At 48.5% G+C, this 143,109-nt stretch overlaps 3 protein-coding genes, 2 long non-coding RNA genes and 2 other non-coding genes across 7 annotated transcripts; 2 read left to right on the top strand and 5 right to left on the bottom strand.

Annotated features, from left to right (window-relative positions):
* The first annotated feature begins 41,757 nt into the window (after positions 1 to 41,757).
* Positions 41,758 to 55,320, top strand: LOC120370204 (zinc finger protein 239-like). Its single transcript, XM_039484582.1, has 3 exons — positions 41,758 to 41,889; positions 50,189 to 51,267; positions 55,234 to 55,320. The coding sequence occupies exons 2-3, from the start codon at positions 50,200 to 50,202 to the stop codon at positions 55,318 to 55,320; spliced, it is 1,155 nt and encodes a 384-aa protein (XP_039340516.1). The 5' UTR covers positions 41,758 to 41,889; positions 50,189 to 50,199.
* A 10-nt stretch (positions 55,321 to 55,330) lies between these two features.
* LOC120370257 (arginine--tRNA ligase, cytoplasmic-like) lies at positions 55,331 to 68,771 on the bottom strand. The gene is made up of 5 exons (XM_039484705.1): positions 68,679 to 68,771; positions 68,026 to 68,570; positions 64,554 to 64,788; positions 59,052 to 59,214; positions 55,331 to 55,411 (listed from the first exon to the last, which is right to left on the bottom strand). The coding sequence occupies exons 1-5, from the start codon at positions 68,720 to 68,722 to the stop codon at positions 55,331 to 55,333; spliced, it is 1,068 nt and encodes a 355-aa protein (XP_039340639.1). The 5' UTR covers positions 68,723 to 68,771.
* Positions 65,093 to 65,164, bottom strand: TRNAA-UGC. Its single transcript has one exon. It is a non-coding gene; the product is annotated as a tRNA-Ala (tRNA).
* A 9,710-nt stretch (positions 68,772 to 78,481) lies between the features above and the next one.
* On the bottom strand, positions 78,482 to 78,553 carry TRNAG-UCC. Its single transcript has one exon. It is a non-coding gene; the product is annotated as a tRNA-Gly (tRNA).
* A 6,678-nt stretch (positions 78,554 to 85,231) lies between these two features.
* LOC120403008 (zinc finger protein 239-like) lies at positions 85,232 to 86,454 on the bottom strand. The gene has a single exon (XM_039533660.1). The coding sequence runs from the start codon at positions 86,232 to 86,234 to the stop codon at positions 85,281 to 85,283; it is 954 nt and encodes a 317-aa protein (XP_039389594.1). The 5' UTR covers positions 86,235 to 86,454; the 3' UTR covers positions 85,232 to 85,280.
* Positions 86,455 to 92,133: 5,679 nt separating this feature from the next.
* On the bottom strand, positions 92,134 to 97,910 carry LOC120403046. The gene is made up of 5 exons (XR_005597438.1): positions 97,882 to 97,910; positions 97,549 to 97,581; positions 96,559 to 96,663; positions 93,107 to 93,195; positions 92,134 to 92,176 (listed from the first exon to the last, which is right to left on the bottom strand). It is a non-coding gene; the product is annotated as an uncharacterized LOC120403046 (long non-coding RNA).
* A 17,645-nt stretch (positions 97,911 to 115,555) lies between these two features.
* On the top strand, positions 115,556 to 117,051 carry LOC120403058. The gene is made up of 3 exons (XR_005597449.1): positions 115,556 to 115,617; positions 116,639 to 116,709; positions 116,924 to 117,051. It is a non-coding gene; the product is annotated as an uncharacterized LOC120403058 (long non-coding RNA).
* The last annotated feature ends 26,058 nt before the right edge of the window (positions 117,052 to 143,109 follow it).

Below are 143,109 nucleotides of genomic sequence, written 5' to 3' on the forward strand. Positions count from 1 at the left end.
TGGCAAAATTTGCAGATGATACAAAACTATTCAAGATAGTTAAGTCCCAGGCAGACTGAGAAGAGCTACAAAGGGATCTCACAAAACTGGGTGACTGGGCAACAAATGGCAAATTAAATTCATTGTTGATAAATGCAAAGTAATGCACATTGGAAAGCAATCTCAACTATATATACAAAATGATGGCATCTGAATTAGCTGTTAACACTCATGAAAGAGATCTTGGAGTCATTGTGGATAGTTCTCAATGTGCAGCAGCAGTCACAAAAGCAAACAATGTTGGGAATCATCTAGAAAGGGATAGATAATAAGACAGAAAATATCATATTGCCTCTATATAAATCCATGGTACGTGCACACCTTGAATAGTGTGTGCAGATCTGGTCACCCATCCTAAAAATATATATATTGGAATTGGAAAAGGTACAGAGATGGGCAACTAAAATGATCAGGGGTATGAAACAGGAGGAGAGATTAAAATGACTGGGAATTTTCAGCTTAGAAAAGACATGACTAATGGGGATATGATAGAGGTTTACAAAATCTTGACTGGTGCGAAGAAAGTGATTTAGGAAATTTTATATAATCCATCACATAACACAAGAACTAGCAGTCACCCAATGAAATTAATAGGCAGCAGGTTTTAAAAAAAGAAAAGGAAGTATTTCTTCACAAAATATATAGTCAACCCAGGGAACTCTTTGCCAGGGGATGCTGTGAAGACCAAAACTATAACAGGATTATAAAAAGAACTAGATAAATTCCTGGAGAACAGGTCTATCTGTGGCTATTAGCCAGGATGAGAGGGATGCAACGCCATGCTCTGAGTGTCCCTAGCCTGTTTGCCAGAAGCTGGGAATGGGCAACAGGGGGTGGATCACTTGATGATGACCTGTTCTGTTCATTCCCTCTGAAGCACCTGGCCTTGACCACTGTTGTAAGACAGGGTACTGGGCTATATGGACCATTGGTCTGACCCAGTATGACCATTCTTATGTAAAAATTAATTATAATAATAAAAATGTTGAGTACAGAAACTCCCCAACATAATGACCTCCCAAGATAGCAACAATGTGAGATAACAACCTTGGCAAATATTGTATTTTAAACATCTTGGCCTACTAGGAAACACATTTATATAAGTTTCCATTCCCAGTCACAAATCTAGCATTCTGGAGCAAAGTGACTAAAATATAGTCCAACAAACAAATGTTTATTTAACATGCCCCTCACTTTTCCCTCCACCGCACTCCACTCACCGGTGTTGTCCTTGGTCAGTGGAGACTCAGAGTTCAGAGGTGCTTTCACGTGAGTACACCTTCCAGGTGGGGGACAAGAAGGCACCTTGCTTGTTCCTCCAGCTGTTCACTGTTCACTCTGGCCACAGCTGTTCGTTGTGCCACCGTTCACTCCACCACTTGTTGCCAATGGCCCTGCGCAGTCACCTTTGGCTGCCACCTGCCACTGTGACCTCTGTGAGTTGGTCTCTTGAGGTTCCACCAGCTCTCAGTGATTTCAGCTGAGCTTTCAGTGCGGGAACCTTGCTCGCTGCTAGTGCAGTCTGGGCTGCCTCTTACACAAAAACACTGTACCCACAGGAACACTGTCCTCACAACAGGACTAAGCACTTAGACCTGATTGTCAGTGATTTCAGCTGCAATGGTCACTTAACAGAACAAAAGACTATCTATGGAGCCTAATCAGCTCTGTCTTTAAACAGTGGAGAGGGACAGGTCACCACCCTCTCTTCTGATGCCTTCAAATCATCACAGGCTACAGTTCTACTGCCCTTTACTCATACAATAAGAACAATATTTCATCCCCCATTCTCCTCACATTCAAGTGGTTTGTAACTTGGACAACACAGCTCTGTTTGCTGGATACCTAGGTAGATTAGGTGTTACTGTAAATATAATCTGGACCCGAAGCCTTTCCCCAAAGCCCCAGCTCATCACTAGCTGTCAGGGAGAGCTCATTTAGACTTTGCTTACAAATCATCATTTGAAATTATTAGGTTGGCCAACATCACCGAAATGAATGCACTGACATCATAAAAAACAACAGCTGTATAAGGAAGCAAGGAAGCTAGTCTATGTTCATACTTTTCAAATCTATTATACTTTTTCAGATACACATATTTTATCATACACTGTATAAGCTTTTAAAGTGTGTATTAATGTTCCAGTTTAAATTCAGATTTCCAAACAATCACTGAATTGGTATGTAACTAGCTCACAAAACTGGGGGGGGGTGTTGGGGAAATTCAGAGGGGGTGTAGGGAAATCACTGGGCCCAGCCTCTGTAGCAGGAATGTAGGGCAGGCGAGTTCACGGCGGGCATTGTGAGATACTGGAGGAGGCCAGTTATGGTGATATAATGAACAGCAGCGTCTACTCTGTCACTTTAAGTTTGCTGCAAAAAGCTCTAGACCTGTCATCAAAGTCGTTTTATTTTGTCAGCAAAACAGGGCAGTTTTGTCACCAGATGTGGCATTCATTGGGTACACCAGCCACAAGCTGCTGACTGAGGGAGCAGTGTGCTTTTTCACACACCTGAGCAATATAATGATGCTGAAACAACTTTGTAGTGCAGACCTGGCCAAAGATTCACTCACACACAACTTGCAAGGAAAATGTCACCTGCTTCTCTGCTTTGCAGAATCCAAACACAAGCAAAGCTTGTCAGGCCCCGGTGGAGATGGCAGGGAGTCAGGTGTGTGCAGACACTGTACTTTAACTACCTGCAGGCACTATAGCTTAGCTGGCTAAAGCATCTGCTTTATAAATGAGAGATCTTGGGTTCAACTCCTAATGGTGCTTTGTTGACTGGCTGTTGGGGCACCTGGTATTGGCTACTGTCAGAAGGCTAGATGGACCTTTGGTCTAGCCCAGTGTGGTTTTTCTTATGGTTTAAGTAACACTCACAGGCACTGATGATAGAGTTAATGAAAGTTTGGGAGTTAGGAGCTGATAGGTCAGTGGTCCAGTCCCCACACAGATGACCCCCTCCCTCTGGGACAGGGGCAGGTCTGAGTTCTCACCCAAATGCTCATTGTGGCTGTCAGAATCTGTGAGCAGCTCATTTAGTTTACGACAAAGGTTGAGTCCTGCTTTGTGCACCGTGTGTGAGAATGAAAATCCTAAACCGCCCTTTGAAATAACGAATGCAGCAGGACGTGTTATTGTCCCTGCCCCAAAGCAGACAGACCAAAGAAGAAATGCCATTGAGTCCAGGGTAATACTCCACTGCCATTTTACATTTTTTGCTTGCTAAACTCCTTATCTACCCGGCCCTGGCTGTCCTCTGCCTCAGCTGCTGCTCCCAGCCTGCTCTAGAGTCAAACACGCAGGGTCCCCAGGGGAACAGAGGCTGGGACAGGGCAGCAGCCTGGGTTGGGCTGGGAAGATGCTGGGAGTTCTTGTTCCCTGAGAACTGGCCTGGCTCCCTTCTCAACAGCAAACAAATCAATTTCATGTCCCCCCCAGAAAAACCAGCCTGGAGGCAAGGGCAGCAGGTGACGATTCCCTCTAGTTCCCACCGAGGCAGGAGAGAACCCTCGGCGTTTCTAGCAGAGCTTATGGAACTGATGGGGGGAAACCAGCCTTTAACAGGCAGTTCCAGTTTAAGCTAAGTGTTTTAAACAATTTCTACAACATTAAATAACCCTTCAATCGTAGTGTCACCATCCATAAAATTGCTTCAGCCTTATAGGTTCCCAAGTGCCCAACTAAATATCCCTTTGAATCCAAGGAAGTGGAGATCAGTCAGTGTTCAGAGTCATCCCACATAAAAGAACCAGGTTGTTGTACATACTGCCTTCATCATGTGGCCATCGATTTTCCCTCCTCTCTGTTAAAAGTTTTAGTATTTTGCACAGAAACTTTTTTTCCACAGGAGAGACCTGGGAACCAGGGCTGCCAGCCAGACAAACACTTTTAAGAAGAGGCGTCATCTGTCAAAAAATGATCTCCCTCCTTCAGTTCAGTGACACTCTGAAATGTTGCTTATCCCGGCAGAGCCGGAGGAGTGAAAGCAGCTACATCAAACCCCTGTGTAGCTAGCAGGAATGAACACAAAAACTCCTTCGTATCTGAAGTGATGTTTAGTTTTGCCCTTGGTAAATTACAAGACTAAAGGAAAAGGCAGTGGTGGTGCCAGATATAAAGAGTGAAACATGAAACAATCATCATAGTTATGCCCAGAGTGACTGCAAAATCCTTCTATATTCTTCTTATGATCATCAGTGTATTATTTTCTCTGGAGTCTAGATATTGACTAGACCTTGACCAAGAAATTTGGATCTTGATAAAATAATTGACTATCCCTGGTTAAGGCAATGGACTTGATACCCACTGGAGTGTCCCCACACATGGTACCAGTACTAACAACAGTGGCTGCCTTTTAGCCATAGATTTGAATCAGGGCAATAAATTGATACTAACTCCTGTAAAATCATTTCCCAGCCCGAGTCCTTCACCCACATTCCTTAGGGCACTGGGTCACCATGTGGATGTTTCATTTCCCTCCTCAATTTCACACAGAGACACAATTTCCTTTGCCCAGATCTATGAACAGCAAAACCTCCCTGTGTCTCTTGGCTGAGCCAGGACATTCAATTCCATTGAAACCTTCTCTCCTGCAATGGCAATGGTCAGACAGAGGGGATGTGGCCCCTTTACCTCTGACAGTGAGATATTGGCTCAGCTTTTTGTTTATGCTGCTGTTGTTAGTCCATGAAACATCAGGGATGGAATGCAAGGCTGAGTTCATGCACCAACCCCCTGAAACATTTCAGTACCCCAGAGAAATCCTGACCCCGGCTATTGGAACGATATGGTGGAGATTCGAATAGGAAAGGGACTGTCTGAATTGTCAGAGTGCGGAATGAGCAACAATCTATAGCAATGTCGTTAACCACAGACACACTCTAATCATGCTCCAGCCAGAAGGGAAATGGGCAGGAACTCTTGCTGTTCAGCCATGGACACACTTACACTAATGCACAGCCATGAGTGTGCTGGGGGAGCTGGTCTGAGCAATTTGAAGTGACAATTCTGTGAGAACAGAAATATTGTGTAGTGCACTAGCTGTATGTCAAGTAGTTGTGTCTGAGTAGTTAAGGCGCTGGACTAAAAATCTATTGTAGTCTCCCCATACAGGTTTGAATCCTGCCAACTACAAGTGCATTAGTATGTTGACTTAGTGCCTGTGCAGCCAGATATGGTCTCACTCTGAGGCTGGTGACACTTAAAATGCTGCTGTGGAGAAGACAGCTGCTGCAGCAACTGGAGGGGTTTTCCATCCCTGTAATAGCTGCATTGGCAGAACAATCTTTCCTTTCATTTAGCACTATCTAACCATGGTTTAGGTCATCTTAATTATACTGGTTCCAGGGGGTTTCACACTCTGAAAGACGTACTTGTTAGAGGGTTTATCCCATCACCCTCCTGCTCCCTGGTCCTTCTTACGGGACCAGAGTGCAGCAATACAGGAAGTTCAAAGGTGCAAACAATTCAATATTTATTGGGGTAAACTTCCAGCAAGCAATTATTCCAATTTCCTTCCTCAGTATCCCCCTTCCCAGCTCTGACACCACAGAGCCTTGCCTGTGTCCCTGTTCCCCTTCCCTGTTCCTATTCCCCCCTTAGCAAAACATAATTCCAATTCCCCTACCCCCATTCCCATTCCCCCCCTTACTTCCTGATTGACTGCAGACTATATAGGAAAACTGGAGTTCTGCTCAACTATGCCTTAACCAATCATTTTACTGAAATGTAACTAACCAATCCTAACATATTGTAACATGATTATCTAACCAATTATACCCCACCACCTTAATTGGTTTACACTCAACAAATTAATTATACAGCAGACAGAGACAATCACAGAACCAGACAGAGATTATACAGACAAGCAATAGGAAAGTGGGGACTACCGTGATAGAACAACAAAGAAATGAGGATTTCACACCCCAGCTATTGAGCAGGGAGTTGTTGCAGACAGGATGCTATCATGGTAGAGGTTGTGGGTGCTGGTTGCTTAACTGTCTGGCCCAGTGGGCAGGATTTTGAGGTTCACCATTACTGTCTCAGAATGCCAGCACCCATCTTTTGTTCACTTAAAACATGAGCAGGGAGATTCCAACACCGCAGAACTCATGGAGCTCCAGGAAACATGTAACTTTAGGTCCGGGTGAGTGTGTCTAAAGATCAGCTGTGCTGTAGAAGGTCTCTAGGAGTTGAAAGAGATGTGCCATCTTGACCTCCCTAAAGAGTGTCATCAACTATTAATGAAAACTAGGGTTGATAAATCATGTTCTTTGTAGCATTAGGATAGTGGACTGGTCTAAAGTGCTAGTTATAAGACTTTTCTTTCCTATCTCTTGGGTGTTCTGGTCTCTGCATAGAGACGTGGTTTCAAATTGTAGAACTGATAAATGAAATTGTTTTTAATTGTTCACTTTATTAATGTAACTTCTGTTCACCATTCACTACACTTGCCTACATTGTAACTTCTGTTCACTATTTGCCATCCACTACACTTGTCTATATTGTATCTAATGTTCACTGTTTGCCATATTGTAATTCAAACCCCATTTTAAAACGCTCATTCCATTTTGTAAAAGCTTCCTCCAACCTTCATTTTTGCAAACCCTGCTGTAGATGTGTGAATGACTTATGTATGAATGATGGAATCAATCTCCAGCCCCAGCCTGTCCTGATGAAATAAAGTTCAAACCCCACTGGCTGAAGATGCAGACAAGAGCCCTAACAAAGTAAGAAGCGTCCACCCTAAAAAGAAAAGGTACAATAGAAGGAAGATCAAAGCCAGGTCCCAGGCTGAAAGTCATGCCTGCAATTGACAGGTGATCAATCACCAAAACCCAAAGGCAGCCTGACACAGCAAGACCTATAGACTCTGGATTCAAACTAAAGCCTACAAAAAGGATGGGTGAGATGGAAGACTTTGAAGGGTAACATTCTGCTGCCAACATGGAAGGACATTAGTGCATGCCCAACAGAGACCCAGCTCATCCTTGTGCCTGGCTTTCCTGGCCAGTTAGCCACCACAAGCTACGAACCCAAGCTGCAAAATCAAGCCATGAACTCAAGCTATGTCCAGGACTGGTAACTAAAAGGGACCTTGGAAGGTCATTGAGTCCAGCCTCTTGCCTTCACTAGCAGGACTAAGTACTGATTTTTGCCCCACATCCCTAAATGGCCCCCTCAAGGATTGAGCTCACAACCCTGGGTTTAGCAGGCCAATGTGCAAACCACTGAGCTATCCCTCCCCCTGACATGAAAATCCCACTCCTGACATGACCATCTGGAGAAAATGGCCTCACTTCAATCTCCTTTGCAACAATAGAACACCATTGCTTGGCTTTTCTATTCCAGTAGTTGTGAGAGAAGTTCCAAACCAGGGGGAAACAGTGCCTGTTCTCTCAACCAATCAATTTTTGTCTTTCTTCATTCCAAGCCATTTTCTCAGATACATCCTGTATTTCCCACAGTATTTTGTTGAGTGTTCTTTGCTTTTATGAAACTTTAGGGTCATCATTTAATTGCCACACAACTGTACTTATGAAGTGAAGTGAAACACAACATTTGTTTGATATTTTTGCAGAAGAGTTTTGTTCTCTGACCTGGAATTGAACAGGGGCTACCCAAGGGGGACAATGCTACTCCCTTTTCTTGCCTCATCCAAAAAACATACGTTCTTGATGCCCTTTGTTTCCCTGTTCTTCAAAGGCAAATCAGCTGGTGTAGCGGCTACTGAGAAAGCCTTAGAAAAGGGCCCCAGAATTCACATCAGTTGGTTTCTGTAGTGTAGTGTTTATCACACTTGCCTAACTTGCAAAAAGTCCATGGTTCAAAACCCCACAGAAATATTGCTGTTTTCCCTTCTCTGGTCTTTCATCACTCCAAGTCCTTTCTCAACTACATACATAGCTTTTATGCTTTCTTCCTCATTATTTTTTTTCCTTTCATGGAGCTTTAAATTCAAAAGGATAGGCTTAGCCAGCATTTTGAAGGAAGGAACAGACCATCATTTGGGAGACTGCCAGCTACATAACAAATCTGAGAGTAGAAGAATCCCAATCCTTTGTCCTGCATATTTAGCTCCCAGCCAGCAGTTTCCCCCTCACTTTTATTTATGTTGAGCTAACTACAAACAGCCTCATGTATCCTTTTCATGTCAGAGAACTCTATTGACTGATGATCACATTTCCGCTACTTTCCTGGCTAGGCAGAATTGGGTGTGAGGAATCAAAACATAATAATTGAAACTGTCTAAACCCTCCTTTTAACATACAACATCACATTCCCCTTTTTAAATAACATTTTCCCATCATATTTTTGAACACTCAACATTTTGTTCGTCTTCAAACGATGTAGTGGGAATTCTGTGACTGGCTAGCCAACTACAAAAGCAGTTTCTCCTCCCTTTGTGTTCACACCTTAACTGCTAGAAGAGGGTCTCATCCTCCCTGATTGAACTAACCTCCTTATCTCTAGACTGATTCTTACCTGCATATTTATACCTGCCCCTGCAAATTTCCACTACATTCATCTGACAAAGTGGGGATTCACCAATGAAAGCTCATGCTCTAATACATCTGTTAGTCTGTAAGGAGCCACAGGACTCTGTCTTTTTGAGGCGAGTGCAGCTTGCTTGGGATGGTGCTGATGATGGATAGAAAAAAGGCTGGAGTCAATGACAGATGAGACCACAGAAGGGGAAGGGGACTGGCAGCCCCACAGAAGGTCCTGGGTGCTCAGATGCCCCAGTTATTGCACCCTGGCCTGTCACAGAGAGAGAAAAGACACAGCGGGACCCAGGCCCCCTACTGTGATCCCATGGACAAGAACCTGGTTGGGAGTGGGGTGAAGGTTCCCTCTGGGCAAAGTGGAGCTGAAATCCCTCAGTGTCCTGGAATTTAAGCAATGGAAGCTTCAAACCATGCACGGGTGTGGGCTGAGGTGCATCAGCAAAAGGTTGGGCTGGACAGGGGCAGCAGGTTTGGATAATTTTTGGTGGTGCCCAGAATGGGACCAAGTCCTGCCCCACCCATCCCATGCACCTGCCTAAGGCTGTGGGAAGGAGTTTGGGTGTGGGAGGAAGAGGGATTGGGCTCTGGGAGAGAGATTGGGTGCAGGATCTGGACTCAGTCAGGGAGCTGGGGTGCAGGAGGGGGAGTGGGTCACAGGCTCTTGGAGGGAGTTGGGGTGCAGATGTGGGGTCTGGGCTGGGGCAGGGGGTTGGGAGTGCAGGAGAGGGTGAGGGGTGCAACATTTACCTCAGGCATCTCCCGAAAGCAACCCGCACCCCCCTCTGGCAGCAGCTCCTAAGCAGGAGGGCCGGGGGGGTGTCTCTGCGCACCACTGCCCACAGACTCCCCCACCCCCCCCCGCAGCTCCCATTGCCACAGTTGACAGACTTGGCACTTGGGGTGGGGGCAGCGTGTGGAGACCCACACTCCACCCCAGGGGCCACAGGGACATGCCAGCTGCTTCCAGGAGTGGTGTGCCACATGGAGCGAGGGCGGGCAGGAAACTGCCTTAGCCCCCTTATGCTGCTCGTGGTGGTGGCGGGGTTCCCTGGACCCTTTTAAATTGCCCAGGGGTGGCAGGCGGGATCAGGGGGGACATTACCAAGGGCCTAACATTGCTTTGCACAATGATAAATCTTGGAACAGGACAGAAATGAAATGGCAGCAGAACCTAAGGAATTAAAAGCCTCTGGATTCTTGTGTGTTCACTGACTCCAACTGGAAACTGTAATTTGACTCGCTTTGTGTCTGTGGCCAGTAAAATACACTGCTCTACAGCCAAAATGCTTCTGAAATAAATGTTGTCAAACTTTACTAATTCTGGGTCACTGAGAACGAAAATGATGCTTAAAATTGTTGATTGGCTCTAGTTTTCAAGATATGCTATTGGGTCAGTATATATGACCCTTGACTTGGGAATAGCGGAGGATAAGTGAGTTATAAAGGGAAGGGATCTCAATTTAAACCAGAAATGGCTAAAATACATCTTTGACTGGATCTATGAATAAATCTATGACTGGGTTTGGACAGTACTTGCTTTTTAGGCAAAACAATGAATGATGCAATCTGAAGCTGGTATTGTGTCATACATGATATGAATTGCATCATGTTATTCCTAGAAGTCATGGATGATGCAATCATAACGAAGCTTACATCACTCTGCTGAACAAATTGCCCTATATCAGCTCTAGAAATCATATAGTGTCGTGCTCTCTTATTTGTCAGTGTTTGATTTTGCAAAGGGACACATTTCTGTTTAGCCAAAGTGAGCAGAGATGCCTCGTACTTGTGTGAACAGTGCAGATAACTTCTGCTATGTTTGTGGTGAAGTGACTTTTGCATCACAAAAGCGCAGTATAACCACTATGGTTAAGAAAGCCTATCACCTTTATTTTGGCTACAAAATTGGAGATCAGGACAAGAGGTGGGCCCCACACATATGCTGCAACACTTGTGCAACAAATCTTTGCCAGTGGTTGAAGAGGAAAAGGAAATCTATGCCTTTTGCAGTGCCAATGATTTGGAGAGAGCCAACAGATCATACCACCAATTGTTACTTCTGCATGGTGTCTCCAGTTGGGAAAGGTGTGTCAAAGGAGAAAAAGTGGACTGTGCATTATCCAAACATTCCATCAGCTATACCCCCAGTACCCCACGGAGAAGGACTGCCGGTTCCTGATGCACCAGAATCATTCTCACTTGAGTCAGACGAGGAAGAGGAAGAGGATGAAACTTCTGGTCCTGAATCATCAATGTCACAGGACCCACATTTTCTCCCATCCTCCTCCTCTGAACCACACCTCATAACACAAGGTGAACTGAATGACCTTGTCAGGGATTTGGAACTACCCAAGAGTAAGGCAGAGCTGTTGGGCTCCAGACTACAGCAGTGGAATTTCCTGGCAGGTGATGTTAGGGTTTCCATGTTCCGTGACCGTCAAAAGGATTTTGTCCCATTCTTCTTCATGGAAGGTGATCTTGTAGCCTGCAAGAACATCGATGGTGTGATGGCAGCCCTCAACATTGTTCACGATCCAGATGAATGGAGACTGTTCATTGATTCATCGAAGACGAGTCTTAAAGCTGTTTTACTGCATAATGGCAATGTTTTGCCATCAATTCCAGTTGGTCATGCAGTCCATATGAAGGAAACCTATGACAACATGAAACAACTTTTGAGGTGCATAAACTATGACCAACATCAGTGGCAGCTTTGTGGCGATTTGAAGGTTGTTGCTCTCTTGCTTGGTCTGCAGACTGGATACACAAAGTACTGCTGTTTTCTCTGCGAATGGGATAGTCGTGCAAGAGATTCCCACTACATCAAGAAAGATTGGCCACTCCGACAGTCATTGGAGCCTGGGAGGAAAAGTGTTCAGCATCCACCACATGTTGAATCAAGGAAGATTTTGTTACCACCCTTACACATCAAGCTGGGTCTGATGAAGAACTTTGTCAAGGCCATTGAAAAAACACAAGCAGCTTCCAAGTACCTCAGTGGAAAATTTCCAAGGTTAAGTGAAGCTAAGATAAAGGAAGGTGTCTTTGTTGGTCCTCAGATTCGTGAACTTCTTCAAGATGATGCATTTGACCATGCACTGCATGGCAAGGAAAAGACGGCATGGAAAGCCTTCCAGTTAGTGGCAATAAATTTTCTCGGAAACAACAAGGCAGATAACTACAGGTTGTTGGTGGAAAACCTCCTCAAGGCATACAAAAGCCTTGGTTGCAACATGTCACTAAAGATACATTTTTTGCACTCTCATCTAGATTTTTTTCCACCGAACTGCGGAGCAGTGAGCGACGAGCACGGCGAGCGATTTCACCAGGACATTGCAACAATGGAGAAACACTATCAGGGCAAATGGAGCCCATCAATGCTTGCAGACTATTGCTGGACAGTGACAAGAGATGCTCCATTTACTGAATACAAGTGACAAGCCAAGAAGCGCCGAGTATACACTGAATAGGACTAAAATATGTACATAATAGTTTTTTGCCTTTTGTTTCATAATAAATTTTAGTTAGATAACCCTTTTGCTGATTTTTAAAGTGTTACATAAACAGGAGAGGTGAAATATTATCATGTAAAGCAACCATAAACACATGAAAAGACCTAGGTTTACAATTTATGATTAAAACTCTACTATCTACACAATATACACAGACATAAAATGTAAAAACTTAAATAACTTAGAAACAGTAGCCAATCAGTTGTTTTAATTGTCATATTTGAATTCAGCACATCAAAATACATAATAAATAGCACATTTTATCTCTGAAGCAGACGACTTCTCAAAAATTGTAGACCAGTGATATCAGGACAAAATCATTCCAGTGATGGTGACCCTGGGTTTGAGGAGACTTTGGTCTTATTAAAATGTAACTAGCATGTTACAGTTGTGTTTTTAAAGATGGCTTCCCCAAGCAATCCCAAGTTGTTCTTCCCACAGCTGGCTGATGGGGAGCAGCAGGGGATCCCCCCAATCTGGGGGAATCTCTCTTGGCCCCACTGTTAGTTCTCCATCCTTTCTCCCCCTAACCACACCCACCCTCCCCTCCCCATTATCAATGTTTTAGAGGGACCCCTCCCTCCCACCCTTTATAGGATACAGACTCTGTGACAGAGACTGACTGGGGCTCCTCTCTGCACAGCCCCAATGGGGAAGGAAAGAGACAGGGAAGGGCGGGGCGGGGAGAAGACGGGCAGAAGGAGTCAAATGGGGCTAAACCAGAACAGAGGAGATTTTCTTCCTGTTAAAGCATCCTGGAGTCTCATCGCTGAAAAGCCATGTCTTTAGTTAGGTTTGAACGAGCTGCCTGTCAATTACCAGGCAAAGGTGAGAACTGTAGAGCCTGATAACTGCCTGTTTCCCAACTTTATTAAATAAGCACCTGCAGTGGTGCAGTTGGTTAGTACAAAAGGGGCTAGTGCTGGGGTTATGAGTTCAAACCCTACCTGAAGTGTTGGTTTCTGTTACTCATGTAGTTTCCCCCAACTTGCTTAGCTCAATTCACATAAGAAGTGCTATAGTATAGAAAGAAGAGTGAGCTCTAAAATGTGGAGGTGGGTGTGTACCTTGGAAACATCCATCCTGTGCTGCCAGTAGATTGTTTGCTGGCAGTGAAAACTGATTTCTTCACTACTGAGAAAGCTGACAGGATAGGTTTGTGGGCACACCAGATCTCCCTGCTTCTTCCAGCTCACCCCTGGCTCCTTTCCCTCCCCAGTCACTGCTGTAGAAAGGTCCTATATACAGTGAGCCTAAAGCTTTCCAAGCCACCTTAGTGCAGTTGGCAGCACATCTGTCTTATACTCTGAAGGTCCTGATTTCAAGCCTCAGAAAAGACAAGGGTTTTTGCTCCCTGCTTCAGATTTTCGCTCCCTGCTTCAGATTTTCTAAACGAAATCAGAGAAGAGCAACTATAGGAGAGTGGTTTCTAGACACCTCGCACCCATCTAACACACACACACACAGACTTCTCTAAGACATTAACTTTTCCTTCTCTATGGAGTTTGTATTTTCCATAGAGCAAAATAAAACAAAAACATGCAAGTCTAAACCTAATACAGTAGGCAACTGAATACAGATAAAATCTCACCTCAGAGATCTCCCAATAAGCTTCTTTCACAGACTAGACACTTCTAGTCTGGGCCCAACCTTTTCGCCTGGTATAGTCCTTGTTCCAGCTCAGGTGGTAGCTAAGGGATTCTTTCATGACTGTAGCCACCTTTCTTCTGTTCCACCCCCTTATACAGCTTTGGTACAAGGCAGGAATCTTTCATCTCTCTCCTGGGGAAAAGCCCCAGGTTTAAGGCAGGAGGGATAGCTCAGTGGTTTAAGCATTAACCTGCTAAACTCAGGGTTTTGAGTTCAATCCTTGAGAGGGGCCACTTGGGAATCTGGTACAAAAATCAGTACTTGGTCCTGCTAATGAAGGTAGGGGGCTGGACTAGATGACCTTTTCAAGGTCAGTTCTAGGAGATAGGATATCTCCATTTTTATATATATATAAAGATGGATTCCTGTACCAGGTGACATGGTCACATATCCTATGAGACCCCCAAGCCTTCATTCTTCCTGGCCTGACTCACAGATGGTGCAGGACAGAGCCATCTACAGTCAATTGTCCTGGTTAATGGGAGCCATCAAGAGTCCAAACCACTATTAGTGGCCCACACTTTGCATCATTACAACAGGCCCTCAGAGTTATAGTTCATATTTCTAGTTTCAGATACAAGAATGATTGATTCATACAAGTAGGATGAATACACACAATAGATAATAAGCTTTGCAATGATACCTTACAAGAGACCTTTTGCATGAAGCATGTTTCAGTTACATTATATTCACACTCATTAGCATATTTTCATAAAATCATCAACATCACAGCAAAGAAAGGGTTTTACTGAGGCACCTAGGAGCAGTTGAGTTTCATGTTCAGGCTGTGGTATGCGTTCCTCCAGGTTTCTCGTAAGCACACAGGGACCTTAGTGGGTGCTCTCGATACAGGAATGGCCCAGATACGATAAAGTGATGGGGATTGCATTTCCCTTTTTTATTTCTCTATTTCCAATGACATTTCTGTTTGTGATTTCGTTTTCCTTCGTATAACTGTTTTTTATCAGGGATTTGATATTTAACAGGCTAACTCTAACAGCTAATAACGCGAGACTTCCAAGCAGGGCCTGGGCGAGTGGAAAAGAACTGTAAGAGACGCTGTTTTTCGACCTTGTGTTAGATAAGAATAGTATGCAGACTGTAGCAGAAATTGCTGAGAGAAGTAAGCTATCAGAAAGGAATATGTACAAACAAAATGCAATTGTTGCTCATTACTGTATGTCCCAAAAGGTATAAATGCTTGCCTTAATTGTTTATCTAACCAAGACCTACCTCAGGAGGGGAAACTCTGCCCGTGTGTACTCTACCGACTAACTACAATTGCTCGAAATAAACTGCAAATATGTTAAACATTTAACATCCCTGTGGTGGGAAGAACATCTCAACAGCCCAACACTGTGGCATTTAATTTAAAAAAGGGGAACTATGCAAAAATGAGGGGATTAGTTAAACAGGAATTAAAAGGTACAGTGACTAGAGTGAGATCCCTGCAAGTTGCGTGGGCCCTTTTTAAAGACACCATAATAGAGGGCCAACTTCAATGTATACCCCAATTTAAGAAACACAGTAAAAGAACTAAAAAAGAGCCACCAGGGCTTAACAACCATGTAAAAGAAGCAGTAAGATATAAAAAGACTTCCTTTAAAAAGTGGAAGTCAAATCCTAGTGAGGCAAATAGAAAGGCGCATAAACACTGCCAAATTAAATGCAAGAGTGTAATAAGAAAAGCCAAAGAGGAGTTTGAAGAATGGCTAGCCAAAAACTCCAAAGGAAATAACAAAATGTTTTTAAGTACATCAGAAGCAGGAAGCCTGCTAAACAACCAGTGGGGCCCCTTGACGATCGAAATACAAAAGGAGTACTTAAAGATGATAAAGTCATTGAGGAGAAACTAAACGGATTTTTTTTGTCAGTCTTCACGACTGAGGATGTTAGGGAGATTCCCAAACCTTAGCTGGCTTTTGTAGGTGACAAATCTCTGGAACTGTCATAGACTGAAGTGTCACTAGAAGAGGTTTTGGAATTAACTGATAAATTTAACTGTAACAAGTCACCGGGACCAGATGGCATTCACCCAAAAGTTCAGAAAGAACTCAAATGTGAAGTTGCGGAACTATTAACTATGGTTTTTAACCTGTCCTTTAAATCGGCTTCTGTTCCCAATGACTGGAAGATAGCTAATGTAACGTCAATATTTAAAAAGGGCTCTAGAGGTGATCTCGGCAATTACAGACCCATAAGTCTAATGTCAGTAACGGGGAAATAAGTTGAAACAATAGTAAAGAATAAAATTGTCAGACACACAGAAGAACATAAATTGTTGGGCAAAAGTCAACATGGTTTCTGTAAAGGGAAATTGTGTCTTACTAATCTATTAGAGTTCTTTGAAGGGATCAATAAACATGTGGACAAGGGGGATCCAGTGGACATAGTGTACTTAGATTTCCAGAAAGCCTTTGACAAGGTCCCTCACCAAAGGCTCTTATGTAAATTAAGTTGTCATGGGATAAAAGGGAAGGTCCTTTCATGGACTGAGAACTGATTAAAAGACAGGGAACAAAGGGTAGGAATAAATGATAAATTCTCAGAATGGAGAGGGGTAACTAGTGGTGTTCCCCAAGGGTCAGCCCGAGGACCAATCCTATTCACCTTATTCATAAATGATCTGGAGAAAGGGGTAAAAAGTGAGGCGGCAAAGTTGGCAGACGATACTAAACTGCTCAAGATAGTTAAGACCAAAGGAGACTGTGAAGAACTTCAAAAAGAGCTCACAAAACTAAGTGATTGAGCAACAAAATGGCAAATGAAATTTAATGTGGATAAATGTAAAGTAAATTGGAAAAAATAACCTCAGTTATACATACAATATGATGGGGGCTAATTTAGCTACATCAAATCAAGAAAAAGATCTTGGAGTCATCATGGATAGTTGTCTGAAGATGTCCATGCAGTGTGCAGAAGTGATCAAAAAAGCAAACAAGATGTTAGGAATAATTAAAAAGGGGATAGAGAATAAGACATAGGATATATTATTGCCCTTATATAACTCCATGGTACGCCCACATTTTGAATACTATGTACAGATGTGGTCTCCTCATCTCAAAAAAGATATACTGGCATTAGAAAAGGTTCAGAGAAGGGCAATTAAAATGATTAGGGGCTTGGAACAGGTCCCATATGAGGCGAGATTAAAGAGGCTAGGACTTTTCAGCTTGGAAAAGAGGAGACTAAGGGGGAATATGATAGAGGTATATAAAATCATGAGTGATGTGGAGAAAGTAGATAAGGAAAAGTTACTTATTTATTCCCATAATACAAGAACTAAAGGCCACCAAATGAAATTAATGGACAGCAGGTTTAAAACAAATAAAAGGAGGTTCTTCTTCACACAGAGCACAGTCAACCTGTCGAACTCCTTATCTGAGGATATTGTGAAGGCTAGGACTATAACAGGGTTTAAAAGAGAACTGGATAAATTCATGGAGGTTAAGTCCATTAATGGCTATTATCCAGGATGGGTAAGGAATGGTGTCCCTAGCCTGTTTGTCAGAGGGTGGAGATGGATGGCAGGAGAGAGATCACTTATCATTACCTGTTAGGTTCACTCCCTGGGCTGCTTTTGCTCTACAACTATAATTGTCTTTTTACACCAAAATCACTAACTTGAGCAGCCCATTCCATGTACAGTCCTAGTGGATGGAAGGCACAGGTAGCTTTTGCCTTAGGGAAGCTTATTGGCATCATCCCTCTCTCCCCCACTTGGAGCTGATGAACATTCCTGGCTGGAGGGATACACACTCCTACAAGTCAAAAGGAAAGGAGTTGATAGAAAAGATCACAGGACTGACCCCAAAGAAGGGTGAGCTGCAAAAGGCAGAAGCAGGCAACTCATCTCGGGGAGCTGAGACACCACAGTGAAGATGGTGCAAAGATCACTATATTAGAATTAGCAAATGTGATTTTTTTTAAAACAAATCTTTGGCCAGCCCTAATCAAGGCATTTCTTACAGTTCTCTCCCATTTGGATTTTCTGATATCTAATAGGGAATGACCTCTGATTGAAGCTTTTCCCAAATGCAGAGCATGTGTAGGGTCTCTCTCCACTGTGGATTCTACGATGTCTGACAAGGTCTGAGCACTCAATGAAGTTTTTCCCACACTCAGAGCATGTGTAGGGCGTCTCTCCTGTGTGGATTCTACGATGTGTGATAAGGTGTGAGCTCCGATTGAAGCGTTTCCCGCACTCAGAGCACCCATAAGGTTTCTCACCCATGTGGATTGCCTGATGTGAGCTAAAATGTGAGCTCAGATTGAAGCCTTTCCCACACTCAGAGCACATGTAGGGTCTCTCTCCTCTGTGGATTCCCTGATATGTGAAAAGGTCTGAGCTCTCATTGAAGCTTTCCCCACACTCATGCCATGTGTAGCGTGTCTCTTCCAAGTTGATTCTCTCATGTGTAATAAGGTCTGAGAGGCTATTTAGGTTTTCCTCTGGCCTCTGCTGAGTCTCACAGGCTTTTGCTTTTTCTGGGCGTGCACAGCTCCCAGAAACATTCCCTTTGGGTCTTCCTGATAACGTCCCACATGGTTCTACTTGCTCAGCATCTTCTTGCTGGGGATTCTCCTCATTCTCACTCACCATCCCACTCACCTGATGGGAGACAGAGAGAATCCAGATATAAGTCACTCCCTGTGCCTGACAGAAAGGAAATCTCAGAGACAGGAATTTAAAAAGGGATGAACAAACCAAAATATGTGCGGGAGAGATCAAACCTATCAGGGGCTGATTTTCCCCACACCCTTCCCCAGAGGAGAGAGGAAGGGATCAGTTTTAGTTTGCATCTCACCAGAACATGCAAGGGAAAGCGGGATCAGGTAGGGATCTGCTGCCAGTTGTTAGTCAGGATAGGTTGGAAGCCATGAGTGACATCTGCCTAGTGATTCCATATCTGAAGGGAACAATCCTGAACTTGGAGAGCTCACAAGGTCTTTGTAGGGCCTCCCAAATGTTTCCTGTATTCATGGAGAGTTTTTGAGTTGGTTTAACCAATTCCTCACTTGTGAAGGCAGCTCTCGGGGGCACTTCTTTCTCAGAGCCCTGGAGGTCTGGGACCCACGGCTCTTCCCCTCGTTCCAGCTGCGAGATCACATCAGGTTTGGAAATTGGAAACCCTACTCCAGGCAAAGAAAACAAGAGAGGTCAGTGGAATTTGTGGGATACTTGTCACAAAGAATAGTCCACGGTTTTAACCCCAGCTCATTTTTAAGCTGTAACATCCCAAGGCCAGCTTCCTTGGCTCAAAGTGGCAGGAGAGTTATTATTATTATAAATCATATGCATTACCATAGTGCCTAATGGCCAACTAACAGTGGGTCCCCATTGTGCTAGGCAAAGTACAAACACAGAATAGTAGATGGCCATGCCCTAAACAATTTACAATCTAACAAGACAAGACAAGCACAGAATGGGGGAAGGGGTAGAACCATCAGATAACGAAATAGATCTTAAGATGCTTAAAGAAAATTTAGTTTGTTAGCATCCTGTCTGGCAAGAAATCACTTATCAACGGTTGTGGTACCCTCATTTCTGTACTGTTTTATCTTTATGTCCACCACTTTTCTGGTTCTCTAACTGTTTCTGCATGCGGTATCATTAATTTTGCTGGGTGTAAGTTAATTAGGGTAGTAGGATATAATTGGTTAGGTAATTATGTTACAGTATGTTAGGACTGGTTAGTTACATTTCAGTAAAATGATTGGTTAAGGTGTAGCTGGGAATATGACTATATAAACTGGGGTCAAACAGGAGGGGGAAGGGAAATTGGAATCAGCTTTATTAATGGGGAAACGGGGAATAGGGACACAGGCAAGGCTCTGTGGCATCAGAGCTGGGAAAGGGGACGCAGGGTAAACGCTCTGCAGCCTCAGAACTGGGAACGGGACACTGGGGAACAGATTCTTTGGGCGTATAGCAATAAGCCCGACTGGTGTGAAGAGCTTCAGAATATGCTTGCTTGGAAATAACCCCAATAAACATCGCACTACCTGATAACCCCAATAAAAAGCCCTTCGGACATCTGGTCTTTTGCTGCTTGCTGTCTGTGTGGCAAATACCAGGGAAGTGGGAGGGTGAAGGGAAAGCCCTCTAACAAAACTGACACAACCTGATAACCAAGAGGTAAGCCTTAGAGGAAGGTTTTAATACACTTTGTAACTGATGAGGGATTCCCACGGGGACTGATGAGGGTGCAATGGTAAATACACATTTAGATCCTTTTCTTGTTTTATATCTTTTTCCCATAAGGTTTAACCTCTGGCACATTGTCATGGATCCACAGGATCTGTGCAATGCCCTGGCTTTTAAACAGTCCTTGGCAGGTGCCACTTGAGTGCGATGGACCCCCAAGGGGTCCCACTCTTCCACAAGGACAGGCCATGTAGCTTCAACACTTGAGACTGAGCCTCTGGATTCAACACTCCTATTTCAACCTGTGAGCTCTGCCAGCAGGTCCAGCTGAATGACAGTCCTGTTCAGAGACTGTTCCTCATTCATGCTTCAATGCACCTCAGCAAGTTTTTGCTGTGACACTGGGCAGACTGTTAAAATATAGCAGGGTTTATTAGTCAACTGAAACACAGCATTAGAAAGGCTTTAGATTAGGACAGAGAAGCAAAGAAGACAATATAGTCCATAATGGCCAATGCTCTTGAGCCATGCTGCTGTTAAAAACAGTTTTGTTTCCTTTCACTTTGCCTGTCCATTTGTCTTTGCTCCAGTAAAGCTCCCTGCATCTGCAAACCCAGTTCTTCCTGCTCCCAAGCACATCATGAGTCCATGTAAGCTTCACTCAGTAAAGCTGAGATCCTCCCATGGACAGGTGACAATTATTCCCATGTCTCTGTCGGGTATTCCATTGATGTAGGTTGGTCCCAGCCAGTCCTTAATGACCCATTCATATCACCCCGTGACAACTACATGACAAAACACCTCATGTCCCTGCTCTTTATAATCATAGCAATACCAACCACAGAGGGAAACTGAGGTGTGTATTGGCATCATAGAAATATCACCAAAATTCCCACCTCTCTCACACACACACTGCTCACACAGCCCTTGGAGAGAAAGCAAAACACAAGGACTGGACGTTAGTCCAGTGAATGCAGTGGAGCACAAGCTGCAATCCTCAAACCCTAGTCAAAAAGAAGAGACATGTGGTTCCCTACCCATAAAGAGGGGCTGGGTAGAGGCCTGATACCTGAGAGGCCATTCCTTGAGCAGACCATGGAGGCAAGTCAAAGGCTTCACTACCCCAGAACTGTGACATTGCAAAAGCACATTTTGGGGAATCAGGAAATCTAGTGACTCAGGTGTAATGGGAGGGAGAATTAAACTCCCCCAGTGTGTGGAGAAGGCTGGGGAATTAAACACAAATTCAGGAGCAACAGCCTCTAATTCTTCCAGAAAAGGAGAATGTAAGAAACAAGCACGGGGCCACGCAACCTCAGGAGGGACAGGCTCAGAGATCCAAGGAACCTGGAGGGAAGACAGCTTGTGGCTGCTGCAGATGGGGAGAGGGGGGACAAGACTCTCCAAACTCTCACTTCTGTTGACTCCGACCTGATTTTATCATGTATGACCACCACGTCTTGTGGGCAATTTTATACTCACTGAAGGTAAAATGTCATGATCAGAGTATTGCTTATTAGCTTGGAACATGCGTGGAGGGGCAAGGAGGTGATGCAGGTCTACACTACAGCCGGGATCGACGCTCTGAGATCGATCCACCCATGGTCGATTTAGCGGGTGTAGTAAACACCCGCTAAATCGACTGCAGATCACTCTCCAGTCTACCCCTGTACTCTACCCAGATGAGAAGAGTAAAGTAAGTCGACCCCCTGCAGCGTACACCCTGTGGTAACTCAATCTAAGGTACGCTGACTCCAGCTACTTTATTCACGTAGCTGGAGTTGCGCAGCGTAGGTCGACTGACTGCAGTAGTATAAACATAGCCAAAGCTTGCTACAGTTAAGGGCCTTATATTAGGTGGAGGCTTTGTGGGAGTAGTTATGCTGAAGTCTGGGATTTACCTGAATAGGCCTAAGGAGAGAATCCCAGGTCAGATATTTTGCACCCTCATTTTGAGAGACTAACGAGTAACCACAAACAGGTGCAATACGCCACAGGATTCTGAAAGAAGGGTCGGGCTTTAGCAATTAGGTTGCTATGCAGTATCTCAGCAGTTGGTCGTATTCATATATTGGAATTATAAATAAATAAGTGATGTAAATCATGAGTATTAATGCTTGATGCTAAATTATGGACTTCCCAAAGGCCACATATGGGTTGGGGCAGCAATTGACATTACTGTAATCAGAGTAAAGGAGTAGATATGGTATAAAGCCATCCTATTGCCATAATAAAGTGGATAAATTACCTTTCCTAGTGACCATTTTTTCATTTTGTTGGGTCCCTGAGACAGTGTCAACTGGAGCAGGGCCTCCCTTCTGATGGGCTCCCTTGCCCCTCGATCTTTGTTTCCAACAGTGTCCATAACTTGTAAGTATGCACAGGGCAAGACCCTCTTTACTATATAGTCTGATCGTTACGTGTATTGATCCTTGCCTATGATTTCAATTATAACTGTCTGTATTAAATCAAGTTTCTGTGTGTTTCACCAGATTTCATCTCCTCAATTCACTTTGAGTAGCCATGTACAAGGGTGAGCTGTACCTCAATACATAATCTTATAGACATAACAATTGTACAGGCTACACTACCACCCTGTGACATCATCAACAAAGTGCCCATTTGTGCCTGGGTAGCGGCCCTGCAATGGGAGGGAGGAATGCAGCAAGGACTCAGGATTGGTGGCCAGGGTCACTGTGCATAGAGATGGGGAGGTTATATGGGGAGGGGCAGTGATGAGCTGCCAAATTTTTAACAACCAGTTCCCTCCTCCCTCCAAAATTTTAACAACGGGTTCCCTCCTTTCCCCCCCCCCCCCCGGTCGTGCCCCTCATGTTCCTTGACACACACACTCCGAGACCCCTGACCCATCCCCCCCCTTCCCTGTCCCCTGACTGCCCCTTGCCGCCACCCAACCCCTCCTCTCATTCTCAATGGCCCCCCAGAACCCCTACCCCATACAACTACCCCTTCTCTATGTCCCTGAGTGCCCCCACCACCTCATCCAACCCTGCTCTTTCCTGACTGCTCCCCGGGAACCTTGCCCCCATTCAATCCCCCTGTTCCCTGCCCTCTGACTGCCCTGACCCCTATCCACCCCCCCACAACCCACCCCCTTCCTGCCCCCTTACCACACTGCCTGGGGACCGGGTCCACTCTGCCAGGACCACGACCGGCGCCGCGGGGCCCAACTCCCCGAGCCCGGCTGGACCAGAGCAGGCACCGCTCGGCGGCAGCCGCTCGTCCCGACTCTCGGGCCCGCACCGGGGCCCAGCCGCTCGGCGGCAGCTGCTCGTCCCGACTCCCCGGGCCAGCACCGGGGCCCAGCCGCTCGGCGGCAGCCGCTCGTCCCGACTCCCCGGGCCGGCACCGGGGCCCAGCCGCTCGGCCCGACTCCCGGGCGGCACCGGGCCCAGCCGCTCGGTGGCAGCCGTGAGGCCTGACTCCCGGGCGGCACGGGGCCCAGCCGCTCGGCGGCAGCTGCGGGCCCGACTCCCGGGCGGCACCGGGGTCGAGCCGCTCGGCGGCAGCGCGGGGCCCGACTCCCGGGCGGCACGGGGCCCAGCCGCTCGGCGGCAGTCGCGGGGCCCGACTCCCCGGCCCGGCGCTGGGCTGGAGGGAGCCGCGGTCTGGGACCGGTAGCTGCTGAGCCAGCCGCACCTCCCCTCCCCCTCCGCGCCCCAGCTTACCTGCCTCCATGCTGCTTGTTCAGGCTTCCCGCGAACATCTGATTCGCGGGAAGCAGGGGAGGGGGAGGAGAAGGGGGCGGAGCAGGAGAGGAGCGGGAAGTGAGTTTGGGCCGGAACTTTTGTTAAATTTAGCAGCCCTTAACAACCGGTTCTAAAATGGCTGCTAAATTTAACAACGGGTTCGCGCGAACCCGTGCGAACCGGTTGCAGCTCACCCCTGGGGAGGGGGTAATGAGTGAGAGAGGGAGGTCAAGAGTTAAAATAATAATATTTAGGAAAAAAATGTATAATGAAGCGAAACTGAACAGAAATAAAACTGGAGTGTAGGCTCTAAAGCTTGGGTAAGGATTCGGGGTTAAAGATCTGGGATCCCCCACAGCTCCAGATCCCTAAACCTCTCCTCCCTCCCACTGACCCACCCAGTCCACTTCCTAGGTGCCCTTCCCCCACACTCCCCTCCCCTTCGTCCCATTACTCTCATCCAGCACCACCTTCCGGCACCTTGGCAGCTTCTTGTGTTCCCTCTTTATCTCTCACTACCTCCTCCCTCCCTGCTGCTTCTTAGCTCTAACCCTGCACACACCCTCCCTATGTCCTGGCACCCCAGAATTATCTATTCCTCCCTTCCTTTCCCCTCCCACAGCTCTGTTCTCCCTTCACCCATGGAGTCCTGAATGGCAACATTATATGCTCTCCTATAAAAAGCAACAAGGAGTCCAGTGGTGGCACCTTAAAGACTAACAGATTTATTTGGGCATCAGCTTTGGTGGGTAAAAAACTTCACTTCTTCAGATGCATCTCCTATCAAAAGAGGAGCTCATCTGACTGTCACACAAGCCAGGTATGAGTCATACACCTATTTACTTTAGAATTCTACAGTCAGCATATTTTCCTATTAAAATGAGGAAAAGGCATGAAAGCTCTAGTTATTAATATAGTTGCTAATGTAGCCAATAAGGATGTATTCAATGCAATTTTAAAATGACTGACGACACCAAAAAGGCACACGTCCAAAAATGATACTAGTGTGTGGGAGATAAGGCAAAAAAGGGGGGGCAAGGAAACTTGCCAAAACTTGTATGACAAATAAAGGTATAAAATTATTATTACTCAGGTTCTTTAGAGACCCCACAGCTTCTAATAACCCAGGGGACAGGACTCCTTACCCAGCGAGTTCACATTCTCATAGTTCTCCTGCATGACATCCCTGTAGAGGGCTCTCTGAGCGGGGTCCAGCAAAGCCCACTCTTCCCTGGTGAAATAGACAGCCACCTCCTCGAAGGTTCCAGCCCCTGAAAGAGCAAGAGTCCAACACTCAGTACCTGCTCCCCCACTCACAGCCCCACTATTCACAGAACAGCAGCACCAGGTAAATGGAAGCTACGCAAGGCACATGTTAACAGAGTCTCACCCCCACCTTGCTTAAAGCATCCAGGAGGCATCAGAGGGTAGAAAGAGAAAATCTTTGTATCTCCCAGCTGACAGACAGCGGCAGGGTCGTCACATTTATTGCATACTCACTAGCCAGAGCTTGATATAGGAGATGGGGCTGTCTCTGGACCCTGCTGGTGGTTCCCTGGTAAGAATCGCAACACTCTCCAAATAAAATATATGGAAGAAAGGGGAAGTTAATAGTAAAGATTATAAGTTAGAAGGTCAGAATTGTAGAAAGTTGGTAAGGGAAGCTATCGGAAATCAACCAATGAAAAGAAGAAGGAAGTTTTTAAAAGTATATTAAGTACAAAATTAATCCTAACAATGGTAATGGTAAATTACTAGATGGAAATGGAAGAATTATCAAAAATAATGCAGAAGAGGTAAAAGTGTTCAATAAATATTTCTCTCCTGGATTTGGAGAAAAACACATGATGTAACTCATATCATAAAATGTTGACACCGACAGTCTTTCCATTCCAACAGTAACTCACGAGGACGTTAAACAGCAGCTATTAAAGTTAGATGTGTTTAAATCAGTTGGACCAGATAACTCGAGTTTTGAAAGATTTGGTGGAGGAGCCTGATGGACTGTTAATGTTGATTTTAATTAGGACTTGGAACACTGGGGAAATTCCAGAAGACTGGAATAAAGCTAAATCTGTGCCAATATTTAAAAACTATAAAAGAGATGACACAGTGGATTTATTTCTAATGGGTTCTTGCAAGATAGTTCTTGGCTCTGTGCTATTTAACATTCTTACCAATGACCTAAAAGAAAATATAAAATCATCACTGATAAAGATTGGGGGTGGTGGCAACTAATGAAGTGTCAGTAGATTCAGGTTCCAGCACTGGGAGTCTGGGAAGGGTTATTTCCTGTTCCACAAAGAGGGGAAGTTCCATTCTCAACTCCTATGCCTTGAAATTAGGCCCTATCTGACACTACATCCCATATTCAGCATAGTGGTAGGATTATAATATAATTATGTCCTAATCATGAGGCATTTTGTACAAGATGAGTCATGTGCGGTGTCACTGGAAAAGTTATGATTTGCTGTGTGCATGGATCATGTTTGTATCTGAAGTTATGGATATTGACCCTGTATCTGTCTTTCAAATGTGCTTACTTTGGGTAACACCCATAACTAGCCTTTCAGGTACAACAATGAAGAAGCCAGACAGTGATGATTGTCCATTTTCTTTGTTGATGAGCCATGGAAGAGCTTAGCCTTCCTGTAAATGTTTCAGCCAGCCTATGAGTCATGGCTACTATGACTCAGCTGGGCATGCTAGGGCATGTGACCAGACCACATGACAACAAACTTCATTTTGGTACCTGTATTTTTCTACAAACTGGACTGGGAACTTAGTTTAGATCAAAGGGTTCCTGCTATATGGAAAAGCTACATAAGGTGGGGTGTGCCATCATCTCTTGGCCTCATTCCCCAGACAAGAGAACTCCTGGAAGCACCTAAGGAAGAAAGACTGAACTGGGGGAAGTGTTGGTCCTAAGGCAAAAGGATTTCTAGCTTGTCTATGGAACCTTGGTGGACTGCTCCTATCATCAGGGTGAGCAGCTGCTAATTCAAATTCTATCCATCTAGTATGTTAGGCTTGGTTTGAGTTTTTGCTTATTTGCTAAGTAATCTGCTTTGATCTGTTTGCTACAACTTATCGCTGGGAAATTGGCTGTTGTCTTCTATCTGTCCTAGAGTGGCTTAGGTAAAGCACTCAGGTAGCTTAGTTGGATGCATGGCACCACCTGCTGTCCTGTTGGGTGATAACAAGGTTAAATCTCCAGCAAAGCAGTGTGAGAAGGGCCAGCCCAGCTTGAGGGTTAGAGGGCACAGTGGTTCCCAGAAGTCCCCCAGACTGCACCCCGGGGTGACAACCCATCACATCCTAGATTACACAAGTCTCAGCAGGTTTATCACATCCTGTCCCCTCCCTTTCTCCTTCCTCGATATTTCCTGCCTCCCACCAACTCTAGCAGCTCCCACCCTCCTATGCATTTACAGCTCCTCTCCCTCCAAGAAGAGCCCACCACCCGCTCCCTGATAATCCCTTACATGAGCCAGCTCCATTGCAGACATTTCCTTCCCTGTGGGAGGATGGGATGATCTGGAGCAAAAAGTAGACGTTAATCTGTAGCCTGCCAGGACGAGAAGGGCAATGTGAGAGAATTCAGATGGGGTTTTTGTCCATTCCACATGTTGATTCCCCCTGGCATTTTCCCCTGCTAATGGACATTCTAAGTTCTGCCACACTCTGAAGCACAGAGTGACCTTATTCCAGTACAGGCCTAGCCCCCTCCTACCAGGGTGCAACCCTCTGAGACATGGTGAAACCCTCTGCCACTGGGAGTCTCTCTGTTACACTTATCAAGTTTGTGGAGGATACCAAGCTAGGAGAGGTTGCAAGTGCTTTGGAGGATAGAATTGAAATTCAAAATAACTGGACAAACTGGAGAAATGGTTTGAAGTAAACAGGATGAAATTCAATAAGGACAAATTCAAAGTACTTCATTTAGGAAGGAACAATCAGTTGCACACATACAAAATGGGAAATGACTGCCTAGGAAGGAGTGCTGCGGAAAGGGATCTGGGGATCATAGTGGATCACAAGCTAAATATGAGTCAACAGTGTTACACTATTGCAAGAAAAGCAAGTATCATTTTGGGATGTTTTAGCAGGAGTATTGTAAGCAAGACACGAGAAGTAATTCTTCCGCACTATTCTGCGCTGATTAGGCCTCAACTGGAGAAGTGTGTCCAGTTCTGGGCACCACATATCAGGAAAGATGTGGTGAAAGACTTGGAGAAAATCCAGAGAAGAGCAACAAAAATGATGAAAGGTCTAGAAAACATGACCTATGAGGGAAGATTGAAAACATTGGGTTTGTTTAGTCTGGAGAAGAGAAGCCTGAGAGGGGACATGCTCACAGTTTTCAAGTACATAAAAGGTTGTTACAAGGAGGAGGGAGAAAAATTGTTCTTCTTAACTTCTGAGGATAGGACAAGAAGCAATGGGCTTAAATTGCATCAAGGGCAGTTTAGGTTGGACCTTAGGAAAAACTTCCTGTCAGAGTGGTTAAGCACTGGAATAAATTGCCTAGGGAGGTTGTGGAATCTCCATCATTGGGGATTTTTAAGAGCAGGCTGGACAAACACCTCTCAGGGATGGTCTAGATAATAGTTAGTCCTGCCTTGAGTGCAGGGGACTGGACTGGTGACCTCTCGAGGTACCTTTCAGTTCTATCATTCTATGAACCAAAGGCCAGAGAAGAGCAGAATCAAAGGAGTCACTCTGGGGATTTTCCCTGTCATTGTCCCCAAGGCAGCTGTCTCAGGTTTACTAAATTGTTTGATTCTGCAGCCTTTATACAGTCTCTCCTGGGAGTGCCCCCGTTCATGGGCTGTGCCTAGGTTTAGCTTTTGACAAGTGTGAACCTGGGGCTCTGAGGCTGGGTCTTCTTGCCTCAGCACATCTTGTTTCTTTCTGTGGCTCCCCAGTGAGTCCAAATGAGTAGATACTCCGGATAGAGACTGTGAACATAAGAATGGCCCACTGCATCAGACCAATGGCCCATCTAGCTCAGTGGCCAATGCCAGGTGCTTCAGAGGGAGTGAACAGAACAGGGGATCATCAAGCGATCCATCCTGACTGTGGCACTGGCAGATGAGGTGTTAGCTCTTGCAAAAGCCCCCATGTCTTAACTGAACATGGACAAAGGCATAGCTGGAATCAGTCTGACTCACCTGTGTTAGTATTGTTAAAACAGGTATCAGAATGACAAGAATGTGTTTAGACTTTATTGAATGCTTTATTGAGTTGCTGCCTGGGTTAATATCTGACTAGTTGCATTGTGAGCCTCTATGGCTATGTAAATCACCAAACAGGAGAGAGACTTTACCCTATGTGAAGTGCTGATTGGCAACAGACTGCATTACATCCTGCCTGGCAGGAAAGGTCCATCAACACCAGAGAGACTATTATGGGATATAAAATAAGACACAAGGTTGTTGTTGTGCTCTTGACTTCCCATTAGCTGAGTTTGCAGCTCAGAGCACATGGCAGGAAGGGGATGAAAAACCCCATGCAGAAGGAACTGATGATCTGTATGCGGCTTGGACTCGGGGAGGCAAAGTTTCTAGGCATAAGCAAGAGATCCCCAGCTGCTTAGCCGGGGTTAGTCCTAAAGAATATGTAGAGCTTCCTTATTATAGAAGCTTCTATTACCTTTGAAATTTAAGACTGTAACTCATCTGCATCTGCTTTAACTTTGTGAACAACTCTCATTTCCTTTTAAATAAATCTTAATACAGGTTATGACAGGACTGGCTACAAGTGTTGTCTTTGTTGTGAAATCTAGATTCAATTGACCTAAGTAAGTGGCTGGTTCTTTGGGACTGGCAGTAACCTGAACGTTGCTGTGATTCGTGGGGTAAGGCAGTGGTTCTCAACCAAGGTCTGGGGCCCCCTGGGGGGCCATGAGCGGCTTTCATGGGGGCTGCCAAGCAAGGCCGGCATTAGACTCGCTGAGGCCCAGGGCAGAAAGCTGAAGTCTCAGCGCATGGGGCTGAAGTCCAGGGCCCTGAGCCCCATCACCCGGGGCTAAAGCCAAAGCCTGAGCAATGTAGCTTTGTGGGGGCCCCAGGCAGTTGCCCTGCTTGCTACCCCCTAACACCAGCCCTGGCTTTTGTATGCAGAAAACCAGTTATTGTGATCCACGTGGGCCATGGAGTTTTATAGCATGTTGGGGGTGTAAGGGACCATCTCTCACAAAGGTGAGCTCACCTGCGTGGTAAGATATATGGGATGAACCAACGGGACTGTCTGTGATTCCATCTTAGTGCTGTTACAGAGCCTGAAGCATTTACACTGGATTCTTGGTTGGTGAAATCTCCATACAGACCTCACAACCAATTTGGGGTTTGTTCCCTGCTTCTCACCAGTCTGCCTGAGGCTGGTGCTCGTGCTCCCGAGTCACTGGAGACAGCGTCACAGAGACTTACGGGCACAACGCCACCAGCAGCAATTTGCAGCAGTGCAGAGCAGGCTTTACAGTGACACAGTGGGGGCCAAATGGTCCATGGACTCAGTCAAGCCCCAGTTCTCCTCCAGTGCACGTCAGCATCCCAGCAGATTCTAGGGGGTCAAGGCTGCTGCCCCTTCAGTGATGATGGATCCCCAGCAAAGCATCACCCACGCCCCAGGAACCGCCTTGTCTCTGGACGGAGGGTGCACAACGGCTCCTAGGGGGCTAGGGAGAGGGATAACAAAACCCACCTTCTGAGGTCACCCCTCAGGAAGTGAAGGTGACAGGCATTGTGGTGGCAGTAAAGGGGGAGGGGAGGGAGTGGGAGCAGCACCCTCAAGGGCAATGCTGCCAGTGGGTTGCCCCATCACATCAGGTATGGGGCTGATAGGGGATGAGTCCCGGGTGCCTGTGAAGGGCTATATAAACCCCACGCTGGCACAGAAGGGGTTATAATAATAATTTGAGATATACCTATCTCATAGAACTAGAAGGGACCCTAAAAGGTCATTGAGTCCAGCCCCCTGCCTTCACTAGCAGGACCAAGTACTGATTTTGCCCCAGATCCCTAAGTGGTCCCCTCTAGGATTGAGCTCATAACCCTAGGTTTAGCAGGTCAATACTCAAACCACTGAGCTATCCCTGCTGCTTTAGTGTGTATTGGCCCAGCCCCTCCACACCTGCAAACCATGCCAGGACTGGAGCAGGAGTTAACAGGAGAGACCTACTCTACTCACAAAACTATCCCTCCTGCATGCATATTATCTGCACACACAGCTCAGCTTTAAGATGCTAAACAAATCTATGAGTCAACTAGAAGCAGTCGTGCTCTCATCGCAAATATTAATACAATATTTTCTGATACTGGAAAGGAGCCCAGACATCTACACGGCAATTAAACAGCCCCTTCACCTGAGCCCCATGAGCCTGAGTCAGCTGGCATGGGCCAGCTGGGGGGTGTTAATGGCAGGGTAGAGATAACCTTGCTGTCTGTTCAGCACCAGTCACAATGGGGACCCTGAACTTGGTCAGTGTCTGTGCAGAGCCCTGCACAACAGTGGGCCTGAGCTCAGTTAGGTCTCTGCAACTCCTGACATTACAGGATACCTGATTTTGTTTAGGGTCCCTGCAGCATTTGGCAAAATGTGGGGGCAGGATCTGTCAGGGTCTGTGCCGTGCTCAGTACAGTGATGGGGCGTGATCTGGTCAGTGCAGTGCCAGGCCCAACGGGGACACCAATCTCAGTTGAGGTCTCTGAAGTGCCCAGCACAATGGAGGCAGAAATCTGTGCCACAGTCGTGCGCTGCCCGGCACAAGGGGGGCCGTGATCTCGGTCCAGGTCTCAGTTTTACCTGGCACAATGGGGGCTTGATGTCAGATGGGGTCTCTACAATGCCCAGCACAACAGGGGCACAGATCTCAGTTGGGGTCTCCAAAGCACCTGTCACAACAGTGGGGTGTGACCTCTGTTGGGGGTCTCTGCAGCACCTGGCAGAACAGGACCCAGAACTCACTTGGGGTCTCTGCAGTTCCAGGAACAACAAGGTCTCTGCTCTCTGTAGGGTCTCCGCAGTTCCTGGCACAACCAGTGCCCCAAACTCGGTCAGGGTTTGTGCAGTGCCACACTGGGGGCTCTGATCTCAGGCAAGGCCTGAGCCACACTCAGTTCGATAAGAGCCCTGATCTCAGTCACACACCTGGGGAGAAAAGCGGGAAGATTTTCAATAATTTGATATCAGTATTTCACAATGAGGAGAAAATGGGGCAACAAACTAAATATTTGCCAAAGTAAGAGAGAAGCACCAACATCTGGGGCAATTTTATGTCACCATTTAACAGTTCAAGAGAAAAGAGGGGAAATTTGAGGGGATTATACAGCGATATTCAATGAACAACAGAAAGCGATGGATTCTTCTTGCCCCACATTCACATGGCCATCAGGGAGCCCTGGGTGATGTGGCTTTCACAGGGGAAAGGAGTGGGGCTGGAGTCAGAAAGTCACTGGCTGTGGGGAGGGGCTGGCAGTGGGGTCTGGGAATGTGACTAGCAGGTGATGGCAGGGGAGGCTACTGGGTTGGGCAGGGAGCAGGAGGGGGAAGTAGCTGGATTGGGAAACCTGGGGCTGGGCCATCTCCATAGGGGACGCTTGCTCCTCCCTCCCCTTCCTGGGCCTTCCCACTCCCTGTTGCCAGCAGAGAGTGGCCCCCCCAAGCCCAGAGGTGCCCCTGTCTCAGGGCTCCCCCAGGCTCTACCCATTAACCTCTGCCCAGTTCAGGAATCACTCAGGGGAACGATTTCCCACCTAACCAAGGACAAATCACTGCAAGTAAAAATAGGGGGAAACACCCCAAACCTGAGATTTGAACTGGACATTGGCGAAATGGAGAGAAAATGGGGCACAATCTAGGGGAGGAGAACAGGGAACTTCTCAGGGATTTGGGGGACGGGGGGGTCACCCTGGGTGTTGCTCGTTGCTCTCTAGAGAGAAAGGGGGCAGGACGGGGGGGTGGAGGGTCCCCATGGGAGGGGGCAGCGGTAAATCCGAGCGGATCTCAGCCCCCCCCTTTCTCTCCCCGCTCCTCGGGGGTCACCGGCTCCTCCCCCCCCGGCCATGTCCGGGCTGCACAGACATTTTCCACCCGCCCCTTTCCCAGGTCTCCACCGACTCCTCGCAGCCCGGCTCCTCCCCCGACTAACGTCACTTCCGCTCCTGGGAAAGTCAGGAACTACATCTCCCAGCCTGCGCCGGGGACGCTTCCGCCCTCTCCAGCCCAGGTACAGGAGGTCCCCGGGGCCAGCTTGACCCTCCCCCCACGGATCATCCTTCCCCCGGGCCCCGCCCCCTCTCCCAGCCGGTGCCTCTCAACCCCCCCCCCGCCTTTTCCCGGGGAGCGGCAGAGCTGGGCGGGCGTGTGACCCCCACGTAATAACCGGCCCCCAACCAGCCCCAGCCCTGACCCCCCCCCGCACACCCCAAACTCCCAGCAGCCCCACAGCCCCCCCCCGCCCTGGCTCTGACACCCCAGATCCCCCCCCCCAGCTTCCCCCTCCCCTCGCTCCCGGGCCCAGCCTGGGCTCCGAGCTCTGCAGCCGAGCCGCGCTCCGGGCCCCTCCTGCAGCTCCCGGCCCAGCCGCTCCCGGGCTCCGTCGCCCCGGCCCCGCAGCAGGGGCTGCCCCGCCCCGCCCCGCCCGGGACACTCGCCCCCCGCAGCGCCGCTCCGGCCGCGGGGAGCTCGGGGACCCCCCCGGACAGCCCCGCTCCGGCCGCGGGGAGCGCGGGAACCCCCCGGGCAGGGGGCGAACCAGGCAGCCGGGCCAGGCCCCTCCCGGCAGGAGCGTGTCCGCCCCACGCGTGTCCCTGCCGCGCGGGCTGCGCTCCCGGCCCCGGCCATGGACGCGCTGCCGCACACGGGGGGGGGGGGGGCAGGTAGCGGCGGGTCCTCCCCGGGCCCGGCCCCGCCCCCGGGCCCCTCGCAGGGGGGTTGGGACACGCGGGGAAGCGGGGACCCGCCTCAGCTGGAGGGGGGCAGGAGAGGGGCTGTGTCTCCCCCGGAGAAAAGCAGGGGCTCGGGCTGCTGAACCATCAGACTAAGGAGCCCTCGGCTGTCCCAGCCGCTGCAGACGGTCCCGGCGAGCGCTGCAGCCCGGGGGGTTGCAGGGCACAGGAAGGGGCTGGGGCAGCTGGGGGCGGGAGGAAGGAGGCTGGAGCCGGGAGAACAAAGAACCGGGAGCATCAGACGCTGCTGCCACCGTCGGGAGCTGAGCTGCTGCTGCTTCCCTAGCGGGGTCTGTGCCGGGGGGAGCCCGGCATTAACCCCTCCGGGCCTGGCCGCGGGTGGGGGGGCCTTCTCCGGCTAGAAACCGCCCCGGACTCTGCTGAGGACAACTCCCGAGCTGAGACTCCAGGTGACTGAGCCCTTGGGGCTAGGCAGGTCCCTGACTCTGCACGGTGCCCCCCCCCCCCATCTCTGCCCCCCGGGTGTCCGGGAGCCCAGAGCTGCTGCATCACTAAGGGCAGAAGGATCCTTCCACCAGCGAGTCTGACCCGCTCCCACCGGCTCTCTGCTGTGCCCAGTAACGTGGGTTTGTAAAGCAGGTCTCCCTGACTGGTGCCCACTTCCCCGCATGTGCGAGGCAGGGACAGCCACGGCGAGAGAGAGCCCCCAAGAATGGGATGGTGGACCACGTCTCCCAACCAGAGGGGCAGGGTGCTAGGAAAGAGGAGGGCATCAGGAGAAATAAGGGGGGGAGGACAGGTTCCCAGATCTCTGACTCCCCAGGCATACTCACTGCAGCATCCCTGCACAGGGTCATTTTCCTGTGAACAAGGTGAAGCGCAGAGAGAGGAAGAACCAGCCTCTGACTCTCCCGGTTCCCCCTGCTGCAGGAGTGTGCTGCCCCCTGGGGGCAGTGTCAGGGGGAATCCCCCAAAAGGGGCTCCTTTGGTTCTGGTCTTTTCCAGGGTTTGGTTCAGACTCTGTTGCTGGGAGGGTTTTAAAATGTCTTGGTGGGTTTAGTCCTGGGGTAGAAGGGGGTGGGGTGAAGGACAGGGACAAGGTCTGTGCTGTATTATGGGGACTGAGCATGTTCCCAGCATGGCAGAATCTACAATATCTCTGTCTGCAGGGAAAGAGCCTGGGGGAAGTGTGATGTGAAATGAACTAAAGCCTGTTCTGAAACCTCCACAACTGCCCTTCTCACCCTGCCAGGCTGCAGAACGACACCCACGTCTCACTCCAGCTCATCCCATCCTCCCATGAGACAGGGAAGAGAAATGGCTGTAGTGGAGCCAGCTCAGGTAGGGGTTATTGGGGGGTTGCTGGTGGGTTCCTGCTGGAGGGAGAGGGGCAGTAAATACTGAAGAGGTGGCAACTTCTGGAGATTTAGGTCTGGAGGGGACAGGGAATACCCTGGGTGAAGAAAAGGAGGGGGACAGAGTGTGACAAACCTGCTGGGGCTTGTTTAATGTGGGCCTAGATCCTCAGAACAAACGCTTGGATGTTGGGGGAAAAAAATCCCTAATTTTGAAACAGGAGATAGAGAAACCAACCCCCTAGGCAGGGCGGGGAAAACTGACCAGACTTCCGGTGCTGAACCCTCAACCTGCTAGCCAGAGGCTAGTGTGACATGGAAAGATGTAAGAAGGTGAAGGGAAGATGTCCCAGCCCCTCACATCCAGCTGCTGGCAGTGGAGAGGGTATTGGGTTCCCTACATGGGCTTGTATCAGCCTCTGGCTAGTAGGTGTGTGATGGATCTGCTGGCAGAGACAAGGGGTCTCTCCAGTGATGAGCTGCCAAAATCTTAACAACTGGTTCCCTACCGGGTCTTTGGCGGCAGGTCCTTCATTTGCTCCGGGTCTTCAGCAGCACTTCGGCGGCGGGTCCTTCAGTGCCACCGAAGACTCAGAGTGAGTGAATGACCCGCCGCCAAAGTGCCACCGAAGACTTGGAGTGCTGCCTGGTGAGTAAGCCCCATGTGTTTTTTTACGTGTTTTTTTTTTAAGTTCATCCCTGCCGGGGCCTTGTCAAAACTGTTCAAATCGGGCCCCACACTTCCTAAAGCTGGCCCCGCACATTGGAGTTGCAAAATTGTATCAGGGGCCAGGTAGGGAAGGCTGTGCCTCCCAAAACAGCTGTCCTCCCCATCCAACACCCCACCACGACCTGCCCCCAACTGCCCCCCTCAGAACCTGCAATCCATCAATCCCACCCCTGCTCCTTGTCCCCTGACCACCGACTCCCAAGATCCCCCCCACCCTAACTACCCTCCCAGGTCCCCACCCCCTACCCAACTCGCCCCACTCCCTGTCCCCTGACTGCCCCGACCCCCTCCACACTCCGGCCCCACACTCCCGCCCCCCGAAACTCACTGTTGAATAATAGCTGACTGCATCTCCAAATATAATACGTATGTAGCCAATAAGGCAGATTTAATAGTCTTTATTGGATTCTGATATTTATTGCAAAATTGAACTAAGTGCTTTGATGAAGCAGTTTTTACAAGCACTAGTATGAATTGAAGCTAGCAGTTACATTAATTTAATCTCTGTTCTGTGGATATGATGAAAAACTTGGCAAGAATTAAGACAGTAGCCATGGCAAATGTTACAGAACACCATTGTGAGGTAAGGGATTATATAGCTACTGCCAGTGACTGTAAACAAAAGAAATGATGTTTTAACAGTTAGCCAGTGAGAAACTATAGTATTTCCATTATTATACAAACAGGTCTTAAAGTCATTGACTTTCTTCCTGATGTGTTAAAAGCAATTACATTGGTTAATAAAATTCAAAGACAAGTTTTGTTTTTCCTTGTCACAAAGTGTAAAGGACAGATCCTCTTAGAATGCTGGGTGACCTAGTCTTACCATTATCTCTCTAGCTATTTTTCTATGTAAAACAAGTTACATATTTAACCCTGTCTGAAACAGAGAGACAGATTAACATGAATAGATAATATAGGCTTTAAAAACAGAACTGTAGACTGGAGAAAATGAGGTAAAAATAGAAAGGAAATGTAGAGGAGAGGATTTTGCTAGGGGACCAGCTGCTATTATTTAGAACATACAGACAGGCAACTCACTGCCTCCCCCCCATCCCATCCCTCCCCCCCCACAGCCTCGTCACCCCCCAATTCCTCCCCCCACGAGCCTCGTCATCCCCCAATTCCTCCCCTCCCCTTCTTACCTTGGGCTCCGCAGGCTGTCAGCTGCAGTCTGATTCCCCTCACAGCCGACTGCTGCTGGGAGACAAGACACCTCGCTCTGTGCAGCTAGAGCGTCCTTTGCCCGAGCGCTACCTTCCCCCGTTTGCCCCGCAGCCCCCCCGAGCCTCGTCACCCCCAATTCCTCTCCCCCCTGAGCCTCATCATCCCCGGATTCCTCCCTTCCTCTGATTCCTCCCCTCCGAGTCTCCTCTTAACTTGGGCTCCGGCAGGCTGATTGAATCAGCTCGGGCAGGAGAGCTGCAGTTTGATTCAATCAGCCTGCTGGAGCCCAAGGTAAGACGAGACTCGGAGGGGAGGAATCGGGGGAAGGGAGGAATCCGGGGTGACGAGGCTCGGGGGGGGGGGAGAGGAATTGGGGGTGATGAGGCTCGGGGGGCTGCGGGGCAAACGGGGCAAGGTAGTGCTCTGGCAAAGGACGCTCCAGCTGCACAGAGCGAGGTGTCTTGTCTCCCAGCAGCAGCGGGGGCTGCTGGCTGTATGGTAACCCTAAGAACCAGTTCTAAACCGGCTTCTAAATTTAGCAACCGAACCGTCTGCAGCTCACCATTGGGTCTCTCTTTGCTCTCTCATCGAGATGCCCCCTGGCTGCTCTCAGCAGTATGGGGATAGGACTCTGCTGACTGTTTCTCTCTCAGAGCTTCCATTTGATTGGTTCCTCTCCCCATGAATAGTGGGGTTGTGAGTGGGGCTGTACTGAGTGTTGGACTCTTGCTCTTTCAGGGGCCGGTGACCTTCGAGGAGGTGGCTGTGAATTTCACCAGGGAAGAAGGGGCTCTGCTGGACCCCACTCAGAGAGCCCTCTACAGAGACGTCATGCAGGAGAACTATGAGAAGGTGACCTCGCTGGGTAAGGATTCCCGTCCCCTCAGTTCTTAGAAGAGGAAATGAAGAGTTAAGGTTCACGCCACCCCTACAATGCCACCCCTACTCTGCCCTGTTTCATCATCACTCCAACATGCCAGAGACACACACACTAGCCCTCTCCCCATCCCTGTTACAGAGCGCGCTGGGAACAGAGCAGTACAGCAGAAAGTCTAACAACTTCTTGCTAAGATAATATTGGGGTTCGTCTCCATTGTAGCAAACAGAAGCTTCTTCCCCCTGGCCTGCTGTCCAGTACTGAACCTCCTGCACACAGACCATCTGAGACTCGCACAGTGTTACCCCCACTTTGCCCTCAACCTGAGTTTTCCTTTTGAGTCACTCCCTTCACTTACCCCTCACTAAGCCCCACAGATCACTCGAACATACGCCACCAGGGTGCTGACAATCCCCATGGCAAGAACACACTCGTGGGCATCTTTGCTGACAAAGCCTGCAACGCTCAGCACGGATATGAGGCAGAATTGGCTCCGCAAGTTTCACATGCACCTCTCTGCGTAGCACAGGCACAGCTCTGTCCAGCTGCTTCAACCCATCCCTCCATCAGCCAGTTACAGCTACAGCTGACCCAGTGCACACAGCTGGAGGGCATGCGGATAAATGCTGGGATTCCCATCTGTGAACACAACACAGACAATGGGATGTTCTCTTAGTCTTTCCTTGGATCGATTATAGGTTCATAGATTTGAAGGCCAGATGTGACTATTAGGTCATCTATGCTGACGTCCTTTATACCACAGACCATAGAATTCATCCCGTTACTGCTGCATTGAGCTGAATACCTGAGTTCCTGTGGCAGTTTGTTAACCTTTGCACGGCCCACACCGAACCATTCTCAGTGGTTCTTGCCAGCTGCAGGGTTAAGGGTTGGGGGCAAAGTTAAGGTTGCATTGGATGGATGGTGTTTACATTAACTTCTCATTTCCTGGTTTGCAGAGGTTTAAGTTTAGTCACCATCTATACCAGAGGTGGGCAAACTCCGGCCTGCGGGCCACATCCAGCCTGCGGGACCCTCCTGCCCGGCCCCTGAGCTCCCTTGTTTTCTTTCCCTTGAGCAGGGTTTCCAGTTTCCAAACCTTCTGTGATCTCCCAGCTGGAAGGAGGGGAAGCGCTGTGGGTCCTGGATCTCCAGGGTTCAGAGGAAAGCGAGATCCTGAGAAGTCCCTTCACAGGTGAGGAACCGTCAAATCAACCCAGAAACTGTAAGTGCCTGAGAGAACCAGCTGGGATTCCCCCCACAGACTCTGTGAGCTCAGGACAGTCCCCAGCAGATCTCACTCCTGGCTTCCTACAGATGATGATTGACACCTTGGCTGGAGCTCCCTCCCTTCCTACTGAGGGTTTGGATGGGATGTGGACAGGGCCGACCTTGGGGAAATGGCACCCTGGGCAAACTTGCATCTTGGTGCCCCTGGCTCCCATGGGCATGGCACCCCCCCATTCCCTCTGTCCCCCATGGGCTCCCCAGGCTCCCCACCCTCCCTTCCCCCCTAGCCCCTGCACTGTGCCCCGTTCGCTCCAAATACCTGCTCCCCCTCCTGCACCCCTTCACTCCTAACTTCTGCCCCCTTCTGCCCCTCCCAACACTTGCCCCTCCTGTGCCCCTAAGCGCTGCACTGTGCCCTTTCACCCCAACCCCTGCCCCTCCCTCCTGTGCCCCTAATCCCTGCACTGTGCCCCCTTCACCCCAACCCCTTCCTCTCTCTCCTATGCCCCTAATCCCTGCACTGTACCCCCTTCACTCATACCCTCTGCACCTCCCTCCTGCACCCTGAACCCCTGCATGGTGTATACCCCCTTCACTCCGACCCCTGCACCTCAACACCTGCCCCTTCCTGAGCCCCCAACCCCTGCACTGTGCCCCCTTTGCCCCTAACCCTTGCATCCTCCTGCACCCAAGTGGGGAACCTGACCTGGATGCACAAAGCAGCTGGCATTGCTGCTCACTCCCCCACTGGACTGCTGCTCCCCCGCCCCCCTTGGGGGGCTGGGAGAGGGGAGCAAGGAGCCATGTGTCACGGAGTCCCCCGGCGATGCTCTGGAACTGCTCCCTACCAAGCCAGTCAGGACTCTGGGGAGCCTCCTCTCCCTTGGAGCAGACTTGTTCAGGGCAAGAAGCTTACACGGCTTCACCTCCTGGGTCTCTCCTTGGAGCACTCAGCATCCTCTGCCCCTCTGTGCGCTTCCCCAGTGAGCCTGCCTCAGCGGGGTCCTGGGGAAGCCACAGGGTCCTGCACCCCCACTTTGCAGTCAGACGTGACTCTCAGCCAGCCAGTAACACAGAGGTTTATTCGATGCCAGGAACAGGGTCTAAAACAGAGCTTGTAGATACAGCGAACCGGACCCCTCGGCCGGGTCCATTCTGGGGGGCAGTGAGCCAGACCCTCAGGTCTGCCCTTCACTCCTCGTCCCCAGCCAGCTCCAGACTAACAACCCCTCCAGCCCCTCCTCTCTGCTCAGTTCCTTTCCTGGGCCAGGAGGTCACCTGATCTCTTTGTCTCCCACACCTTCAGTTGGCACCTTTGCAGAGGAGGGACCCAGGCCATCAGTTGCTAGGAGACAGAGTGCCAGGCATTTAGGTGCACTGGCCCCTTCCTCTGCAGCAATCACACACCCTGATCCACCACCTAGATATTAAGAACTGCATAGGGGACACTGAGGCACCAACATAGTATTCAGAGCAAACATTAAGAACATTCCCAGTTCATCACACCGTGTCAGGGCATCATGCACCCAGGTCACTTTCCCTGAAGGCTGCGTAAGGGGAGGGCAGGAGAGCAGCAGCTTCTGATACCTCAGCACAGCCCACGTGGGGAAGTGACCTGGATGCAGGGAGCCCTGGTGTGTGTGTTGGGGGCACTGTGTGTGTATGTGTGTGTGTGTTTGAAGGGAGTGTGTGAAGGACTGTGTGTGTGTGCCTGAGTGAGTGAGTGCGCTGTCTCTTTAAGAAAGCTCTCAGGGTCAGGAGCCTGAACTAGGCTTGTTCAGACACAAGCAGCTGCCAGCAGCTCCGGCCCCAGAGAGGCAGCAGCACACGCAGATTCCCCCTGTCCCGTCACCCCAGCTCAGTGGAGATTGGGTACCCGGGTTGGGGGCAGGGGAGCACCCTGCCATCAATCAGCACCTCCCCCCCGCAGAGCAGTCAGGAGGATGCTCCCAGTCGGGAGTGGACAGGGGCGACTCCAGGGATGAACTGAGAGTGTGTGTGTGGGGTGGGGGGACAGGAACAGCAGCAGCTGCACACGTGAAGCAGGGCGGAGGAGAGGCCCCTCTGCTCCGGAGCAGTCACCTGGCTCTGATGGCTGGTTGTCCAGTGGCCCCCTGCAGCTTTGGTCTCTCTTCCTCCCGAATGCTGCTGCTCTCCTGCCTGCCGTGCCACCTCCATCAGCCCAGCGAGCCTCTCGGCAGCAGGTCAGGTGGGAATCCAAACCCTGTGCCAGGCACCCCTTGGGTGGGGCACCCGTATGGCCAGTCCTGGATATGAAGCAGAATTGATCCCCTCCACCCTCCCCTATGGGGAAGAGTTTGGGGGAATTCAGTCCCCAATTTTTATTTTCTGTCTCTCCAGCGCTTCCTTGGGTTTGCTTTCTGCCTTTCCATCCCCAATTCTGAGATTTCTCTTCTCTTCTAGCAGGTGACGGGGTGGTGAGGGAGAGCGAGGAGCAGAATCCTCACCAGGAAGATGCTGAGCTCGCCGAAGCGCATGGGGAATTACTGCAAAGATCCAAAGGGAATGTGTCCAGGTGCCATGAGCTGAGAAAAGCTGGTGAAAGTTACCCCAGACCAGAGAGAGAGCAGGGAAACCACTCGGAGGAGAAAGTGGATGAACCCATTAATTGTCAGGGAACTCACAGGGACCTCAAGGAAACTACATCCCAGGAGAAAATCCTCAGGGGAAAGAGAGAGTATACATGCAGTGAGTGTGGGGAAAACTTCAATTGCCGCCCAGCCCTTATTCAACATGAGATAATCCACACAAAAGAGAGACCCTATGAATGCTGTGAGTGCAGGAAAAGCTTCAATCGTATATCAGCCCTTATTAGACATCAGCGAATACACACAGGAGAGAGACCCTATGAATGCAGTGAGTGCGGGAAAAGCTTCACTCGCAGCTCAAACCTTACTAAGCATCTGAGGATCCACACAGGAGAGCAACCCTATGAATGCTGTGAGTGCGGGAAAAGCTTCACTCAGAGATCAATCCTTATCTCTCATCAGAGCATCCAAACAGGAGAGCGACCCTGTGAATACAGTGAGTGTGGGAAAAGCTTCACTCAGTGGGGAGGGGGCAGCAGCAGGGGCATGCAGGTGACTGGCAGTTGTGGGGAGATTGTTAAATGAACATTGGAGAATTAGAGAGAAAATGGGGCAAAATCTGAAAAGGGGATTAGAGAAAGTGTCAATCATTGCTCCATCAGCACCAACTCTTCATGGAGCCGTCGCTGCTTTTACACCTGAGAGGAGACTTCCTGTCTCTGACTCCTGCCTCCGGGGCTATGGTAGGAGCTGACTTGAGGCTGATGCGAGGTGAGCAAAGCCAGACCAGCCTCCCAGCCAGACCCAATATGGGGTTGGAAGCAGGGACGGTGGGTGGGCCTGGGTTCCCCTACATCAGTGGTTCACAACCAGGAGTACACAGGGGTATTCCAGGGGGTCCATCAGCTAGTCTAGATAGCTCCCTAGTTTTACAACAGACTACAGAAAAAGCACCAGCGACGTCGGTCCAAACTAAATTTCTTACAGGCACTGACTTGTACTCACTGCTCTATACACCATGCACTGAAAGGTGCCTGCAGCGTTTACATTTCCTTAGGTTTATTTTGTAATTCTCTGGTACAAAGGAGACACTCACAAGCCAGCCTCAGTCACAGGGCGCTGGGACACGCTGGTGTTTCTAGATCAGAAACTCGGGAACGCACATGGCCTGCTGCCTGACACCTGCCCCTGGACTCACCCCTTAGCCAGGAGACTGTGTACCCCAGCCCCATATCCAGCAGTAGGGTGGGGGTCTCCCTGGCTGCCAGGGCTGGTTGCTCCCTCTGGAGCTCCTGGCACTGGCCAGGAGGATGCAGGACACGGGGTGGGTGGAGCGGTCGGACCCGGGGGGGATGGGCATTTCTAGGGTTGCTGCCCAGACCCCTGGGAGCAGTAGGGCCAGAGACCCTAGGGCTGAAGCTTCCTCCATTCCATGAGCAGCTCCTGCTCACAGTCCTTGGCACCCTGGGACACGAGAGTTCACGTTAGAAGTGGGAAGGCACCAGGAGGCTCCAGGCAGGGCCACTGCTCGGGGAGGGGGACAGGTCTGAGAGGCACCGGCTGAGGGAGGGGTGCGGGGCCGAGGAGTCTCTATGAGGGGAGGGGATGAGAGGTGGGGGGGCAGGCTAACCCCAGGACCCTCTCTTACCTGGGCTGGAGAGGGCGGAAGCGCCCCCCCGGCACAGGCTGGGAGATGTAATTCCTGACTCTCCTGGGAGCAGAAGTGATGTTGGGCGGGGGAGGAGGAGCCAGACCGTGAACGCGTGCTGGGCTCTGCCTGGCTCATGCGGGGCTACTGGAGCCCTTTCGGGGCCGGAGAAGAGTTTTGTGTCACTTGAGTGCTTGTCTCTGACCCACCCACAGAGGCTGGTGCAGGGACAGATATGACCATGCCCCACCGTGTCTCCTGGCTCTGCATTTCCCAGAGCACCTGGCATGTGAACCCCCCTGGCTTTAGGCTCAGGCAGCCCTGGGGCCAGAATCCAGGGGGGGCAGGAGAACAAGGATGGGGCAGAGTGTGATAAGCTGCTGGGTGAGCGCCGTGCTGCTGCTCCTGGCGCTGCGGGGTCGGGCTGAGCAGAAGGGTCGGTGCTGGGGAGAGACCTTCATTAGCCCTCCCGGGCCCAGCTCCCCCTGGGGCAGCCCGGGGCTCTGTTCGCCCCGCTGCAGAGCTGAAGCCTCCAGGTTTCAGAGTGAGCCCTGGGGCCAGGGCTGGGCAGGGACTCTGCCCCAGTGTCCATGGGGGGGACCCAGCATCTCACAGCACCGGGATCTGCTCTTTGAGGGGCAGCGCCCGTGGTGGGCTCGGAGCTGCTGTCCCTGCAGGAACCCAGTGCCCCCTGGGCCCGGCCAGGCTCTGCCCTGGGGCCCCATGGGGGATCCTGGGGGGGGAAGGGACTAGCCCCACTGGGGTCCCAGAAGTAGAAGTGACGTTAGTCGGGGGAGGAGCTGGGCTGGGAGGAGTCGGGGGAGACCTGGGAAAGGGGCGGGTGGAAAGTGTCTGTCGGGGAGGGGAGAAGAGCCGGTGACTCCCGAGGGGCGGAGAGAAAAAGAGGGGGGCTGAGATCCTCTTGGATTTACCGCTGCCCCCTCCAGTGGGGACCCCCCCCATCCTCTCCCGTCCTACCCCCTTTCTCTCTAGAGCAACATCCAGGGTGACCCCCCCTTCCCTCAAATCCCTGAGAAGTTCCCTGTTCTCCTGCCCGGATTGTGCCCCATTTTCTCTCCACTTCTCAACTGTCCAGTTCAAATCTCAGGTTTGGGGTGTTTCCCCCCATTTTTACCTGCAGTGATTTGTCCTTGTTTAGGTGGGAAATCGTTCCCCTGAGAGAAAGGAAGGGAAGAGCAAGCGCCCCCAGGGAGATGGCCCAGCCCCAGCTACTTCCCCTCCCCCACCCAACATCACCTGTTAGTCACATTCCCAGACCTCACTGCCAGCCCCTCCCCACAGCCAGTGACCTTCTGACTCCAGCCCCACTCCTTTCCCCTGTGAAAGCCACATCACCCAGGATTCCCTGCCGGCCATGTGAATGTGGGGCAAGAAGAATCCATCCCATTCTGTTGTTGATTGAATATCGCTGTATAATCCCTTCAAATTTCCCCTCTTTGCTCTTGAGCTGTTGAATGGTGACATAAAATCTCCCAGATGTTGGTGCTTCTCTCTTATGTTGGCAAATATTTAGTTTGTGCCCCATTTTCTCCTCAGTTCTGAAATACTGATATCAAATTATTGAAAATCTTCCCGCTTTTCTCCCCAGGTGTGTGTCTGAGATCAGGGCTCTTATCGTGCTGAGTATGGCCCAGGCCTGGCCTGAGATCAGGTCCCCCAGTGTGCCGGGCACTGCAAAAACCCTGACTGAGTTTGGGGCACTGGTTGTGCCAGGAACTGCACAAACCCCTGCAGAGAGCAGGGACCTTGTTGTGCCAGGTGCTACAGTGACCCTGACTGAGCTCCGGGCCCCAGTTATGCCAGGCCGTGCGTCAACACCAAGTGAAATCAGGCTCCCATTGTGCCAGGTGCTGCAGAGGCAGCAAACAGAATCAGAGACCTTGTTGTTCCTGGAGCTGCAGAGACCCCAACTGAGATCTGGGTCCTGCACTGTAGAGACCCCACAGACATCAGGCCCCCCCATTGTGCCAGGTAAAACTGAGACCTGGACCGAGATCACGGCCCCCCTTGTGCCGGGCAGCTCACGACTGTGGCACAGATTTCTGCCTCCATTGTGCTGGGCACTTCAGAGGCCTCGACTGAGATCTGTGTCCCCGTCGGGCCTGGCACTGCACTGACCTTGACCCAGATCATGTCCCACCACTGTACTGGGCACTGCACAGACCCTGACAGAGATCCTGATGCCAGATGTTGCAGGGACCCCAAACAAAATCAGGGATCCTGTAATGCCGGGAGTTGCAGAGCCGCCGACTGAGGTCAGGCCCTTGTTGTGCAGGGCTCTGCACAGACACCAACCGAGCACAGGGTCATAAAATCATAGAATATCAGGGTTGGAAGGGACCTCAGGAAGTATCTAGTCCAACCCCCTGCTCAAAGCAGGACCAATCCCCAACTAAATCATCCCAGCCAGAGCTTTATCAAGCCTGACCTTAAAAACCTCTAAGGAAGGAGATTCCACCACCTCCCTAGGTAACCGATTCCTGTGCTTTACCACCCTCCTAGTGAAAGTGTTTCCTAATATCCAACCTAAACCTCCCCCACTGCAACTTCAGACCATTACTCCTTGTTCTGTCATCTGCTACCACTGAAAACAGTCTAGATCCATCCTCTTTGGATCCCCCTTTCAGGTAGTTGAAAGCAGCTATCAAATCCCCCCTCATTCTTCTCTTCTGCAGACTAAACAATCTCAGTTCCCTCAGCCTCTCCTCATAAGTCATGTGCTCCAGCCCCCTAATCATTTTTGTTGCCCTCCGCTGGACTATCTCCAATTTATCCACATCCTTCTTGTAGCGTGGGGCCCAAAACTGGACACAGTACTCCAGATGAGGCCTCACCCATGTCGAATAGAGGGGAATGATCACATCCCTCGATCTGCTGGCAATGCCCCTATTTATACAGCCCCAAATGCCATTAGCCTTCTTGGCAACAAGGGCACACTGTTGACTCATATCCAGCTTCTCGTCCACTGTAACCCCTAGGTCCTTTTCTGCAGAACTGCTGCCTAGCCATTCGGTTCCTAGTCTGTAGCAGTGAATGGGATTCTTCCATCCTAATGGCAGGAGTCTGCACTTGTCCTTGTTGAACCTCATCAGATTTCTTTTGGTCTCGAGGTCTCTTTCAGTCCTAGAATCTATGAATCAGGGAAATGCAGGGCTGGGGCCGTGAGAGCCTTCAGTTTTAGCAGGGTTAAAGCAGAGTCCTGCTCTTTTCCCCATTCCCATTTTGTCTTTTTCTTCGGCAGTTTCCACAATGGGGGAGTTATTTCAGCATATTTATAAATGGTTGGTCTAGGAAAATTGAATCCTCCTAGCAGTTCTCTTTAAGAGTGGGCATCGGCAGCAGCCAGCATTTCTACTAGTGAGCTTCCTCTGATCTACCTGTCTCCCGTCTTGTCCAACGACTATGCCCAGGTGTGTCACCTGAGGTAGCACCAACGGAACATTGTCTAAAGCTCCTTGGAACCCCATTTCCTGAACTAGTGCCAAAACTTATTCCGTTAGTGTTTGAGTTTGTGCCTCAGTTTCCCCCTTTTATAAAACAGACAAGTTTGTCATGTTTTCGCATTTCTTTTACCCCTTCTACAATATACATTGCACATATTCTGGGGAAAATGCACATTCCTTCCACAGTTTAACTTCTATAACATTAGCCATATCGATTTTTACATAAGGTGTAACTGTTTCTTTTGTGCTCACAGAGTTTTTGTGTATTCTTATCAAAGTGACAGTTTCATTACACAGAACCACCTTAAGGCTCAGTGTGGGACACAGTTTTTTCCTTTCCTTCAGTACAGCTCTTATCTGCTATTTTGTTACCAAAAAACAAATCCAGACTCTTTTCCTATTCTCTTGGTTTTGACTGCCCTGCTGCAGCCATGACTTTGGTCTTTTAAAAAGATTTTAAACTTATAAAGCATTAAGGTACCTGTAACCGGGCGCCCACTCACCCGGTGGCGCCTCGTGCTGGTCGTCTCGGGGAATTAGCTTCCAGCCTCCCTAGCACCCTCTGTCGGCTGGTGTCTCGCTTTGCTGCTGGCCCCCGTATCTCTCCCGGACCCCGGGTGACCCTTTCACTGGGTGCTGCCCCCTGGCCATACCCCCACTGATTCTCCAGGTCTCCCCACTCGGGAACTCCCACCCACTACCCCCACGTCACCTCAGTCATAAGCTACTGCCAGTCCCCATCTCACCCCGTGCCCTGGGGCAGACTGCAGTGTCAGCCACTCATCATAGGCAAGGTTAGGTCTGGACCTGCTGCCTCTACCTATTGCTGGGCTGCCCTTTTGCACCCCCAGGACTTGTTTTAGGCCCTCAGCTAGGCCACAGCCTGGGGGTTTTCCAGGCTGGAGCTCCTCCAGCTCCTCTAGCCTTCCCGCAGCCCTGCTCCACTCCCAGTACCCTGCTCGGCTCCCAGCATCCAGGCCCTTCTCTCTGTACAAGCAGAGAGAGAGTGTTTGAGCTTCTGGGGCATGCTCCTGATTGGGGCATGGGTCCAGCTGTTACTGCCTTCCCCAATAGCCCAGGCTTTCCTCCTCAGCCCTCTCCCAGGGCTGGCTTTAACCCTTCCCGGGCTGGAGCAGGTGACCACCCCGCTACAGTACCTTAAGGGTTAAATGCTAAATATCAAAGCCAAACAACACTAGTTACCTATGTCTGGAAAAAAGTAGTTTTCGGTTTTGCAACTTTGAATGAAAGAGTCAAATGGATTGTAGTGGTATTATTTAAAAACAAAGCAATTCATCTTAAACCTGCAAAACAAGAGTTTTACAGAGCGGGAGTGTTGCTGTAGATCCTAAACACTCCACATATTTACACAATTATTTAAACACACACTTGTTTTCCTTAACATTCCTTACTTTGCTTTAATTTTTACACCGCTGTACATAGATTACATTTGCATACATTTGGGGGCGGTTAAGTTCCAATAGAAACCCCTTATGTTCTTTTAGCAAATTTTGACTAATTTGTTCATGGTCAAATGATTTTAATCAGATTGTCTCTTTGCCTGGCTTATTTACAGACATTCCTTTGGAAAAGGGCCCAGTTTCCCTTCAGAATGGCTGCAAAGAAACCAAGAGTTCTCTTTCTATAACACTTTTTCTTTTTAACATTTTTACAACTTTCAACTGTTTAATTCCCTCCAGCCTCTGCAGAGGGAACTTCTCACTCTCTCTCTTTTTAAATCGCTTGCTTATCTCCCCCAAATGACACCTTCATCAACTCAGATTTCACCATTCCAAGTATTGTTCCAGGGATCTGAATTCCCCATGGCCTATACATACTTTTTTTGCTTTTGCCATTCTACCCTCAGGGCTTCCAACCTGCTTTCCATTTTTTTTTTATTTGTTGCCTACCTGCTTGTCAGGGCCTGACCCTGCTTTCCTTGCTGAACCATCCCTTTTCATGGACACAGACTTTGTTCCACAACCAATTTAGCATGGAGGGTGAACTCCTCAACCAGCCCCAACCCTTCCTGGTCCCTTTCCTTAAACATTTCTTTTAAAATTGTGAAACCATCACAATATCATTCACAAGAAATACTACACTGCCCAAACTCCTATATCTGTTTAAAAGGAGTAATCTCTTGAACAAAGTATCGTCTTTGGATTGCTTCCTTTTAAACATTTCTTACACAGGTGTTACTACTATTTGCCCACGTGCCTATATCCTTCAGAGTTGGGTCTCACATAGAAAATACTGCCTGAACATATTTTTTATTAATGTATTTTACTTTTATAACTTTTCCATGCCCATGCTGGGACTTACAAAACACAAAAGTCTCTACCCACTAAAAAGAACTCTGCCTGACAGAGCAGGAGAGGGGAGCGCTACGCCCCCTATCCTTTGGGCTTGATCCTGCTACGACCGAGGGTATATTCACCTATGCAATTTTCCCCTGACAGATGGGTAGGAGTGAGGACTCTAACCCTCCCCCTTATGGCCCGACACTTCTACGACCGGGGGTCAGGGGTGGAAGGTTTGTAGAAACTTTGGTGGTGCTCAGAATCTGCCCCCCCCCCCAAACTCTGCCTCCACCTGCCACCTGCCTAAGGCTCTGGAAGGGAGTTTGGGTTGTGGGAGGAGGTCTGGGGTGCAGATTCTGGGATGGAGTTTCAGTGCAGGCTCTGGGAGGGAGTTTGGGTGCAGGAGAGGGTGTGTGGGAAGGGGGTGGTATGCAGGCTCTGGACTGGAGTTTAGCTGCTGGGTGCAGGCTCCAGGCTAGGGCAGGGGTTGGGTGTGCAGGAGGGGGTGAGGGGTGCCGGCTCTGGGACAAAGTTTGGCTGCTGGCTCTGGGCTAGGGGTGGGAGTGCAGGCTCTGGGAGGGAGTTTGGATGCAGGAGAGGGTGTGTGGGGAAGAAGGTTGGTGTGCAGGCTCTGGGTTGGAGTTTAGATACTGGGTGCAGGCTCCAGGCTAGGGCAGGGGGTGGGTGTGGAGGAGGGGGGTGAGGGGTGCCAGCTCTGGGACAACATTTGGGGGCTGGCTCTGGGGTGGGGGTGTAGGCTCTGGAAGGGAGTTTGGAGACAGGAGGGGGTGCAAGCTCTGGAACGGAGTTTGGGTGTAGGCTCTGGGCTTGGACAAGGGGTCGGTGTAGGAGGGGGGTGAGGGGTGCAGGCTCTTGGAGGGAGTTTGGGGATGGGAGGGGGTGCAGGCCCTGGGAAGGGGTTTGGGAGCCAGAGGTGGGGTGCAGCACTTACCTGGGGCTCCTAGGCAGGGCAGGCTGGGAGTCTCCATGTGCTGCTACCCTCAGGCACTGCCCCTGCAGCTTTCCATTGGCTTCAGGGGTGCTTGGGTCAGGACACAGACCCACGCTGCCCAGGGGCTGCAGGGAGGGGCCTGCAGCCATGTGGAGGTAGCAAGGAGGAAGCCATTCCTTTCTGTTACTCAAAAAGGGTGGCTGGTAGGATGTGATCCGATCATACACCAATACGTTTATACATGCTACATTCTTATTCTTTATCCTTCATTCTAAATGATATAAAATAAAAACATAAAATCCTATTGCTACATTTGGGGGAAGAATTTGGGGGAGTTCAGTTCCTGATTTTTATTTCACCTCTCTCCAGCACTTGTTTTGGTTTGGTCTTCCCCTTTCCATCCCTGTTTGAGGTTTCTGTCTCTATCACAGCAGGTGATGCAATGGATTGTGAGAAAGAGGAGCAGAATTCTCAGCAGGAAAATGTTGAGCAAGTGGATAAATACAGAGTACTATCGCAAAGACCAAAAAGCAGTGTAACCAGGAGTCATGATCAGGGACAATCCTGTGAGATTCAGCACAAATCAGAAAGAGAGCATGGAAATCATCCAGGGGAGAAAGTGGGTAACTTAAGTTCATGTGAAGGAACTCGGAAGGACCTCAAGGAAACCACAACCCAGCAGGAAATCCTCATGGGTAAGAGAAAAAATACATGCACTGAGTGTGGGAAAAACTTATGTGACTACTCAGCCCATATAAAGCATCTGAGAATCCACATGAGGAAGAGGCCCTATGAATGCAGTGAATGTGGAAAATGCTTCACTAAGAGCTCATCCCTTTCTGACCATCAGAGAATCCACACAGGGGAGAGGCCCTATGGATGCCATGAGTGTGGGAAAAACTTCACTCACAGATCAGGCCTTTATCAACATCAGAAAATCCACACCGGTGTGAGACCCTATGAATGCAGTGAGTGTGGGAAAAGCTTCACTTACACTTCAGGCCTTTTTCAACATCAGAGAATCCATACAGGGGAGAGGCCCTATAAATGCCGTGAGTGTGGGGAAAGCTTCACTACCAGTTCAGTCCTTTCTGAACATCAGAAAATCCACACCGGTGTGAGACCCTATGAATGCAGTGAGTGTGGGAAAACCTTCAATCGCAGCTCGACACTTATTAGGCATCATAGAATCCACACTGGGGAGAGGCCATATGAATGCAGTGAGTGTGGGAAAAACTTCTCTCATAGCTCAGCCTTTTCTGAACATCAGAATATCCACACCGGTGTGAGACCCTATGAATGCAGTGAGTGTGGGAAAAGATTCAATCGCAGCTCGCACCTTATTACGCATCAGACAATCCACACAGGAGAGAGACCCTATAAATGCAGTGAGTGTGGGAAAAGCTTCATTAGCCGTTCAGCCCTTTCTGAACATCAGAGAATTCACACGGGGGAAAGGCCCTATGAATGCCGTGAGTGTGGAAAAACCTTCACTTGGCACTCAACTCATGTTAGACATCAGAGAATCTGCAAGGGAGATCAACACCATAAAAACCTCTAGGCTATCAATACTTTTTTTTTTCTTTAATACTTTTCCTGATTCCCACAGAGTAACTTTTAAAGCTGTTTGAACTGTTTGCAGCACCATTATCTCTCAGCTTGTCTAGATGAGTGGCCCATTTTTGCCTTTTGCCGTTCACCCTATTTTGAAGTTGACCCATTTGTCCTTTCTATCAACTCCATTGTCCCATGAGTAATTCGAATGTGCCCTTCCTATCAGGAACCAGGGAGCATCACATTTATACCAGTCCTCCTATTGCAAAGTTATTGTTAGTCACCAATGATACAATCTGTATCATTGCCAGTTGTTCGCATGTTGCTCTGGGTTGTGCTGAAGAGCAGTTATATTGGGATCTTTTCAAATTATATTTAAATGAAGGGGAGCAGAGGCAGAAAAAAAAGTGTAATTTCAGCCTCTGTGACACTGGAAGGAGATGGGGAGACTGAGAGATTCCCTCCTTCCCCATCACTGCAGAACTGCTACCTTTTGTCTGAGCCAGGCAGAGTTTATCTTCATCACATTCTATCCATCCACTTCTCAAAGTGTCCTGTGAGGAAGAGTTCTCCATTGTCTGTGCTTGGAGATGATGCTTTGGCTTCTTTAATCCTATATGAGAGTGTCTATGACTGGAGAGGAAAGTGTCAAAGACCTGGAAGGGGAATTCAAATGGATCCCAAACACAGTGCGATCATTTGGCATTTAAATCCCAGGTTCTATCTACTAGTAAAGCCACTTATGGCAAGGTGGCTGGGTTCCCCTCTCCCCCCACCCTCATTAGTGGACAGGCTAACAAACAAACAGCAGTGATTTAAAATCTCCACTCAGAAATAGTGAACAACAGCAGAACCCCAACTAACTGTAGGAAGTGCATATGATCACAGTGTAGTTCAATTGTTTAAATCAATATTGTCACACATGATCTGGGGAGAGAATTCCATGATAAGTGATTTTGAACTAGGCAAAATGCCCATGTATTTGGTTCCCAAAGCATGTGTAACCCAGGTCCTACAGAAACTCTCTCCTAGCTAATCCTATATTATGGGAGATGCCCTTCATGACACAGATGTTGAGGGAATAGAAGTGGTTTTTTTTGTTGAATTTATCCTTTGTGGGTGCTAAAAATGTGTATAAAATGAAATTAGTTTTGTAAATCTAATAGCTGCAGAAAAATAATTATTTTTTAATAGAAACTCCAGCTCTGGTAACTAAAAGAGATTCTGATCCAGGCCTGTATCAAGTCCTTTATCCAGGCCTGGACCTGTGCCACCAAATTAAAGAAAAGCTGGGCATGTTTCGGGAAGCCATTCCTCACTAACACTGCTGAGATTTGGAGTGGTTTTTTAAAGGATTCCACTTCAGGGATTAAGGCCAAGGATTTGGAAAGAACTGGGGCTGAAAGAGTCCACACTCAGTTCTTGGTTTCCACCCCAGTAAAGGAAGCTGTGGTGACCAATGACACAAGGAAAATTGTTTGTACCACTCCACTTCCTAGTGCATTGTCACTGATGACAGTTCCAGAGGATACCAGGGTTAGATTGAGAACAATCATCCTTCACCATTTGGATCCAAAGAGAGAGAGCTTCATAGGACGTTCCTTCCCTGATCCCAAACTGGCTGCCTGATTGGGTAACAAGGACTTTCAGGCTGTAAAAATGATGATAACCAATGAGGCAATTAATGTGTCAGGCTCCAATTTCAGACTTTTGGATACATACATGTTCATTCCATGGTTTTGTGTCTGATCCTGTGGCTACACAATAAAGCTGATCTTGGCACAGCTGCACCAATGTAGCTGTGCTGCTATAGCACTGCTATTCAGGGGCGGCTCTAGCAATTTCGCAAGCACAGCGGCACGCCACAGGGGGCGCTCTGGCGGTCGCCGGTCCCCCGGCTCTGGTGGACCTCCTGCAGACGTGCCTGCAGAGGGTCCGCTGGTCCCGCGGCTCCGGTGGAGCATCCACAGGCATGCCTGCGGGAGGTCCACCGGAGCCGCGGGACCAGCGGACCCTCCGCAGGCACGCCTGCGGGAGGTCCACCAGAGCCGCCTGACCGGCAGAGCACCCCCTGTGGCATGCCGCCCTAAACACGTGCTTGGCATGCTGGGGCCTGGAGCCGGCCCTGCTGCTATTTCAGACTCTCTAAGCCAATGGGGGAGATCTCTGCAGTTGAACTTGATTAGACCAGGTTCCGCAAGCGGTGGCAGCTATGTTGGCAGGAGAAGCTCTCCTGCTGATGTAGCGCTTTCTACACAGGGGGGTTGGGCTGTGTAACTACATTGCTCAGCTGTGTGCATTTTTCACACAGCTGCGCAATATACTTTTACCGATAAATGTCTTTAGTGTAGACCAGACAGTTTTACCTTGTGTTTTATGCATTTACATCATTTCTCCTCTAGCTTCTCCTACTTTGAAAGATTAAAAAGTGTGAAAAGAGGTATTTTTTCCTCATGATGCAAACATTCCTGCACAGGAGACCCCTTCCAACAACACACATGGCAGAAGATCCTGAGATATATGAACTCACAGAAGTGGCTGGGACAAACCACAACTTGAGCCAAGGTTCAGTTGTTGGCAGTGGGCATTAAAAGAAAACTAACATATATGACAAGAATTTGTGATCATTTAATATCTTCTTGTTACCTATTAAAATGAAATTATAGGTTAAGTTATTGGTTAAAGAGTAAGAAACTAATTGTGTGATAATCTGAATTATTTTGGAAAACTGAAAGTTGTCTTGTTTTTTGTTTTGTTGTCATACAGGAAATGATGGCTAATCTTGAAAAGTTAATTTGATTTAATTTACCCCCTGTAGTGTAAGGAGTTCTGGTAGAAAACCTCACTCCAATGGTTGAGGTGGAAGAATGTATGTGAGAAAGTGTGTATAAGAGAATATTGGCCCAGTATTGATTTTAATTTTTTGTGTTTTCAGATAGAACTTATTTTGCTTAGTTTCAAAATCAATCTCTATTAAAACAAAAGCTACTTGAAGAGATAAATTGTCTAGTTTTTATCCACTTAGACTGTAAGGGTCACTGACTTCCCCACTTCTCTAATTTGCAAAGGAAAGGCCTGACATTTGTCATAGGATGTGTCCAGCAATCATCAACCATCAGTATGAAGGAAAAGGCTGAAGTCTGTTGCCTTTCTGGTCAATAAGCCATCTAAAGGCTGGTCTATGCTGAAAAGCTGTGTTGGCATAGCCACATCTCTCAGGGGTGTGAAAAGTCCTCTCCACTGAGACAAGTAGTTAATATAACCTGAGCCCCAGTATAGACAGTGTTATGTTGTCAGAAGAATATTTCCAGTGTTTGAAGGGTAGACATAGCCTTAGACAGATTGATCCCCTATGGGAAGCGAGTCATGACATCAATTCCAATTTTGACCCATCTCCCTGTATGTGAGAAAGTTACTAGTATGGAGGGCTGAGCCGGCTTCCCATCACCTGGTTCCTCAACTGTAGCTACAGCTCTTAGGACGCATCAATCCAAAGCCTGAGAGAAATGTTGAGTTCCAACCACTGTCATTTTAGTATCTTATTGTTCCTCTCTATTTTTTGTGCTGGCCTTTCTATTCTATCAAGGTGTGACTGGGATTCCCTGGAGCAGGGGTTCTCAACCTTTTTCTAAGGCCCCTGCCCAACATGGTATAAAAACTCCACAGCCCAACTGTGCCACAACAACTGTTTTTCTGTGTGTCCAGTAGATTAAAAGCCAGGGCTGTCGTTAGGGGGTAGCCAGCAGAGCAGTTGTGCAGGGCCCCACAACACAGGGGCTCCCATGAAGTAAAGTTGCTTTGGCTTCAGTCCCAGGTGGTAGGGCTCAGATTTCTGACCTGAACCCCAGTGAGTCAAACACCAGCCCTGCTTTCTAGTTTATTTTGGTGGGGCTCCCCCTGAAACCTGCTGGCCACCTCCCAGGGGGCTCCGGACCCCTGGCTGAGAACCACGGCCTTGGAGCTCTGGTTAGAAGAAGGGAGCAAAGCTGCTGCGTTTCCTGATGGCTGAACTCAGGCCCTTACAGTGGGATATTCCTGCCCTGCCAGCTGCACCAGGAGAGCTCCCTGAGGAGCTGCCAGGCCTCAGGGATGGTCTGAGCCTGCAGGGGGCAATGAAGCAGCTGAGTCAGGCTGGGCACCTTGATTCCCAGAGAACTGCCCTGGCTCCCTGCTCTGCAGCAAAGAATAATTTCTCCCCCATTCCCCCAATAAGGTGCAGAGCTGGGGGTTTCCCCTTTCACTCCTGCTGGGGAGTGCTGGGTCCCGGGGGCGTTTCTAGCAGAGCATTTGGAACTGAACTGGGGGAACCAGCCTCTCATTACAGAACGCTCACGTTCAGACCACATCTTTATTTACAATTTTTTATAATATGATATAATCCTTCAATCCTAGTGTCACCATCGATAATGTGGCTTGTTCAGCCTGGTGGGATACCAAGGGGAAAACTAACCAGCTCTTCAAATCCAAGAGAGTGGAGATAAATCACCTCTCAGACTCAATGCGGAGTAATCAATAGGCTGACAGTGGGCCAAATCACTTTTGAATGGACCCGAAAATCTTTTTATTTACTTATTATTATCATCATTATTGTTATTTTTTATTATTATTATTTACATTGGAATGTGGATCTTGACTAGACCTTGACCAACAATTTTGGACCTTGATAAAAAATAATGGCTTACCCCTAAGAACAGGGTTGTGTTACATTCCTTATGTACTCACTCCATCTTGTGGCAATTTCCTTTCCCTCCTTTCATGAAAAGCTTTGGTATTTTGTGTAGAAACTTTATTTCCTCGTCAGAGACCCCGGAGCGGGGGCTGCCTGCATGTACCAAGCACCCACTAGATTAGAAGGTGACCGACCAACACCCTTAAGACGAGGCAGCCATCCCTGTCAAAAAAATCATCTCCCTTCTTCACTTGAGTGACAGCCTGAATGGTTCCTTCTCCGGGCAGAGCCCCAAGGATTGGCATCATCAGCAACAAAACCATGTGTACGTAGCAGGAACCAACCCAAAATGTGCTTTCAAAGGAGCTGCGTTCGATTCCCAGCCAATGCAGGAATGTGATGTTTTCTCAGCTGGGAATTGGTTTAATTTCAGTCACATTGTATCAGTTTAGCAATGGAATGAGAGAATCAATGTCCTGCAGGTCATTAAACACCCAGGGGAGGAAGAAAGTGGCGTGACTATTCAATAAGCTGTTGGAGTTATCCTGGTATTACAATGTTTGGTTTATTTTTTTACCCTTCCCTCTCCCTTTTAGACTCAGAGGCTTTAAGGTCAGAAGGGACCAGTGTGATCATCTAGTCCGACCTGCTGCACCTTGCAGGCCAAAACACCCCACCCACCCACTGCTGTAATAGACCCGGGGGAGGGGAGCCTGGCTGCCAGCAGAGGCCGCCCTGCTGCAGCAGGAGCTGGCAGCATCAAGCTTCTGCCCCCACAGAAGAGAGCGGGGGGCGGAGAAGAGCAGGCTGGGCACCCTCTGGACCATGGGCCCAACACCATGGTGTCAGTTGCACCATGGTAAATCCAGTACTGGTGGGAGGGAGGCAGCTCTGTGCCCTGCCCGTAACCCAGGCAGCGCATGGAGGTCCTCTGCTCCCCTCCCCCAATGGGTGTGCAGAGATGTGCCAGCAGCACTAAGGTGGCTCCCTGCCCACTCTGCCTCCATCCATCCGTGCCACTCCCAGAAGTGGCTGGCATGTCCCAGCATCCCCTGGGGCAGCGGGAGTGTCTCCATGCACTGCCCCTGTCCCGAGTACCAACTCAGCAGCTCCCATTGGCCAGGAACTGCAGCCAATGGGAGCTCTGGGGTCAGCGCCTGCAGGCCACAGCGCTCAGAGACCCTCTGGCATGGCCCACCTAGGAGCTGCTGCCAGAGGGTTGTGTGTACCGGTCACTTTGGGAGCTGCAGTGCCCGGGATAAGCGTCACCCCTCCTATATCCCAACCCCCTCCCCCAGCGCAGAGCCCGCACCCCGCACCCAAATTTCCTCCCAGAGCTTTGCTTGTTTTCCTTTCACCCAGAACCATCCTTCCTCTCCTGGGCTGCAAGTAGCCATCCCTGGGAAGCCAAGAGGCAGGCACAGGCTTCTGCCTCCCAGCAGCCAACCACACCCCCCCAGGCTTTGCAGAACGAATGGTGACGCTCTACTAACCCCACTTAGTCGCACTGAGGCGCTTAGCTTCTGCCCTGCCTTCCTCAGCTCGACTTTCCTCTTTTGCCCCATTCCTGCCTCACTCCCTCCTTTGGCAAGTGACACAGAGGAGGCCAGCAGGAAGAGCTGCCCTCCACAGGCCAAACTCCCAGGGCAGAGGAGACCAAGTCACAAGGCGACTGGCCCAGATCCTCTAGCTTTCCTCTGCTGACGCCAAGGCTTTTTCTCAGCTCATTTCACCACCCTCTGCCATGCAGGGGTTAAGTTTACTGCAGGACAGGCCAGTGGCAGCAGTAGGAGCGCTTTGCTGGACAGCCAGGGTAGCTGGGAAAAGTAAACTCATGTTTCTCCCTGGCTTTGAACCAGGGGGCCTTTTGCATGTTAGGCAAACGTGATAACCGCTACACTACAGAAAATCTGTCCCAGCGCTCTGCCCCTCCCTTCATAAGAGCGGCCGTACTGGGTCAGACCAAAGATCCATCCAGCCCAGTATCCTATCTGCCAACAGTGGCCAATGCCAGGTGCCCCAGACGGAGTGAGCCTAACAGGCAATGATCAAGTGATCTCTCTCCTGCCATCCATCTCCACCCTCTGACAAACAGAGGCTAGGGTTTGCCTGCCTTGCTCAGCTTGACTTGCTTCCTCACCCCATTCCTTACCCATCCTGGCTAGTAGCCATTAATGGACTTAACCTCCATGAATTTATCTAGTTCTCTTTTAAACCCTGTTATAGTCCTAGTCTTCACCACCTCCTCAGGCAAGGAGTTTGACAGGTTGACTGTGCGCTGTGTGAAGAAGAACCTCCTTTTATTTGTTTTAAACCTGCTGCCCATTAATTTAATTTGGTGGCCCCTAGTTCTTATATTATGGGAACAAGTAAATAATTTTTCCTTATTCACTTTCTCCACACCACTCATGATTTTATATACCTTTATTATATCCCCCCTTAGTCTCCTCTTTTCCAAGATGAAAAGTCCTAGTCTCTAATCTCTCCTCATATGAGACCTGTTCCAAACCCTAATTATTTTAGTTGCCCTTCTTTAAACCTTTTCTAGTACCAGTATATCTTTTTTGAAATGAAGAGACCACACCTGTACGCAGTATTCAAGATGTGGGTGTACCATGAATTATATAAGGGCAATAAGATATTCTCCATCTTATTCTCTATCCTTTTTTTAATGATTCTTAATATCCTGTTTGCTTTTTTGACTGCCGCTGCACACGGCATGGACAGCTTCAGAGAACTATCCATGATGACTCCAAGATCTCTTTCCTGATTAGTTGTAGCTAAATTAGCCCCCATCATATTTTATGCATAGCTGGGATTTTTTTTCCAATGTGCATTACTTGACATTTATCCACATTAAATTTCATTTGCCATTTTGTTGCCCAATCACTTAGTTTTGTGAGATCTCTTTGAAGTTCTTCACAGTCTGCATTGGTCTTAACTATCTTGAGCAGTTTAGTATCATCTGCAAACTTTGCCACCTCACTGTTTACCCCTTTCTCCAGATCGTTTATGAATAAGTTGAATAGGATTGGTCCTAGTACTGACCCTTGGGGAACACCACTAGTTACCCGTCTCCATTCTGAACACCGATGGTAGAACCTGGGGAAAGTGTTGGCAGCCCTTGGATACATCAGCTGGTAGAGCAAAGGACTGGAACCAGCACTTAGGAAGTCATCTTTACGTCGCCCTTCTGACTCCAACTTGAAGAAGAGCTTATTTTTCTTCCCCTTGCTGAGAAAGAGCAAGAAATGTCAGATGGGTCAACTCAGTGTACAAGTCCACACTGTCTTTTCTTGCTTGAGAGCCTGAAATGGTGGGTAAAGGCACTGCTGTGTTTCCAGAAAACAGGCCACTGCTGCACACAAAGGGACCAAACAGCTTGCCAAAGCCTGGGATTGAACCTCTAGATTTTCAGTCTAACACTCTCCCAACTGAGCTACTTCAGCATGTAAATGGCACTTTTTTGGCCTGCTGCTTCTCGGTCCGGGATGTTTTTGTCAGCCCTGACATATAAAAAGGGCATCATTGCGAGCAACCCATGAAGACAAGCTGAATTTTTGCCTGCCTTGCTCAGCTTGACTTGCTTCCTCACCCCATTCCTGCCTTAGATCCTGGGTCACCTGGTGGCTGAAGATGGTCCATTGTCTCAAGCGGTGCCAGAGCCTGACACAGTGCCCCTGGGCAGCCTTTGCTCTGCACATGCTTATGAGAAACCTGGAGGAGCTCATAACTGCTCTCAGGTGCTGTGACATTGCACTCCACGTGATTTTATGGAAATATGCTAATGAGTGTGAATATAAAGTAACTGGAACCTGCTTCATGCAAAAGGTCTCTTGTAAGATATCATTACAAAGCTTATAATCTATTATGTGTGTTCATCCTATTTGTATGAACCAATCATTCTTGTATCTGAAACTAGAAATATGAAATATAACTCTGAGGTCCTACTGTAATTATGCAAAGTGTGGGCCATTAATAGTGGTTTGGAATCTTGATGGCTCCCATTAACCAGGACAATTGACTGTAGATGGCTCTGTCCTGCACCATCTGTGAGTCAGGCCAGGAAGAATGAAGGCTTGGGGGTCTCACAGGACATGACCATGTCACCTTGTACAGGAATCCATCTTAAACTTGGGGCTTTTCCCCAGGAGAGAGACAAAAGATTCTTGCCTTGTACCAAAACTGTATAAGGAGGTGGAACAGAAGAAAGATGGCTGAAGTTCTGAGAAATCTCCTAGCTACCACCTGAGCTGGAACAAGGACTATACCAGGTGAAAAGATTGGGCCCAGACAAGAAATAAGTCTAGTCTGCAAAAGAAGCTTATTGGAAGACCTCTGAGAGTGAGATTTTATCTGTATTATGTTTCATACTGTATTTGGCTTAGACTTGCATGTTTTTTATTTATTTTGCTCTATGGAGAATACAAACTCCATAGAGAAGGAAAAGTTAATGCCTTGGAAAAGTCTGTGTGTGTGTTAAATGGGTGGGAGGGTGTCTAGAAGCCACTCTCCTCTAGTTTCTTTTCTATGATTTCCTTTAGAAAATCTGAAGCAGGGAGCGAAAACCATTGCCTTCTCTGATGCTTGAACTCAGGACCTTCAGATCATGAGACTAATGTGCTGCCAACTGCACTAAAAAGAGGTGTAGGCTCAGTGTATATAGGACCCTCCTACAGCTGTGACTGGAGCAGGGAAGGAGCCAGGATTATGCTGGAAGAAGTAGGGAGAGCTGGTGACCAGAGACCTGTCCTAGCAGCTTTCTCAGCAGCAAATAAATCAATCTTCACTGCCATCGAATAATCTACTGGAACTAATGGCAGCACGGAGTGGATGTTTCCAAGCTGTGCACCCACTGCCACATTTTAGAATTTATTCTCCTTTTTGTAGTATGGCACTTTTCATGTGAATTAGACAAAGCAAGCTGGGGAAACTACACAGGTAAGAGAAACCAGTGCTCTAGATAAGGCTTGAACTCTTAATCCCAGTGTGATTAATTTAAGCAAGAGTGTTATCAAGATTAAGATGAACAACAGTATTGCCAGTGTTAGGCCTAAACCTTCCAGAAGCTTTATAAAATGAGCTTCGCAAAATTATCTTTAAAAAGCAAGCTTTGCAAAATTAAGCTGCAACTTGTGGTCAAAAGATGCCTACAACCAGACATTTTATATTGTATAATAGATCATGCCCCCGGGTACGGCTTATTGAAACCATCTTCGGAACTTGTGGTTAAGAGACACTGCAGTCAAAAAACTGATTCCTATGTGTTTTTGATGGGCTAGGCCTTTAGGCCTAGGTCATCAAGATAACCTCACCCACAATCAAGCCAATAGCCCATTTAGAGGTAAGTTACCTACAAAACTAAGGAAAACCACAGTCGAGACAGTGGGCTCTATAGAAGCAAGCTATCTCCTTGAGCATAACTTATAAACTAAAACAATAATTGGCTACAAGAAAATAATTAAGCATGAATTATACAGCCAAAGCGACAACTCTAAATTTGTCCTAACCTGATTGGTTGACCTGCTTCAAAACACGGCGGGCAGATGAGATTGAATGTGTAGAACCTTGGGTGTGTGTCTTGGTCTAAGAAGTTATTCTCTTTGATCGGTCTGACCTGCACCCCCTGAACCAAGGAAAGCTGAACTCCACCGACTATCTGCACCTGGCCAATGCCAAGAGCGGTCAACTAGAAGGTAACATATTCTCGGCAGGGTAAGGTTTTAAAGTAAACTAGTCTGGTTGCATGCAGAATAAGGTAACAAGGTCTGGGTTGCTAGAGCTGTTTTGATCTCAAGTTGAACTGACACTATAGTATTAAGAATGGTAGTGTCGGGACAATTTGATCTCAGATTATATTAATGCTGCAGTATTAAAAATAGTAGTAAAAGTTTACTTGTACTTGTCTTCTGTGTTGCATTTAGAGCTGTAAGTCATTAAAAGCCTTTCTTGAGGAATAATCAGTAGTTTTTATCTCTTTATATGGACACTACTTAACCTCATTACATCTGCGTTTGGTGGTGGGAAATAATGATTACCCAGAGCCCCATTTGGGCCTTGATGGGGGTCTCCTTCTGCCTATATCTCCACACCCAGCAGTATTTCCCTTTGCACTAACCAGTTGCACCACTGCAGATGCTTCTTAAATAAAGCTTGGAAGCAGGCAGTTATCAGTCCCTGTGGGTCACACCTTTGCATGGTAATTGAAAGGCTGATGCATCAAACCTAACTCAAAATGCGGCTTTTCAGTGATGAGACTCCAGTACATTTTAACAGGAAGAAAATCTCCTCTATTCTGGTTTAGCCCCATTTGACACCTTCTGCTCATCTTCTCCCCCTCCCCCAGTCTCTTTTCTTCCCCATTGGGGCCACGCAGCGAGGAGCCCCATGCCCCAGTCAGTCTCTGTCACAGAGTCTGTATCCCATAAAGGGAGGGAGGGGTGGCTCTAAAACACTGATAATGGGGAGGGGAGGGTGGGCGTGGTTAGGGGGAGAAAGGATGGAGAATTAACAGTGGGGCCCAGAGAGATTCCCCCAGATTGGGGCGATCCCCTGCTGCTCCCCATCACCCAGCTGTGGGAAGAACAACTTGGGATTGCTTGGGGAAGCCACCTTTAAAAACACAAGTGTAACATGCTAGTTACATTTTAATAAGACAGAAGCCTCCTCAAACCCAGGGTCACCATCACTGGAATGATTTTGTCCTGATATTTTTCTGGCCGCAGACAGAAAGCGAATCAAATTACAGTTTCCGTTCAGAGTCAGTGCACACACAAGAATCCAGAGGCTTTTAATTCCTTAGTTCTGCCGCCATTTCATTTCTGTCCTGTTCCAAGATTTATTGTTGTGCAAAGCAACATTAGGCCCTTGGGAGTGTCCCCCCTGGTCCTGCCTGCCACCTTTGGGCAATTTAAAAGGGCCTGGGGACCCCTGCCACCACTACCAGCAGCACAAGGGGGCTAAGGCGGTTTCTTGCCCACCCTCGCTCCGCGTGGCACACCACTCCCGGAAGTGGCTGGCACATCTCTGCAGCCCCTGGGGTGTGGGGGTCTCCACACACTGCCCCTGCCCCGAGTGCCAACTGTGGCAATGGGAGCTGCGGAGTTGGAGTCTGCAGGCAGCAGTGTGCAAAGATGCCCCTTGCCCTCCCGCTTAGAGGCTGCTGCTGGGGGTGTGTGCAATGCGGGTTGCTTTTGGGAGATGCCCGAGGTAAATGCTGCACCCCTCACCCTCTCCTGCACCACCAACCCCCTGCCCCAACCCGGACCCTACACCCGTACCCAAACTCCCTCGAAGAGCCTGCCCCCTGCACCCTATCCTGCACCCCAACCCCGACTGAGCCCAGACCCTGCACCCAAACTCTCTCCCAGAGCCCAAACCCTCTCCCTCCCACACCCAAATGCCCTCCCAGAGCCTTAGGCAGGTGTGTGTGGAGCGGGGGGGCAGAACTTGGTCCCATTCTGGGCACTACCAAAAATTATACAAACCTGCCACCCCTGTCCAGCCCAACCTTCTCCAGATGCACCTCAGCCCACACCCATGTGGAATTTGAAGCTTCCATTGCTTAAATTCCAGGACACTGAGGGATTTCAGCTCCCCTTTGCTCAGAGGGAACCTTCACCCCACTCCCAACCAGGTTCTTGTCCATGGGATCACTGTAGGGGGTCCCTCTGTGTCTTTTCTCTCTCTAGGACAGGCCAGGGTGCAATAACCTTCTGTGGGGCTGCCATTCCCCTTCCTCTTCTGTGGTCTCATCTGTCATTGACTCCGGCCTTTTTTCTATCCATCGTCAGCACCAACCCAAGCAAGCTGCACTCACCTCAAAAAACGCTGTCCCCTGGTGGGTGTAAATCACTGACCTCTTTCCTCTCTGAGCACTGATTGCCCCTCCCTTTCCTTGCCTCTCAGTCTGTGCAGATGGGACCTTTCCCTCCAGTACTGGAGGATTCACCCTTCTCATCTACCATTCAGGGCCGCCCAGAGAATTCCGGGGGCCCGGGGTCTTCGGCGGCGGGGGGCCCCCGCTCAGGGGCGGCTCTAGACCCCAGCGCGCCAAGCAGGCGCGTGGGGCGGCCCTTTCCCTGGGGGGCGGCATTTGGCTCCGGTGGACCTGCGGCAGGTCCGCTCGTCCCGGGCTCCGGTGGACCTGCCGCAGGCATGCCTGCGGGAGCTCAACCGGAGCCGCGGGAAGAGGGGAAGGGCGGCGCAGGGCACCGCGCTGCTTGGGGCAGCCTATTTTCTAGAGCCGCCCCTGCCCCCACTTCAGCAGTAATTCAGCAGCGAGGGGCCCTTCCGCCCCCCGCCGCCCTGGTCTCACGTCAGGCACAAGAGCGAGACTGGGCGCGAGACTGGCCCCGCAACCAGCGGGTCCATGCTGGGAGCAGACCCCGGGCTGCCCGGCTCCCCGCCCGCCCTGTACCTCAGCTAACGGAGACACGTCCTCCCTGATCAGTGTCCCAGGGCCAGGACAAAACTCCCGGGGCTCCCTGCCGCCTCCCGCGGCCGCGCGCGCTGCCCCCCGGGGCTCCCTGCTCACGCTCCCGCCACGCTCCGCAGCCCCCTCAAGGACTCACCGGCCCGACCTCCTGGTGCTCTCTTGGTGGCCCCGCCCCACGGCCGCGCTGTGTCGGCACGTCCGGCGGGTCTCGAAGATGGCGGCGGCCCGGCTCCTGGCCCCGCGGTTGCAGTAGCCGTGCTTGGTTCCCTGTCGGGGCCCTTGGGCGCCCCCTCTCCCGCGCCGGCTGCCCCGGAGCGGAACGACCTCCCTCCCGCCAGCGAAGACGAGAGAGGAAAAGTTTTCCGGGCCCCCTGGAGTGAGTGAAGGACCCCACTCCAGGGGCCCCGGAAAACACTCGTGGGGGCCCCTGCGGGACTTGGGGCCTGGGGCAAATTGCCCCTCTTGCCCCCCCCTCTGGGCGGCCCGGCTACCATTGTACCATGCAGCACAGCAGGTGGGAATCTTAAATGCACCAAGGTGACTTAGGAGCAGAAACCCCCCAACACCTTCCATGCAATTGGCACTTGTCCCTCACTGAGCAAGACTAAAGTTCCTGAGGGGAGACTGGTGGGCCACATCCCCTCTAGGAATGAGCAAAGCAGCAGGGTGAAAATCTGGAGATGCTGGGAATTGAACCCAAGGCCTCATACATGCAAAGCATGTGCTCTACCACTGAGCTACATCCCCAGATGTGCTGTGGTTGCTATGGGTTACACTCAGAGCCCTCCTGTTTCCAGAGCATCCAGTGGCCTAAAAGCAGCATGGGGGACACACCCTGCTCTGAGGGCCAAGCCTGCTGTCCTGGAGGTTGCTGGTTCTTAGGGGTCACTTTGCAGCAGGGCCATATTCGATGTGTAGGGCAGAGAGAGTGGGTGCCCTGGACTCAGGGTGCAGAGATACACTCAGCCCTCTTCCCTGCATTGGGTGGCGGGTGCTGCCACCCCCTGCTGGAAGGTAATGGGTAATGGGTGTGAGTCACTCAACATCTGACCCTGGTGGCAGAAGTGCTGTGGGGAGCGCTAGGTGTTTCTAGGATCTGCTCTTTCCACCTGCCTGTAAAGTCCAGCTTTCTCCAGCACATTCACTGTGGTGCAATTGGGTCACTGTTTCCATGGCTGAATAGCAAAGAATCACTCTCAGTTTCCTTTCTATCTGCAGCAGGATTAGCCTGTGTCAGTGATTAATGAGGTGGCTCTTGTTGTAGATTGTTATTCATACCCCTCCTTGACAATTCACACAGCCCCTTTCCCATGCAGATTCCCAGCACCTCAGTGATCCTGGTAGCAGCGGTTGGGTCCTGAGACTTTCAGGGTTCTTTCCCCCTCCACCTGGAGTGAACTCAGCTTTTTCCCCATCCCAGACAATCCATGAAATAAGAACAGGAGCATAAAGAAAGAGGGGAGGGAACATCTCACTGCCAGGGCTGGATGTGCCCAGGGCCCCCAACTCATCCATTGTTTCCATGGAATTTGGCCCCCTGCTTTGCACAAGGGACAGAGAAAGATCTTTGCTGTTCCTGTGTCTGTGCAAAGAAAATTGTGCTTCTGTATGAAAGAGAGGTGGGAAATGGCCCCATGGTGAGACAAAAGCCTCAGGATTAAGACCTAAGGACTCAGGCTGAGAATTGATTTAACTCCACTCATCTGGGATTTAGCAAATTGTCTTCCATGGAGACACTGGGAACTTGTGACATTGATCCAGACTCTGGGGGTTTGGGCTGCTTTAACTCATGGTAAAAACATGAACTTGATTCCAAGAAGGGAGAGAGGAGAAGTCTGAAGCTGACTTTAGTCCTAGGCTGGGGTCTCCTGAATGGTGGGAAACATCCTTGGCTGCTACCCAGGGACAGCAGGCTACTGGTGACATACCAGGGCTGGGATAAGAGGGGAATGTTACATGGACTTCACCATACAGGCCCCATCCTGCTTCTCAGAGCCCACAGGCGAGAATCTAGTGAAGGTTGAGTCATTTCTCAGCTGCATTCTCAGAAGAAGTAGATAGCCGTCCTTGACCAGCGACCCAGGAGAGCAACCACGGCAGTTCTGTGGAGAGCTCTGGCTGCCAAGGGGTCCAGCTAGGAGAGAGAGTGCTGGGTGATCTGGAAGGCCAGTCCGGTAGGGCTGTCTCAGAAGTCAGAGATGGCTTTGCCAGTGGGGAGGCGCTAGGTCACATGTTGGTGGAGTGGGGAAGTAGGGACTACAGTATGTGAGGCTGGCTAAAATGAAACGGCACAAAAAAACCTCACTCTTTGCTCCAGCTAAAGGCCCTACTTTGGCCTCTCCTCTTTCATAAAAATCTCCATATCTACCCCGGCTCTCAGAAACCCCCTTTCTCCATGGGTATTTTCACAGTTTCTTCCTTTTTTCATGGTCTCGAACAAATATTTTTGCCATGGAAATGATCAAGTACATTTAAAATGAGAAAAACAATCAAACAACACATCTGTATCTCCTTTCCCAAGCATGGTGTGTCTCAATTTAGCTACTGAAAAGTCTAGGCAGGCAGAGTCACCCCTACATTATTTAGTGGAGGAATAGCTCAGTGATTTGAGCATTGACCTACTAAATGCAGGGTTATGAGCCCATTTCTTAAGGGGGCCACTTAGGAATCTGGGGTGTCCTCAGTCCTGTGAATGAAGGCAGGGGGTTGGACTCAATGGTCCTTTCCAGTTCTAGGAGATAGGGTACCTCCATCATCTTTTTTTTCTTACTTCACATCAGACCCAGGACTTGCACCCAGCAGTTCTTGGGGCCATGGGAACTGAGCTTCACTGGCAGGAGCAAGGGAGGACGGTTGGGACTGAACTGTCTAGGGAATATTTTAATCCTTATCTAATTTTCAGAGGATTAAATGAATGCAGCTTCCACTTCTCCATCTCTCCCAAGGAAATAATGTTTCTGTGCAAAGTACCCAAACCTTTTAACAATAAGTGAAATGAAATGGCCACATGATGGCTTGAGAACCTAAGACATTTGTTAGTCTCTAAGGTGCCACACCTACTCCTGTTCTTTTTGTGGATACAGACTAACACGGCTGCTCTTCTGAAACCTAAGAGATGAGAAGCCATGTTCTTGTTCAAAGTGAATTGAAGCTGAAAAGGGAGATGTTTTCACTTTGACTCCTAGGCTGTCACCTCTAATCCACTAGACACCCCTTTCCTCCCACAGCCAGGAATAGAACCTAGTAGTCATGACTACTAGCCCCTGTGACGCTGCTCCTGGTGACACAGGAGAAGCTCTGAGACCCCTGTGCTGGCCCCTCACCTCCCTGCCTGGGCTGCACTTGAAACCCAATGGGGTTTCCTTGAGCAGTTTTGACTCGCTCTCAGGAAGGGTGTAATTTTAGGAGCAGGTTCCAAATAGTGCAATTAACCAGCCAGAAGGGGCAGCAGATGTTAGGGTAGGAGCCATTGAAATAACTCTGCACTTACTTAGATGCAGACATAAGGAGCTCTATGGTTGGTAAACTTACAGAGACTCTGCTCCTGCTCATGAATTAGCAGCCCATGACCTGTAAACAGCTGCAATTTGAATGCATCTGAAAATTACAAGGATCTGTGTTCCTGTTTTCCATAGCCGGTGGTTGAACTCCATTCACCAGTAAACTGCTCAGTTGTTTGGACACAAAATCCTTTCTCAAGTGGACATTAATAAAACCAGGACCAGCGATTTCAACCTTCTCAATGTATTCATTTTCAGGAATATTTCTGGAAATGTTATCAGCAATTTCTCTTGGGCTCACTTTCTGTTCGCTGGTTTTGGGAAGCATCTTTGTTATGCTCATAGCACTGTTACACTGGTAATCCCCAAATTTGGGCTGCTGACTTGGCGTGACTGCCAGTGGGGGGTTTTCTAAATCCGGATATGCAGCCTTGATGGCATCTCTAAAGATCTCCTGAATGCGGATGTTGATATTAATCATGCTTTTCACTGACTTATTTCTCTCCTCTTGAAGACTCTTTTGAAGAACGTTTAGCTGGTACTTAAGCTTTGTGTTTTCGTCTCGCAATCCTTCCAAACTTGGAGATACTTCCAAGCAGCCAAAGTTCTTTAGTCGATCAATCTCTGCAGCCAAGATCTTGATCTCTTTTTCCCTAACTGGTGGACAGGATATTTCTCACCCATCCTCATATTTTTGTACGGTTCCAAACTATTTGCACTTTGATATCATTTGGAGACACATTTTTCAAAGAGCTTCAGACTGCTGCAGGAGCCGAGCGGAATATTGAGCCACGTGAGCCTCCATTCTCACCGGGGCCCCGGCGGCTCGGCAAAGTTAAAGGAAGGTTGCCATTTATTAGAGCCCCAATTGATACCATGTGCACAAACAGAGGATTGAATGTGTAACAGGGAGTTTGGTAAATCTTGGTTATTTAATTTTTGTAACAGGCTCTTGTCCACCTCCAGCAGAGTTTTCAGTTACAATGGCAACTTACTTACCAAATGTAATACAGACTAGTCCATTCCTCCCAAGTGGATGTGGTTCTTGTTCTTCTGCACATTGTAGCCCATGGAGGCCAAGGACCTGCAAATGTGTCTTCATGTGCCTTTGTTTAATTGATGAAAACAAACCTAGTCACTTAGAGGATTGGAACTGATTTCAGCTGGGGGACATGTTTGCTAGGTTTTTATGCATTTGCATAGGAAAATGTTGAGTGTGTCCATTCATTTCAGGGATCCCCATTTAGTGAAGCTCCTGAACATACTAAAAAGGAAATTATTTTTATTGAAGGAACAGCTCTGTGAGGGGACATATGGATTTGAACTAAGGACCACTTGATCTACTGTCAAACACTCTACCATTGAGCTATACCCCCATGATATTTGCATAGGCAAGTCAGTGATCTTGAGGATTTTGAAGGACAGGCGCTGCCTCAGAGCGCTCCTTTTCTATTCCCAGACCACAGGGGTTTTAAAAATGGGGTTTGATTAAACTTTATATATACATGTAGACACTGCAGCTTGCACACCCACCAACATAGCTTCCCCCCACTGACATAGCTACCACCTCTCGGGGAGATGGGTTAATTACACGGACGGAACAGCTCTCTCCCCTCCGCTTAGAGCATCTTCATTATTTATGAATAGGTGGGAAACAACCTACTAAACGGACAGTAACCAATTTATCAAATATTGCTGTGTCTGCATTCAATATGGGTAACTGGTCAGATTGGGCTGGATTAGTAGGAGCATTGCAAACAGATCGAGGGGAGTGATTATTCCCCTCTATTCAGCACGGGTGAGGCCACATCTGGAGCATTGCATCCAGTTTTCACCCCCCCCCCCACTACAGAAACAAATTGGAGAGAGTGTAGGGGAGGGCAACAAAAATGATTAGGGGGCAGGGGACTTACAAGGAGAGGCTGAGGGCAGGGCCGCCCAGAGGGGGGGCAGGTGGGGCAATTTGCCCCAGGCCCTGCTGGGGCCCCCATGAGAATATAGTATTCTATAGTATTGCAACTTTTTTTTATGGAAGGGGCCCCTGAAATTGTTTTGCCCCAGGCCCCCTGAATCCTCTGGGTGGCTCTGCCCAGACCGTGGTGCTGTCCCCCCACTCCACCCCCTTCCCTCTTTCTCCTCCCTCTGAGGCCCCATCTGTGCTCCACCCTCATTCACATTTGGCCACTTCCCACCCCTGCTCTTCCTCTTTGGCTGAGGCCTGCTGATCCATCTTTCGCTCGCTCCCCTCCTCCCCCAAGGCCTCCTCGCGCCTCTCCACCCCCTACCCCAAGATCTGCCTGCTGCACCCACCTCTCTGCCCCCTCCCCTGAGACTCACCCTACCCATCACCCACACCTCTCTGTCCCCTCCCCTGAGACCAGCCCTGCCCACACCTCTCTGCCCCATCCCCTGAGACCAGCCCTGCCCACACCTCTCTGCCCCCTTCCCTGAGCCCCACCCTGCCCAGCGCTCACACCTCTCTGCCCCCTCCCCTGACCTGCCTTGCCCACCGCCCACACCTCTGTGACCTCTCCCCTGAGAACCATCCTGCTCACCACCCATGCCTCTCTGCACCCTCCCCTGCCCTGCCCACCTCTTGAACCTCTCTGCCCCTCCACTGAGACCCACCCTGTCCACCTCTTTCTTTGGTCATCTGTTGTTATTCCAGGAATCATCAAGGATGGAATAAAGAGCTGAGTTTACTCCAGGGCGAGGAAAGAAAGGAGCCACCAACCCACTGGCAAAGCTCAGTGCCCCAGAGAAAACCTGCCCCTGCTATTGCAATCACTGATGTACTGGGGATATGACGGGAAAGGGACTGTCTGAATGATCAAGGCAGGAAATGGACAACAAGCTACAGCAACGTCATTAACCACAAACACACTCTCCTCATGCTCCAGCCAGAAGGGAAATGAGCAGGAATTCTTGCTGTTCAGCCATGGACATACTTACACAATGGCACAGCAGTGAGTGTGTTGTGGAAGCTGGTCTGAGGAAACAACTGGAACTGATCAGTCAGTGAGAGCAGAACTAGAGTGTAGTGAGAGCCACACATCAAGACAGTAGTTGTGGCTGAGTGGTTACAACAATGGACTAAAAATCCATTGGGGTTTCCCTGTGCACGTTTGAATCCTGCCAACTATGGAGAAAGTTGTGGTTCTTTAGTTTCAAGGGAACTGGGTCTTGTCTCACTCTTAAGCTATGCCTACACTAAAGGGTAATGTGGCTTTAGTTAAAGTGTTTTAATTGAACAGCTGTTTGATGTCCGCCCTGTGTCACCAGAGCACATCCATGCTAGAATCTCTTGGATTGCCACAGACAGCAGTGCACTGTGGGTAGCTACCCCACTGTGCAACTGGCTGCAGGGTGCTTTGGAAAGGGTCTGCAATGCCTCATGGGCTGGTACAGCAACACGTGATGCATGTTTCTCTATCCCATTGTTCCATGGGCATCCTACTAGATTGCCAGCTGCTTTTCAACTGCAGTGTGTGTGGTGGGGTAGAGAGCATGTGTGTTTTGGGGAAGTGTGTGTGTTAGATAAGAGTGAGTGTGTCGGCACACTGTCTCTAAGTTAAGACAGCTGCTGGAAGCAACCAGTCCTGAGGCAGGAGGCAGGGGACAGCCCTGACATCAGCCCCCACTTCCCTCACTGGCTCAGCTCAGCACAACATTCTCTGTCACATGCACACACATGCTACCTGCTTAGCTCTGTGTCAGGGGTGCTGAAACAGGGGAGTTTAGAGGGCCCTGGCCCCACCACTCTTTACTGGCTGTTAGGACAAATGATGGAGTGGGGGGGAAAGGGTGCAGTCTTGGGGAAGAGGTGTTCTGTGGGTGTGGCCTCTGGGGGATTGGTGGTGTGAGTGTGGGCCCTTGGGGAAGGGGTGTCATGGGAGCACCACAGTTCGGACAACAGTGCCCCTCCCCCCACCGTAAGGAAGCATCTGCTGCCCCTGCTCTGTGTTCGCAGAGCAGCATTCCACGGCAGTGATTTGCTTCCCGGGGCTCTGGCAGGGGGGCTCGGGAGGCAATTTAAAGGGCCCGGTGCTCCAACCACTTCAGAGAGCCCTGGGCCCTTTAAATCACCAGCCTGGGGAAGCCGGGCCAGGCTGGCACAGCGTACTGGCTCTTGCCAGTACCCCATACCGGAACATACTGGCTTACTTTCACCTCTGGAAGATCCTCACATGGATCAATAACTGGTTAAAAGATGGGAAACAAAGGGTAGGAAATAATGGTCAGTTTTCAGGATGGAAACAGGTAACTAGTGGTGTCTGTACTGGGACCAGGACTAGTCAACATATTCATAAATGATCTGCTAAACAGTGAGGTGACAAAATTTGCAGATGAGCCAAAACTACTGAGGATAGTTAAGTCCAAAGCAGACTGTGAGGAGTTCAAAAGAGAGTTCACAAAACTGGGTGAAAGGGCAACAAAATCATAGAATCATAGAATTCGAGATCAGAAGGGACCATTATGATCATCTAGTCTGACCTCCTGCAAGATGCAGGCCACATAAGCCGATCCACCCACTCCTTAAGCAAGTGACCCCTGCCCCATGCTTCGGAGGAAGGCAAAAAACCTTCAGGGCCACTGCCAATCTACCCTGGAGGAAAATTCCTTCCCGACCCCAAATATGGCGGTCAGCTGAACCCCGAGCATGCGGGCAAGACTCTCCAGCCATACCCTCTGGAAAAAGGCTAACAATATCCTATCATTGACCCATTGTACTAATTACCAGTGTGGCCCTTAATTGACCTATTGACTAAGCCCGTTATCCTATCATACCATCTCCTCCATAAACTTATCTAGCTTAATCTTAAAGTCATGGAGGTCCTTCGCCCCCACTGTTTCCTTCGGTAGGCTGTTCCAGAATTGCACTCCTCTGATGGTTAGAAACCTTCGTCTAATTTCAAGCCTAAATTTCCTGACTGACAATTTATATCCGTTTGTCCTCGTGTCCACATTAGCACTGAGCTGAAATAATTCCTCTCCTTCCCTGGTATTTATCCCTCTGATATATTTAAAGAGTGCAATCATATCTCCTCTTATCCTTCTTTTGGTTAAGGAAAACAAACCGAGCTCCTCAAGTCTCCTTTCATACGACAGGCTTTCCATTCCTCGGATCATTCTAGTAGCCCCTCTTTGTACCCGTTCCAGTTTGAATTCATCCTTCTTAAACATGGGAGACCAAAACTGCACACAATACTCCAAATGAGGTCTCACCAACGCCTTATATAACGGGACTAGCACCTCCTTATCCCTACTAGAAATACCTCGCCTAATGCATCCCAAGACCGCATTAGCTTTTTTAACGGCCACATCACATTGCCTACTCATAGTCATCCTACGATCAACCAGGACTCCTAGGTCCTTCTCCTCCTCCGTTACTTCCAACTGGTGCATCCCCAGCTTATAACTAAAGTTCTTGTTAGTCATCCCTAAATGCATAACCTTACACTTCTCACTATTGAATTTCATCCTGTTACTAATACTCCAGTTTACAAGGTCATCCAAATCTCCCTGGAGGATATCCCGATCCTTTTCCGAATTTGCAATACCTCCCAACTTGGTGTCATCCGCAAACTTTATCAGCCCACTCCTACTCTTGGTTCCCAGGTCAGCAATAAATAGATTGAATAAAATCAGACCCAAAACCGAACCTTGAGGAACTCCACTGGTAACCCCCCTCCAACCCGACAGTTCCCCCTTCAATACGACCCTCTGCAGTCTCCCCTTTAACCAGCTCCTTATCCACCTCTGGATTTACATTTCGATCCCTATCTTTTCCAATTTAACCAGTAATTCCTCATGCGGTACCGTATCAAACGCCTTACTGAAATCAAGATATATTAGATCCACCGCATTTCCCTTGTCTAAAAAATCTGTTACTTTCTCAAAGAAGGAGATCAGGTTGGTTTGGCACAATCTACCTTTTGTAAATCCATGCTGTAATTTGTCCCAGTTGCCATCGGCCTCATGCTCCGTAACCACTCTCTCCTTTAAAATTTTTTCCATGATTTTGCATACTACAGATGTTAAACTAACAGGCCTGTAGTTACCCGGGTCACTTTTTTTCCCCTTCTTGAATATAGGAACTACATTAGCTAATCTCCAGTCAAACGGTACAATCCCCGAGTTTAGAGATTTATTAAAAATCATCGCTAACGGGCTTGCAATTTCACTCGCCAATTCCCTTAATATTCTAGGATGAAGATTATCCGGGCCCCCTGATTTACTTCCATTTAGCTGTTCAAGTTTGGCTTCTACCTCAGATACCGTAATGTCTACCTCCATATCTTCATTCCCATCAGTCCCTCTACCACTATTCCTTAGCCCTTCATTAGCCTCATGAAAGACCGAGGCAAAATATTTGTTCAGATATTGTGCCATTCCAAGATTATCCCTAATTTCCACTCCGTTTAAAGTTTTAAGCGGTCCCACTTCTTCTTTCTTGGTTTTCTTCCTGTTTATACCAATTTTGCTATTGGTTTTAATCCCCTTCGCTAGGTCCATCTCCACCCGGCTCTTTGCCTTTCTTACTGCTTCCCTACACCCTCTGACCTCAATAAGGTAGGTTTCTTTGCTAATCCCTCCCATTTTCCACTCCTTGTACGCTTTCTGTTTTTTCTTAATGACCCCTCTAAGACGCTTGCTCATCCAGCTCGGTCTAAAACTGCTACCTACGAGCCGTTTTCCCTTTCTCGGGATACATGCCTCTGACAACTCCTGCAACTTACGCCTGAAGTAACCCCAGGCGTCATCTGCCTTTAGATCCCTAAATATGTTAGTCCAGTCCACTTCCCTAACTAGTCGCCTTAATTTAGTAAAGTTAGCCCTTATCGTATACCTTAGTCTCAGATGCGATATTGATTATCCTCCCATTTATTTTGAAACGAATTAGCTCATGATCACTCGAGCCAAGGTTGTCCCCTACAACTATTTCCTCAACAAGGTCCTCGTTACTCACCAAAACCAGATCTAAAATGGCATCCCCCCTCGTCAGTTCAGCAACTACTTGATGAAGGAATTCATCAGCTATCATGTCTAGGAAAAGCTGAGCCCTATTATTATTACTAGCATTTGTTTCCCAATCTATATCCGGGAAGTTAAAGTCCCCCATGATCAAACAGTTCCTATTAGTATTTACCTCCTTAAAAACATCAAAGAGCTCTCTATCCATCTCCAGGCTAGATCCCGGCAGTCTATAGCACACCCCAATCACTATCCCAGGGGAGGCTCTAGTAGTTTTCTCCCCCAATGTGACCATTGCCCAAACAGACTCCGTATTATCCATTGCATTGCTAGTTATTTCGTTACATTTCACCTCATTATTGATATACAATGCTACTCCCCCACCTTTACCTTTGCATCGGTCTTTCCTAAACAGCACATACCCTTCCATACCTGTACTCCAGTCATGGCTACCGTTCCACCATGTTTCGGTTATTCCTACGATATCCGGTTTCAATTCTCGGACCAGGAGCTCCAGTTCCTCCATTTTGTTACCTAAGCTTCTCGCATTGGTGAACAAACATCCTAATTTTTGCTGTTTGGCTCCTCTCACCCAACTTGGTAGGGACACAGTACTACCAGTATGACCTGTCGATCTAGTATCCGTCCCCCCCTTCTTCCTTACACCTAACCATCCTCCTCTGGCTATATCTGTTGTTATCCTGTTGTTCTCACTCCCAATGTATAAATTTGGCTTGGAGAGCATCAGGACCTCTCCCAACCGTCTCCCCCCAGTGTCTAGTTTAAAGCTCTTTTAATCAGATGAGCCAGCCTCCCTCCTAGAAGTCTACTTCCTTCCCTACTTAGGTGGAGCCCATCCCGTGAGAACAGTTGTCTGTCCCCAAAAGCCTCCCAGTGCCCATACATCCCAAAGCCCTCCTTGTAACACCACTCCCTCAGCCAACTATTAATCGTCACAATCCTGTCACCCCTTTGGTGCCCTTCCCTAGGGACAGGTAGGATCCCACTGAAGATCACCTGAGCCTCAATTTCCTTGAGCGTCTTACCCAACCTGGCATAGTCTCCCTTGATCCTCTCTAGCGAGAATCTAGCCGTGTCATTCGTTCCTACATGAAGGATGATCAAAGGGTTCTTACCTGCTCCTCTTAGGATCCTTTTCAACCTCAGGTCCACATCCCGTATTTTAGCGCCTGGTAGACAGCACACCCTTCTGTTCTCTGGATCGGCCCTGGTCACAGGCCTGTCCAACCTTCTCAGTATGGAATCCCCAATCACGTAGACCTGCCTTTGCCTGGGGACAGTGCGGTCCTCTAACCTATCCTCCGTCCCCCCTGGTTGCAAGCTCCTTCCATTCCTATCATCCCTTGTGGTTCCCCTTAAGCCATCCTGTAACCTCCCTGGGCCCAAACTTGGTGCTGCCTCCATAGACTCCTCTCCTCTTTCTATCGGACTGGCCGCTCTTCTCTTTTTCCTTGGCCTCCCACCGTCAGATACCGTCTGCTTTACCCCTTCCTCATTCTCCAGACCTTCGAACCTGTTCCTTAGCTCTATTTCCCCCTCACTGGCTCTCCTTTTTCTCGGTCTGCTTCTCACGGTCACATGCTTCCACCGCCCATCTCCCTCATCCGGCGGTCCCCCCTCGCTGGCCTTAGCCCCTGCTTCCCCCTGTGCCTTTGGGCATTCCCCTTCAGTCACTGCTTGCCATTGCTCCATCAGCTGCTTGAACCCCCTTCTATTCTCTACCAGGGTTTCTACCTGCAGCTCTAGGCCCTGGATCTTTTCCTCCAGCAGCTCTATTAGGTGGCACTTCATGCATACATAGTACTGTTCTGGGTCCCCCGCTAGGACAATGTACATACCGCAGCTGCTGCATGCTCTCATCCTCGGTGTATCCTCCGCTGCTTGGCTCATGGCTGCTGCTGTCTCAGCCTCGCTCGGCGTTCCTACCTGGGGAACTCAGGGGACACGGCGCCGCCCCCTTCCGCCTCCCCCTGTAAACTCCCATGCAAACTCCGCTGCTCGCCGCCCTGTGCCGCTGCTCGCCCAGCTGTGCTGCTGCCTGGCTGGGCGGCCGCTTTTATAGGCCCCTCCTCAGCCTAGCTCCGCCCCCTACTCAGGGCTCCGCTGCCCGCTCAGCAGTCTGCCCCGACGGGCCTCTACAGATAGATACAAGCACTACAAAGACAGATGCAAATCCTCAAAGACAGATGCAAATCCAAATACCTGCTCCTCCAATGGGAACTCTCCCACGCAAATTCCCCTGTTCGCCGCCCTGTTTGCTGGCTCCTGTGCCGCTGCTCGCAGCTGTGCCACTGCCTGGCTGGGCGGCCGCTTTTATAGGCCCCTCCTCAGCCTAGCTCCGCCCCCTACTCAGGGCTCCGCTGCCCGCTCAGCAGTCTGTCCCGACGGGCCTCTACAGATAGATACAAGCACTACAAAATGGTAGATTAAATTTAATATTGATAAATGCAAAGTGATGCACATTGGAAAACATAATCCCAACTATACATATAAAATGATGGGATGTAAAATAGCTGTTACAACTCAAGAGAGAGATCTTGGAATCACTGTGGATAGTTCTCTGAAAACATCCACTCAATGTGCAGCGGCAGTCAAAAAAGCAACCTATCGAAGGGCTGCTACCACGTTCTCTAGGTTTGCCCATTATTGTGTGTCAGGGCAAGCAGCAGCCTAGAGGATGGAGTTTCTGTAGTGTAGCAGTTATCATGTTTGCTTAATATGCAAAAGGTCCCTGGTTCAAAGCCAAGCAAAAACATCTTGGCTTCCTTTCCCCAGATTCTGTTTGCTGTCTAGGAAGGTGCTCCTCCTTTTGCTATTGGCCTACCCCTGGGATAACTCCAACTCCCACATGACAGAGGGTGCTGAAGTCAGTGGAGAAAGCACCTTGGTGTCAGTCTGGAGAACCTAGAGCAGTTAGGCATGTCACCTTCTGGAGGCTAGGTGGGCAGGGCCAGGGGGTCTCTGTGTGCCACTGCCTGCAGGCGCTGACCCCTGAGTTCCCATTGGCTGCAGTTCCTGGCCAATGGGAGCTGCAGAGTTGGTACTCAGGGCAGGGGCAGCGCATGGAGACATTCCCCCCACCCCAGGGGATGCTGGGACATGCCAGCCACTTCTGGGAGCAGCACGGACGGACAGAGGCAGAGTGGGCAGGGAGCCACCTTAGTGCTGCTGGCACATCTCTGCACACCCATTGAGGGAGGGGAGCAGAGGGCCTCCATGCATTGCCTGGGGTAGGGGCAGTGCACAGAGCTCCCGGGTCTATTACAGCAGTGGGTGGGTGGGTGGGGTCTTTAGGCCTGCAAGGTGCAGCAGGTCGGACTAGATGATCACACTGGTCCCTTCTGACCTTAAAGCCTCTGAGTCTAAAAGGGAGAGGGAAGTAAAGAGAAAAAAAAAAAAAACATTGTAATACCAGGATGACTCCACCTGCTCATTGTATGGTCCTGCCCCTTTCTTCCTCCCTGGGTGTTGAATGACCTGCAGGACATTGATTCTCTCATTCCATTGCTAAACTGATACAATGTGACTGAAATTAAATCAATACCCAGCTGAGAAAACATCACACCACTGTATTGGCTGGGAATCAAACCCAGGTCAATTGCTTGGAAGGCAGCTATGCTCACCACTATACCACCAATGCATGTGGCAGATGTAGCACTTATGCTTGCCCAATGAGGCTAGACCAGAATTGAGGCATTTTCCTGCCTGTTAAAATATACTGGCTTCTCATCACTAAAAAAACCCACCTCCATCTTCACCAGGGTTTGAACCATCAGCCTTTCAATTAGCCACCAAAGTTGTTAATCACAGACACAGGTAACTGCCTACTTCCTAAGCTTGTCTATAAAATACCTACAGGAGTACAACTGGCTAGTGAGAGAGGCGCAGTGCTGGGGTTATGAGGTCACGCCTTACTCAGAACATCAGTTTTCATTAGCCATGGAGCTTCCCCCACTTACTTTGTCTCATTCATAGGGAAAGTGCCATACGAGGGTGATGAGGGTAAATTCTAAACTCTGAAATGTGCAGGTTAGCCCATAGATTGGGATAAGGGGTTTGAAGAGAAAAAGCTCTAACACTATAAAACCAGACAGCCTCCAGGGGCAGGTACGGTACAACTCCTTAACAGGGAGCCAATTGGGGGAGGGGGTTTCACGTCCTCTCTTAAATGTCCTGAGAGGTATTTTAAGATGAAGATAACGCCATGGCTACCAGTTGACTGGCACATCCTGGGTTAAAGAAAGGAAGGGACCTGGGGTTAATAGTCTGAAGATTTGTGTTACCGTCACTGTTTGACCCCCCTTCAGTACGGAGCAGGTTTGTACTTTGCTGTGTGGAACGCACAGACTCCTGGAGAGCAGGGGCAGCTGTTTCCATGGCAGAGAGCCTGGCACTTAGGAGACTTTCTTGACTTGCTGTTTTGAAGCAATTCAATAAAATAATGGAGGAGCTACAATGTCCGGTCCAAAATTTCAGCCCCACTGCTGCAAAAACGCTATTTTAGGATCTAAACAGGAGGCTTCCAGCACTAGGACACCTGACCAGAGGCCTCAGTAGGAGGTGTAAGAGCTGCTGACTCTGAGGGTCCTGGGCTAAATCCACTTGCAGGTGGAAGCGTTTTGATTTATTTGATGGATAATGAGCACCAGCTACCAGGGGAGAAGCCCTGAGAACCTGCTGCCACTGGGAAAGGGCAGGGGGAGAGGGAGCAAGAGGAGAAAGGTAGAGACTTTGGAGATGAGGAATTGGAGGGAGAAGAAAGAGAGAACACAGAGATAATAAATGATTGAAGCAGAACAGGTGTCCCAACTCAATCTTGCTCATGACAGGTGTTCAGAGAGACAGGCAGTTGCAGGTTTTGCACAGTGTCAAGTCTGAACTTTGATTCTAACAATTTGAGTTCAAATATCAAGGGGATCTCCACATACCTGATCTCTTCCCCCTTCCCCTTTTTAGTATTAATTTTTATTTTGAAGTGTTTGGCTTAACTGTGATCTTCTCTTTCCCCACCTGTATTGCAATTTGGGGTTTATTTTTATTTTCCCTCCCTTTTGTTCATGTCATTATAATTGTAACAGCAAAGGAATCTGCAGGAGCAAAAACTGACCCAAAACTTTATTTCCTCATCATGCAAGAACATCATACAAACAGCTCACGCAGCTGGAATCATAACACAGAAGGCCAGGGGATGGGAGATGCAAGTTTCCAAGTGTTTTATCTTTCTCAGATGACACATTCCAGCCCCTTGTATGCCTCCATCCTGTATGACCTGCTGGACTTTGACACATTTAATGTCTCATTCTATGGATAATGTGATTGTAACACAATGTGACTGAAATTAAACCACTTCCAGATGAGGAAACAACAGAAGAGAAAAGCCATTATGGCATTGGCTTGGAATCAAACCCAGATCAAATGCTTAGAAGGCACCTATGCACACCACTATACCACCAACACATCTGGCAAGAGTAGCTTTCCTACAGGCTCTGTGTGCTGGCAAAGGGGGTGACACATGACCATGGAGCTAGTGAGCAGGGGGATGGGCTGGAAGCTGCCTGACAGCTGGGAGCAGAGTTAGGATCCCAGAGTGACTGAAAGGGGGCAAAGGTGAAAACAGATCTCATTGGGAGCTGGCCCCACACCGGCCCCACCCCTAGGAAAGGGGAACTGAAGCTCCACTTCAATCATAGAAAAATCTTCCCTGAGAATGAAACAGCTTGTTTTAAAGACAAGGTTTGTGTTTGTTCCTGCTACATACGGAGCAGCTGGGTAGTGCTGATTCCAGCCCCCAGACTCTGGCAGGATAAGGAACAAATTCAGGCTGCCAGTGACCTGCAGGAGGGAGATGATCTTTTGACAGTGACGGACGCCTCGTCCTAAAGGCTTTTGTCTGCCCCCTTCTAGTGACTGTTTGGTTCAGGAATGCAGCCCCCACTCGTGGGTCTCTCCTGGGGAAATAATGTTTCTGTGCAAAACACCAAAGCTTTTAACAGAAAGGGGGGAAAGGAAATGGCCACACGATGGGACTAGGACACAGGGAATGAAACACAAGATGCTTCTCCCATGTGCATTGACTTTGAACCTTGTTTGTGGTGGTGTTGTATCCATGTTGGTCCCAGGGGTCCTCTGGGGCGCCTGGCATTGGCTACTTTCAGAAGACTGGACAGTGGGCTAGATGAACTGGTCTGACTCAGTGTGGCCTTTCTTATGTTCTAACTGCTGTTTGTGGATGAGACGACCTTTCAGGCTTCACAGAACTGAAGAAGTGTGCGGGGTTAGCTCGAAAGCTTGTCTCTTTCACCAACAGAGGTTGGTCCTCTGCAAGCTCTTACCCTCACCCACCTCGTCTCTCTTGAACTCTGAAAAGTGCTTTCTCTCAACTCCTTTTGGAGAGAAATTAAGTTTTCCCTTTGAGAAACTATCAGGCTGAAGCAACTGTATTGATTGTGACACTAGAATCCAAGATTTAATATTATAAATAAATGAGTCTAAACCTGAGGTTCTGGTTTTCCTAACTCAGTTCCCAATGCTCTTCTAGAAAGGCCTCCAGGCTGCCTGCCCAGCCCAGCAAAAGTGGCAAGGAGAAAGCCCACAATGCTGCTCTTTCAGGTAGTTGAAGGCTGCTATCAAACCCCCCCTCACTCAGTCAGTCCCCAGTCTGTAGCAGTGCATGGGATTCTTCCATCCTATGTGCAAGACTCTGCACTTCTCCTTGTTGAACCTCCTCAGATTTATTTTGGCCCAATCCTCCAATTTCTCTAGGTCACTCTGGACCCAAACCCTGTCCTCCAGTGCTTGGATTCTTTACATGCTTTCACAGAGAGAAGAGCACATGTTCCATGATTTCCTAGGGCAGAGTTTTATGCTATAGGGAGCTTTCCCTGTGTGAATTTGACAGGTAGATCAACATAGAGACACACTGTGACCCTTCTCAGGGTGCTGAGGGCTGTGAGTCTCCTTGTTGCCACCTGCCACTCGGAAGAGGGAGTTTTGCATTTGGATGTTAGTGACTGAACTCACCAGCCTGCTGGAACTCAAGCACCCTCCTCTGAGCTACAGCAGCCACCCTAACCCCTGAGTTCCTTCAATGTGTCCCCGTCTGGGGTCCAGCCTGGATCACCAGATACTCAGAGAACTCCCAGATCCTCCCTTCCCAAAGTATCCCAGGTTACTAGTTTTACTGTAGACCACGGCGACTGTATCTCACACAGCACTTGAGTACAGTTATTGAACAAGCAAAAAAAATTAACAAGGGATAGAGATTTAAACAAACTAATGTGAGTGCTGGAAACCAACTATTACCCACTAAACAAAATCAGAAAATGCAACCTATATTTTAATAGTTACCTTTCCTATTTATGTTGATTTTCACCTCACACTTCAGTCAATTTCACTGATTGCTAGTCCCTAGGAGCCAGGGCCCTGCCTTTCATGAAGCACCACTGGCCATTAGGAATCTCCTTGGTGAATGGACCCAGAATGTTTTTCTCCACCCTGTTATGAACTGAATCAGTCTTTTGTCTTTATTCACAGAAAGGACGATCTCCTCATTCTCATATTGTCCTTGTCACTTCTACAGGGTTTTGATGTCTATAATTTGTCTTTGATGGTTTTCCATTGGCTTTTCTGGGTTGGTGCAAAGGTTGTCAATGCAGCAACACATCACATAACTGGCAAGCAAGGGACAGGTGCCAATCCTCTCCCACTTGAATGGGCTGTCGCCACCAAGACCTTTGACTGGGGTGACTCACTTTCATGAGCAGGGGGTTGGACTAGATGACCTCCTGAGGTCCCTTCCAACCCTGATATTCTATGATTCTATGACAATACCACATGGGCCTAATTTTCCATGTACTTAAATTACTCCTTAAATGTGACTCATACACACCTGTCACAGTGCTTAGGAGTATCAATAATTTACAAGCTTTCAGTAGAGATCTCATTGCTATTCTTCCTGGATAAATATCATAAAAACAGTGTATTAGGTGTGGTGAGTTTGTCAGGTCTGAGACAGGAGTTGCTTGTGAAGAACAGTGACCCCTTTGCCAATTGGCACCAATGAGCTTTTGTTACACATGATCTGAGTTATACAGTCACATCCTGATATAAAAGACAGGCTAGCACAAAAAACAGAGAGAGGAACAATAAAATACTAAAATGACAATGGTTGAAACTCTCCATTTCTCTCAGTCTTTGGATTGATGGATACTAAGAGCTGTAGCTACAGTTGAGGAACCAGGCGATCGGATAGCTGTCTCAGCCCTCCATACTAGTAACTTTCTCACATATAGGGAGATGGGTCAAAATTGGAATTGATGTCATGACTTGCTTCCCATAGGGGATCAATCTGTCTAAGGTTCTGCCTACACTTTAAACACTGGAAATATTCTTCTGACAACCTAACACTGTCTACACTGGGTCACATTAACTACTTCTCTCAGTGGAGAGGACTTTTCACACCCCGAGAGATGTGGCTATGTCAACATAGCTTTTCAGCATAGACCAGCCTTTAGATGGCTTATTGACCTGAAAGGCAATGGACTTCAGCCTTTTTCTTTATATTGATGGTTGATGAGTGCAGCTTTCCTACATACTGGGCACATCCTATTATAGATGTCAAACCTTTCCTTTGCAAATTAGAGAAGTGGGGAAGACAGTGACCCTTACAGTCTAAGTGGGTAAAAACTTACACAATTTATCTCCTCAAGTAATTTTCCTTTTTCTAGAAACTGACTTTGAAACTAAGCAAAATAAGTTCTATTTGAAAACACAAAAAATTAAAATCTATACTGGGCCAATATTCTCTTATACACACTTTCTCACACACATTCTCCCACTTCAACCTTTGGAGTGAGGTGTTCTACCAGAACTCCTTACACTACAGGGGGTAAATTAAATCAAATTAACCTTTCAAGATTAGCCATCATTTCCTGTACAACTAACAAAACAAAAAACAAGACAACTTTCAGTTTTCCAAAATAATTCAGATGAAACCTGGGATTTAAATGCCAAATAACCATACTATGTTTGGGATCCATTTAAATTCCCCTTCCAGGTCTTTGAAACTTTCATCTCCAGTCATAGCGACTCTGGTATCGGATTAAACAAGTCAAGCATCATCTCCAAGCACAGACAGCTGAGAACGCTTCATCACATGACACTTGGAGAAGTGGATGGATAGAATGTGATGAAAATAAACTCTGTATGGCACAGACAAAATGTTACAGTTCTGCAGTGATGGAGAAGGAGGGAATCGCTGAGTCACCTCATATCCTTCCAGTGTCACAGAGACTGAAATAACTCTTTTTTTTCCTGCCCCTGCTCCTCTTCATTTAAATATAATCTGAAAAGTGCCCAATATAACTGCTCTTCAGCAAAACCCAGAGCAACGTGAGGGCAACTGGCAATGATACAATCCGTGTCATTGTGACTCTAACAATAACTTTGCAATAGGAGGAATGGTATAAATGTGATGCTCCCTGTTTCCTGGGATTCAAATTACTCATGGGACAATTGTGTTGATAGAAAGGATCAATGGGTCAATCTCAAATCAGGGCGAACATCAAAAGGAAAAAAATGGACCACTCATCTGGACAAGCTGAGGGATAACGGTGCTGCAAACAGTTGAAGCAGCTTTAAAAGTTACTACGTGGGTGTGACGAACTAGGAATGTTCTTCTTTTCTTTGAATACTGTGTTGGTGCCTCAGTGTCCCCCATGCAGTTCTTAAGTATCTAGCAAAGCAAAAGGTCAGTGCACCTAAATGCCTGACACTCTGTCTCCTAGCAACTGTTGGCCTGGGCCCCTCCTCTGCAAAGGTGCCAATTGAAGGTGTTGGAGACAAAGAGGTCAGGTGATCTCCAGGCCCAGGAAAGGAGCTGAGCAGAAGAGGAGGGGCTGGTGGGGGTTTTCAGTCTGGAGCAGGCTGGGGACGAGGAGTGAAGTGCAGACATGGGGGTCTGGCTCACTGCCCCCCAGAATGTACCCAGCTGAGGGGTCCCATTCGCTGTACCTACAAGCTCTGTTTTAGATGGTGTTCCTGTCATCAAATAAACCTCTGTTTTACTGGCTGGCTGAGAGTCGCGTCTGACTGCAAAGTGGAGGTGCAGGACCCTGTGGCTTCCCCAGGACCCCACTGGGGCAGGCTCGCTCTGGGAAGCGCATGGAGGGGCAGAGGATGCTGAATGCTCCAAGGAGAGATCCAGGAGCTGAAGACGTGTGAGCTTCTTGCCCTGAAAACAGTCTGCTGCAAGGGAGAGGCGGCTCCCCAAAGTCCTGACTGGCTTTGTGGGGAGCAGTTCCAGACCATCGCCCAGGGACTCCATGAGAATCAGGAAAAAATATTAAATAAAAAAAGTATTGATAGCCTTAGAGGTTTTTATGGTGTTTATCTCCCTTGCAGAGTCTCTGATGGCTAACTTGGGCTGAGTGCCAAGAGAAGGTATTCCCACATTCACGGCATTCATAGGGCCTCTCCCTTGTGTGGATTTTCTGATGTTTAGAAAGGGCTGAGGTGTTAGTGAAGCATTTGCCACACTCAATGCATTTATAGGGCCTCTCCCCTGTATGGATTTTCTGATGCCTAGAAAGATCTGAGCTGTTAATGAAGCATTTTCCACATTCATTGCATTTATAGGGCCGCTCCCCGCTATGGATTCTCTGATGAGTAATAAGGTTTGAGCTGCGATTGAAGGTTTTCCCACACTCACTGCATTCATAGGGCCGCTCCCTTGTGTGGATTCTCTGATGTTCAGAAAGGGCTGAGCTGTTAGTGAAGCATTTTCCACACTCATTGCATTTATAGGGCCTCTCCCCTGTATGGATTTTCTGATGCCTAGAAAGATCTGAGCTGTTAATGAAGCATTTTCCACACTCAAGGCATTCATAGGGCTTCTCCCCTGTGTGGATTCTCTGATGTTGAGAAAGGCCTGATCTTTGAGTAAAGTTTTTCCCACACTCACTGCATTCATAGGACCTCTCCCCTGTGTGGATTCTCTGATGTTCAGAAAGGCCTGATCTTTGAGTAAAGTTTTTCCCACACACACTGCATTCATAGGGCCTCTCCCCAGTGTGGATTCTCTGATGATTAATAAGGTTTGAGCTGTAATTGAAGGTTTTCCCACACTCACTGCATTTGTAGGGCCTCTCCCCTGTGTGGATTCTCTTATGGGTAATAAGATGTGAGCTGCGCTTGAAGGTTTTCCCACACTCACTGCATTCATAGGGTTTCTCACCTGTGTGGATTCTCTGATGCTTTATATGGGCTGAGTAGTCACATACGTTTTTCCCACAATCAGTGCAAGTATTTTTTCTCTTTCCCATGAGGATTTCCTGCTGGGTTGTGGTTTCCTTGATGTCCTTCTGAGTTCTCCAACAGGAAATATATTTACCCACTTTCTCTCCTGACTGGTTTCCGCACTCTCTTTCTGGTCTGTACTGAATCTCACAAGAGTTTCCCTGCTCATGACTCCTGGACACATTCCTTTCCAATCTTTGCGATAATTCTCTGTGTTTATCCACTTGCTCAACATTTTCCTGCTGAGAATTGTGCTCCTCTTTCTCACATGCCATTGCATCACCTGCTGTGATAGAGACAGAAACCTCAAACAGGCATGGAAAGGGGAAGGCCAAACCGAAACAAGTGCTGGAGAGAGGTCAAATAAAAACCAGGAACTGAACTCCTCCACACTCTTCCCCAAAATGTAGTGGTGGGATTTTAGGTTGGTATTTTATATAATTTGGAATGAAGGATAAATAATTATGTAGCATGTATTAAGTGTATTGGTGTATGATCTGATCATATCCTGCCAGTCACCCTTTTTGAATAACAGAAAGGAATGGGCTAATAGGCCAATGGGTAGAGATACATCAGCCAGAATCTGTGTCTGGACTGATTTCAAGGCAGTAACAGACCTTTGAGGGTCACCAATTTGTTGTAGGTTTAGCATTTTAAAATAAGTAAAAGAATGCCGTGATTGTTTTCTTTTGCATTGCAATTTGATGTTCCTGTTCAGAATTAATTTACACACAACATTTTGTTTTGTGTGTGAATGAGGAATGTGTGTGTTAAGAGGTAAGTTTTGAAGGTCATTGCTGAACCAGACGTATGAGGGAGGAACTGGAGAGAGACGCAAGGGTGCCAGAAGGCTGCAACACGCCCCTATTGAAATGTCAGAGGAGGGCAGATTGATGATTCTAAAGATGAGACAGGCACCTATCAGTGGGGACAAGATAGCTGTGATCTAAACCAACATGGGATAACTTCCTGAGGGACTTGATGAAAGAACAAGATAAAGGATGAGATGGACAATTTAAGAAAACAAGCACTCGTCAAACAACAATTGATTACAACATGACGGTGCAAAACTCATTGGTCCCAATGAAGGAAAATCACTATATAAACAAGGTGCCAAGTCTGCCAAGACTTCCCCAGAGCATCATGTCATGACCAACAGAACCCAGCTGCTCCTACCCATGATCAACCTAGCTGGCCACTAGGTTGATCTGGACTCTGGACTGGTAACTATAACATCGACTGGCAGGAGAGAGAGAGAGAGAGAGTGTGTGTGTGTGTTTTTGAATGCATATGCTAATTGTTGTATCTTCAATAAATACAGTGTGTTGCCTTTTCCCCTGAAAAAGATCCCGTGTGCTTCTTATAAGCATAACAGGGTAACACCCACAAGGTAGCTAGCTAGCACATCTTGGAGGGACCGTTCAAATTAAGTGGTTCATCAAGACACACTTGGCTGACAGTGGATCATGGGAGAAGCCCATCTACACTGAGTGGACTGTCATAGAAATGTGCTGTCTGGAATCTAGGTAATGGCTTCCTGCAATGACTGAGGGAAACTGGGCATGAACATGTGACTTACCCATGTGACTCCAAACTCCATCCTGTTGCTCTAATTTTCCACAGTAAGAACCATGGGATGCCCTTCACATGGCAAAAGCTATAAAAAGCCCTGGAAACACCTCCATTTTGTCTTCAATCCTGCTTCTTACCTCCTGAGGAACTTTGCTACAGACTGAAGCTCTGAGCAAAGGACTGAATGACCCATCCAAGCTGTAGATGTACTCCAGAGACTTGACTTAAATCAGCAGTTTATTCCATCACTGCTACAAGCCTGAACCAAGAATTTTGCCATTATGGAAGTAATTGATTCCCTTAGCCAATTTTAACTCTTCCCTTTCTTTCTTTTTATGAATAAACCTTTAGATATTAGATACTAAAGGATTGGAACCAGCATGATTTTGGGGTGAGATTTAAGTTGTATATTCACCTGGGAGTGGCTGGCCCTTTGGGATCAGAAGAAACTATTATTTAATGACACTGGTTGTAAAGAACTACTCAGCTCTGAATCCAGTGTTTTTGGTGGTGATATAAGAACTGGAATGCCTGAGAAAACGGCCTTTATGTTTTCTTGTTAGCCAGTGTGGTGAAACAGGCGTTTACTTTTGTGGCTGGTTTGATATATCTTATAAAAGAACAGGAGTACTTGTGGCACCTAAGAGACTAACACATTTATTTGAGCATAAGCTTTCGAGAGCTACAGCCCACTTTATCGGATGCATGCTTATGCTCAAATAAATGTGTTAGTCTCTTAGGTGCCACAAGTACTCCTGTTATTTTTGCGGATACAGACTAACACGGCTGCTACTCTGAAACTTATAAAAGAATATCTACCAGTTATTCAGCAGTTCGTCCTTAATTTGGCATCCTCAGTTGTGACACACTAAGGCTCGGTGACAGGGTGCCAAGGGAGGGGGCTGGGTCATGGATTTACAGGGAGTTAGGTGACCCAACCTTTATACAGTCTCCCTTGGGACCGCCCTCTTTAGGGCATTAATAAGGTGCATCAGGGAGTCGGCCCTCTTTCAGGCTATCATGCTAGTGTATTAAAAATGGCTGCGGAGACACTGCTTTGATGTTAGAACTCTGCTTGGAGTTCAGACCATCCAGCCCACCCACCCTCCTCAACCCCTGGCTTTAGAACCCAAGCTACAACCCAACCAACAGCATCTACATCATTATTTGTAGTGAGTCAGCATGGACTCTGGCTGGGAGGCTGCTTCCAGATGCAGTGCAGACATACCCTTAATAAGGGACACGCTCGCTTTAGCTTTTTCCAAGGGTGAACCCTGGTTCCCCTTAGAACCATAGTGTTAAAAGGACCACAAAGGTCATGTAGTCTAACTCCCTCCCTTTTGAAAACTCCAGTGAATAACCTTCCACCACCTCCCTAGGCGTCTGTTCCATTGTCCTACGGTTCTTCCAGTTAGGAAGTTTTCCCTGAGATTTAAACTACATCCGCTGTGCTGTAGTTTGAACCCACTGCCTCTTGTCCTGCCCTCTGTGACAAGAGAGAACTGTTCTCCATCCTCTGTATGGCAGCCTGTAGCGGGGAAGACCAGAAGGGACCACAACCCACCCGTTGGGCTACAGAGCCAGGAAAGCCACCTCCACCCCTCCGGAAGCTGAGGGACGGGACAGGAAACAGAAGTATATGAGGAGGGGGCCCTGCAGCTCAGTTGGGCTGGAGCTGCTGAGAGAGACAGACACTTATCACCCGCTGCCAGAGCGGGACACTGAGGACCTGCTGGGGCAGATGCCAGAGGGCTGGCCAGAGCTCCCAGGGTCACCAGCCAGTCGAGGTGCCAATGAGCTGATGGGGCTGCCACAGACACCGACCCAGGGAAACAGAGGCCAGAGGTACCAAACCCTGGGGATTGTAGGAAGTAGCCCAGGGAAACTAGACCATCATCTAGTCATTGGCCTGACACTAAGTAAGGGTGTTGTGGGCAGATCCCCTATGATCCATTGGTGGATTACACTGCCACTGCTAAGGCCTGGGGCTGGGACCCAGTGGAGTCAGGTGGGCCAGGGTCCCCCTACCTCCTGCCACCCACCTTCGGCCAGGAGGCCTGTGTTGGTCGACCGTCCGCCGAGCTAGGTCGCTAGATTGTTTGGTACTTGCCCCTGCCTGAGCCCCAGACTGTTTGGTGCTCGCCCTGGGCAAAGCCCCTAATCGTTTGCTGCCCCACCCTGCCTGAGGGCCTGGGCTTGGAGACTTTGTAGCTCTGCCCTGAGACAGACCAGGAAGGACGGCCACACACGCTCTCACAGCCTTTCGAGTATTTGACAATTGCTGTTATATCCCCCCCCATTAACTCTTTTTTCCAAAGTAAACACACCCAGTTCCATCAGCCTTTGCTCACTGGTTTGCGTTCCACCCCTTTGATCATCTTTGTCACTTGCCTCTGGATTCTTTCCAGTTTCTCTACATCCTGTCTAGTCACTGGTGACCAAAACTGGACCCAGGAGTTGCTCTGAGGCCTAACCAGTGCTGAGTAGATCACTGCTATCACCACCTGTGATTTGCATGCTATGCTTCTGTTAATGCATTTGCTTCTTTTTTGCAGCATCATCACACTGTTGACCTCGTGTTGAGGTTGTGATCCACCACAACTCCCAGATCCTTCTCAGCAGTGCTGCTGTCATGCCAGTTATCCCCCAGTCAGTATTTGTGCATTGGGTTTTTCTTCCCGAAGTGTAGCACCTTACACTTGTCTTTGTTCAATTTCATTGGTGTCTATAGCCCAGTTTGCCAATTTATCACGCTCCCTTTGAAGTTTTGCTCTAGCCTCCAAAGTGCTGACAACCCCCCCAGCTTTGTGTCATCTGCAAATTTGATCAGTATGCTCTCTATTCTTACATCCGGGTCGTCAATGAAGACGTTAAATAGCAACAGACACAAAACAGATCCCTGTGAAACCCCATTTGAGAAATCCCTCCAATCTGACATCATTCCAATAATAGTTACTCTTTGTTTGCGGTTGTGTAACCAATTATATATCCACTTAATGGGAGTTCTGTTGAGCCTGCATTTCTCCAGCTTACTCATGGGACTGTGTCAAAAGCCTTTTTGAAGTCCAGGTCTATTTTAGTCACCAAACCAGTTGCCCTATCAAAGAAGGATATCAGGCTGGTTTGTCATGCTATATTCTTAGTAAATCCATGCTCGCTGCTACCAATTACCCCTTCATCCTCTGCGTATTCGCAAACTGAATGTTTTATACATTGCTCTAGTAGCTTCCCTGGTACTGAGGTCAGGCTGACTAGGCTCCAGCTCCTCCTTTTTCCCCTTTGTAAAGATGGGCACTATGTTAACCCTTCTGCAGTCTTCTGGGACCTCTTCTGTCATCCGAGTTTGCAAATATTGCCAGAGGCTCTGAGATTCCATCAGCTAATTCAGGGCTGAACAGCAAGAAACAGCTCTGTTATCAACATTTCAGCTGTTGAACCTGAGTTGATGGCTAGCCATCCACGAGGAGTCAGAGGGAGGCGGAGATTTCAGTTTGAACAGAAGCAGACAGGTCTGGAGTAGAGCGGTGATCTGTGATTCATCAGCATACGGACAGTAGCTGAATTTGTGTTTGTGGGTGAAATTTCCCAGAGATAAAGTGCAGAGGAAGTGACCAAGGACTGAGCCCTGTGGAACCCCCACAGAAAAGTGGAGTGGGGGTGAGGAGGATCTTCCTAAGGACACGCTGAAGAAATGGTTACAGAGGTAGGAGGAGAGCCAGGAAGAAGACAAGATGTCAAGAAGACGACCATGGTCAATGGTATTAAAGGTGGCTGATGAGTCAAGAAGAATAAGGGTGGAGCACTGGTTCTGAGCTTTGCTTAGGGAGAGGTCATTAGAGACTATGGCAAAAGCATTCTCAGTGGAGAGCCCCAAATATCTGCCTCCCTGAAACCTTCCCTTCCCACTGCCACCAGATCCTTCCTTCTTCTTGAAGCAAACACTCCCTATCCCCTTCCCACTATCCTCAGTCTTTTCCACCCCACAAGCACTAGCTCCCCCATCATCTTCTCCCCTCCCATATTCCCTGCACTGGGTCAGCTGTAGCTGTAACTGGATGGTGGAGGGAGTAGTTGGAGCAACTTGGCAGAGCTGTGACTTTGATATGAAGGGAGGTGCATGTGAACCCTGAGAGACCTAGTCTGCCCCATTTCAATGCTCTCAATGGGCTGTTGCTGAGAGAGGGCAGAGCAGAAGTGGCATTGTGGGGGTGGTGTGAACCTTAACTCTTCATTTCCCCTTCTAAGAACCGAGGGGACAGGAATCCTTACCCAGCAAGGTCACATTCTCATAGTTCTCCTGCATGACGTCTCTGCAGAGGGCTCTTTGACAGGGGTCCAGCAGAGCCCACTCTTCCCTGGTGAAATACACAGCCACCTCCTCGAAGGTCACCGGCCCCTGAAAGAGCAAGAGCCCCCCACTCAGTACCTGCTGCCCCACTCACAGCCCCACTATTCATGTGGGAAAGGAGTCAATCAAATGGATGCTCTAAGAGAGAGAGAGAGAGAGAGAGAGAGTGTCAGCAGGGTCCCACCCCCACCCTGTTCAGAGCAGCCAGGAAGCAAAACAAAAGGGGAGCTAGAGATCCCCTCCCCGTCCCCTCCCAGCTGACAGAAGGGGAAGGGTCTTCTCATCCATCACACACCTACAAGCCAGAGGCTGATGCGGGGGATGGGGCCCCCAGCAGGCTCCAGGGTCAGCTCCCCAGTAGGAATCCCAACAGGCTTCCCATTGCCAGCCACTGGAAGGAAGGGGAGGGGTTATCTACTCTAGGCCCCACTGGTGCGTAACCTCCCACCCCCTCCTTCGAATCTCCTAGCAGCCTCTGGCTACTAGGTTCATGTTCCTGCACTGGGAATCGGATACATTTTCCCTGCGCTGTCCAGGGTTCCCCCACCAGCCCCATTCCACAAATAGGGTAGTTTCCTCCCCCAAACCCCATGGGTCTGTTCCTGGAATCCAGGACTTGGGTTAAACAATTCCCAGCAAGTGTGTCACATGCCCAAGGCACGCGGAAAAGAGGCCGTCCAAGAAACACCTGGCAACGCGACCTTCAGGCTGATAGCACAAAAATGGGCTATACCTGGAACCAGCTAGAGCGAATGGCCCAGGATAGAGGACTCTGGAGATCTGTGGTTGGCGACCCATACCCCGACTGGGGTGACGGGCATGAGTGAGTGAGTTGTCCCCCTCCCTTTCTCCACCCTGGGTATTTCCTGCCCCCATCCCACCTCCAGACTGAGCTCCCCGAAAGATCCCAGGCCCTCAGTATTTCCTGCCCCTCTCCCCTCAGCAGGAACCCACTAGCAACCCCGCAATAATCCCTACCTGGACTGGCTCCACTACAGCCAGTTCCCTTCCCTGTCCTGTGGGAGGCTGGGACAATCTGGAGCCAAAGGTGGGTGTTACTCTGCTGCCTGTCAGGGTGAGAAGGGTGACAGGGAAGATTTCAGAAGTTAGTTCCTGTCACATCATGATTTTCCCTGGCCTTTTCCCTGAACAAGATGTTTCTGACTCGCATGCTGGGAAAATATTCCATCACTTTATCACAGCCTAGACCCAGCCCTTCCCACCAGCACTAAATCCCTGTGCTAGTTTTAAAACCCTGAGGGCAATTCCCCCAACGGTGGGGACCAGGCGGAGGCAGGAACAAGACAAAGTCTACCCTGCTGGCATGGTAAATAAAATGAAGTTTGCTGGTGATATTAAGATGGAAGCCATTGTCAATAGAGACAAATAGTGGAACATTAAGTGGGGCTTACTTCCATTTTATGTATTATGTTCCTCACTCTCATGCTTCAGGGTTTCAGCCACCACTGGTAGGGGTCAGGAAGGGATCTCCCCCCCTCCCCCCTCCGCAATGTATTTTGAGAAAGTTTATTTAATCTCCTTCCTCTGAAGCTTCAGGAATGGCCAGAGAAGAAAACAGGATATTGGGTGGGGTGGACCAGGGCTGTGAAGTGGCACTGATCACTCAGTCTCTTTCTCTCTCTGAGGGGCTTGGCTGGCTGGTTCTTGCTCCCTTGCTGGTTTGGATCCAAATTTTCTGCCTCGTCCCCATCTCTACTAACCACTGCAGGGGTTTCAATCTCGCTGGCTGGGATACAGGCAATGAAAGGGTTACTGTGCACAGCTGCAAACTGCCTAATTTCACAGCTCAAATAAGTAAGCAAGTACCATTTATTAGCAGCCAATTTTTTTCTGACCCCTGTACATTTATTTAAAAAGTAAGAATACAACTGTGCTGAGTCTATATATAACTTGTATATTTCAGGAAGCTGGCAGAGAACACTTGACCACAATGAACAGGGGAGTGCAGGAGCGGGGGAGTGAGATTTTCTTTGCTTTAGATCATAATGAAACACTCGACATTTCACAGCCTCCTGACTGCCTTTCCTGAGCCCCCGGGGGTCGCAAGCCACCAGCTGAGAAACACCAGCCTAGATCATTCTTTTGTATCGGCATTGACTACGCATAGGAAGAGAGTGCTACATGATACGCGGACAAAGCATGAATGAGCCCAGTGCAATGGCATATATTGACCAACCCTGGGAACTGTTAATTCCAATAACACCCACATTTTGAACTCTCTGCCTTACTTCACCGTAAAAAGAAGACAAAAGTTCATAAGATCTTACAATACCCTATAGCAACAAGTTGATGAAAAGTAGGTTAAATTATTTTCAGCCATGAAGGCCATGCATAGGTGCAAGAAGACCAATGACAGAAAATTCAATTAGTCCAGACAAAAGGGGCTAATGATGTTGTTCAGGGCCAGTACTAAGCTCTATGCTCGGTGAACAAGAAAACGTGGCAACAAAGTTACCTAGGCCAAATTTGGCCTTAGGCACATGGATTTAATTAATAAACAAAATAATAAAAAATTAACTATGCCACCAGTTTTATTCCTTTTGGGACTTTTAAAAAGAGATGGGGGGGAAAATCATCTCCCACCTCACCCCTGACATGGCAACACTGCTACTAAACTGATATATTTCCTTTCTGAGAGGCTTTGTTTTCATTATATTGATAGGGAAAATTTGCCCCACCTGTCCAGCCTAGGTTATTATTTGTTTGCAGCATTTATGGTATTAGGCCCAAAGGCCTATAGTCTAGACAACTGTTATATATAAAGCCAAGGTTTGCATTTTTGCTTTTAATATGTTTATCTGTACAGAGGGCATTCAGGGAAAATGAGGAACCAAAAGAAGGAAATAAGAAAGAAGTGTTCAGCTTGTTTTTAGATTGCTTTATGAATTTTAGCCTGTATAATGTAACCACAAAGAAAGGGTCTTAAGACTGGCAGACCCAGGGCCGCCCAGAGAATTCCGGGGGCCCGGGGTCTTTGGTGGCGGGGGGCCCCCGCTCAGGGGCGGCTCTAGACCCCAGCGCGCCAAGCAGGCGCGTGGGGCGGCCCTTTCCCTGGGGGGCGGCATTTGGCTCCGGTGGACCTGCGGCAGGTCCGCTCGTCCCGGGCTCCAGTGGACCTGCCGCAGGCATGCCTGCGGGAGCTCAACCGGAGCCGCGGGAAGAGGGGAAGGGCGGCGCAGGGCACCGTGCTGCTTGGGGCAGCCTATTTTCTAGAGCCGCCCCTGCCCCCACTTCAGCAGTAATTCAGCAGCGAGGGGCCCTTCCGCCCCCCGCCGCCCTGGTCTCACGTCGGGCACAAGAGCGAGACTGGGCGCGAGACTGGCCCCGCAACCAGCGGGTCCATGCTGGGAACAGACCCCGGGCTGCCCGGCTCCCCGCCCGCCCTGTACCTCAGCTAACGGAGACACGTCCTCCCTGATCAGTGTCCCGGGGCCAGGACAAAACTCCCGGGGCTCCCTGCCGCCTCCCGCGGCCGCGCGCGCTGCCCCCCGGGGCTCCCTGCTCACAATCCCGCCACGCTCCGCAGCCCCCTCAAGGACTCACCGGCCCGACCTCCTGGTGCTCTCTTGGTGGCCCCGCCCCGCGGCCGCGCTGTGTCCGCACGTCCGGCGGGTCTCGAAGATGGCGGCGGCCCGGCTCCTGGCCCCGCGGTTGCAGTAGCCGCGCTCGGTTCCCTGTCGGGGCCTTTGGGCGCCCCCTCTCCCGCGCCGGCTGCCCCGGAGCGGAACGACCCCCCTCCCGCCAGCGAAGACGAGAGAGGAAAAGTTTTCCGGGCCCCCTGGAGTGAGTGAAGGACCCCACTCCAGGGGCCCCGGAAAACACTCGTGGGGGCCCCTGCGGGACTTGGGGCCTGGGGCAAATTGCCCCTCTTGCCCCCCCCTCTGGGCGGCCCTGGGCAGACCACCAACGAAAACTGCCCAGAAACAATAAAAGGAAACACCATATATGGGAGAAAATTGAAGTAGCTTGCTAATGTCACAACTGATACTCCCAAATAAGGGAATTTTAAGTAAATGCTAATTTGCGGTTTTAACCTTTATAAGCTTGGTAAAATTTGTAACAGGCAGAGGGGAGCTTAACCCTCTCCCTGCATGCATGCTTGTACTATAATAAAAGTGCCTCCGGCTGCCTGATCCAAAATTCAAAGGTGTGGTCGATTTTTTCCACAACAATATTTTAACTTGTATTTCCTCCTCTTTCCCCTCATGATGCATGATCATTAATTTGCACTTCATTTTGACCATAGTTTCTCAGAAAGGCTGTAATGGCTTGTCAGTTAAAATATGTTCCAAAGAGACCCATTGCTCCCGTGATTAGTGACTTTCTTAAAGTCTCTCAGTGCTTGTACGTTAAACTAGTTTTCTAAAAAGAGCGCTCTTTTTAAGAGCAGGATTAGTAATGAAACTTACCCCGTTTCCCACAAGCCACTGCCTCTGTGCCTTTACTCTCCAGTGCTACACCTTCAAATAATTCTGCTGAGGATGTTCCCCAGAAATTAATCATCATCGGGATGGCTAGGAATGTATTGGGAGAAAAAAAAAATTAAGATTCTATCTTAAATGAATAAAATCATTCCAAGAAATATAAATGAATTTAAGGCATAATGTAAGCATAAAAAAGTTTAGAGCAAAAAGTTAATTAAAAGAACCAAACAGACGTTGCGTTCTTAAAGAAGTGCAGGTTATGCAAAAATAGAGAGATAGATAGATATATATATATTGAATTGCTGTTTTAACCAAATTAGATGCTAACAGCTGTTTTATTTATTTAAAGTGTAAAAATCAGCTACAACCTGTGTCACAAGAGGTAAATAGTGCACTAAAATAATTATAAGTTAAAAATGTGACTACATTACCAATTTAAAGTCACAACAAAAAAAGTCTCTATATTTTTTTTAAAAAAGCCAAAAAACTCTAATTGTACTAACAAACTTTCAAATAAATGTTTTAAAAAAAGCTCAGCCTTTGTATTTTTTTTTAAAGTATCAAGCAGTCACTCAAATACAGGAAAAGTTGTCAAAGACCTTAGTGGTCTTTAAAAAAAAAAAGCTTTAAAATCAGACTACGCAAACTTAATTAAAAACTATTAATATTACTGGAATTAAAACGGCAAAATAAAATCCTTAAAATTAATGTAGTCTGTAAAAATGCAATAATTAAAGAAAGTAAAGGCAAAAAAATGAGTACTAAAAAACTTGCAAAACACTTTAAAAGCTTACGTGACATTGATGAGCTAAAATATTTAAGAGACAATCAGTTGAAAATATAGTGGTGCAAGAACAAAGTAACATCCCTTCCCATTGTTACACAGCTTCCAGTTGCTGGAGGCTGCGATCCCCTGTTGTTAACATGGTTATTGGTCTGAAATCTCCCCATGGCCAGTCAGAGACAGACACGTACCTGTGTCGCTCCCCAGCCCCTGTCGCAGCGTCTCTAGGGGAAGGAGAAGATGGGAGAGGTGAGAATTCAGGCCCTCGCATTCATGGAGAAATCCCCATTGCTTATTAATGGAACTGCTGTTAACTATGAGTTGGTGACAGAAATCAGAGGCCGATAACGCAGCCGCTGCAGACAGAGCCAGCCCCACAGGGCTGCTTCATGGGGAAGGGCGACTCGCTGAGCTGGGCTGTGAGATGGAGCCGAGGATCAGTGACATCACTAGAGTCCCTGACCCCGGCCCAGGGCGAGGGTCGCTCTAACCACAGGAGATGCCACCCCCAGACTCCAATTCACCTTTGAATCCCAGCAGCACCTCCTGCAGCATGGCACTTTTCAGAGAGAAATCACCAAGTCTCTTCTCCAGCTCTGCAAACGACGGCTCTGGCTTCTGAAATGTCCCGTCCTCCCTGCTGGGGAAAGGAGGGGTGAGAAATAGGCCTGAGTCCCAGACCCTGAGCCCAGCAACCCCCAAACTCCAGGAAACCTGGTTCTGAGCTTTGTAGCCTGAGATGGTCGTTGTCATGGTGAGTCTCCTCAGCCCTGTGCTCCCCAGAGAGATGGGAAGTGGGGAGACACTAGAGCAAGGAACGGAGACATTGTTCAGGAGCTTTCTCAGGGACGCTCTGGTTCTGTGGGGGGCAGAGCTACCCCCTACGCTGGTTTACTGCAGTAACAAGGGGCACCAGCACTGGGATTATGTGGAAAGGGAGGAGACACAGACCAGAGAGTGGGCAGGTCCTACATGCTGACAGTGGCCACAGACAGAGCCCAGGTCTCCAGCAGGGAATGAACATGGGCCCTTAAACACCAAAACCCTCAAACCCTTCAGCTGAAACAGTAACCCTGGGGTGTCCAGCTCATTTGGCAGAGAGGGCCACATTGCCCTGTCCGTTACGGCCAGTGGCCAGGGCATCAGGTTAGGACTCTGTGCCCTGCTCCATTCACAGCAGAACACCCACTGCTCTCCATGGGACACCCACGTACAAGGAACAAGGGGAGAATCTGCCCTTCGTATCGGAAATAAAATTTTAGTTCTTAGTATTTTCCTAAGTCTTTGTCTGTCACACTCAGTGTCACTCAGGAGGAAAACAGCCCCTTCCCGGACACCCTGTAGGGCCCTGCTGGTTCTTCCCTGTGTTTCCCTGCCTTTCCCACCCTCCTTTCTCCATTTCTCTCTTGCTTCCTTGTTGTTAAGTCTCTCCTCTGTTCTTCCCTCCCTACAGCAACCCCCTATTCCCACCCCACAGAGGCTTCACTCCTGCCCTCTCCCTGTTCCACCTGCTCGAGTGATCAGCCAGGAAACGTTGAATGTTGACATCAAAGTGTTGCTATTTCAGTTGACACCCCGATGACATTAACAGGGGACAGGAGAGTTCACGCTCTCAGAGCTACGGCTTCAGGCTGCTGGCAGCCCCAGCAAGGCAACACTGTCTCCGTTTACACTGGGGAGGTGCTGAGGGCCAGCAACTCACTTTAACAAATGTGAAAGCTGAGATTCTGCACCCTCGGAATATGTGACGTGGCCACGTCAGTCCAGGAGACAGGCCTGGTCTGTCCCATCGGCCCTGTGTCTAGCAGCTCTGCTGTGACCTCATTAGCGATCAGACAGTAACCGGCTCTTCTCCTACCTGAGTCAGCCACTAGGGGAGACAGAATCACAGCAGGGGGCAGCTTCCTATTCAGCGCAGTTATCAAACCTAACGGCCCATGAGGGGGAGCGAAATGGAGCTCAGGACTTACCTGCCCCCAGTGCTCCCAGCACCCTAAAAAGGAGAGAAAGAGCAGGCCGTCAGGGGGCGTGTCCCTGGGTGGGGAGGCCTCCTGCTCTGCAGAGGTCACCATTGAGGCCTCAGGCAGTAGGGGAATTTCAGGTTTACATTCCCAGAGCAGCTGCCGCCCCCACCAGGGACTTTCCCCTACACAGCCCCAGCAATCCCTGCAGGCAGGTCGCCACTGCGGAAATCTTCTCCCCGGCACTTTACAGGCAGAAGATATTTCTCTGCATTGAGAATCAAATGCTGAGAGACCCAGAAGGCCCCTGGCCCCACTAAACCCACTAACCTGCGGTGAGAGGGGCCTTAGGCCTGGCTCGGGACCTCAGCATGGTGGGGGAGGGGATTTCACCCTCCAAGTGCAAATGCAAACAGACATTTCCAGGAGAGAAGGTCTTGGGGCTGCAGCATCCAGGACTCCCAGGACCCATCCCTGGTGCCGCTCCCAGACTCACTGTGTGACCTTGGGCAGGGCTCTGCCCCTCCCTCTGCCTCACTTTCCCCATTTGTCCCAGAGGAATAATGCCCCTGACCCCACTCTGTAAAGTGCTTTGGGGTCCAGGGCTCAGAAGCACCTGTAGAAACGCTGCGTATGATCATTACAATGACAGCCTGACCTGCAGGGGTTGGCTCAGCGGCTGCTGCCCCTTCTCTCCTCCCCTCTCGCTGAGCAGGGAAATCTCCCAGGACAGGCTGCAGACGCCCTCATCCCTTCTCTGGACAATGGCTCTCTCTAGCTCTTCCAGCTGGGACAACAGCCGCTGCTCCTGCTCCTCCAGAAACCCTCGCAGCTCCTGCCACTCCCAGACGATCTTCTGCCTCTCGGCTTCTGTCTGTTTCTGCAACAGGGAGAGGGTGGCTCAGTAACAGGGGAACATAGAACATAAGAACCAAAAGTCCATCTAGCCCAATACCCAGTCTTCTGACAGTGGCCAATGCCAGGTGCCCCAGAGGGAATGAACAGAACAGGGAATCATCAAGTGATCCATCCCCTGCCGCCCATTCCCAGCTTCTGGCAAACAGAGGCTAGGAACACCATCCCTGCCTACCCTGGCTAATAGCCACTAATAGACCTATCCTCCATGAACTTATCTAGTCCTTTTTTGAACCCTGTTAATGTCTTGGCCTTCACAACATCCTCTGGCAAGGGGGTCCACAAGCTGACTGTTTGTTGTGTGAAGAAATATTTCCTTTTGTTGGTTTTAAACCTGCTGCCTATTGATTTCACTAGGTGACCCCTAGTTCTTGTATTATGAGGAGTAAATAACACTTCCTTATTTACTTTCACCACACAAGTCATGATTTTATAGACTTCTACCATATCCCCCCCCCCCGCTTAGTCATCTCTTTTCCAAGCTGAACAGTCTCAGGCTTTGTCTACACTGGCACTTCTCTCTTGCTGACAAACAACAGCTACAGGCGCGCCTGTTAGCAGCACGGCTGTAGCGGCACAGCCATGTCGCTAAAAGCTGTGGAGAGTAGCCATAGCCTCAGTCTTACTAATCTCTCCTCATACGGAAGCTGTTCTGCACCCTTCATCATTTTGTTGGCCTTCTCCAATTCCAATTTTTTTTTATTTTTATTTTTTTTTGAGATGAGGTGACCAGATCTGCATACAGTATTCAAGGTGTGGGCATACCATGGATTTATATAGAGGCAAAATGATATTTTCTGTTTTATTGTCTAACCCTTTCCTAATGATTCCCCACATTCTGTTTGCTTTTTTGACTGCTGCTGCACATTGCGTAGATGTTTTCAGAGAACTATCCACAGTGACTTCAAAATCTCTTTCTTGAGTGGTAACAGCTAATTTAGACCCCATCATTTTATATCCATTTGATATTATCTTTTCCAGTGCGCATTATTTTGCATTTATCAACATTGAAATTCATCTGCTCGGTAACGGGAAAATCATAAATGAGCCTCGGGGCGGGTGACAGAGTTATTTACCAGAACACAAGATCTCTTGCAGTGAGTGATGGGAAGTTCATTTATCCCAGGAAGGGAGGAGGGATCAGGGCCGGGGTGAACTGTACATCACCAGCAGGAGGGACACTTCTCCCCGAAACCTCATGAACTTGCACTGAGCGAAATCCTCCATCTCTGCAGCCCACATTTCATCTCCTTCCTCCCCATCCCCCCAGGAGCTAGAAAGGATCCCTGGTCACTGTGACCATCCAGAAAGCCCGTGGGCAGGGGCTCTGGGCGAACACAGACTGACCCTCTCCTGCCCAGCAGCCTCCTGCATCCTAAGGGCATCATGTTACCCCCGTGTCTGACCCTGCCCTCTCCCTGGGCTCCAGTGGGGATGGGTCCCTGGCTGAGGCAGGCAGGCAGGCAGGGTGGGCCCTGCATTCACCACGTCATTCTTATGCCAGGCAAACCTCAGTGGCGGGGGGCTCTGGGCACCTACCAGCAACTCCTCGCTTTGCCGCTCCTCCTCGGTTTTGGCTGCTTCTCTCTCTTTTCCCAGAGGGGCCAGATGCTTTTGTGGTTCCTCCTGGAAGAAGCGGGGGGGGGGGGGGTAGGGCCGGTTAGAAACTGCTGCAAACCTCCCAGCTGCCAGATTTCAGGGCCCGTCCTGCCCTGCAGACGCCTGCACAGGGTCCCTGGGACTCAGACTGAGAGGAGCTGGTGAAACGGGGAGCAGCTTTTCCAGAGGAAACGCAGGGCCCCAGGCTGCAGTGACAGGGGTGCAGCCCAACCCCCAGCTCCCCGGGGCATCACCCACATCCCAAGCAGCCAACTTCAGACACTCCCCCACTTTCCCCAGCCCCCAAAGCTCCCGCAGGGCCAGATCTGAACATGGAGCCCCCCAAACATCCCCCAGCCCTGACTCCCCAGCACATCCCAAACTCCCAGCTGCCCGCAGTCCCCCCCCCCCAAGCCCTGACTCCCCCACAGCCTGGCTCTGACACCCCAGATCCCCCGCCCCCCCCTCCCGGGCCCAGCCTGTGCTCCGAGCTCTGCAGCCGAGCCGCTCTCCGGGTCCCTCCTGCAGCTCCCGGCCCCGCAGCAGGGGCTGCCCCGCCCCGCCCGGGACACTCGCCACCCGCAGCCCCGCTCCGGCCGCGGGGAGCTCGGGGGGCGAACCAGGCAGCCGGGCCCGGCCCCTCCCGGCAGGAGCGTGTCCGCCCCACGCGTGTCTCCGCCCCCCGGGCCCTGCCCGCCCCGCGCGTGTCCCCGGCCCCACCGCGCTGCCCCGCGGGCTGCAGGGCTGGAGCAGCCTCCGCGCGGCGCTCCCGGCCCCGGCCATGGCCCCGCTGCCGCACACGGGGGCAGGGCCGGTGTAAGGACGCAAACAGCTCCCGCTCCGATTCGCTACTTTGGCTGCACGGAGCTCACCCGGACTGCGCATGCCCAGTGACCTTCGCTGTCGCCGCTGCCCTCTCTCTGCCCTCACTTCTACTGACGATTTGCCGCCTCCTCTTTGGGGGGGTTTAAAACAGGGCCGCCCAGAGAATTCCGGGGGCCCGGGGTCTTCGGCGGCGGGGGGCCCCCGCTCAGGGGCGGCTCTAGACCCCAGCGCGCCAAGCAGGCGCGTGGGGCGGCCCTTTCCCTGGGGGGCGGCATTTGGCTCCGGTGGACCTGCGGCAGGTCCGCTCGTCCCGGGCTCCGGTGGACCTGCCGCAGGCATGCCTGCGGGAGCTCAACCAGAGCCGCGGGAAGAGGGGAAGGGCGGAGCAGGGCACCGCGCTGCTTGGGGCAGCCTATTTTCTAGAGCCGCCCCTGCCCCCACTTCAGCAGTAATTGAGCAGCGGGGGGCCCTTCCGCCCCCCCCCCGGCCCTGGTCTCACGTCGGGCACAAGAGCGAGACTGGGCGCGAGACTGGCCCCGCAACCAGCGGGTCCATGCTGGGAGCAGACCCCGGGCTGCCTGGCTCCCCACCCGCCCTGTACCTCAGCTAACGGAGACACGTCCTCCCTGATCAGTGTCCTGGGGCCAGGACAAAACTCCCGGGGCTCCCTGCCGCCTCCCGCGGCCGCGCGCGCGCTGCCCCCCGGGGCTCCCTGCTCACGCTCCCGCCACGCTCCGCAGCCCCCTCAAGGACTCACCGGCCCGACCTCCTGGTGCTCTCTTGGTGGCCCCGCCCCGCGGCCGCGCTGTGTCCGCACGTCCGGCGGGTCTCGAAGATGGCGGCGGCCCGGCTCCTGGCCCCGCGGTTGCAGTAGCCGCTGGTTCCCTGTCGGGGCCCTTGGGCGCCTCTCGCGCCCGGCTGCCCCGAGCGAACGACCCTCCCGCCAGCGAAGACGAGAGAGGAAAAGTTTTCCGGGCCCCCTGGAGTGAGTGAAGGACCCCACTCCAGGGGCCCCGGAAAACACTCATGGGGGCCCCTGCGGGACGCGGGGCCTGGGGCAAATTGCCCCTCTTGGCCCCCCCTCTGGGCGGCCCTGGTTTAAAAGCCCCAAGGGGGCAAATCGCAGCGGGGGGGGCAGCCAGGGTCTGAGCTGGGGGCAGAAATGTACTGGCCGGGGGGGTTAAGCTGCTGTAGGTAGCGGCAGGAGAGGGGCTGAAGGCAGGGGCGGCTCTAGGAATTTACCGGAGCCGCGGGACCAGCGGACCTCCCACAGGCATGACTGCGGAAGGCCCGCCGGACCCGCCTGCCGGCAAAATGCCGCCCCTAGCACGCGCTTGGCCTGCTGGGGTCTGGAGCCAGCCCTGGCTGAAGAGGAAAAATCAGGGGTGGGGGGTGGTAGCCGGGGGGGAGGGGGGGAGACGCTGTGAGACCCTGTGCGGGGACAAACCCCCATTTAGGGAGGGTGAGAGGGGGGAACAGTGACCCCTCGGGATGAGCCACCTGCTGGTCTCGCAGATCTGGGGGGTGGGGGGTTAGAGGCTGTTTTCATTCTGCTCCCAGGACGCTGCATGTCAGCCCCGGAGCAGGGGGCGGGTTCCTGGGGCTGGGTCTTAAAGGCTCCAGCAGCCCAATTCTTAGACTGTCAAAGTGTAGACACCGCAGCTCCTCTCTATCTATACAAGTGCTGCGGGGCTGTTACTACTCCAGCCAGGAGACTGAATGCATGAAATATTGTACAGACGCCCTCTCCCTCCCTCAAACTCTGCCTCTCACATTTTGACTATGTAAAAGTGTCTTCTATCAGTTTCTATGTCTATATGAAATCACTGCAGCTCCTTTCTTTTATACAACGTGCTGAGTTACTAACTCCCCTCCAGAGCCCACATGTCCGCACCCCCTCTTGTACCCCAATCCCCTGCCCCAGGTCACAGCCTGCACCCCTCACTCAAACACCCAGCCCAGTACAAGGGCACTGTTTACAAACCGGGAGCTGCCAGACTCACACTGTCCAGCCCAGCCCTGTGCTGCCATCATGCTTCTTCCCCTTGGGGATGGGCCCATGCAGCACCATGCTACCCCACTGCCCAGCACCCCTCTGGCTCCCTATGCCCAATGCCACACCACCCAGAGACCCCCCACAAACCTCCATGCCCAATGCCCTCCCAGACCACTCCCCCACCCACTCAGAACCCCCCCACAGATCCTCTCACTGCCCAGTCACCCCCTAGTTGAAGACCCCCCTCAGCCCTCCCACAATTGCACAGTGCCCTGCACCTCCCCACCCAGAGCCCCCCCACAGATCCCCTCACTGCCCCACCACCACAACTGCACAGTGCCCCGCACAGACACCCCACACTGCACAGCCCCCCAACACACACAGATCTCCCCATGCCCCCACTGCCCAGCATCCCCCCAGACCCACTAGAGACCTACTGTCCCACACCCTAACTCCCAGCCACAATAGCCGGCCCTGATGGGAGGTGACTGTGTCTGCCAGGCTGAGCTGGCAGGGCAACCAGAGCTGGTCCTGGGGCAGGATAACTCCAGCCCCTTGGGAGCGGTGCAATCAGCCAGGCTGGAGCACAGCCTACCCGGGCCAAGCTCCCTCAGGATGCAGCTGAGCCCCCCTTCCCCCCAATGTCCCCTGTGACTGGCTGAGACTGGCCCAGCCTCTGCATCAGTCCCAGATGGCTCTTCCCCCGTGGGAGGCAGGTGGGGCCCCACAGGTCCCAACTCCCCTTTTCCACAGTTCATTATTATACCTTGTCTTACAAACACCAAACACCATTACATATGCGCAAAGGTAAATAATCGCCCCTCCCCTACCCCCGATATATACAGAGTTGTGCTTCTGCATATAGTATCTATCTGGGATGAATACTGAGCTCCCAGCTCTTCAGGAATCAGTAAAGAGTCAGCTGCCAAGCCACATGTTGAATCCTATTGCAAACAGTATGGGTGACGCAGGAGGCATTCTGAAGCAAGAGATTACTGGAAAAGTTTAAATAAGACACAGAAAGAATAAATTTTCCTAGGTTTTGTTTCTGTCGGATTTATTGTATTATGTATAGTAAGTGTTTAATATAAAAATCAGGTAGTAGAGTTTACAATGTTATAAGAAGAGATTATGCTATTACCATTATCCAGTCAATTTACACACTACTATTTTGAGTTAGTGATAATTCACAGAGAAAGAAGAAAGCTGAATTTAGAGAACAATTATTAACCAGATTCTTGGTTATTCACCGGCCACTTTGCTCCAGTCCATGGCACAAAGCACCATAAACCCAGTACAGTCTGGACAGGAGAATATTCATCTCAAATTGGCATCTGCTACACTCCCTGCCCCTGCCCCCCATTCCCAGTCACCACTATTCAGGATATAGCTGAGTGAAAAGGTGGCATGGCTGAAGCATTTATCAGGCAATTGAAAACTAGTATAGAGTACAATAGCCCTGAGAACATTGCTTAATTCTGAGCACTGTGTCTGCAACGAGATGCAGGATGGGCCTGGTGCCACGGCACCATTGGCACCATTGTAAACTCAGTACTGACCCCAAGCCCCCTCCCATAGCAAAACTCCCTTGGACCTTTTCTGGATGCCACCAAAAATATAAAAATCTGCTGCCCCAGTGCTAATTTACTGCTACAGGAGACTTGATGCAGTGAACTAGTTTCCCTACATTCCATCAAACTCTGCATCACACATTTTGAGTATTTAAAAGAGTCTCTCATAACTATTTGTCTATGTGAAGTCTCATAACAGTTCACAAATTTTAGGATTGCCTTTTGCTGCATTTATCTTGCCTGTGAACTCAGCTCTTACAGTCCTATGTTCACATGTCATTGCTTGTGTGTAGAAACTGATTCACAAATATTCAGTAAGTTTATTATATGGTGTCATCTTAGAACCTTCCCAAGGGCAAAAATCTTCTGCAACAATGAAGGCTTAGGCTGATGACCAGTGGCTGCAGAACTTTTGGATGGTCCACATTTCTGCATCTTTGTGCAAAACTCACCAAAATAAAAGCTGCACTGACAGTGGAGAAGAAAAAATAATTGTACTATGGGGATCTGCAACACCAGATTATTATTGGTCAATCGGTGTTTTCTCTCCTAAACTAAGATGGAATGGATTTCTTTAATGTAAGTAGTTACAACATACGGTTAAATATTTTATGATCAATATCCTGTTAAGAACTCAGCAGTCACAGGTAATACCTGTCTTCTTTGGTAACTAAGGCACAGTATCCAGTCTGTTCCCCCAAATCAAAACTGATCCGAGAAAAAACTTGCATAGAGCAGTCAATGGAGGTGTGAGACATACTTACATCCCTGGTTACAAGTTTCAGGCAACTCCCCTACCCTCATTCACACCCACCTTAGCAGTTAGACAAATTCTAGTGGCGAAACTCTGATTGATATCTGATTGATATCCAAAATACCGAAACAGACAAATTTCATTGTCAGCCCCCTGAAGGAACATAACCCATAGTAAGAAGTGATCAGCTCCTATTATCTAGCCTAAAGAAATTCCTTGAGTCATTGGTTTACCCATAAACAAATCTAGTGTTCTCCCTTCAACCAATTCAACCTATTGCATATTTTCTCTACAAAACCATTTCACTCTTAAGTAAGAATTCTTAGGCATGCATAGACCCAAATTCTGTCTGAGTTAGAATCAGAGAATAGAATCATAGAATATCAGGGTTGGATGGGACCTCAGGAGGTATCTAGTCCAACCCCCTGCTCACAGCAGGACCAATCCCCAACTAAATCATCCCAGCCAGGGCTTTGTCAAACCTGACCTTAAAAACCTCAAAGGATGGAGATTCCACCACTTCCCTAGGTAACCACTGAGGTTTCATCTACTCCTGACAGATTCAAGACTCTGAGCTAAGATCATCAGTGAAGACTCAAGAGTTCAAGCTTCCTGGAGTGGGTGAGTTTCCTCATTTTCTCTCTCTGTTTCCTTTTCTACCTCAGGTATTAAACTTTAATAATGTAACTTATTTTGTTTAGTCTCCTTGTGATGTAAAGATGGGGATAGGGACATGCTAAATCTGGGACAAATAAAGGTGTCAGCTTGAAAGTGCTGTTTGACTCATTCCATTGGGCACACAACCAGTACATTGATAGAATTACACAACCACGCCCCTCCAGAAGAGTAGAATTATCAGGGGGAAAACTCAGACAAGTAACCCCAATAAATGAGCATACCCCAAGTAATGGGCAAATCTGGTAAAATTACAGAAATACTAAAGGTCTTCCTGGCTAACTGCATGAATAATAAAGAATCTTTGCAATAACTGTATAGTCATTTCTTAAATGGTTTGCATGCCTGTAATCATGGTGATTTCTTTATTGCTCCCAATTTCTATATTGTTTATCTGTGTGGTGTCTGGTTGTTTGATTTTCTTAGGCTGATATATAAGTAATTTTGCTGTGTGTAAAACAATTTAGATGGTGGGATCTAATTTGTTAGAAAATCAAGTAACATTATGTTAGGATTGATTAGTTAAATTACATTAAAATGATTGATTAAAGGCATTGCTGAGAATGAGGTGATACTGATATGTGTATGTTATAGGGGTTTCTCTATTTCAGATTCTTCAGATTTCCAGAAAACTATTTTCTCCCAAAAAGTTGCACCAAGCAAAAAATTACCTCACTATACATAATGGCAGATAAGTAGACTGTTTCCATGTGTTCCCATGGCGTGGGGAGGGATAGCTCAGTGGTTTGAGCATTGGCCTGCTAAATCCAGGGTTGTGAGCCTAATCCTTAAGGGGACCATTTATGGATCAGGGCAAAAAAAAAAAAAAAGCAAGGGAAAAAAACCTGTCAGGGACAGTACTTGGTCCTGCTAGTGAAGGCAGGGGACTGGACTCAATGACCTAGTTCTGTGAGATAAGTATATCCCCATATATTATTATATTTTTTTTTCAAAACCCATTATCTTCAAGCAACTCTGCTTGTTTTCTTTTTTTATTGACTTTTTTTGCTGTTACATTTACTGTCCTGAGTCACTATGTCTATACATGGTTACAATCTTGTAGTGATCTCCTTATCTCTGATAACATTCACTCTGCATTGAGCGAATACAGCCATAATTTGCAAGCCACAAATATTTCAAAATTATGCAGATGCCTGCAATTTATTTATGTCTGTCTTGTGATTGGCCTATGAATGATGCATTGTTGATTTAGGTTTACCCTGCTTATAGGTCTGCAATGTACATCTCATACCTTCTAACTCAACTTTGAGTCTTATATGCATCGATATGCCATGTTTGCACTTAAGTAACTGTTTTCTCTTGTAAACAGTTCTCAGGGAAATCTTTTGAAGAAAAAATTGCAAATGTTTTGTCATACATAAGGAGTAGCACATATCCTGAAGGAATGAATAAAGCAGGCAGGCTGAACCTGCGTCGATATGCTGTCAACTTTTCATTGGAAGGCAAGGAATACTTTTTTTAAGATAGTACTGACACATTACACAGGAAACTTCAGCCCGTAAATGATGGTTCTGATGTCCCAACACTGGGATTATTTGGAGTGTTAACCTTACCTTCAATGGGACTGGAATTGGGATCTCTATTTTTATTAAAATTTTCCAGAAAATCTATCTATGCCAGTGGTGCAACAAACGCAGTGTGCTGTGCAGTTGTGTGAGAAATGAGTCTAAATTTTATTAAAAAAAACCCAGGACTTTGTTTCATTTCTTAATTATGTTATCCAGTCTGCTGCAAGCACCACCAACAATCACTATATGTTCAATGAGCAAAAATTTCTAACTATACACCAGGGCCGCCCAGAGGATTCTGGGGCCTGTGGTCTCTGGCGGCAAGGGGCCCCCGCTTTGGCGGTAATTCGGCAGCGGGGGGGTCCTTCTGCCCCAGAGGAAGGACCCCCCGCCAGCGAAGACCAGGAGCAGAAGAAGCTCCGGGGGCCTGGGCCCCGCGAGAGTTTTCCGGGGCCCCCAGAGCGAGTGAAGGACCCTGCTCCAGGGGCCCCAAAAAACTCTTGCAGGGGCCCCTGTGGGGCCTGGGGCAAATTGCCCTACTTGACCTCCCCCCCGCCGGGCAGCCCTGCTATACACTGAAATTTCCCCCTTGTCCTCAAGGCATTATGAACCATACTGTATATAGATGTCTTTGATAGGCATATACCTTATAATTAATTAATGGTTTTGCAAATAACCAGTTATAGCTTAAGTGAAACACGTTGCCCCCACCCCAGCCCTGGCAGAAGCCACAGGGCAGCAGGGGAAGCCTCTATGCCCGACCCCATCTCCAGGAGACGTGCCTGGTGGGGCAGGAGAATCCACAGCACCCTGCTCCTGGTCCCCTAAAGAACCGCAGCATCCAAAACTCCTCCACGGCCCTGGGACTGGAGGAGCTCTCACTCCCTGGTACAGCCATGACACAGGGACAGAGATTCTCCAGTCCTGGTGCTGTGTGGGAGAGTAGAGTGGGTGGGAAATGAGCCAAGGAGTTGTGGGGCAGGCAAAATGGTGGGAAGCCTAGGTGAAACATGGCTGAGATCCTGGGAAAGAGGACGAAAGGGATCGGACCATAGGTGGTGCAGCCGGTGCAGAGGGTGGGTAGGGGCCCAACAATTGCTCTGGCCCAGGGCCCCGATAAACCTTAAACCTCCATGCTCCATCTTCTATGATCAACAGAAGGGAGATTGTTCCATTCAGCAAAAGGAAGAAAGGTTGTCGTTGTGCATACCATGAAAGAAGCCCTGCAACTCTTTGAAAGGTATCATGACAGTCCAGTGGGTGGACAGCTAGGAATATTCAGAACGAGGAATGTGCTGACATCAAAATACTATTGGCCAGGGATGACAACAGACTTTGCCAATTGGGAATGTAAAGTAATGAAACTAAACAGTTTAACGGAAGTAAATCGGGGGGCCCGGATAATCTTCATCCTAGAATATTAAGGGAATTGGCGAGTGATATTGCTAGCCCGTTAGCGATAACTTTTAATAAATCTCTAAATTCGGGGATTGTACCGTTTGACTGGAGATTAGCTAATGTAGTTCCTATATTCAAGAAGGGGAAAAAAAGTGACCCGGGTAACTACAGGCCTGTTAGTTTAACATCTGTAGTATGCAAAATCATGGGAAAAATCTTAAAAGAGAGAGTGGTTCCGGAGCATGAGGCCAATGGCAACTGGGATAGATTACAGCATGGATTTACGAAAGGTAGATCGTGCCAAACCAACCTGATCTCCTTCTTTGAGAAAGTAACAGATTTTTTAGACAAGGGAAATGCGGTGGATCTAATATATCTGGATTTCAGTAAGGCGTTTGATACGGTACCGCATGAAGAATTACTGGTTAAATTGGAAAAGAGGGGGATCGAAATGAAAATCCAGAGGTGGATAAGGAGCTGGTTAAAGGGGAGACTGCAGAGGGTAGTATTGAAGGGGGAACTGTCAGGTTGGAGGGGGGTTACCAGTGGAGTTCCTCAAGGTTCGGTTTTGGGTCCGATTTTATTCAATCTATTTATTGCTGACCTGGGAACCAAGAGTAGGAGTGGGCTGATAAAGTTTGCGGATGACACCAAGTTGGGAGGTATTGCCAATTCGGAAAAGGATCGGGATATCCTCCAGGGAGATTTGGATGACCTTGTAAACTGGAGTATTAGTAACAGGATGAAATTCAATAGTGAGAAGTGTAAGGTTATGCATTTAGGGATGACTAACAAGAATTTTAGTTATAAGCTGGGGACGCACCAGTTGGAAGTAACAGAGGAGGAGAAGGACCTAGGAGTCCTGGTTGATCATAGGATGACTATGAGTAGGCAATGTGATGTGGCCGTTAAAAAAGCTAATGCGGTCTTGGGATGCATTAGGCGAGGTATTTCTAGTAGGGATAAGGAGGTGCTAGTCCCGTTATATAAGGCGTTGGTGAGACCTCATTTGGAGTATTGTGTGCAGTTTTGGTCTCCCATGTTTAAGAAGGATGAATTCAAACTGGAACGGGTACAAAGAAGGGCCACTAGAATGATCCGAGGAATGGAAGGCCTGTCGTATGAAAGGAGACTTGAGGAGCTCGGTTTGTTTTCCTTAACCAAAAGAAGGATAAGAGGAGATATGATTGCACTCTTTAAATATATCAGAGGGATAAATACCAGGGAAGGAGAGGAATTATTTCAGCTCAGTGCTAATGTGGATACGAGGACAAACGGATATAAATTGTCAGTCAGGAAATTTAGGCTTGAAATTAGACGAAGGTTTCTAACCATCAGGGGAGTGCAATACTGGAACAGCCTACCGAGGGAAACAGTGGGGGCAAAGGACCTCCATGACTTTAAGATTAAGCTAGATAAGTTTATGGATGAGATGGTATGGTATGATAGGGCTTAGTCAATAGGTCAATTAAGTGCCACACTGGTAAATAGTACAATGGGTCAATGATATGATATTCTTAACCTTTTTCCAGAGGGTATGGCTGGAGAGTCTTGCCCGCATGCTCGGGGTTCAGCTGACCGCCATATTTGGGGTTGGGAAGGAATTTTCCTCCAGGGAAGATTGGCAGTGGCCCTGGAGGTTTTTCGCCTTCCTCCGAAGCATGGGGCAGGGGTCGCTTGCTAAAGGAGTGGGTGGATCGGCTTATGTGGCCTGCATCTTGCAGGAGGTCAGACTAGATGATCATAATGGTCCCTTCTGATCTTGAATTCTATGATTCTATGATTCTATGATAAATCCTGAAGAATGCTATTTACAATTGAAATAGAAGTTCAAAATGAATAAAAGAAATATAAAAGTATATTTGCTGTGCAAATGTGAACTCTGTTCCCTTGCAATACTATTTCCATAACGAAATGTTCATGTCATTATATTGTTCCATCAAAATCAGGTTGCACAATGTCTGACTTGCCAGAAAGAGGGAAAGGAATTAAATCTGGATACCACCTTGAAAAGCATAAAGGTGAATTTTTGAATCAGACACATTATTGTTTATCATTATCCATTGTTATTTCTGCAATACAATGAGGCTTTGATTTTGAAACGAGTCCAATGCATACAAGTGGCACGGCATAGTGCAGCGATTACCTCTAATGCACCTTCGCACTGGCTGGGGATATTTCTTCAGCTCTACTCTTGTATTGTTTTCTATAACCCATTCCTGTACCTATTTTGTTTGTTTTTTCTTTCTTTCTTTTTCTTCTGTATTTAAAAGTGGGCTTTCATTTGGATTCTATGGCTGTTGTAACCATATTACATTGTGTACTCTGCTTATGACATATGGGTTTATTGAGAACATTTATTAATAAACATGTGTAGTATGACTGTAACTAGTACCCTTGTATGTAGGTCACTCGGATCTGGGAATTGGTGGGAATGGATTTAATAGGACCATTACCAGTAACAAAGGATGGATACCAGTATATACTGACAGTCATAGATTATCTTTCAAGATGGGTGGAAGCCTTTCCACTTAGAAGTAAGTCATCATTTGAGGTGGTAGTGAACGTGTACAAAATGATTCTTTGACGTGGATGCCCACAGAGGGATACTGACAGATCTTGGTCCAGAATTCAGTAATAAGGTAATGACTTTTTTTTCTGGTTATTTGTACTATGTAGTCAAACTCACTCTCAGGTCACCCATTGATCTCAAACAATCACCATCCTTTATTTTTTTCCTAAACTGCTGTTGGTCACCATCAGTGTTGCTATAAAATTATTTTTCTTCATATCTAACAAAGAAATGCACAACTACTTGTTTCCAAAACAAATATGAAAAGATAGGCTATTCCTGTTGCTAATTACACATAAAAGTAGTGGCAAATACGCAAAGGAACATTCCTCAACACAAGTCTATATGTAAGTTTTATGGTGTAGCTTATTTTCTTTCAGTTTAACATGTATATCTGTGAAAGATTGTATGGCTCTTCATTTCGTTGCCTGAAACCAAGAAGCTGGATAAGTGATGAGGTACATTTAAGTACCACTAAACATGTATTTGTTAATGGGATTGATTAATCAAATATTATTGAAATTGTGCCTTTTCTTTCATCATGTGTTGTAGGTTATTGATGCATATTTGAGCTGTGTAGTTGAGAAAGCAGATGGAAAGGTAGGCTACTTACTGTGATGATACATGAAAGTATACATTGATTCAATAAGTAAACAATCACGTGAATATGTGGCACAACATATTTAAGTCCAAATACCCTTGAAATATCAACATAAACCTGAAATTGCAACATTTCTGTGTATTTACTGCTGCCAAACATTTAGTAAAATGTATTTGGAAGTGCGTATCGGACATACAATAGAGGGCCACATTAGTTTTGCAGTACAGTTCAGTGGGTCCATTAATTGAACACAAGTATGCAAACAGCTTAGTCACTTTTTAAATTAAGTAAGACAGGGCACATTGATTACAAATCATTTTGTTTTTATAGGGCTGTCTAATATATACATTTCTGATTTGTAATACTAAGGATCCCTTGCATGTCTGTCTATATTAAATTAATTATGTTCTTGACGTGCCACAATTATTAATGCATTAATAACTTTGTTGAATGTCAACAGGTACAAGCCATCTCATCAGTAGTTTCCACTGTCATTCTCTCAGGCAGAGCTACACAAATGAAAGTGAAGGTAAATGTTAACACACTTTCATACATAGCATGAGAAAAGCACAATTTCATTCAGTGAGTTAAACACAGTGTGAAACAGCAAATACAGTGGTATGTTTGATGTGGAGGAGTAGTCTAATAGTAATACATGTAATGAATTTGGGAAATACAGTATAATGTAAATTTCATGGTTTGCTTCACTGGAAACTATAATTGAATTTCTAATTCTTTTTTTTAAATAAATACAGAGTGAATTACTTCAAAATGATATATTATTGCTTCCTTACCACACATGAGGTCATTGGGTTCTTGCGGTAAGATGTTTTGTATTGTACTTCTGGATTATGGGCAATAAATGTGGTAATAAATAAGAGATTTGTAACACAACTATGGTAGCGGTGATATAATTTCCCATGTTGCGGGTTTTCAGTGAGTTCAGTGCATGCAAAGGAAAGTGGAATGTGAATGTTAAAAATAAATTGCTACTGTCAAGTTACATTGTTCATGTAACATGGAAGAATACATTCTGTAAAGAACTGATTGATTTCACAATATGCTTGTATCTTGTGTGTTACTGAGACATTACAAACGATAATATGTTCATTGCATAATGATTGTTGATAAATCAGTATAAATTTTTGGAAATAATCACATTACCAATATAATTTGTGAATATATTTAAACTTACAGATAGCCTTGAGGAAAAAAAAGGAATTGTTAATAATTGACCCCTTGTGTGATGAGATCAGATATGAAAGAACGTGCCTGAGGAATTGGAGGTGATTTATTAGATACTTACTTTTACAGTGGACATTAACTGTTCCACTGAAATTTTTTTTAAAGGGAATGTAACAGTAGTGAGACTAATAACTTCCTGTTAGCTACAAATAAACATTGAAACAGCATGTACTTGTACTGAATATGCTTAATAATGGACTTTGAGTGAACTTGTGTGATTTGACTCTGAGGAACGACTTCACAGAATGTGGACACGAAACAGTAGCATGTTGCATGATTGAGAATGTGTTATTATCAACATGGGGCACAGCAAATCAGGTGGTACATTGTGTAAGTGTGAGACAATAATATGAAAACAAGTGTGTATATATGTGAGCAATAAGTCATTTCAATTACTAATTAAAAAGAGAGAGAATGGATTTTTATCTATGTCCAGAAACCAGAGGGTGGGGGGAAAGGAAAGCAAAGCTCATTTCTGCAGTCTGCTAATGTACTCTCTAAAAATTTCAGAAACTTCATCAAACGATTAAATAGCAAATCCTAATCTGATTGGAACAGTAAAATTGTTCCGCATCCCAGACAAAGTGATGGCCACAACTGCAGACCACTCATCTTAAAGGTATTGAATACCAAATTGCCATTAATATTGGTTATGTATGTTTACTTATCCATGTTGAAAGTAAGTGCCAGAGATTATCAGTGGGCACTGCACTGGTGTCCTTGCCAGGGTGTACAGGGTGCGCTTCTGGCCCCAAGAAGGGATGGGGTCTCCAGTGGAAGGTGCGGTGCTGGGGGACCAGATTCTACCAGCCAGCCCTTCCTGACAGCTGCTGCTGCAGTGGCCAGGAGCACCAGGCGCTTGTAAATCACCGTAACCCAGAGCCCCTTTCGCTCCCCCACTGTAGGCAGTCCTGCCAGGAGCATTCAACAGCATTGCTGGACCCTATGGCTGGGCCGCTGATGCAGGGGCTATGGGATAAAGGTGGCAGCGCCGTTAAAGCATAAAGCACTGCCACAGCGGAAGTGTAACGTCAGCCATGTATGGGCCGGAACCAGTGGCCAGTTCTTACCGGTACACTGGACCAGCCCACTTTCACCTCTGGCAATTATAATGTGTATTCTAAATATCTGTGTTGTTAGTTTGCAGAAATGTATTTGCAGCACAAAGACATCAGTGTGGTAGAAACAACACAAGAGGCTAATACTGCGTTTAGAAGACATATAGCAATTCTTCTAATGAAGGATTACTTTCTACCATGTCTTGTGGACTCATTAGGCACATGTGAAGATAACATGAAGAGTGGAATTATGTCACATAGTTATCTTAGTACCCCTAAAGTGGGATATCTCACAGGTTTGGTTCTGTAATGGTGACTATGAATCAATAATATCTTTAAAGTACACAAAAATTTGAATGGGGGTGAATGATTGCTATTGATCGACCAGTTAAATGAAATTCGCGTTTTTAGATACAGGTGCAGTAAAGTAAAAATTTGAGAAAATATGATTCCAAAAAAAGAAAAAGATATGTTCAAACCATTGACTGGATTAAAATATTGACAATTAATAAATCAAGATTTGCATTTTCAGTGTTGGTCATAACATATTCATCATTTCATTACGCTATATTTATTTTTAAGAAAGCGTGGAGGACTACTGCATATATTGCAACCTTATCAACTGTGAAAAAGAAAGTGAGGATTGTACGATGGTAAGAAACATAGCATTGATTGAGAAATATATGCCATAAACTGCCTAAGGATCATGATTCTTGTAAAAATTCCACAACAGTAAACATTTTCTTCATGCTGATAGGCATATATTTAGGTAATGCTCACATGTGGAAGGAATAGCATGAGTGAACACAAAGTATGTGTAACATTATAACTTCTGTGATTTCATTTCTTAATTGTCACTTATCAAAGGTCCAGTGTGATTCTTGCAAGAGGTGGGCACATATACCCTGTATTACAGAAGGAACCAATCAAGAAAACCTGATGAATGAGAAGAAAGAGTACAACTGCAAGAAATGTGCATAGTTCTCTTCATTACCAAAAAAAAAACCCAATAAAAAACCCATTGTTTAAATGCCTCTTGTTCAAAACATAATGCAACTCAAAGAAACATATTTTTATATATATATCAGATTATAATAATACATGTTTTTATTTGAAAAAATTATTGTCTGTATTTGTGTCCATGTATATAATGCAAATTAAAAAATTATAAAAGTAAATTTAAAAAATGGCAGTGGTCTCATCATGGGCATGCTCCATACCCCCAAACCTTACCTCCCTTTTCATGTATTCACACTCAAAAAAGTGAAAGAGCATGCCTCAATTATCCAATAGATCAATTTGGCACATTAGCCAGGAGGAAGCAGATAGTGAGTGTTTTCGACCACAGACCCCATCCCTCCCGATTTGCAACCATCCCTGGACCAGTGACAGGTGCACAACCATCCCTGGACCACTGACAGGTGCATAGGCAGCCAAGTCATTGGAAATAAGCAAGGAGGAAGCCAGTGGAAAAAATGAAAGGGCCACTCTAGTATAACCTTGGGTTCAGGGGTGTGCTTCGTCCCCCAAACCTTACCTCCCTTTTCACGTATTCACACACAAAAAAGTGAAAGCGCGTGCCTCAAGTGTGCAATAGATCAATTTGGCACATTAGTCAGGAGGAAGCAGATCAATTAAAGTGGCCACTCTGGTATCACCTTGGGTTCAGGGGCATGCTTCGTATCCCCAAACCTTACCTCCCTTTTCATGTATTCACACACAAAAAAGTGAAAGAGCGTACCTCAATTATCCAATAGGTCAATTTGGCACATTAGCCAGGAAGAAGCAGATCGTGAGTGTTTTCGACCACAAACCCCATCCCTCCTGATTTGCAACCATCCCTGGACCAGTGACAGGTGCACAACCGTCCCCGGACCAGTGACAGGTGCATAGGCAGCCAAGTCATTGGAAATAAGCAAGGAGGAAACCAGTGGAAAAAATGAAAGAGGCCACTCTGGTATCACCTTGGGTTCAGGGGCGTGCTCCGTACCCCCAAACCTTGCCTCCCTTTTCATATATTCACACACAAAAAAGTGAAAGAGCGTGCCCCAATTATCCAGTAGATCAATTTGGCACATTAGCCAGGAGGAAGCAGATTGTGAGCGTTTTCGACCACAGACCCCATCCCTTCCGATTTGCAACCCCATGGACCAGGCAGCAGCAAGTCTTGAGCAGGAGCCCAGATGGTTACATTGCCTGGCGGAAACTGCACCTTGTTGCAAAACGGGAGGGTTTCTAAACGTGTCGTCACAGGTGTACGGGCTGGTGCTGCTGAATCATCAGCCCAAGGAGCCCCCAGCTGAGAAGGCAGCGAGCATGTGTCAGTTCAGCACTGGAGATGGGACCCAGCACATGTCAATCACCTGCCTCTAAAGCGTCTAAATCCCATGGGCACAACTCTGCAGTGCACAGCTTGGGAGCTGCACTGGGAATACATCCTGCAGGAAGCTCCTTCCCCCATGGGAGAGTGGCACAGTGGGAGCGTGCTGGGCCTCATAACCCAGAGGTCAATGGATTGAAATCATCCTCTGCTAGCTTGGGTTTTATTACAGCCCTGGAAATAATCCAGCTGCCTGTATGTGTTCTGCAGAGAAAAGATGAACAAATTCTCTCCCTGTTTACATTTCCAGGGTGATTAAAGGAAGGAATAAAGCCCCAGCAGAGCCCTGCCCCACAGAGTCCCCTCCTGGACGGTGAGAGACATGCAGTGACTAGGCCTCCAGCTCGGGGGGGGGGGGGCAGGTTTATATAACTTTTGGTGATGCCCAGAACGGGTCCAAGCCCTGCCCCTTACCCTCCCCCACACCTCTGCCTAAGGCTCTGGAAGGGAGTTTGGGTACATGAGGTGCAGGTTCTGGGCTGGAGCAGGGGGTTGGGGTGCAGGGGAGGCGGGAGGCAGGGGGCAGGCCCTGGGAGGGAGTTTGGGTGCATGCAGGGTGTAGGAACTAGGATGGGGCACCTATCTTGGGCAGCTCCTGAAAGTGACCTGCACCCACATCTGGCAGCAACTTCTACATGGAGGAGGCTGGGGCGATCTTCTGGGGCCACTGCCCACAGGCACCACCCGTGCGATGCTCTATGCCAGGGTTTCTCAAACTTCCTTTCACTGCAACCCCCTTCTGCCAAAAAAAAACTTATTACATGAACCTGGAAAGAGGGCCCAAGCCCCTCCACCATAGGCAGAGGCAGGGGAGACAAAGCCCAAGCTCTGCCCCAGTTGGAGGAGGGCAAAAACAGAGCTTGAGAGATTCAGCTCAATCTGGTGGGGCTCAGACTTTTGGCTTCAGCCCCAGGCACCAACAAGTCTAATGCCAGCCCTGGCAACTGCATTAAAACAGGGTCACGCCCCACTTTGGAGTCCTGGCTCACAGTTTGAGAACTGTGCTGATGGGAGAGAGTTTTCCTGTGGGTGTAGTTAATCCACTTCCCAAGAGGTGGCAGCTATGTCAGTGGGAGAAGCTATATGGGTGGGCGTGCAGGCTGTGGTATTTACTAGATTTAAGAAGTTTAATCAAACCCCATTTTTAAAACCACCTGTGGTCTTGGAATGGTAAAGGAGCTCAATGAAGCAGGGTCTGTCCTTCAAAGTCCTGGAGATCACAATTCTATTCTATTGTCATGGGGGTATAGCTCAGTTGTTGAATACTTAACTGCTGATCAAGTGGTCCTAAGAAACCCCAGGAGTTTCTTACAACCTTCTTTCTTTTTTTTTAATGTAACCCCTTTGGGGTTTAGAGAGCATGGCCCCTTTAAATCTTTTTCCCAGGGGGGAGGGGGAGAGTAAGAAAAAAGGAGGGAAACTCCAGGGGGCAGCGCTGGAGCTCCAGGGAGGGAGGGAGGCAGCCGGCAGGCCCTGGAGAAGTGAAGCAGGGAGAACCTGCCTGAGGCCTGAGCAGGACAGGCCTGATTGGGGACAGCCCAGGACAGGAGCCAGGAGCAGCCCTGTGCCAGGAGGAATCGCCCAAGAAGGACAGGCTGGAGCTGGACCCAGTATCACGGCTGCCCAGGGCTGTGTGGGGCTTGTGACTCTGCACTGGGAACAAGGAGGGAGGTTGTAGCCAGTTAAGTGGGGAGAGCGGTAGAAGAGGGCACCGGAGGGGTTTGCTGGGGAGAGTTCACTGGCGCCGAAGACGACCAGGGGCATCCAAGACTCACCATGGGACTGGAACTTTGCTCAGGCCGCCTGAACTCTGTGTGTAGGCATATTTCTCAGTGTCTGCCCTTCCAGGCTGTGCTACCACTGGGCCTATGGGGCCTTGGTTTGGATGCAGCCCTGTTTTACTGCTCCCCTTATATTTTCTCCTGTTGTATTTCTCCTCTCATCCCTCTGTAAATAAAAATCTCCCTTTGTTATATCCATTGTACTTTTCCTGTGGGTGGGTGTGTTCACTCTGGGGGGGTTGGAACAGCTGCCCCTGGGGTGGAAGGGAATTCTGCTGCATTCCTGCGCGTGCCTTCTCTTGGCCAGAGCTGCCTGCAGAGCAGACTCCATCTTGGCCATGTTAGGCCTGAATAAAGATATAGCAGACAAAACAGGTATGCCAACCTGACCGAAGTCAGGCTAACAGAGGTTTCTGGGTAATCCCGGAGTGGAAAAATACTGAGAAGCAGCATGTCTCACAAAGCGCTGGGAAAAAGTGAGATAAGTGAGGGGCTGGATTCCTGGCATAGTACCAGCTGTGATGTGTTAGGAACAGTTCGTTTGAAGAACTGATAAGGAAGCCCAGCGTCCTTACTCTCATTCCCTGGTTTAGTTTTCGGTTTGTTTTTAACTCTCTTACATTCCTAACTTTTGGTGCTTGTTAAGATACTATTAACAATCTAATGCTGTAAACATAGGGGACTAGGCATGCGTGTATATTAAAGGTGTCTAGTTTCTAGTTGTTAGAAAAGGGGGGGGGTTGCTCAAGTGAATGATCTATGATGTAATAAAACTGTCTATATAGGTTGATACTAAGATGTAAAGAGTCAGCTGGTTCTCTCTGGAGACAAGCTGCTCTCTATTGATGTGTGCTCTTGTCAATAAAGAGCTTTTGATCGGACCTTGCTGATGTTGCCTGTCTCTCTGCGGTCAAACAACGATCCTCACCATCTGGGTTCGAGTCCCCGACAGCCATGAGGGCACTAAAGTTACATTTAAAAAAAATCATTTCCATTCTCCATTATGTTCAGGAGCTCCCCTATTCAGGGGTGCTTGATATGAATGTAAACACTCAACATTTCGCTGTCCAAATGCATAAAAACCTAGCAAAGCTGTCCATCAGCTGAAATCAGTTCCAATCAACAAAGATATCATAGGAATGTACATTTGCAGATCCCTCTTCCCCAGGGGCTATGCTGTGCAGAAGAACAAGAACCACATCCAGTTGCAGTTCAGGAGTCTGATGACAAATGTTCTGAGGGCTGGAAAAAATGCCTTCTAGTGAGCTATTGAACAAGCTCAACCTGTTTAGCTTATCAAAAGAAGATTGAAAAGTGAATTCATTGAAGTGTTTAAGGGCCTTAATGGAGAGAAAAGGTTGAGTGTTAAAGGGCTCTTTAATCTAGGAGAGAAAGGCATAACAAGACCCAATGGCTGGAAGGTGAAAAGAGACAAATTCATATTACAAATAAGACACAAATAGTCAACAGCGAGGATGATTCACCACAAGAACAAGCTACCAAGGAAAGTGGTGGATTCACCATCTTTTGATGTCATTTAATGAAGACTAGATGCCTTTCTGGAATGTGTTTGCCCCAAAAATAGCTCTTGTGTCATACAGGAGGCCTGTGATATGCAGGGGGTCAGATTAGGTGCTCTAATGGTCTCTTCTGGCCATCAAGTCGACTAATTTCTGAAAAACTGAGTGTAACATTGGGACCAGCATCTAATGTTTTCCTATCTAGCCAGTTTGCTCCCTAGAACGAACGCTCCTTGAGTGGGGTGATCCACAGGGAGTAGCTCAAACCTGCAAAGTGCCTGGCCAGGGACAGGACATTAGCACAGCAAGGGAGGGGTGTGGCAGTGACATCACAAAGGCCTTTTGCAGGACCTCAGACTATTGGTCAAAGATGGTGGGGAGGTGATGACCTCACAGAGAGATGCTGACATCAGCCAGGCAGGACAGGGGTGAGGGGCCAGGGAAACCTCAGAGACCCCTGTGGCTTTGCTTCAGCAAGACTCTTTCTCCAGGTCTCTCTTTGAGGACTGAGAGAGTATTCGGGTTCACGCACGTGAGTGCCAGGAGGAACCTCTTTCGAGTTTTCACCTTCCCTTTTAGTGATTTTACTGGAAAACAGCCATCCCTGTTTAGAAGGTAAGAGCCTCCTCGAGGTTTGAAACCTGTTCAGTCTGATCCATCTGGTGACAGTTGAATTCTAGGCATGGAAAACACGAACTTAAGGAGGCAGAATTTTTTTCCGCACCTGGGATTTTGTCCCTTAGAATCACTGGGGACATTAGGGTTTGTCCTCTTTGTTTCACCTTTTCCTCCATCCATCCCTCCCTCCTTTCTCTTCATCTCTTGCTTCTTTTGTCCTTTCTCCTGTTCCCCTCCCAACACCAGGAGCGGTGTGTGTGCATGTATGTTTGTGTGTTGTGGGGGAGTGCTCTGCAGCTCCCACTGTGGGAGGTCCACCCACAAATGTGGGGCTGAAATAGTGCTCTGGCAGTGATCCCCACCGGTGACCTGGGCCATCCTTTGGGCTCTCTGGTGAGAACCCTCAGCCTCCCGTCCTCAGTCTCTACCCTGATTGGCTGAGCAGGGGGTTATTGACAGGGAGGAGACTCAGGTCCTTGTTGTTCTCTTTTAAGACCAAGTAAATAAGTCATAACCAGTTATATGTTTGATGAATTTTGCTGCTTCGCTGGATTAATGGTCTCTGAGCAGTTCATGATTCTCTCTAACATTGCAGTTCTCCTAAAATACTTGCTGAATAATCTACTGTGCACTATTGTTGGTCTGGAGCTCATTTGAGGGCAGTTTACTCAGTCATTCAATGTATGAAATTCAAGATCTGATGGCTAGTTTCAAAGTCAGGGCTCTTGGGTCCTATTCTCAACTCTGCCACTGGCTGGCTGTGTGACCTAAGACAAGTCAATTCTCCTTTCTCAGCCTTAGCTTCTCCCTCTTTCAAGTAGGGATAATAATGATCCTCTCCTACCTACTTCATGGTGGGTGGAGGATGGGGATCCATTGGAGAGTGTCACTAGGAGTAGTGCATAATCTGAGGTGTCCTATCACGTTTACTCAGAGCAGATTATGACATAATAGAATAGCTGAATGTGGCAAAGTACCTGCTTCTCCTCGGCTGGCTCAGTCCCTTTTTGCCTTGGAGACACAGGCTTGGGCAAAGCAAAGACCTTCCCGGCCACGCAGGGTCTGGCTGATCCTTTTCTCAGTCAGGCCCTTGCTGCTTTTCTCCCCTTCTGGGTCAGAGTGCAGTCTTCCTTGCTGGAAGAGTTCAGAGTCTTGCTGCACCTACTCACTGGCAGCTTCTCTGCTTCTCTCTCTCCCCCACTGCTTCCCTGCCAGGGAGGGTTTAAAAAGGTCTCCAGCAATTGGGGCCAGCTGAACCTAATTAGTTCCCTGGTAACCCCTGTTCCAGCTGAACCTAATTTCTCCGTGGCTATCTCCCCTCAATGGATAGGGAAAGGCCTTTTAACCCCTCTGGGACTAATTATTACCCCTCCCTTGATAGCTATTTGTCCTGGGTTTGCCACATATCCCCCCCCCCCCGCTCTCAACACTACGGGGTTGGGCTACTTGGGTCGGAGAGCAGTGCACCCTCAACAGGCCATCCGCATTGCCATGTTGGGTTCCAGACCTATGTCGTACTGTGAAGTGGAAGGGTTGAAGCAACAGAAACCATTTTGTTACTCTCGCATTTTTGTCCTTGTTTTGGTGCATCCACTGCAAAGGGGCATGGTCCGTGACCAGGGTAAACCTCCGTCCAAGTAGATAGTAGCGGAGGCTTTCTATGGCCCATTTTACTGCCAGGCATTCCTTCTCCACTATGGTGTATTTCCGTTCCCTAGGTAGGAGCTTCCTACTGAGGAAGAGGACGGGGTGTTCATCATCTCCGACCATTTGTGAAAGCACCACCCCCAGCCCTACTTCAGAGGCGTCCGTTTGTAGGATAAACTCCTTCCCCCAGTCTGGGGCTACTAGTACGGGGTCTGTGCAGAGGGCCATCCTCAGATCTGCAAAAGCGGCTTCGGCTGCAGCAGACCATTTTACTATGTCTGGGCCCCGACCTTTGGTTAGGTCTGTTAATGGGCATGCCCTGGTGGCGAAGTGGAGAATGAACCGTCTAGAATACCCCACCAGTCCCAGGAATGCTCTGACCTATTTTTTCCAGAGTGGTCGGGCCACTTCTGTATAGCTTCTAACTTGTTGAGCTGGGGCTTCACTACGCCCCTCCCCACTATATACCCAAGGTACTTGGCCTCAGCTAACCCGATCGAACATTTGGAGGGATTTTCAGTCAGTCCTGCCTTCCTCAGGGTGTCTAGGACTGCTTCTACCTTCTCCACGTGCGTCTCCCAGTCGGGGCTATATATAATGACATCATCGAGATAGGCAGCTGCGTACTTTCCATGGGGTTGTAACAGTTTGTCCATTAGCCGTTGGAAAGTAGCGGGGGCCCCATGCAACCCAAAGGGGAGAACAGTGTACTGATATAGTCCTTCTGGAGTTGCAAAGGCCGTCTTCTCCTTGTCGGCCTTAGCCAGGGGGATCTACCAATAGCCCTTAGTAAGGTCAAGGGTAGACATAAACTGTGCCTTTCCCAGTCTGTCAATCAGTTCGTCTATTGGGGGTATAGGGTATGCATCAAATCGGGACACCTCATTCAGCTTGCGGAAGTCATTGCAGAACCTCATACTGCCATCCAGCTTAGGCACTAAAACCACGGGACTGGACCATTGACTATGAGATTCTTCGATGACTCCTAAGGCCAGCATCTTCCTGACCTCTTTCCTAACCTCCTCCCTCTTGGCCTCCGGGATCTGGTATGACTTGACGTTCACCTTCACTCCAGGCTCTGTGAAGACATGATGGTGAACCTCAGTAGTCCTGCCTGGCTTTTCCGAGAACACATCCTGGTTGCGTTTGATCAGGCTAATCACTTCTGATCGTTGTTCCGGAGTCAACTCCGGGGATATTCCCACCAGGCTGGGCTGATTTCCTTTAGGGGATGGTGCCCCCAGCGCAACCACCGGAGCTTCTCTATCCTGCCAAAGTTTCAGCAGATTTATATGGTAGATCTGCTCCAGCTTCCGGCGACCTGGCTGCCGGACCTTATAGTCGACTTCTCCTATAGCTTCTATTACCTCATATGGCCCCTGCCATCTGGCCAGGAGCTTGCTCTCTGCTGTGGGTATGAGCACCATCACCCGGTCCCCTACCTGGAACTTCCGGGTCATCGCTTGACGACTGTAGTACGTCCGTTGTGCCCCATGGGCTTCTCCATGTGTTCACGCACAATGGGGGTGACTTGGGCTATTTGGTCTTTCATCTGCAGCACCTGTTCCACAACGTTTCTCCCCAGGTTCGGCTGTTCTTCCCAGTCTTCTTTAGCCAGGTCCAGTATGTCCCTGGGGTGTCGACCATGTAACAGCTCGAAGCGGGAGAATCCAGTGGAAGCCTGAGGAACTTCCCGTACGGCAAACAGTACATAAGGCAGCACAGCGTCCCAGTCTTTCCTGTCACGACTAATCACCTTCTGTAACATGTTTTCCAATGTCCTATTAAAACGTTCGACAAGGCCATCGGTCTGGGGATGGTAGACCAATGTTCTAAGGGTCCATATGTGGAGCATGGTACATAAGTCCTTCATCAGTTTAGACACAAAGGTTTCAGTTTCGGGTTAGGCTGAGTATCCGGCTCAGTCTCAGGTTGTGCCGGCAGCCCCACACCTTGGCCCACGCTCTTTTGGGCTGGAGGAGACTGATCCCCTAGAGTGGGGGTTCGGGGTCCCGGAGCCACTAGGTTGGGAGGGACCAGGGGCCTGTTTCGCCCTGGCAGCTGTGCCAGGAAACGTGCCTGTATGTGTGAAGGCCGTGCGGCCAGTGTGATTGCCAGCTGTGGGAAGACACCCCGAGCCTCCTGCGAAGTGAAAGCTCATGGCCGGGAGTGTCTCGAAAGCAAGCCCCACAACCTCGCTTGGAGAGAGACTGTAAAAGCTTCCCCGACTGGCAGGCTTTGGTGAGTGGCTAACCAGTCGAGGTGCTTGCATGTTCCCTGTCCTGTTACCCTTCCCAGTCCACATCCCCATGTCCTTGTGACCGCTCTTCAAGCACTGCCTTTACCAAAGGCCGCAAGGTCCCTTTTGTTCCCCCTGGAGCCACAAGCTCCCTTCCCTTCTCAGAGAGGAGGGAAGCCCTGGGAAAACCACACCGTCAGCTCAAAAGCTGCTGAGACACCGTTGGCTTGAAGGCTGGTGCTCAGGGCTGAGAAAAGACGTGTGGGGACCACGGGCTTTTTCGTTTAGCCCGCCCCCTTTTTGACTGCTTACCCTGTAGGTTCGGCAGAGGCAGTTTGACCCTCGGAACTTACTCCCTTGTGTCCCTGACATGGGCAGGTCAGTGAGCCATTGGTGTTAGAACCGAGGCAGTCCCAGTAACCATTCCTTGAGTGATTGGCTTGCGTGGAAACTGAGCTGGAGTGAAAATGGGGGCCAAGGGATCAAAAATCCTGCCGGTTCCATCCAAAGGCACGCCTGCAGCTTATATGTATGTGCATTATGGTCAGTCGACTGTTAAATACTTAAAGAAATGGAATTGGTATACCAGAGATGATCCAAAACTGCAGTTTCCTCTGGAAGGAAGCTTTGACCTTGACAAGATTGTACACCTCAGAGGTGCACTCCTTGTCAACGCCGTGCCTGTGTTGTGAAGGTTGTTTTGTGTCCATCATAGGTTTGGGGTTAGAACTCCCCCCCCCCCGAGGTAGAAGCCACTATTGACCCTGGGGAAGTGAGTAACCCCGGAGTGGCCCTAGAGATAAGGTTGGCCAAGGCTCCCGTCAGCAATAGGCAGACAGTGGAGGGGCCGTAAAACTAGCTGCCAGTAATTGGAGCTAAAAGCCCGTGGGTGTGCCAGTGAATGCTGAAATAATTAAGAGTTACACCCTGACTGATGGTGAGAGGGACGAAAGGGCACACGGTAAATGTGGTGTGTTTTGTTGTATGTTTTGTCCACTGTGTTAGCCTGTCTGTTAAGTGTTTTATATTTAGCCCTTTGGGGGTTCCTGTCAGTTGGATTGTAATTGTCTGCCCGGTATCCATAATGGGGGCAAGGGGGAATCTAAGCAGATTCCCATGCCAGAGAAGGGCACTCCTGCCACGTACATATACCCAAATTATGGTCTTAGGAAGTAGGCAGGGAGCTGTTGCCCAGCCTCCACCGGCCCCGAGGGGAAAAAATATCAAAAGATTTGCTTTGTGAATTAAATTGTGTAATCTGTTGTACCCCAAATGGGGTGTATCTGGATGTGTCTGATCCCGCTCACAATGAGGTCCTGGCAGGTTTTCAGAAAGACACTAAGGAGCAGACCGACCCCAGCCCTTCCTCGTTGCAACAGGAACAGCTGGTTAAGGTCTCTCCCTCCCTGTGGGCATTGTGAGCTGATCATGCCAACCGGGTTGGGCACATTGGGTCTGCCCCGCCGGCTAAAATTCTGCCTAACCCCAGCAAGACCACTTCCCAAAGTGTAGAACCCTCTCTCAAAGTAGTCCGAGAAGGGAATTTTACTATGCTGTTTATGCTGTTGTTTTCTCTACCTTTCTCATTGTCTGTAGCCCTGCTATTATCCTTTTTTTATAATGCACTAGTGCTGAGGGGTTGTTATTGCCTCAAAGGAGGATTGTATTAAGTCCGGACATAGAAAAATGTTATTATTAAATAAATTGTATCAAGATGTAATGTGGGTATGTAAATAGCTGTATATAAATAGATAAATAGGGGTTAAGTCAAAAGCCCACTACCTCCTTGGTAGTGAAATAATGCCTGTGCCCATGAAAAGAAATAATGTAGCAAAGAAAAAAGGATTGGGCCCAAACAAGCAGGCAACCGCAGTTTGAGGAAGTTAAAAGAAGGAAAGTTAAAAGTTAACTCTGTAGTTATTGGAGGAAATTAAGCAGTAAAACTATATACAAATATTAAAAGAAGGTGTTATGAAAAGAAAAATCTTGGTTTCTTTGCAATCATTCCTTTGGGAGTGTCTGTGAATAATCTAGGCAAGAGGTTATTTAAGTAAAATCATTTGACTATAAAAGATAGTCAATTTTGTTAAAAACACGTATGGTGTGTACAATCTTTGTTTTATAATAAATTGGTGTTGTTTTGGGGTTGTAAAAACAAACAAAAATATTTTTGCCAAACAAAAAGAAATTAGTGTTAATTTTGGTATTTAGTATTTAATCCTTAAGGTAATTTAATGTGTTATAAAATTTTGGTAAAAGACTTTAAATCTGTTTTGGTAACAAATAGCAAATAGAAGCTGTAGTGAGTACCTCACACTAAGCCTAAAGGTGGCTCTATGTAATCAACGGTCATGTTGTCAAAGGAAAGCCAAAATGGATTGTGTTTTTTATTTAAAATCAATATGTATTTAAGAACAGAAGTTAAAAGATAGAAGCCATTAAAATCTGACCTGTCTATAAAATAAATACAGGAAAATATGGGGAGTAATTTGAGTAATTCCTCAGTTTTGCCTGAAATCAGTAAGGGTATTTATAAAGAAAAAAATATTTAAAATAATTTTATTCAAATGTTTAAATGTTGTAATTGTAAGTATGTGTTAGTTTTAGGTAATGTATTTTCTTGTAAAAAGGTAAATGCCAAAACTGCTGTAAAACTTTGGCATACCTGTGAGCAATAGTGATTGTGAACTTAATATACTGGACAAATTGTAACAAGTTATGTGTAGCTTCACAAATCCAGTATGGTCAAATGCCCTTTGAAGGCCACTCCCAAATGAAAGGCCAGATTAAGCTTTTATAAAATGTTGTACCAGGGCACCTAATGCAACTATCAACAGTACCCTGCTGGCTTTGGCTCAGATAGACATTCATTTAATACACAATGCTTAATTATTGCAAGAGACTAATGAAATGTGTTAGGTCTTTTTATATACAGTAGCTCTGCCGCTTGCTGAAACCAGAAGACTGGGTCTACATGGAGGTCCACCAGTGAGGAACTGCTCTGGCCTCATTCTGAAAGACCCTTATCAAATCCTGTTAATTACCAACACCGCTGTGAAGTGTCAGGAACTGACTACCTGCCCATGTTCCTCACTGTAATGGCTCTCCGACTGTTGATCAGTCTCTCTTTCCTTCTGGCGTTGTTGCTCCTTCTAGACAGCAGGAGTGAAGGACAACTTAAAGATGTGGTGACCTCTCCTTTATCTGCTGCCAGACCCACAGTGCCGTTGAAATCTTACTAAGAAAACAACCTCTCCACCTGAGGACATAATAAAGCCTCCAAGCAAGCAAGGTGATTGTGCTAGTAACCTCTCCCTTGCTGCCTCACTTCTGGACAGCTAAGTGAATTAAGACTATGGAATCTCGAAGAATAGCTTGCGGAAGCTAGCCAAAACTACCTGAAAATGAAACTTGTAATGTTCCTCAAACTCTCCTCCTTAATGAACTTATGGTGGGATGGGGCTGATGGTGGGATGGGGGGGTTGGGGACTAGCAGCAGTTACTACCAAATCTGTCGGAGTCAAATGGCACTTTTGCAAAATATCAGTCCTATTTTGTAAAACCATAAACGTATACGCATAGAGATGTTCATTCCATTTACCCGTTCGCTGACAAAACAGGAGTAATTGAAGGATCGTGTTGTAATTAAGTGATCCTTCCGGTGGTACTGAGGCCAGTCAACTGTACAGAACCTCTTTAGTTTACTCTTAGTCATCGGATCCGAACCAAACACCTTCCAATTTGCCAGAATGCATTCTAAGGGTGTACACCTTGCCCTGCCGGCCGTACTCTGTCCCTGCCCCATACCATGCCCTTGACCCATTATAGGACGCTCTATCGTCTAATGGGAATTACAACGACTGGGCATCCCCAGCCTCGGGCAAAAGTCCACACCACTGGACTGTTCCTACCTTATCCATGGGACCAGTCCTCACCATCGCCCACAACTGCTTCTCCGCTATCCATGTGCGTTGCACCGTTGTGCCCTCCGGGGTCGATCAAACCGCGTCTCTGCCGAGGCCTCCGATGAAGTCACCGGTGCGCGCTGGGTGTCGGTCATCATCGCAATCCGTCGGCCGCCGGGAGCGGTCCGGGCAAGGCTAAATTTCAGCCTCGAGCTCCATGTTGGGCGCCAAAACTGTTGCTGGCCCAGGTGTGCGTCGCACTAATTAACACACCAGGGTGGAGAAGCAAACCAAGTTTATTCAAGATCTTGAAAAGGCACCAGGAGAAGCAATATCTCAAATCAAGCGCACTGATACAAACAAGTTCCCCTTTTTATATTCCAAGTTGTCTGTACTAGCCTTTGTTTCTTCCTTTCGCCCCCTTCCTCCCTTCCCTTGCAGCAGATACATTAGGCAATAAATTGTAGCTTGTTAGAAACTTTCCCGTCTGCATGTTTATCTCTGGCCTTCACGACACAGACGCATGCAGACTTCCCCCCTCTTCTCCCCCTTATCACTACCACTTTTCGCTGGTTCAAGCTGTACTGCAGCTGCTAGCTAGAGAGCTGACGATAGCATTTTAGGCTGGTTAAAGTTCACAACATGGAAGAACTTTGGTTCACTCAGACCTAGAGACACCAACACCGGGGTTCTCTTTGTTCCCCTGTCAAAGAGAGGTCCTGTCTTGTTCATGGATGGGACAATGTTCTTTTTCAGGGATCTCAGATGAGAACTGGGGCACAACACCTGGTTTGTTAAGGCCACAAAAATGGAAGCAGGAACCTCTTCTCTCCTGCTGGCAAAGAACCCCAGGTACCTAAGAGACAGGGACTGATATCCCTGAATGGGCTTTAGAAAAGGCAGTGGTTAAAAAGTTTGGCCCTGACCATTTCTTGTTTCCACAGACTAGGCATTTTAGCAAACTTTAGAATTCCTTGGTGCTAAACACCGTGAAACTCACCTTTCTCCTTCACAGAGAGCTTTAATGCCCCTTATCTCACTCAGGCTCACAACTGCCCAGAGTTCGAGAACTGTCTCTGTTCCCATTGGATAGATGGAGAGGAGCCTAAGGTGCAGAGAAGGGAAGTGACCTATCCAAGGGCCTACACAACAAGGTGGTGGCAGAGACAGAAAGAGAAGCCACCAGTCCTGACTCCTGTTCTAACAAACAGCAAAGCCCCCCAGAGGCAGGAATTGAGCCCAAGAATTGAGATGGTGGGGAAATTTCATTGAAACCATTTCTGTCAGAAAATCCCCTTCAGACTAAACCAGTTTGTTTCTCAAAATCAAAACAAGTGGGATGAAAGTTCTTTGCAAAAATATGTTGTTGCAAAACAAAAGCATCTCCTGTTTGTCAGAGTGTGTTAAATTGTCTCATTGCACATGTAACCCTTCTGCCAGGCCGAATTGATAGCAGCAAGGGCCGGGTTCAATACATAGGGGTCCCTTCCCTACAACGTAATGCAAAACCAGCTCGAGGCCCCACCCAGTGACCTGGGAAAATCTTACACACACATCCCTGGGCGCCTCGAAGAGGTAATATTTCCCCTCTCACAAGCACAGAGTCTCGGTGTAGCAGAAAAGGTTTAATTACATGAGATAAACAACAAGCATTAACTTGAGAAAACACCTCAACTAGAGTTATAGACCAAATCGTGAGCAAAGACCCACCCCAGGAAATTGGGCCGTGTCCTTTTCCCTGGGCTCTTGAGTCCAGCAACCCCCAAATCAGCCCAAGACTCCAAAGTCCAATACCCCAAATGTCCCTAGAGTCCAGCAACCCAAAGATCACCCACAGTCCCAAAAGTCCCACAATCCAAAAGTCTCTGTCCTGGGTCAGTGCAGCCCCAGAGTTCGAGAGTCTATCTGCAGAGGTCCATGTCCCCACCCCCAGCCTAGGTAGAAAGGGGCACCTTACGTGGTCCGGGGCCAACTGCCCTGCCTGTACGTGGGGTTCTGCTTCCGCCTTCACCACGAACTGCTCCGCTCTACCAGCCACTCCACTCTGCTCCTCCAGCCGTCCTCACAAACTGCTCTGCTCCGCTCCGCTCCACCAGCTGCTCGGCTCCACCAGCTGTCCTGTGATCCGCTCCAACCGTCCCCACAAACTGCTCGGCTCCACTCACTCCATGGCTCCACAAACTGCTCCACTCCACTCTGCCAGCTGCTCTGCTCCACAGTATAGCTTCAGGCTCCCCCACTAGTTAGCGCAATACTCAGTGCTCTCAGCTCAGCAATTCCAGCTCTTTAGTGATTTCAACTCACAGTAGTGGAGTCCCAGTGCTAGTGCACCATTAGCTTAAAGCGAACTCAGCTCAGTAACCTGTATCTAGATTCTTAACAGAATCAAAAAACAACTCTGATATTCCACAGTGGAGAGAGGGGTTGGTGGAACTGGTGCTTCTGAGTCACACAAGGCACCTACACCACCAGGTACAAATACCTATCCCCAGCCTCTCTCAATTCACTGGGTTTTGGAACCCATGTCTCTTGTTTAGCAAGTGCTATTTAGTTGATAGTGAAACCCTTTATCATAAAACAGTTTTGTAGTTCCTCGTTTACTTAATCAGGGTGACAAAACTTTATTCCTCCTGCCCCAATAACAAAGAAATTGGGGATCTCACAGCTGTGAAAATAACCATCCCAGGCTGCCATGAACTATAATAGGTGGGGTGGGTGTGCCAATGCAAATACCTGAAATTCCTTTCCACACTCCCTATAATTCACCACCAGATGTCAGGGTAGAGCTCATCCTAACTCTGCTTACACACATGAAAAGGAGACACTTAGATCTCAAACATTAAATAAGATGCTTCAGTCTGAGCTGGGTAGTTGCTGCTTTTAATAATTTCAAAATAAAAAAATACAAATAAAATAGACTATTTCATGTGGCAAACCCAGGACAAATAGCTACCAAGGGAGGGGTAATAATTAGTCCCAGAGGGGTTAAAAGGCCTCTCCCTATCCATTGAGGGGAGATAGCCATGGAGAAATTAGGTTCAGCTGGAACAGGGGTTACCAGGGAACTAATTAGGATCAGCTGGCCCCAATTGCTGGAGACCTTTTTAAACCCTCCCTGGCAGGGAAGCGGGGGAGAGAGAGAGAGACAGAAGCAGAGAAGCTGTCAGTGAGTAGGTGCAGCAAGACTCTGAACTCTTCCAGCAAAGAAGACTGCACTCTGTCCCCAGAAGGGGAGAAAAGCAGCAAGGGCCTGAGAAAAGGATCAGCCAGACCCTGCATGGCCGGGAAGGTCTTTGCTTTGCCCAAGACTGTATCTCCAAGGCAAAAAGGGACTGAGCCAGCTGAGGAGAAGCAGGTACTTTGCCACATGTGGTGTCAGGAGTGGGATGTCATAGTGAGTGAGGCTCTGTGGCAAGCCACCTCAGGGCAAGGTAAAATCACAAATTAAAAAAAAAAATGGAGGATGTAGTGAAGGCGTTGATACAAGCCACTGCGGCTCAACAAGAGGCTACCAGAGTACGGGTGGCGGCCCAGCAAGAGTCAGTATGTATCCAACAGGAGACAAACCAGCTGCTGATGAGCCAGGCAGCCTAAGATCGAGCCACCCTGAATGAAGCAGTGAACCAGTTGAAAGCCCTGACCACACTGACACACGGGGCCCAGGGGACCCAGCTGCTATGGGCAAGCAACTATCTACAGAAAATGACAACAGACGACGATATAGAGGCATATCTCCTTGCATTCGAGAGGACGGCACTGCGGGAGGCCTGGCCCCAAGACCAGTGGGCAGGCCTCCTGGCTCCATTCCTGTGTGGGGAGGCCCAGAAAGCCTACTTTGACATGACCACAGAAGCAGCTATGGATTACCCCCAGCTGAAGGCGGAAATCTTGGCGAGGACATGCGTGACGCCGGCCATAAGGGTCCAGCGCTTCCATGAGTGGAAGTACCGGGATGACAAAGCACCAAGGTCCCAGCTATTTGACTTGATACAACTCGCTCGGAAGTGGCTCCGCCCTGAGACCCATGGGCCGGAGAAGGTAGTGGAAATCCTGGTGTTGGACAGTGTTGTGGAAAATTTACCACACGGTTGATTTTAGATCAGACAGCCTGAGGCCCCTTTATTGTAGTACAAGTATGCATACAGGGAGAGAGCATGTCCCCATGCAAGGGTCAGCTTCTCTACCCTGTTACAAATTTTACCAAGCTTATAAAGGCTAAAACCACAAATCATTACTTACTAAATTTCCCTTATTTGGGATTATCAATGGCAAATTAAGCAAGCTAGCTCAGTACTTTTCCATATTTGGTTTTTCCTGTTATTGTTCTTTGGCAGTTTTCGTTGGTAGTCTGCCTGCCTTGAGACCCCTGCTTGCGGTTATTTTTGCAAAAGTTCTTGCTAAACTCTGCATATTACAGCTGGGCATCTCAGGGCCACTTGGTTCCTCTTTTCTGCTTTACTTCCTGGTGCCCTTTATACAGACAAACACATTTTGCAGAAGTATTAAACCCATTGCTCATATATGCTAGTACGGCAAGGGGTTAAGGCCTACAAATTACGCCAAGCAGCAACAGAGGGTTAAGGTACGCTCAAAATTCTGGGCCTATAAGCGGGGTGGGGGGATATTTTCCCAATTATTCCCTCCTTTTGATGCCATTTTGCGTCAATTCCCTTAGACTTAAATATTCATTAAGTTCTGGACTTCAGAACTTGTAGGCTCATTTTATAGGGTGCTTCCAGGGTTTCAGGCAGACAGGGATCTAATTCCCTCAAGGGAACAAGGGCCACTTAGTAAAGTGGGATATACAAAGCAAATATAGGGTGGGGACAACAAGCTCTACAGCAACAATAACAAAAAACAAATATTTAATGACAACCCTCCTTTTGAAAGGCCCCATAATATGTACCTAGAGGTATTGAGGGCTAGAGGGTTTTAATAATGGAACAAGGAACATTAGCTTTAATACTAAAGGCTGTAACTCTATAGGCCATCTAAAAGGCATTTAGCTCGGTTTAATACACGTTTTCGAGGATATGCATCTGTCCCTGCAACTGGGATATTTGCTGGATCTTCGGTAGGAGGGACACTAAGGAATGAAAACGATCTGGCATCAAAGTGGTCCAATCGAAAAGGATATGGAACAGCAGGAAAACCTGGTACGTTTTGTCTGCGGGTCAATAAATAACGAGTGCCAGTGGCCATGTTTCCTGTTAAAGTCCGTGTCCCGTAAAACAATTGAGTTAACAAGAACGCAGCTATCATTGGCCTGGATAAGAGGTTGGGAAGCAAGGGTTGTTAATTGCCCATTACCTTCCCAACAAATATGATCATGGTCAGTAACAATTTCTCCAGGGTTAATCTTTCAGATGGACTGGAGTTGAGGGGGTTCTAAGGGCCATAATGTCCATAGGTTACCTAGTCCTATCCAGAGATCCGGTCTTATTTTTGTGGCACCGATTAAGAACCGGTTAGGGCCATGGGGTGGTTTGACTGTTCTACCACCTTTTCTGTAGTTCCAAAAGCAAGCTCAGCTGTTATAATTTAACAGATCTTCTGGTTTTCCCTTTATCCAATTTTAGTTCCTCTTTTTGGGGCCCTGACCACATCTTTCTGGCCCCGCATGCCCTTTGTACAGAAAAGCCACTGTTCCATTTTGGGAACTTTCCACTGTGACTCCTTTTACCTCTTGACACACAGAAGCAACTTTCTATCACTCTTTCATTACTCTGTCCCCCTCCTCTCTTCCCCTGTACACAGAGACAAGTTGAACCAAAGTTCAACACAGCCTGAAAACAAACTTATCCAAAGTTTAGGCCTAAAAGCCTAGTCAAAGTTCTAAGCCCACCGTATTTTCCCTCTTTTCCTGCTTATCCTTATACACATTCATCACTGCTTCTGGCTTCCTTTCTTTCCAACTGTTGCCATAAGGTTCATTAACAATCATTAGCTTCACTCGCTCTTGTGCATTAAATCTAGCAGGTTTAGGACTGGGCAAGCAATGATAAATGCATCCATTACAAAAGCAACAATAACATAACCCCATACCAAACAATAATAATAAAACAATAACATTTCTATGGCAATAAAACAATGCGGTTGGGATTGCTAAATGGTTTTAGTTATAAAACACAAGACATCATATTTAGTACACAAAATAGAAACCCTATAGGCTGTATAAAAAGCATTATTTTCAATTTGATATATATTCTGGAGTATGTGAATTTGCCATTAAAGTTCAGAAATTTTTGTACTTCTGGTAAGACTGCAAACAAATTCTGGAACCAGTCAGGCACTAAAGTAGTCCAATTAAAGGGTATCAAGCTGAAGGGCTGGTTGCAAAATTTCTCTTTTTAGGCTAATACAATATATGACTGTCTGCAACAGTGATGAGATTAAATGTATGTCTTGTAAATGGTGGTCTCTACAAGCACACAACTGTCATTAGCTTAAAGAAGCGGGTGTCCTGTCAGGATAGTTTCTTGTTCTATACCCTTCCAACAAAAGCCATTATTAACTGTGACAACTTTTTCTGGCTTCAGTTTACATACACACTGAAGCTGTGGGGGTTCTAATGGCGAGAGCGTCCATTGGTTTTCTATCCCAATCCAAATATTGTTATTTTAGGAGCACTGACTATGAATTGGCTAGGCATATCAGGTGGCTTGATTTCCCAAATGTCTTGGTGAATTACCCAATCTTACATGCATCCTTTCCACGGGCCCGGCAGGATTCAGTATGTGGAAGCCCACACTTCCTTTAACCCGTCCATATGCCTGGAAGGAGCACTGTGAATGCTCACACTTTCACCCAGAGAATTTCCAATTATGCCTCCATGACTACAGGTCAGATGGTACTCCTGAGGTGTCTGTAAGGGCCGTGGGCCAAGCCTGGTGCTCAAGATCACTCTGAATGGCCATTAGCTGGTCACTCAGGAAATCCCGAACTTCTGAACATGCCAGATCCGACTGCAATGCCTTCCCAGCATCAGTGATATTCAATACCATCTCTCTTAATACCCTCTGGGTCATAGAACTAAGGGCTGAAATAATGTGCAATTCACCCATTCCCACCTACACCTGAGTTAACTGCACCCCAGTCATAAGACTGGGTATACTTTTCCAGATGGCCCAATCTACCTTCATGCTATTGGGTCTTATAGATATTCCAAGCAGAGGCGGAACTGTTGGCCCCTTTCCACAATGTGTCAGTGATATCCCTTCTTTTCCTGGACCTGTGACTCCAAAGGTGTTGCAACAATAGTTGAATGGCTGCCCCTTGAGAACAATTTGGATAGATAGCGGCAATTTGAAAGTGAGTTAACGGTAAAGTAAACCTGATAGTCCCTAACGTGGCATTAAGTATAGTCCATTTGAATCCCTCTGGGTCTCTATAGGTGATGTTATCTGCTACAGGGGAGGCCTCTAGGCAGGAAAACTGCTGTGTAGCGGCCAGACAAGTTCTGTGGGTATACGTTTGGTTATTTACCAAATAGGTAACCAAATAGCAAAGGGGACCTTTTCATGAGTATCGTGGCAGATTCCAGAAACTAGCATTTTATCTACCTTGTTATAAAATGCATCTATTTCAAAGATTGTTTCCTTACACATTTTGGCTAGTTTGTCTGTAAGTTCCCCTTTTTCCCGTTCCCCTGCCCCTACACTCTGAGGGTGGTGAGCACAATGCAAATGCTGCTCAATTTGGAGAGCTTTGCAGACTTGCTGCATGACTTGACCCGTAAAGTGGGTGCCTCGGTCACTGTTTATAGAAACAGGGAGACCGAACCGGGGAATAAAAATCCCTAAACAATTTCTTTGCTACTGTGATGGAGGCAGCCTCTGCACAAGGTTAGGCTTCAATCCATTCAAAAAACGTACAGACATATACTAACACATATTCGTATGAACAGCATTTTGGCATGTTGATAAAGTCAATCTGGATATTTACAGATGGGCCCCACAGAGTGGAGTGAACTGCCGGCTCAGTCCGGACTGGCTTACTAGTATTGTGTGCTACTAGTGTCGTGACACTAGTGCAATCATCCCTCCTTTGCTCACGCGGGCCAAACCATGGGTCACGCGAGCAAGGCAGGGCAACAAAGTCTTGGGCGCTACCAAGCGACCATCCAGCTGCAGTTGTACAACCAACAGTTGTAATGGCAGAATCGGTGTCCCCTTCGGCTCCAACACCCCCACCATATAAAGAAAGGGTGCCCCGGGCTCCGGAGATCGCCCCCTCGGTAGGATTGTATCCGTTGATTACCGAGACTGCGGTAGCCCGTCCAGGAACACAGGATCGCTCGGCTACTACTATGCAAGTTTATACTCATGTGCCTTTTAACCTGGTAGACCTAGTTGCCTTTAAGACAGAGGCTGGGGAATTCTCAACGAATCCAAGTTGATTAATTTCAATCTTTGAAGGGTGTCTAGCTAGCCACAAGCCTGACTGGGATGATTGTAACATACTTATGAGAGCCCTGCTGTCTGAGGTGGAGCGGAATCAGGTTATATCTAAGGCTAGGGAGGAGGCGCAAAAACAACATAAGGAGGATAGTGAGGGAAAGCCCCTGCCTGAGGTCGCTGTCCCCACAGTGGACCCCCAGTGGAATCCAAATGAGGAGGCAGATATAAGGTTGCTCAACTCCTATAAGGAGTTGCTTTTGCATGGACTCCGACGTTCAGCTATCCGACATAATAATTGAGCAAAGCCATATGAGCTAGTCCAGGAACCAAAAGAGAGTCCGGTGGCTTTTCTGCAGCGCATTCGGGACACCATCCGGCAAAATACTAGCACAAACCCTAATAATCAGGCAACTGAGGCAATTATAAAGGGTATTTTTACCAGCCGTGCGGCCCCTGATATTAAAAGAAAACAGCAAAAAAAGAATTTAAAGGGCATGTCTATGGCACAAATTTTGGAAACTGCAAATAAAGCTTATGCCCTTAAAAAAAAAAAGGCAAGTAAAAATAATGGTAGCAGTGGTGAAGGCCGGTGGCAGAGGAAGGCCACAGAAAGATAAAAGGGACCGGGGAATGACAGGCCGTGGACGTGGGCGCCTTGATTTACAGGAAAGGTGTCTGGGTCGCAACCAGTGTGCCATATGCCGGAAAAAGGGACATTGAAAAAGTGAGTGCCCCGAAAGGGAAGGTGCCCCTATGATGGCAGCGGAAAATCAAGAATCAGGGTGTCAGGGGAGATGGACCATCCTGCCCCCGGAACCCCAAGTAAAAATGCGGCTGGGAAATGTGGAAATAGACTTTTTAGTAGACTCTGGAGCAGCACGGACCGCTGTAAACCAACCCCTTCAGCTGCCCATGGCAGAGTCCCTCACAGTGGTGGGTGCCACAGGGGAAGGAACCAAGTGTCCAGTGTATGCCCCATCAGAATGCGCTTTGGGAAATAGAACTCTATCTCACAAGCTGGTTTACCTCCCCGATTGCCCAATGCCTTTACTGGGACGGGACCTGCTTTGTCGCTTAAGCGCCACCCTGCATTTTACTCAAGACGAAATAACCCTTACCTTACCCCCGAGAATGCCTGGATAATGACCCTTGCAATTGAATCCTCAGCTATGCAAGCCCCAGAATGGAGCCAGTGGGAGGACCAGGTGTATCCTCTAGTATGGGCATCAGGGGTCCCAGGAAAGGCAGCCCATCAAACCCCCGTTAAGGTTCAGCTCCTCCCAGGAAAAAGCCCAGTGCGGATCAGACAGTATCCGATTAAGAGGGAAGCCAGAGAGGGACTGCAAGAGACTATAGATCAGTTCCTGGAGTACGGTGTATTACAAGAATGCCAGTCAGCTTGGAACACCCCCATCTTGCCCGGACAAAAGCCTAATGGCACGTTTCAGCTGGTACAGGACCTAAGGGTGGTCAATGAACAGGTTAAGACTCTGCACCTCCTTGTTCCAAACCCGTATACACTGTTGGCCTCTATAGGGGGGCAGTATACCCATTTTTCGGTCCTAGATTTGAAAGACGCTTTCTTCACGATTCCGGTCGACACCCAATCTCAGGAGATTTTCTCCTTCAAGTGGGAGGACAAAAGGAGGGTTAAAAAGCAGCTTTGCTGGACTGTGTTAGCCCAGAGATTTAAAAATTCCCCCACCCTTTTTGGCCAGGCCCTGGCCAGAGACTTGGAGGAGTGGGACAATGAAAACAAAGTCCTCCTCCTGCAATATGTAGATGACTTGTTAATTGCTGCTGTGGGTCTAACCCCTTGCCTCAGAGCCACTGTGAGCCTCCTGAACTTTGTTGGACTCCGAGGACACTGGGTAGCTCGGATCAAGGCTCAAATTGCCCTCTCAGAAGTACAGTACTTAGGGTTTCACATACGGCAGGGGGAGCGGCAGCTTTCAAATGAAAGGAAGGAAGCTATCTGCCAAGTTCCTATCCCAAGCAACCATAAACAGCTCAGGGCATTTCTGGGTATGGCAGGCTTCTGCAGAATATGGATCCCAGAGTTCAAACTGTGGGCTAAACCCTTGTATGAATCCGTTAAGGGAGCGGATCACGACCCCTTTCACTGGTCCTCAGAAGCCAACAGGGCATTTAAAATCCTGAAAAGGAAGTTGATGGAAGCCCCAGCCCTGGGTCTGCCAGACCTCTCTAAGCCATTTCAACTGTATGTGCATGAAAGGAAAGGGGTGGCCCTGGGAGTGCTTACTCAGTTATTAGGCACCTGGAAACGTCCCGTGGCCTACTTTTCCAAACAGCTGGATCAAGTTGCTAAGGGGTGGCCGGCATGTTTGCGGGCAGTTGCAGCAACTGCCCTAATACTTGGGGAAGCCAAAAAACTGACACTGGGGGGAATTGTGTATACTCCCCATATGGTCCAAGCCCTGCTGGACATTAAGGGTGGTCTCTGGTTCACCCAGGCTCGGGTTGCTCGGTATCAGGCAAAGCTTTTAAAGAACCCCAAAGTTACCCTGCAAACCTGCCCCGCCCTTAACCCAGCTACCCTGTTACCGGAGACAGAGAAGCAGGAACATGACTGTATGGATGTTATAGATGCCCAATACTCCAGCCGCCCAGATTTAAAAGATCAACCACTCCCAAATGCAGACTGTGAGTGGTATACCGACGGCAGTAGTGCTGTTATAGACGGACAAAGGAGGGCAGGTTATGCTGTCATGACCCTCCACAATACCGTGGAAGCCGAGGGTCTGCCTGCTGGAACATTGGCCCAGCTTGCTGAACTAGTGGCCCTAACCCGTGCACTTGAGCTGGCAAAAGACAAACAGGTTAATATCTTTACTGACTCAAAATATGCTTTTGGGGTGTTGCATGCTCATGCTGGCCTATGGAAGCAAAGGGGAATGCTAACAGCCCAAGGCTCCCCGGTCAAGCATGGGCCTCAAATTCTCCGGCTTTTAGAAGCAGTACAACTCCCCTCAGCGGTAGCGGTGGTGCATTGCAAAGCCCATCAAAGGGAAGATCAGGATGTGACCAAGGGCAATGCCAGGGCAGACAGGGAAGCCAAGCGCGCTGCCACCCTGAAACCACTGAAAACCGAAGAGGCCCATATGCATGCCCTCATCCCATCAGTAGGTGAGCTTGCAGCCCCTCGGTACTCCCATGAGGACAGAAACCTGGCCGACAAGCTTGGTCTCCAGGAAAAGGAGGGATGGCTTCACTCCATGGGAGGGAAGATCCTCCTACCAAAGGGCCTGATCTGGCCGGTGCTGCAGAAACTACATCAAACCACCCATGCAGGCAGGGAGGCTCTAACCCAGCTTATACATAAGTATTTTCTAACCTCTGGATTTAAACCCCTAGCATCCCAGGTACAGGCTGAATGTTTAATCTGCCAAAAAAATAACCCTCGACCAGGAGTGTCAGTGCTGCCAGCCACTCTGGAACCTACCCCAGGCCCAGGATTGGTGTAGCAAATAGACTTGACTGAGTTTCCTCGGACCCAAGGGTTCAAATACCTCCTCGTCTTGGTGGATCGATTCAGCGGATGGCCCAAATACTTTCCATGTCGTAACAACACTGCCAAAACGGTGGCTCTCAAATTTGTCAGGGAAATCATTCCCCGCTTCGGACTCCCCCAGTGGATGGAATCTGACAACGGAACACACTTCACGTCACAAGTCGTTCAAAAGATATTGGGTGCCCTGCAAATCCCCTGGAAGCTCCACACATCATGGCGACCGCAGGCCAGTGGAGTAGTGGAACGCATAAACCAGACACTCAAGCGACACCTCTCAAAAGTCTGCCAGGAGGCCTCTCTTAGGTGGTCTGATGCTTTGCCCCTTGTTTTACTCCGCATTCGCGCTCTCCCAAAAGGCAGGTTATGGCTCAGTCTCTTCAAAATTATGTTTGGAAGGGCATGGCCTCTGAACGATACACCGGTTCTGGCAATGGAGTGGGAGATGGGGTGTGGTTTCTTATCTCAGTACATGTGCTCTCTGTCTGCTGTTCTTTCTTCTCTTCACAGGTACACCAAAGATTCACAGCCTTTTCTGCTGGATGCCCCGGTCCACTCCTTGCAGCCAGGAGATTCTGTACTCGTTCGGACCTGGAAGGACGAGCCTCTCCAAGAGAAGTGGAAGGGACCCCACACCGTCCTGTTTGTTTCCCACATGGTGGCAAAGGTTGAAAGACACAAAAACTGGATTCATCACCCTCGCCTAAAAGCAGTGCCCGCTCCTGAACAGTGGACCGTCCAGCCTGCTGAGAAAACTTCCAGCAACAATTTGGGACTCAGACTGTTGTTCAAGAAACAATAAGGTTTGCTGGAAATGCCCTGTGATCTCTCTGAACAGCCACAGCACACTCCTCGCAGGGACTCTGAACATTAGTTCTATCTATTTTCAGAAGGCCGGCCTAACCTGTGGGCCTGGTCCTTTTATTTCCTACTTTGCTTGGTGTTAATAATTCTTATTTTCTAGGCATTGGGGAATTGTAATTACAGCATAAGTTTAGGTCCAGGGTCTGTCACAACATTATTTTTTGTCACCAG

Source organism: Mauremys reevesii, linkage group 1, assembly GCF_016161935.1.
Source record: "Mauremys reevesii isolate NIE-2019 linkage group 1, ASM1616193v1, whole genome shotgun sequence".
NCBI classification, from domain to species: Eukaryota; Metazoa; Chordata; order Testudines; family Geoemydidae; genus Mauremys; species Mauremys reevesii.

Excerpts from the sequence above, each read along its gene's own strand:
- LOC120370204 (XM_039484582.1), top strand. The coding sequence starts at position 50,200 with ATGGATTGTGAGAAAGAGGAGCAGAATTCTCAGCAGGAAAATGTTGAG. Across the intron at positions 51,268-55,233 it reads TCACTTGGCACTCAACTCAT|GGGGCTCCGGACCCCTGGCT; the intron begins GTTAGACATCAG and ends GCCACCTCCCAG.
- LOC120370257 (XM_039484705.1), bottom strand. The coding sequence starts at position 68,722 with ATGGAGGCTCACGTGGCTCAATATTCCGCTCGGCTCCTGCAGCA. Across the intron at positions 68,571-68,678 it reads TCCGCTCGGCTCCTGCAGCA|GGAAAAAGAGATCAAGATCT; the intron begins GTCTGAAGCTCT and ends TCCACCAGTTAG. Across the intron at positions 55,412-59,051 it reads GGTGTTCAGAATGGAGACGG|GCTCAGACCATCCCTGAGGC; the intron begins GTAACTAGTGGT and ends TGCCCCCTGCAG.
- LOC120403008 (XM_039533660.1), bottom strand. The coding sequence starts at position 86,234 with ATGGGAAAGAGAAAAAATACTTGCACTGATTGTGGGAAAAACGTATGT.